Genomic DNA, 120,981 nt, shown 5'->3' with positions numbered 1-120,981 from the left:
GTGACCGAGATTTATAGTATTATAATATTACCTATGTATTTAAATTAGGGAACTATATTTTCTATCACCAAAATTTATATTTGTCATCAAGTTGTATCACCTAATAAATAGATCTATCACCACGAAAGTTCACAGATAAACAAAAATTGTTCCCAGGTATGAATTATCAAATTAATGTTAATATGTGTGTAAAATAAGAGATCAAAAAATGTGCTTATCGGCCAGAAAAGAAAAAGGGGGCGCCCATCGAAATCCAAACCAGCGCTGATTATTCAGTGATTATTGTTTTTTAACAATAAATATTGATTATTTTGACTTTAATTAAGTGTTTTATCTACAACTAGATTTCCGCCCGCGGCTTCGCCCGCGTTTGCAAAGGAAAACCCGCATAGTTCCCGTTCCCGTGGGATTTCCGGGATAAAAACTATCCTATGTGTTAATCCAAGTTACCCTCTATATGTGTGTTAAATTTCATTTTAATCGGTTCAGTAGTTTTTACGTGAAAAAGTAACAAACATCCATACAAACTTTCGCATTTATAATATTAGTAGGATTATGCTAGCCATAAGCCAGCTATTAAACCAGAGCTGATTATTCAGTGGTTATTATTTTTAAGAATAAATATTGATTATTTTAACTTTAATTGTTTTCTAGTAACATAATATGATTTATTGGTGATCTCGTGATTAGTTTGCTTAAATACTTATTAGGACACACCTATTATAATTCATACAAAAACATTTATTTGGTACTAGACCTTTTATCTCAGGATTTTAGGTGATTTATTGTGGAACTGATTTTGCATTGTTTGGTGACTACATTTTGGTGAAAGATCTACTATTTTGAGGACAAACCCTATTATTTAAGAAACACAAAACTAATTAAATTGGTGATAGCTTAAATGATACCCTTTAAATTATAGTATTATGAAAATAACCCATTCGAAAAGGAGGGGAATATGATAAAATACCTCTCTATAAGCATAAATGGTTATTATTAATTTACCTAGGTACATATATATAAATAAAATTTACTTTTAACGCATTAGAAGACCCTGTAAGTGTAAGAAAACTTCAATTACTTAAAAGTCGAAGAAGGTTCAATATATTTTGGATCATATAACACGCAGAGATTCTTTATCAAAAAACAATTGGAAGATTGGCGTAGATTAGACATAAATCAGTTATCAGACGACAACTCGTACGAGCACGAGTAGTCATATTTTTATTAAGGCGAAGCGATTTGCAAAAACAAATAGTACCTAAAAATATTTTTTGGTTAGGTAACTTAAATTAAAATATTAAGTTATTCAATTAGAATTCTTATCGAAGTACTATTGAATTGTCATAATATTACTGAAAACAGTTTCTATAGAGAACTTAATTAACGTTGAAAGTTACACAACCACTCAAATCACAATACAATTAAAATACTAATTTCAGCTACTTGTAAAATTATATTCTACACAAGCTGTATCTTCTGTATAATAAGTAATATGTCATCTGGTTGAATCTTCTATTTGATTAAATGACTAGCGCGTTCATTGAATGACGACATTAAATAAATTAAATACTAAAATGCTAAAGCTTTCATAAATGGGCTGTCTAACACTGAAACAATTTTTCAAATCAGAGCAGTAGCTTCGAAGATTAGCGCTTTCAAAGAGCAAACCAACAAACACAATCTTCAATTATATATCGTATGAGTCAAACCCCTCTTCCCCTTAAATATCTATAATTTTTACCGTGGCGTCGCTCAATGTATCACGATAATATGATGGCGGATTTATGGCGGCAAATCGAGCCTTAATGGAGACCTACGGCTTCAAATGTATTGATGATAGATGAATTATCACCATTTTCAAATCAATTTCTTAACAGATGATAAGTTATCTTAGGTGGTAGACTTGTTTAATATATTAGGCTTTTGCTTTTTATTGGGTAGATAAAAAAATTGCACCAATTCGTTCGATTGAGTAATGTAAACCTTTTACGTTTATTTAAACCGATAAATAAATCACTATTAAATTTAAAAGTAATATTTTCGAGCTCATTAATAAATGCAAGATGTTATTAAAATACAGTGAATACATATACTCCTTTATCTACACTAATATTATAAAGAGGAAAACTTTGTTTGTTTGTTTGATTGTAATGAATAGGCTCATAAACTACTGGACCGATTTTAAAAATTCTTTCACCATTCGTATCATTACATTATCCACAAGTAGATAATATAGGATAGGTTTTATCCCGGAAATTCCACGGGAACGGGAACTATGCGAGTTTTTCTTTGAAACCGCGGGCGGAGCCGCGCGCCGGCGGAAAGCTAGTATAATATATTCCTGAATACAAGAGACTGTTTACACTTTAATAAAAACTAATATCACTAATCTAACAACAATAATTAAAAAGCATGTTCAAACCACACAAACGGGTCATTAAATATAGCAACAATACATCGCGAAAGCTTTTTCCAAAGCTCACCGGATGCGATGTGCCTGCTTCCTCTCCTGTCCCGCTCTAACGTGGGCGTGTGAGTGGGATGGAAGCACTTTAAAACGTTGATCGACGCTATGGGGACAGGAAACAATACTCGATGGCTTGAATTAATGACCGCTACCGGTAGATAGGGGTTGCCAACTTTTGGAAGATTTGGAATTTTATTTTCCACTTTATAGAGAGTAAGAAAGTTAAGAGAGTGTGATTTTTTATATATAATATGTGTTAAAACAAATCACAAATGATAATTATATACGTCGTTATGAAGCTTGTTAGAATTTAAAAAATAAACATTGTCTATTTGCAGACATAATTGTTCGAAATATAAAATAAGGAATAACTGTAACCTAATAATTAATTCATCTGAATTTTTTAGGCTGGATTGAAACGTAAGTACTTAACAAATAATAATGATGATAAACATTCGTTCGCAACATACATAATAGTTTCAGACTTTCAGTCAATTTCATTGACACGTCATTGATAGTTCAATGATTTTTTATTTAACAACACTTTGAAATATGTAAACTACAAAATCTGTCTATAAATAAAGTTTATTGTAAATTGAATCAGATTTAATAAATTAAAGCGTTCCAAAGGTTGACGATATCTGCTTTACGCAATATTTCAGGAAAACAATGGAAGCCGTTGTCCGCGCGTTCGTTCAGATTTCACCTGCGGGTTTTAGAAGACCGCAGTGACACGGTGGTTACAATTGCTGATGGTACAAGATTCGATTCTATTACGAATTCAAATGGATGAAAATTAGGCATGTTTTACAGGTTATTAAGTAGGTACATATTTTATAATAAAGTATTTAGATGAGAAGATGTTGTTTTATTTCTTTGTAAATATTCTACAATAAATAATCTGGATGATGAATTAATATTTATTTTTACTTTGAAAAAAAATACATAGAATGAAATTTATCAATATAGGCTAAGGCCGGTTGCAGAGCTTGACCGACCATCAGTGCGTACGGTCAGTCGCGCTTGTCATATGTATGGAAATTCATAAAACCGTTTATAGCTAGACCGACCATACGCACGCGTATTTCCATATACTTACATATATGACAAGCGCGACTGACGTACTCACTGATGGTCGGTCAAGCTCTGCAACCGGCCTAAATATATCATTATTGACCAGTTTTACAGATCCTTGATGTATAGAGCTCATTTATCCGTCAAAACGACAAAATGTATGAAAATCATACGCTTTCTTCTTTCTAGGTTTGAAAAAAAAAGCTTAATTCAAAAGTGAAGCTACAATAAATTAAAATACAGTACAAATTCCTATTGAAATTAGACCGCCCATACACGTCGATTGGTGTTCCGGCACACCTTCAAGCTTTAACTAATAGCTTTTCACAACACACGATATTAAGCCATATCAGCTTGCAATAGAGAGCAATATTCAGTAACAGTATTTGTTAACTGGATTCTGTTAAAGCAAATGATATTGTGATGTATAGCGCTGGGAAAAAATGTTTCTGTTTCAAAGTGTGGAATATTGTCTCTTTTTGAGAGATAGCTAGCTAGCGCCTACTCTTGGTTTTGCCTGCTGAATAAAGCAGACTTTCTATCGAAAGCTCATAGTTTTAATGTTTTAGTTTTTTTTTTCATAATTACGTCAATTGATATTGAATGTTTAAACAGTATCTCTAAAGCGTCACTTTAAAATTAAATAAATGCGATGAAACATGTAAAAGCTGCATTTTTTTAATCTTCCCTTACCTTATATACTTAAGATGCTTAAAGTTAATTACATATATCTCATTACAGCATAATGAGTATATTTCATGTTCCCTTAAAATATTAAATCAAGTACAATATTTTAAGCCGAATCAGTCTGGCAGTCGGACTCTTACATCCGTAATTCAAAATAACCAGGAATGCAAATGCAAACGTTCTAATAATTGCTTGATAGCAAAACTTCCTGCTTTCAGTTTTATCTACCCACTGGACCGTGACGATTGAAGCGCCAACCTTTGCATTACAACTTTTGAACTTGTTTGAAATATTGGTTTGGTTTTGTCTGATAATTACGCTCTACGTGCGAAAATGACTGCGCCTTAATGATTAAATTTAAGGAAGATTTAGCTATAATAAGGTTGTAAAGAGCTTATCTAGAAATTCAGTATTTTTGTGAAAAGCGTATTACAATTCAGATAGCTAATAAATATAATTTCGTGTCTACCTAAAGAATTTAAGTTTTTTGGAAAAAATCTGTGAATTTTCCATTTTATTTGTAGGAACACTCATTGGTTAGTGTTTGAAATGTTGACAAGAAGCTGATTTAAAAAAAATCAGTCACCACCAGAAAAACAGGCAATCAAACAAATATCAAAAAGACAATACTTATTATTCCGACTGAAATAAAGAGTTGAACAAAAAGCGATAGAATTAAAAATAAAACGTAACGTTCCAACTACGTTTCGAATCGGAACATTAACTTATCGAAATGGTCGAATCACTGAGCAGGCATCGCTTACCGACTAAACTTTGTACGATTCAAAATTCCATTCGAAAAACCGTAACCGTCGTTAAGGCACTGCCGATTTATTGCACCGAATCGGCAATATTTTCAATGAGCCTGTAAGTTTTAATATTTTAACCGGTTTTGCAATTTGATTGGAAGATAGAGTGAAAATGTTTCCATTGATTTTGTACAATAGAAACTCGTGGTATATGTTTTATGTATGATACTGATTATTTTTGAAGTGAAACTTCTTTATCGGGGTTGGAAAAAATTTAGTGTAACATTTTTTCGTTACGCGTGACATTTTTCCGTTACGCGCCATCTTTTTCTTATCCCTACCACGCGTGATTCGACGTATTTCTGTAAAGTTGCATATAATAGTAAATTATTTTTGAAAAAATAAGGTCATAAAAAGGTCATAAAGATATAGCTAACAAAATTTGGTTAAGGCCAGTGCATACCTAATTTATTACGAACCTTGTTTGATATTCATTTCTATCGTACCTATTCATTTTAATTTAATATTGGTATGAATATCAATGATATATTTTATACAAAAAAAAAAACAAATTGCCATTCAACCTCCTCTTAACAGTATATCCGTTAATGGCCGATACAAATAACATTTGTAAAACGTTTCCAAGCGTGTGTCTGTCCATGCGTTATGGAGATATTACGTGTGACTTTTATTTTTTATTTTTATATATTTTCAGGTAATATTTCATTGATAAAGCACCCGAATATAAATACGATGAAGATAGAGTTAATTTTTGTATCTATTTGTATTTATATTTACATAAAAATACATAAAACTATTGTTAAAATACTGAATAATATAGAACGAATATTGATGCGGTTTTCAATAGAAAAGATCCAGGCATTTTTTTTGTAAATTAGTCGTTATAGAACCAAGAAGGGAGGAGTCTTTTTTGTAAAAAATATATTCATTTATTTTTAAATAAAATGCAATTCTTATTTAAAACAAGGTTGTTTATATGTATATGTATAGTGTCACAATGTAAGTCGTAAATAAGTTATCAAAGATTGTGTTTGAAGATGACGCCTTATAACTCAGTTTGCAAGATACGCTACCGTTTAACGGCGCTAGGGTTGTCACAACTTTATTTATTTATTTGTCATAAGTTATTTATCCGTCTTTTATACAAATTATTTGTTATCACGATCAACACAAGTCATATTCTATTAAAAAAAATGCTAATTATGATTTTATTATTTTATAAACATTTCATCTCGTTTTTTAAACGAAGGTCTCGTTTTTTGAGGCAGAAAAATCAATGAATATAATAGGTAATAGGAATGAAAGACATACAAAAATGAAATCCTTAATTTTTTCACTATCTGATCTCAACGCAAGAAGTGATTTCATTTTCAGCCCCTATTAGTTTAGGTATTGTCACTAAAACAAAATTTATAAAATTATTGATCTAAATAAAAATTAGATTACAAATTCTACTTTAAACAATTAATATTTTTTTACATAACTTCTCATAAAAAGAAATCACTTTTATTACCTATACCGCAATAAAATAAGTCAAAAGTGCCAACCCTAAAACCACCCCCATGTTGCCTAAAGGGTTTCGCTCCCCGACAAATTGTCGGTTAAAAACAATGTTATTAAGCAAACCGCACGTTGATGCGTTTTGCAATCTCATAAATATTAAGTATCGGATTTAAAAATACGAGATCCATTGTCGCTTTGTCCTCACTTTTATCTGATGGTTTTAAAATTAATCTTTAACACTTGGGGATGACCCTATAGTCTTCGCTTATAATAAATAATCAATAGTTTTTCTAGTATGGCATTAAAAAAAATTATATGCATTTTTTTATTGATTTAATGAGATTATAATTTTGAATAGTATAACTTTAGACATAAAATATTAATAAGCCATACACAGCACAGCAAATACAAACAAAAAGTTATAGTTTCAGCAGCCACTGAATATAAATATAAATAAATATAAATATTTTTCAGGACAATTTTCACACACGGCACGATCTGATCCCATACTAAGCTTTCGCTTGTGTTATGGTAATTGGTAACCAGATGGCTGATAAACATCCCTGGGTGGAAATCGAACCCACGACCTCTGACTCGGAAGGCAGGGCTACTGCCAACCAAGCCAACAGGTCAGTCAATAAATAAATCAATAGAGGGCGTTTTAAAGGTATTCTCGTATTTTCTCTACCTTTTTTCTATGATATTAAGATTTTGATAGCCAATTTTTATCCCAGAAAGTAAACCAACAGATATGAATCTGAAATACGCTTATGCCAAGTAACTTGCATAAGCAATAGTAATAGTAACTTGACAGTAAAAGCTCTGATAATCTTGATACTTTATTATGCATATTTTTTGTTATTACATTATAAATATTACCTCTAAAATAAAGGAAAACCGTTCACCATCCCTTCGTGACAACAATTAAGCAGAGAATAGCAGTTGTCGAAGTTAATATCAACATTTACATATTTCAATCTCGCCACGCCCCGGGCGTTCAAGTTTTATGAAGCTTTAAACCTTTACGAGGCAGATCGATGGGGGCAAGCGATGCTGGGCGTGGTTGGATTTTGGATGGGTTTGCATGGTAATGGTTCAATACGAAATACATGACAATATACAAACAAAACCTTTCTTTCCTGGTTAATCGGCGATAAAGACAAAAATATTTGAAAACGATATTATGTACTGCTTATTTGTCTATAAAAGGCCGGCAAAGCACCTGTAACACTCATAGTGTTACAAGTGTTTGAAGGCGGTGGTGACCACTTACACAGGTGGCCCACCTGCTCCTTTGCTTGCTCTGACATAAAAAAAAAAACATCTTTTACAGGACAGTTTCAGGTCTTTTGTGATATTTTTTAATCGTAGGTAATTATCATAATATAACGGAACCATTACAGAACATAATATTCGTTTTGTATCTGTCTAGTCAAAAAAATTGGTTTGATATCACGTTAATGTGGGGGAAAATGTTTGATACATTTCAAATGTGAATATTTCCTTTGAAAAGTGAAAGGCTGAAGATTTGAAAATCTGCATGTTACTTTTAAGCCCTTTACAACATAAAAATACACCCTTACACCTGAAACAAAAGCACAATGCGCTTTAAAATGTTCACCATTTCATTAATAACGTTTCTATGAATTAAACATATAATACAATGAAAAGTAAATCTGATACAAACGTCTTTTCCGTCTGGACGCGCTCTGAATCATATTTCATTTTGTAATGAAATGCTTTGCTTGGCTGACCCACTGCGCGAATTACCTACAGCGAATTTGACTGACCTTGATTTAATTTTTTTACAATCCGCCCTAGTAGTGTATTTTTTCAATACTTATCTGTGAGAAAATCAATTATTGATCTATCTGGGGGCACGGTAGTGCCCCCGCCAAGACGAGCCAAGCGAACAAGCGAAGCGCACGGGCACTACCTACCTTTTCTCGAAGCGCTTCGACGTTTTTTTGAACCCTCATAACTTGGGTTTGGATTATGCTAGATCAACAAAATTTTCGGGATATATTGTCAATAGCGGACTTATTGAACATATTAAGTTTTAATTACATTAGCTTTTATACTTCAGATTTTATTTATATCTAAAAAACGCTAATTTCGTCACTGACTCACTGATGATCATCAAAATTCTTAAGGTATTTCCTAATGTCCTAGAAAGCTGAAATTTTGTATGTAAGCTAGTATTAGCACACAAACAACAAAAAAATTATAAAACTTGTAACTTTCATCCCCCAACCCCTTAAACTAGGGGATGGGAGTTTGTATGAGACCTGTAATTTTAAATTAAATTTTGATGACGCTAGAGGTCTAATCTAATAATCTAAAAATTAGTTCCCCTAGAGATATACGTACATGTACTCCCGTATATGTACTCCTTGTTAAAAAAAAAATTTAATCGACATTTAAAATTTTGTTACAAACAACTTACAAAAAGAAATGAAATCCCACCAAAAACATTTTCATGTAAAATGTTGCCAAGACGAACCCATATGACTCGCACGGTCAAAAAGTTATCAGATCTCATGTAGAGCCAAGCTTCTAACACTACACGCCCTAACTCTACAAGGTCTAACTTCACAAACTCTACACCTTAGTCAAAATATGTGGCTTGGCCGTTCGTTACTACAAGAACTATTGTATAACACAAAAGTAATGAACAGTGAATTAATTAATTTTTCACCTTACGCCGATGTGAATGTAGCGAAATGGCCAAGCCACATATTTTGACTAAGGTGTAGAGTTTGTGAAGTTAGGCCTTGTAGAGTTAGGGCGTGTAGTGTTAGAAGCTTGGCTCTACATGAGATCTGATAACTTTTTGACAGTGCGAGTCATATGGGTTCGTCTTGGCAACATTTTACATGAAAATGTTTTTGGTGGGATCAGTTTTTTGCTAAGTATGTTATAATAATAATTGTTGCAATCGTAGTCCATTCAAAAATTTTAACTATAGCAATATGGATAATGGTGTATTGTTTTGAAATTGATAAAAAATACCCTGAGCTTAAAGTGATTTTGTAGTATGTACGATTTTGTAGTTAAAAATGTAAATTTGCATACAGTCACTACTGTGACTTTAAATAAAATAGGTACTTTATATGTGTATTCCGAGTAAAATCACCCTACGTCAGTGTGTTCAAAACTGTTCAAACTACATACATAAAAGGTATTTTTATACTCTACCAACATAGAATTTTTACAATTTTTCTCCTGCAAATTCACAAACAATTAAAAAAAAAATCACAATTTTTTATGTTCATTAAAACCAGCGATTAGCACAGTGCGTAAACTCCAGCCATTAGCGGATGATAGTCGAACCGCATCAATCATAGCCGAGCCAATTCATTACCACCACTCCACAGATTGCACCCTCTATTGCTTACGTCATATATTCGTAATAGCCGGAAACTGTGAAATAGCCTAATTTTCTATATTATAACCAAACTATCTGATAAAGACTAAGGTTTATCATAATTTAGTAAAGACCTTTTTTGTTAAAATAAATAAGTAAGTAAGGAAAATTCGCCAAAAACGTTTTGTAAAAGTTTCATAATGGTTCTAAAAACTAAAGATATTTTTTTAATGTAATTAGCCAGGTTAACTAACTAAACAATATTTTTGTGTAAAAATTTATAGACAGTTTAACAGTTCTGTAGTACAATAATTAATACTATGTTTCTTCAAGAAGTTTACGAATAAAAGTATAATACTTATGACCTTCAACTTTTTAAATGAATCCATTTATAAAATAAAATAAAATTATTAAATCGTCAGATAAACTTAGGTAAGTAGTCCATTCAAGTTTTCAGGCATTCTATTACACCTTGTTAAACTATTCTGATGGATCTTTCACCACGTTAGCTATAAGAATAACAAGAACACTAAAATACATTACAATTTACAATATTTTATTTTATTTTATTAAGGCTCATTAGCAGCTGTACATCGATTGTTTTACATAAAAAATACACAAAAAATATTGAACAATATAACACATATTCCTCTTCACAAAATAAAGTTCTGTATTTCTTTCAATTAAGTAGCACCAAATTTGGACACGCTCACAATATTTGTGCCCTGTTCATATTGTCCGCAGTGGCCAGGGCATGGCATATGTGACAGGACAGACATGCAATCTAGGAAATTGTTTCCAAGAGCTACGAAGAAGAAGTCGTAGAAAGTTCTGATTACTTAAATTGCGATGAAAAGACAATAATTTGTGAAGATAAATTCATGTAGTTAAGTTAAGAAAAATAGCAGCTCAGTTTTTCTATAACATCGAGGTCTTTCATTCAAAATTATCAGCATTATAAAAATGAGATACCTAAAAATTTCTAAGTATTTAAAGTCAATAGCTTATAAAAAAAACTCTATTAATGATAAGGTCAATTGTTCACTTCAATTGTTTTGTTAAAAAGTAACTCTATATATTACGTTCTACATACACAGATTTGTCCTATCTATTCAATACTAGCTTCCGCCCTTGACTCCGTCCGCGCGGATGTCGGTCTTCGCGTGGATGGTTTATTTCTCCATTTTGAGTAACTCTGACAATGACATCTTATAAATATTTATTGGACCCAAATACGGATAGGCCTATAATAATACGCAACGTGTGTTCGTGGTTCTACAGAACAACGTCTACGGAAAAAACTGAAAAATTAAGATTAATTTTTTTCTACCTATTTTTCCAGGATAAAAAGTATCCTATTTTACGCCCAGGATAATAAGGTATAATTATACCAAGTTTCATCGAAATTGAACCGTTAGTTTTCACGTGATGCCTGAACATACAGACAGACAGACAGACAAAAAAATTTTTAATCACATATTTGGGTTTGGTATCGATCCAGTAACACCCCCTGGTATTTATTTTTTCAATATTTTCAATGTATGTATATAGATTACTAGAATTAGCAAAAGAAAAAAGCAAAAACAGGTTTCTCTTTAAAATGACTCCTCTGAATTTTCCTACATCCCGACATCTCAGAGCTATGACAGGTCCGTTCAGCAATTTAATCATATTAACTTCTCAGCATTGTAAGGGAATTTTAAATTACACTATTGCAGCAGTCTTTGTTTTCCAAATAACCATTAATCTCAGTCCGAAATAATCGTAATATTGAGCACAAATATAAAATACATTACAGCAAGAAAATAATTATATTAACTAATAGTTTAACAACCTATAACAATGACGCAATACAATTAAATACTTCACAAACTATAATAATTAATAATGCTTAAACATTTCGGACTTCGAAATCCATCTGCAAATTTAAGGCATTTAAAAATTCCAACCTATACTTATTACTTGATTTAATTTTTCCGCATTTTACGTAGCTTTATTTTAAACAAGGTCACAATACAATAACGCTAAACAGATAAACATTTAATCACCAAAGTGATATTATAGCATAACTGCGCCCTCTGGTGCACAATACGATGTAAATCACAATCAAAATGCTCGTAACGACCGGACGGTGAGACGGGAATATTCTGGAAGTGTTTAATGGCATTAGTATGATATTTTTAAATTTGAAGAGTAGTATAAAATTAATTTCAATTTAATTTTCTTGGTTTTCTATATAACTATATAGTTTATTGCCTTTTGGTGTTTACACAACACCAAGAAATAAAAGTTTTCAGTCAATGGTTTCTAAAAAGTATTTGTCGGTTAGCTGTTGTCGGACAGGTTTTGTAGAGCTGTTGCTCTATAGTCAATACTCTACACTCTATACAGTATAGTTTCATGTTTCTAACTGTATTTTTTATAAAATAAAGTCAGAGAAGCCGCGAACGTTACATAAATATAATACAAGAATATAGGAGGTAATTTTTCCGAGTAAAAAATACAATCGGCAAAATATAGGTATATTTTAAGCAACAGAATGGTGCTACGTTTATATTGCCACATATTGCGAAGCATATCGAAGAAGTAATAGGTGACTGTCGACAGGTTTGCTTACTATACAAATGACACATCATATTATCACATATCAAAATCACACACACACACACCAAAATCACAATGTTCTTTCCTCATCAATACTATGTACCGATACGTTATATCAAACTTCTTTGTAATATTAAAATAAAATTAAATAACTAGTTCTCCCAGAATAACGCCGCTCGCAAGCGACGATGGGTCTATGAAATATGCGTTCTGCACTAAACAGAGTTAACATGACAGCTCACTTTAAAATATTAGCCGGCTATACATATTGCTCTGTTGGCTATTCGATGGTCACAGATTTCCGTGTTATTTATCTGTTTGAGTTTTCCTTAAACAAGATAAAAACAAATCGTTTGATGGGGGTGGGTAGCAGATTTATTGTTTTTTTGTAGTCATAGGATATTGAAATAGAAATAGAAATAAATAGAAATATAAAATTTTAACAAAGGAGTAGGTTCTCAGTTCAATTGTATTTTAGCAGTAGGTACTTAAGTGTTTACTTATAGATAGTTCGCACTATGATAATCAATAACGTTTTTATCTGAAAATGCATATTTATAGGGAAAAATAAATTTTGAATTTGCTATTATGTATGTTACTGATCCTCGTTATTTGTCTTTAATAATTTTTATTCTATAACTGTATTAATTAACTAATCAATAGTCTTTTCTTTTACATTTTTTCATAAATGTATCAATTCATCCAATTTCAAATTCATTATTTAATATATACCGTTATATCACACCATACATAGAACGTATACAAAATAGGTAACACTTCTTTAGCAATATTCGCATAAATTTAATTCAGTACTAAACACATATCCATACGCTTGTGATAAATATGCTAAACTTTATAAATAAATCGTCTAAGTGATTGCACATAATATTTGTAAGAGCATATTCTTGTAAAAGAATCGACCAGACATACTTATATGTAAGTGGGGTCTGCTTAGTATGGGATATGAATTGATTGTGTTGAATACTAGTAGTAAGATAATAAAAATAGCTATACTTACTAATATTTTAAAGAGAAAGATTTGATTTTTTTTTTTTTTTTTTTTTGTTTTGCTCTACAATAGATAGCTTAATCTTTAAAACATAGGCAACACTTTAAAAGCTCGTATCGTGATTCGTGTTACGTGTAATAATCCACATGAAGCCAGGACAAGGGGCTAGTACCTATATAGTAATAAATATGGTTCTCAAGTCTCAACCATCAAATCAAAAATTTTTATCCTTGTTATCTCTGTTAGCTACCACAATCGAGACTTTCGTACAGGAAATTATTGGGCGTCTCATCAAAATAAAGCTACAAACGGAAAATCAGCTTGATAGTAGTCACTTGCAAAAATGGGCGATGTATCCTGAACTATTAGAATTCGTTTTAAATTTTTATTTAATGACAGAGCTGCCCTTTAAAATAAAATCAATATTAGTAGGTAGTGAAATTAGAAATATTTAAAAAATTGCGTAGAACAAAAAATTGCAAAAATAGCAAAAAACTATCGCACTTCGCTCTTCGCAATATCTATTTTTATAGATATTAAGAAAATTGATCATTCTTCTCAAAATACTTTTAATAACTCAGCCCCCGGAATCACAGACACAATAGAAAATCTTTCGTGTCATGGACCGATCGTGCCGCTCGGGGCTCAATGGGTTAAAACTATATTTCTCAATACGATTTACCTATAGGTACATACAGAAAGGTAACAAATATGTTATTATCATATTCAAACGAAATGAGATGTCCGTGGTATAGTAACGATATACACGCCTACCTATTACCTAACCGCTCCCGGCGGAATAAAAACATCATTACCTTGATATAAAGTTTAATGGAAGGAACATTTTTAATAATTTTTCATGGAAAACATGTACCTATAAAATATGATAAAATGGCATGTCCTCGTCCTCCTCTTGGTCGTTGTGTGAATTCATAAATGTGTAAATAATTAATGTACCTACTCATGATTTTTTTTTCCCAACTTTTTCATTGATGCTACGATAAACGATAGGTCCGTAGCCTGATGATACAAAGAAGATCTATAATCTATCTATCATCTATCATAACGAGAGTTAGTCATTATGAATTCTTCGATTTCAGGTTAAAATGTTCAATAATATTATACAAAGAACATAATATTTGGTCGCTTTAATAAAATCGTACAATTATTTTTAACCAGTTGTAATGCAATTTAGACCTTACTTTAAAAGTATTGATATCAAAAAGATGATATATTTTTATCTGATACATAAATATTTTCATGAATTTTTAAATAAATTATTGTCACATCTAGTATGTCTGCATGTCTGTATATTTACACGTAAGCGATGTAAATGGGAGGCCGCGGATGAAATATGTAATATCCATATTGGCTCTAGGATGTTTTGCCATATTGAGGACCCGCGCTCCACTTTCCTGAGATTGGAAACTAAATGATACAAGAAAGTCTTCTAGATACAAAAGTAAAAAATATTTTGGTAAAGATAAAAAAAATGACTTGCTCTTTGTTATATTCTTTGTTATAGGTACAGAAACTTCTGTAATTCTCAACTAAAGAAAGCAAAGCGTAATTTTGAAAGGCAGGAGTTACAGAGATATAAAGGTAATAATAAAAAAATATGGGATTCAATTAAACAAATTAGTAACTGTAAAAAAGGTTCTGGAAATAACTTAAATTTTTCGTCCACAATTCACACGATCCAAAATGCCAACGATTTTAATAGTTTTTTCACTAACGTTGGTACAAAATTAGCTGAGGAGATTATCAGATCGAATCAAAATTCACAGCTAGAAGTTGATTCATTTTTCCAGTTCAGTCCATCCTCTCTTGACTCTTTCGTCATGCTTCCTACTGATAAAGATGAAATTCAAGCTCTTATAAATAGTTTGAACAATGATTCACTATCCGGCGTAGACTTAATTTCGGGTAAAATTATAAAGAAATATAGTAACTTGTTAATTCCACCAATATTACATATCTGCAATTTGAGTATGGAAACCGGTATATTTCCGAAAGCTTTTAAAATAGCTCTGATAACACCAATACATAAGGGAGGGGATAGAGACTGTGTGAATAATTATCGGCCCATATCTATATTGCCAACATTATCCAAAATCTTGGAACGGATAGTTAACAAAAGATTAATCAGATTTCTGGAGACCAACAATCAACTTTCTGTTAATCAATATGGGTTTAGACGTGGTAAATCTACGAGTGATGCTGTCCATGAACTTATCAACTTAATTATCACCAATTTGGATACTCATAAAAAATGCTTGACAATCTTTCTCGATTTAGCCAAAGCATTTGATACAGTCTCTATCCCTCACCTATTATATAAACTAGAGCGTAGTGGTGTGCGTGGTATCCCACTAAAACTAATGAGTGACTATTTGACTGATAGAAGACAACGTGTCAGGCTTAATAATGATGTAATCAGTGGCGAACTATCAGTAAAATATGGCATTCCTCAAGGAAGTATCCTCGGGCCAACGCTCTTCTTGACTTATATCAATGGGCTGTGCAACCTCAATCTATCCAAGGGCAAAGTCATCACCTTTGCCGATGACACTGCCCTTTTCTTTTTTGGTAATTCATGGGAGGAGGTATTCGAATATGCTCAACAGGGATTTAACAGTGTCTGTAAATGGCTTCAATACAATATTCTTACGTTAAACGTCACAAAAACCAAATATATGGCCTTTGCTCATAGATCTAAACTACTTCCATCGTCATCTTTTACTATTACAGCCCACTCATGTTCTTCAACTCTCTTAAATTGTCAATGTCCATCACTCGAGAGAGCTGAAACAGTTAAGTATCTTGGCATAACCGTTGATCAGATACTATCATTCAAACCACATATAAACATACTCGTGAGCCGATTGCGTAAGTTAATTTTCATTTTTAAGGGTATAAGGCACATTGGTGATCAACAAGTGATCAAAATGGTATACTTCGCTTTAGGTAGTTCTATAATAAATTATTGCATCACATCTTGGGGCGGTAGTGCAAAGACTTACCTTTTAGAAATTGAGCGAGCCCATCGCTCAATACTCAAAGTTGGGGCTGGTCTTCCATACCGATTCCCTACTACCGAGTTGTACAAAACGTGGGACGTATTGACTGTTAGGCAATCGTTTATCCTTCAAACTATAATAAAACAGCATACTCAACTAGATTTTGACGAAAACCTGCAATTTAGCCAACGCCGTAAAGATAAAGTATGCCCGACGTCACAATTTAAAAGTTTTCATTCGCACAAATTTTTCTGTTTCATGGGTCCATTTCTTTACAACCAATTAAATAAAACCTTAAATATATATTCCCAAAATAAATATAAATGTAAATCAGCTGTAACTAATTATTTAAAATCCCTAGACTACCAACAAACTGAAGATCTTTTAATTACCAAAACCTAATTTTTCTCTTCCAGACTCTATCCTTCTGTACATGACGAACAAAAACACACATGAAAATATCTACGCTCAGACACACACACACACACACACACGCAAACACTTAAACACACACGCTGACACACACAAGCACACACAAATACAAACTTACATATTATACACGCGCACAAGTACATGCAAACACACACACAGATTTCACTAACACATTGGTCACGCATATTAGTATTAAGTTTCTATTGTTTTGTTTTTCTGTTCTTATTTTTTTAGTTAGTTATCACTTATCAGTAGTGTTATCCGCGAGGGGGGCTAGTGATCTGTACTACATGTCTTTCACAGACCTATTTCAGACACTAGTCCTTCACAACGAACATGCTACATTTAAATACAGTTAGTTTGTAATAGTTTTTAAGCTGTTGTGAAGGCAATAAATGAACTTTTTATTTTTTTTTTATTTTTTTTTTATATTTATGTTAACGTTTTCCTAAAACTTAATTTTATGCCTTGACTTAACTAAAACTGATTTTTTGGTGTTGCGAAAAAAATTAATTAATTTTTCTTTATCTTTTTCAAGCAACATAGATACAGTGTGTAAACTAAACCATTCACAAATTAATCAATGCATACGTTTATTAAATAAATGTTTCTAGTATATATTATGTTGATAATTGACAATGCACATACGTGAAAATGCTGATACATACTAGATAAAGCTTTTTTCACAAATATGAAAATTATTAGAGGTTCTTTGCTTACTTCGTATCCAAGGCTAAATTAATTCAATTCGCAGGCAAACTCGTAAAACATAATAAGTTTGCATACAGAGACTAACAAACAGTTGGTTTAGTAGCGACACTCAGGAAGCGCGACCTCTCATACGTTCAAACGACTGGATATATGTTGGTAAAGATTATGTTATAGTGGATGTGGTATTATATAATAAACAAAATATTCAAAAATTTTATGAGTTTTTCAGCTTATATAATTACGAATTCCCAGTTTGGCTTCAAATCTCGTTTGTAATACATATCTATTCATAAAAATATTTTGCTAAAAATTAACTCGTCAATTAAAATTAGTTAACTAGGTATTTTATTCAATAAAACAGACCGATTCTTAGTTCGATCGCATTATACCGACAGCACACTCTGCGGAAAAGGATTTCTCATATCACATTGCACATTTCTTCGCCGTCCTGCTTTTAAAGTTAAAACAGCAACTACTTATAGAGTTTCTTGCTGACTCTTTTCTGTAAAAACTGCTAGCCGAAGTAGAGTAGAGGAGGTAAATGGTAAAAATTTATATGATTCAAAAGCGCTTTTAGAGGAAGTCTTATTGAATAAATAGTTGAGTTGGAGTTGTTACATTAAGCTGCAGCATAACAAAATTAGACACAATAAATAAATGCCTTCTCCAAAAGCACAACATCGATTTCCACAACGAAAAAGGTAACATCGCGGTTGGCGGGAGTTATGCAGATTTCACGTATTTATTGACAAACTTCAGCAGATAGGAGGCGACGGAGGATCTGATTCCGGTCGCGATTGCGTACGATTTACGGTTGTAATGTGACGTGTGTATATGGTAGGGTACTTGGGAAGTTATCATCTAAATATGTAGAAAAGTTGTGTAAGAAAAAAGTTCATTTGGCTCAGAAATACACAAACAGCGGGTTCCACAAAATTTCTAGGTATATAACATAGGTACGTAATGTTCTGTGTGTCTGTATGAATGTAACATGACTTTTCCATCCCATTACGTATGGCAAAATTATATTAACTGCGTAGTTCCTATTTCGTTTGGAAAGGAAAAGCGAGTTCAATTTTGCCTCTGTAACGGTTATAACTTATAAGTATCAAGCATGACTTCTTAAGGACGCTGTCACAAATCTGCGTTACTCAAATTTAGGTATCTAACGTCGCCACGTGGTTCGCGGGAACATCACGCTCACGTAAACATAGCGCATTCCATTTTATAGACCATCTTCATACTTGATATTATTTTTAATTTATAACGAATTTTAAAAATTCATTTTTGTACTTTTATTAGTAGGTACAATTATTCTGATAAGTATGTTAGTTAGTAACTAACTTTTAAAAAAGTGTGTGTAATTGTATGCAATATCTAAGCTTTTTAAGAAATGTTTAAAATACTTTTTTAAGAATTATCATACATAATATTATGTTACCGGCAATGTATTAAATCCGGCATTGTATACAATTCTTAGAAAATATGTATGTGTGTATGTTATTCCGAGATACGGTCCGAATTAAATAAATTAGATTCGTCACATTACCTAGGAAATCTGAACTTTCCCTAAGGAGCAAACACATTTGCAAATGTGGGTGGTATTTGGGGAAGTTATTACCCATATGAATTCAAAACTAAAATCCAAGATGGCGCCGACGAAAATTTTACATCTTTTCGTCATGGGTGTCAGTTTCATGGTTTTTAGGGTAGCTATTAACCAATATGACGTCAAAACTAAATTCCAAGATGGCGCCGACGAAAATTTTACATCTTTTCGTCATATCGTATGCAAAACTATAACTTATACAGAGTGTGAGTGGGACAGTCATAAAAATAATTTTTAAGAGATACATCATTGAGATGTTTAGGAACCATCGTTGGCGCAATCTTGGATTTTAGTTTTGACCTCATATTGGTTAATAGATACCCCTTAAACAACGAAAATGACACCCATGACGAAAAGATGTAAAATTTTCGTCGGCGCCATCTTGGATTTTAGTTTTGACCTCATATTGGTTAATAGCTACCCCAAAAACCATGAAAATGACACCCATGACGAAAAGATGTAAATTTTTTGTCGGCGCCATCTTGGATTTTAGTTTTGACCTCATATTCGTTAATAGCTACCCCAAAAATCATGAAAATGACACCCATCACGAAAAGATGTAAAATTTTCGTCGGCGCCATCTTGGATTTCAGTTTTGACCTCATATTCGTTAATAGCTACCCCAAAAACCATGAAAATGACACCCATGACGAAAAGATGTAAAATTTTTGTCGGCGCCATTTTGGATTTTAGTTTTGACCTCATATTGGTTAATAGCTACCCCAAAAACCATGAAAATGACACCCATGACGAAAAGATGTAAAATTTTCGTCGGCGCCATCTTGGATTTCAGTTTTGACCTCATATTCGTTAATAGCTACCCCAAAAACCATGAAAACGACACCCATGACGAAAAGATGTAAAATTTTCGTCGGCGCCATTTTGGATTTAAGTTTTAGACAAATTGCTTTACCCCACCAATCCGTTCAACAACCCATAAAAAAGAGGATCTCAGACCTCAGTCAACGTAATTTTTAAAACATAATTTTAAATTACAAAAAATTTGAATATGAAACTTATACAGTTTACTCTTATAAAGTATCAAATATTTCAAATCACGAAAACGACAGTGCACGCACAATAATCTTTTTCTTATTCGTTTTTATTTTTGGGACGAGGAGCGATACACCCGTCCTTCCAAGAGCGCTTCTGAGCGCGGTCTGACGACCCGCGAGAGCAAAATGTATGAAGAAATCGACAAGTATTTTTAATTTAGCTAATAATTGAAATAAAATTTTGATTTAGATACAAAAAAAATATCATAATCTATAAAGGACTATATATCCCTCAATAATGTATAGGTAAGAAGATAGATTAGGCTTTTAATTTTCTTAAAATGGTACCGTCTTAGACCCCATTTTTTTGCATTTTATGCGATTATTGTGCTGGGAAAATCGTATTTCAGCGACAATTTTGTATGACGTCGTACAATTTTTATAAGATGAATGTAGAGCTGAATATATTATCTTTAAATTAAGATATTACTATGTTCTCACGTGTGATTGCTTTAAGTTAAAATGGTACCGAAAAACAGCGTGTTTTTGTAAAAATACGTAATAGCACCCTTAATAATAGAGGATGATATAATCAGAGCATGATTATTACCTTTACAAACACACAACACTAAAATGCTTAAAATGTTTGCAAAATTTTTTTTGCTAGTATTAGGTACCTGCAGAATACTTTTGGATAGACTTTGGTATAAAGTTAATCTTGGATTACCTACTATTTAGTTTATTATTGTTTATCCTATCAGGTATTTGAAAATATCCCTGTAATAGGAGTACCTACCTACTTCTTTAAATAATTAACCATAAACTTCTCATAGCCCCTTAAAATTTAACCCTAAAATGCCAAACGGTTTTTATTTCCATAGAAATATGACGCCGGCTGCTCAAGCCTCTTGTTATCTCGCGAAATACATTATAGAGTTTATCTCCGCTCTTGTATTCAGAAGGTGTTCTCAGTCGTTCAGCCGCAACATAGATGTTTAAGTCTCTTTGGTTTATTTGACCGAGCTCCGCGGTGATAGGGTTGCTAACAATACAATATCTTTAAAAGTACCTAACTATATACGATTTCCTCCAACTCAAAATGATATCTCGTTTATATTACAAATAAAAAAAAAATATTATATTTTACTAATACATACATAACTAATATGGTTATAAAAGTGTACAAAATTAAAAAAAAAATTGTTAATACATATATGTATAGCTGTGAAATTAATTGTAATTTTCTCGCTCGTTTGTAAATTGCTTTTTGAAAAATGATTAAAAGTCGGGTTGTCATTAGCTTACTACATGGCAGTCTAGCATACTTCGCCATGAATCAAGCCAGCTAGCATCGAGAAAGGTAACACACACACACAAGATCGGCTTCAAATATTAACATGTGTATCGTAAATGATGCAAACATTATTAGTAACGTATATTATAGCGCTTACCTTCAGGCTACTCACCAGCTCCTCTAATAATAATATTATGAAAATAAAATAATTTCCTTATCTACTTTGTGACAACCCTACCCCTTATCTAGATCACGTAACGCGCCCGCGCCTTGCATATTCCGCGGGAACCTTATCGTTTTGTATTAATTAATTATCATTTAGCTTCCCCGCTTGATGCTCTTTATTGCCTTTGTTTTAGATTACGTCTAAGTATGCTTGGAAAACGCGAAACTATGCGAACATGCATATTAAGTACACTAATATGATAGAGACGGTTGCTAGAAAATTTTACCAATTTTGGGTCTGAAGAGAAGAGATTTGGCTCTTTTTAATGACTAAACACAAACTATTTTGAGAATTTGGCTATTCGGTATCATTCCGGTCAATCCGGAGACAACGGCAAGGGGATGTGGCGGAAGTTTCACTTACAGATCTTGGCCTTAGAAATTACAATAATAAATATATAAAATTAGATTAATAAATTGTTCAAAGCAGTTACAGTTAAAAACATACAGTTTAAACGACAACATAAAAAATTATTAAAAATACGCACAAAAATAAATCCACTGTGTACCAATGTTGTGTACTAAATAGATTAGTTGAGAAGTCGTTAATATAAATCTCACCGTACATATTAACTAAAGAAATGTTCGAAAAATCATAATAATAAGCAAAAGAACAAGGAAAGTTTTCATCTATTTTAGGTATCGACAGCTATCTCGTTTACAGTTAGCCAACAGTCCCCCTGGGCTCGTTGTAAGTGGCCAATGATTATTTTGCTATGAGGACACTATTCACAAAGTCGTGCGATAGTGGAAATTGATTCTTTTGTGGTGGTCACTTGTCATATTGAAGTTGTGTAGAGTGTAGCCGGGATAATTAGTATAATAATAAAGCGTCTTTGTGTTGAATATACTAAACATATTAGTATCTTTGGACCAAAGAACTATGAAAAACATACAATAGATATTCGAGAAAAAAAATCTAGAACAAAATATGAGTGGTTAACGTTTCACAACATGTCACAATTATTAATCTCAAAGACGAAGAAAGACAATTTTGTACCTTTATTTTCATTTTTATTGCACTCATGTCGCATGCGATACATACTTTATTTTTTGTTATCGAGTGATTCTACAATATCCCTCCACCCCGCCCTATCTTCGCCCCTCTTAAGATGCTCATAAACATGTTTTTCTTGCAATAAAAATGATAAATCACCGTTTTTTATATGGTCAATCAGGAGATATGGTGTTTTTCATTGACGGATAGAATCTAAGTTTATTTTACTATTGCGAATAGTAAGTATAATTTTATAATGATTGATGTTTGCCAGTTTGGCTTTTGAGATAATTTTTTTTATTGAAGCACGATTCTTTATTACCTTTTATTGGGATAATAGAGACATTGTAGTTTTTGTTTTTATATAAAATACCTTTGAATTAAATGAGGATAAAAATTATTTATAAGTTTTTTTTTTCAATTGTTCCTTTGACTCAACTTTTGACTGGTTGGCTGGCAGAAATTACAAACCGAATTGAAAGTGTTTCTATCTTGTGTTTTTTTTTACTATGTTTAATTGAAACTTTCCAGTATACTGGAAATAACTTAATAATAATAAATTTTTAAGTTTTACAAATAAATAATGATGAATAATGAATAATAAGATTCAAAGTATGTATCTATCATTACCTATAGCATGTTAAATAACGAATACATTTCACACAACCTAACCTATTACTAAATACCTATTTTTTTTTAAGTTAAGTTTAGTCACACAGCCCGAAAAAATATATGCATTACATATTTTTCTTTTTTTATTTACTAATTAAAACATAAAATTACCTACCTATACTATAATACGTAAATAATACTATCAAAAATATATACAGGGTGTAATCGTTAAGTGTGCACAGGCGATTATTCCGTAACTATTACAGATATCAAAAAACTTTAAACTGATATCGAAAGTATTTAACCTAATGAGTAAAATGGCCATAATAAATTTTTAAAAATAAAACGAGAAATATCTGAAAAATTAACTTGAAACCCTCCCATACATTTAGTATGGGATACGAATATCCCATGTACATGGGTTGATCCAAAGTAATGATAATCAATATTAAACATGGTCATTACAGTTATAATAATTATGTAGTTCTCTAGATAGTCTTCTAACTAGAAAATATACTTCAATATTTTTTTCCTAAACTTAAAAAAAAAACTGACTTCATCCACAAAAACCCCTCCACGCGGCCATCACTTCGCTGTCGTCTTAAAATAATTTATTGCTAAGAAAGTGTTTCTTGTGCCGAGGAAAGAGATAAAAGTAAATAGGAGCTAGATCTAAAAAAAATAGGGTAGGTGTTCAAGCATTTGGAATGCCGATTTTTGAATGGCAGCCATCGCAACTGACTCTTTGTGATCTGGTGCGTTGTCTTGGTGAAACAGCGTTCAGATCCGCAGTTTTCCATGTCTCTTTTCCTTACTAACCAACCGCAATCTTTAAATTTGATCTGTTTAGTAAGAGCCCAATAAAGTGGCTACCTTTTTAAAATATTCCACCATAATTATTCCTTCAGCGTCCCAAAAAACTACCGCTTTAATCTAACCTACTGATTTTCACTTTGAATTTCTTCATCGTCACTTTGGAAGCTCGCATCCAGGACATTGATTGCTTTTTGGTTTCAGCATAAACATGGTGAACTAGTAACGTCCATGATCACAAAACGTGACAAAAATTATCCTGATATCATTAAAAATTTAGAAATTTACCCTCTACATGTCGAATCGTTGTTTCTTCTTTTCGTCGGGAAACATTCTGGCACGCACGGTTCACATTCAAATTAATGTAAATAATTGGAAACGTGGCCTGTTGATATGATTTTTTTGTGATTACTTAGTGAATACATGAGCAAGCAAAAAACATTTATTTTATATTTTTATGTGCACAGGAAATACCCAATTATCATTACTTTTGGATCAACCTAGTACATTTAATATGAAAGATTTTAGCTTTTTCTTTATTTTTTTGGTTTTCTGCTTTAATTACTTGGCAAATTTGAACGGAAGTTCATTTAGAAACTGTAAATAGAGCTCCTCATTGTATTGCACAATGAGGACATCACTTCGAAAATCTGCTATGAATACAAAATGTATGGGAAATAAAATGTATGGGAGCGTTTAATGTAACATTTTTGGATATTTCTCGTTTTATTTTTAAAAATTTATTATGGCCATTTTACTCATTAGGTTAAGTACTTTCGATATCAGTTTAAAGTTTTTTGGTATCTGCAATAGTTACGGAATAATCGCTTGTGCACACTTAACGATTACACCCTGTATATATGTATTATATAGTCTGTTTTTCTCTCTACCCCAATTTTGAGAACAGGCTATCTATTGAAAGGTAAGCAGATAACCATGCAAAAAAACACAATTTATGACATATTCCTTACATTTTTCTCCATATTATCCATATTTTCGATCACAGAACCCATTACAAACAAACCTCCAAGCACACAAATGGCTGGAACAATAAATTAGGTGGAATACCTAACTCAGCGTTACGCCTAATTAAGTATACCACGAAAACAATATATGAGTTATAAGCATGGATATTACGAATATTTCAGTCTATGACAGCGGGACCTTGATAACATAAGCTTGAAGAATATTTGCGAAATATTACTTTGTCATCACATAGTATAAAACAGAGTCGCTGTCGCTGTCTGTCTGTCCGTATGTATGCTTAAATCTTTAAAACTACGCAACGGATTTTGATGAGGTTCTTTAATAGATAGTTCCTTAGGAAGGTTTTAGTAGGTATATAATTTGTGAAATTTTCTACAAAGCGGGCGAAGTGCGCGCGGAAATCTAGTAACGTAATTAAATAATAAATAAATAAATAAATATTATAGGACATTATTACACAAATCGACCTAGTCCCAGAGTAAGCTCAATTAAGGCTTGTGTTGTGGGTACTAGGCGACGATAAATATAATATTTAATAAATACATATATAGATAATAACACCCAGACCCAAGAACAAATAATTGAGTTCATCACACAAATATTTGCCCTGACCGGGGATCGAACCCGGGACCGTCGGCTCAGTAGGCAGTTACTTTACCACTGCGCCAACCGCGTCGTCAAAAAGTAATTACTAATTATATATAGGTACCTTATAGGGATCTTGTCGAAAACCAGCGCCAGGCATATGCCTGGCACATGCTGAACTCGATCCTTTTTGGCGATACGGGGGCACTTTTATCTAACATTGTTTTATTTTTTGTTTTTGTATTGTTTATTCATTTCTTTTTTGTAATTCTTTTTTATGCTTTTACTGTATTGTGTCTCACTATTTTGCCAAATAAACATTTTTTCTTTCTTTCTTCTTTCTTTCTGTACCTACCTACTTTAGTGTGGGAATGCAATCAATGAGCTTTCAGTGCCGAGCTTTTAGTATGGAGCATTCAGTTCCGAGCTTTCATTCACGAGCTTTCAGTTCCAAGCTTTCATTCACGAGCTTTCAGTTCCGAGCTTTCAGTATGGAGCTTTCAGTTCCGAGCTTTCAGTATGGAGCTTTCAGTTCCGAGCTTTCATTCACGAGCTTTGAGTTCCGAGCTTTCAGTATGGATCTTTCAGTACCGAGCTTTCATTCACGAGCTTTCAGTTCCGAGCTTTCAGTATGGAGCTTTCAGTTCCAAGCTTTCATTCACGAGCTTTCAGTTCCGAGCTTTCAGTCACGAGCTTTTAGTTCCAAGCTTTTTGTTCTGAAGGCCGTTCTGAGGGGCCGTATTATGAACTCTTATTTCAGGAAAGTTTACGCCGTGACTTGAATTGACTGGCAGATTCATAATATAATAAACAGCCCCAGTTATACTTATAGTGAATGCAATACAAGAAACACGCATGTAAACGATGGAGAAGACAATACAAAACGCCAAAAACCGAAGTGTTTTGTGTAGGTATGTATTCTGACTCCTGTAGACTCTTTTTTGACCCACTTTAAACGGACATAATATCTCAGTTATTGAAAATTACATTTTACTTGTTAATAATTTGAATGAATATGCATTATGGTTATAGTATAATTAGGTTATATTAAGGTGTGAATTATGTTTTTTCTTAGTAGGATTAACTATAACGAAAATAAATTATAATACTACTCTATGAGAATGTTCACAAGCAATAATTAATTTTATTTATGACATATACCTAAGAGCTAAGATATAATAATTGTTTATTTGTTTCAGTGGTTTCATTCCTACGTATCCTTGGTAACAATAAACAGTTTTGCCACGAAAAATATCTCAGCCAATTATACCTGGTGCATTCAATAAGTACCTAGCCTCATCACCAGGGGGCGCTATTGTTTCAAAATAGGTTTACCACAGTGTAGCTCATTCTTTTTTAAGTATTTTTTTTAATTTTCATTCCAATCCCTTCATTTGTTTTAATTTGACAACCTATGGAAGCGAACGTATCGATCGGTTTTACAAAAATGGAAAAAGAGCAATATTGTTCGGTGATTCGATTCCTATTTTTGGACGGGAAAGAGCGTATCGAAATCAAAGGCCGCTTGGATGCTGTGTACGGTGACTCTTCTCCATCGATAGCCACCCTCAAGAATTGCTTCAACGAGTTTGCACGTGGCCGTACGTCGGTTTTTGATGAACCACGTCCAGGTGCACCAAAAACAGCTGCTACGGATGAAAACATTAAAAAAATCCATGATCTCGTATTGACAGATCGCCGATTGAAGGTTCGGGAGCTAGCTGAGACTGTAGGCATTTCAGAAGGAACAGTCAATCATATTCTTCACGAGGAACTCGGCATGAGAAAGCTGTCGGCGCGATGGGTTCCGCATTTACTCACACCGGAAAACAAGCGCAACAGTGAGCCCACGTCGGAGACGTGTTTGGCGTTGTTTAAGCGGAATCCAGGGGAGTTTTTGCGTCGTTTTGTGACAGTCGATGAAACCTGGATTCACTGGTACACACCAGAGACCAAGGAGCAATCAAAACAATGGATCCAGACCGGGGAACGTACTCCAAAGAAGGCGAAAACTGTAAAATCGGCCACAAAAGTTATGGCCACCATTTTCTGGGATTCACAAGGAGTTGTCTACATCGATTACCTCGAGAAGGGTAAACCAATTACAGGGCTTTACTATGCCAATTTATTGGACCGATTCGACGCCGAATTAAAGAAAAAATGACCCCATCTGGCTAAGAAAAAGGTGCTGTTACACCACGACAACGCACTGGTTCACACGTCTGCCGTTGCCATAGCCAAATTGGTCGAATTATGCTACGAATTGCTGCTTTATCCACCGTATTCTCCAGATTTAGCCCCTGGTGACTTCTTTCTGTTTCCTAATCTGAAAAAATCCCTCGCCGGGAATAGATATGGATCAAATGAGGAGGTTATCGCTGCCACGGAGGCCTATTTTACAGAGTTTGAGAAAACATATTTTTCGGACGGGTTAAAAAAGTTGGAGCATCGCTGGACTAAGTATATCGAACTAAAAGGAGACTATGTTGAAAAATAAATTGCTACTTTTCCAAAATTTTCGTATAATTTTTCTAGGCTAAGTATTTATTGAATCGCCCTCGATACTTCGTAATAAAACACCAAACATAACGAGACAAAACTCACAACAAACTAATAAGAAAAGATTGACGCAAATCCACTAACAATAAGTCACAAATAAACGATACACAATAAACCAGTTATTAACACAACGAAACAAAGTGTAATTCAACCGTTTACAATTATTACCCCATTCCAACAATCGACACTGTGTCCCTGGTATATGCAAAATTGAGTCAAAAATTTCCTGTGTCGTGACACAGTGCTATAGTGAGTTGACACTATAATGTCGACGCCAAGTTTTGATGATTATTGCTTTATTAACCAATATTGAACGAGATTGTGGCTGGTGGCACGAATGCTGGTTAGTTACATTTTAACTACTGGTTAAGCTACAGTTTAATTTTTTGATATTCAGTAAGTTAAGTTTATATTATATTATTCTATTTAAAAATAAACGCTAATGATCAGTATTTTCATGAAACTGAAAGCTCTATGAAAATGTTCTCTATTATCTCTTAACTTTGTTCATCTATAGGTACTCTATACTCGATCGAAAAACGCATCCTCAGTACTCATTTCTAAACTATTCACCAGTCATTCTTATTTTAATAATTATATACTTGGGTAATACTTTTGCAAGAGTTTTTGTTCCAGTAATTGATAACACATTATACAAATTGGCAATGTTACTAGTGTTCCAATATAAAAGTAGGTATATCTGATTACTTCTATTTTAGACACTGGACTACGTAAGTGATCATATTGTTATATCCTATCACCTATGGCACTATTTCTTCCAGCATTTCCGTATTTATCAACATTTTATTGTCTTGAGCATAATTTTTTACTGCATTTTTACAACACGTTATTGTGATGATTACGCCTTCTTAATGCTTACTATTTACTTGCTCAAGGCTATTTCATAATAACTAGTTCCTCTTATATGGATCATTCTGTTACACACACGCAGTTAAGTTAATTGTGTTAGTCTTTCACAAAATAAACAAAAAAAAACTTCATCTACTATCTAAACTGAGCCCTCCACTTAAACTATACTTAAACCGCGCTTTCCTTAAACTTCGTTTAAGCCGTGTAACCGCACACAGTTCCCGCGGGAGCCGCAGTTAGCCGCCGCGTCGCCGCTTGATTGGGACGCTCGTAAACCAATCCGCGCCGACTGCTGACTAGTGATGTACCGATAGTGTATATTTTTATCGATAATTTTTTTTGACTAAACTTAAGAGTGGAATGAATGGTCGTATAAGGAATAATATTACCTGTAATTATCTTAATAACGCAGTTATCTATTATGGATATGAAATGTTTTCTTCACAAATTGTTTAAAATTATGCATGCTTTTGTGTATTTTTTGCAACAATTTTTTTAAATCCTTACAAAATTGCAAAAAAATTTTCATAGATTCATTGGGAAAATTGGGCTTATGATTTCAATGATTTCATTTTATATTTACATGTGCATTAAATATAAATATTTTATAAGAATGGAGATTACATCTTTAAATTAGCACATGCTAAATAACAAATAATACAAAACGCCACCAACAAATTAACAATTCTGATAAATATTCATCAAATATTTATCAGAATTGTTAATTTGTTCAAGTCATATCGAGTCTCACGTTCACATCACTATTCATAATTTTAAGCAATTTGAACTTAACGATAATCGCACGACAAAATAAGAAAATTTTAGTACACCCTGTTTTTATACTGAAAATTGTATTAGTATTTTTCTTTGGAGATTCTTAACCCCTTATTGCATGAATTATTAAGGAGATGAAATAAAAATTATTTTTTTGCAAAAAAGTGTTTATTAGACCTTACATTATGAGATCAAATTGAGAAAAAAAAATATTTACTTATATTATAGAAAATATGAAACGGCGCCATATATGGACTCGTATGCAGTGTTTGTTGTATTTTTTCTGTCATATATGGCTTCATATGCAATTAGAAAAAAGTAACTAATTAATAAAATTAAAATATATTCCGGACTAATTTCACACACTCGGTTGCTAAGCCCCAAAACAAAAGGCTTGTATCCTGAATGCTAAGTCAACTGATATACTACATATACTTTACATAAATCCTATCCTACTAATATTAAAAATGCGAAAGTTTGTGAGGGTGGATGTATACATGTATGTGTTTGTTTGTTACTCTTTCACGCAAATATTACTGAACCGAACAATGAAATTTAGCACACATAATATAGAGGGTAACTTGGCCTAACACATAGGATAGGTTTTATCCCGGGAATCCCACAGGAACGGGAACCATGCGGGGTTTTCTTTGAAAACGCGGGCGAGGCCACGGGCGAAATGTTAGTACTTTATATGGATATCTAAATAAAACCCAGAATCATAGCCAACTTATACTTCGTGAAATAGCTTAAAACAATAACATTTGTCATTATAACATAAAAACACGTTATATTTTTCACATAACGTGAAGGAACGAAATTGGAACAATATAGGCATAGCTGACGGACGTTCTTCTTCCAAATTGGGTAATGACTAATCCCATCAGATCGTGCAGAATCAAAGTGAAAATCTAGATGTCTTGCAGGAGATTTTCGTAGCTTTTTTGCGGCAATTGGCGAGTCAGGAATACAAATGAGACTCCAGAGATGTTTCTAAGTTCTTGAGAGACGACCACGTCTTTTGGTAATAAGAGCTTTCCCTGACTTTCGCATTTGCTCTGAAACGGCTAATTAAAAATCATACAGTGGCATATAGCATGAGTCTGTATTTATTGATGATGATATAATATTTACATGTTTAGCATTGAGATAAAAGTGTCCAGAATCGATACTGGAACAATCAGTGAAAGTATCCTTGAATGCATACCAAGCCACATATGACATAATATAGTTTGGACGGAATGCATACGAAGCCAAATATGACAGATTTGGAAAAGTACAAAAAATCATGATTAAAGTAAAAAAAACAACCAAACCAAATGTTTTGCCTTATTTTAGAAAGACTAAAGAAAGAAGTAATATTTTTTTTCATAGCTTTACTCACCGTTTTGATATTGAAATCTTAATTTGAAAATCACAGTTTTTTCCGCGCACCCAAACCGTCGCACGCGCTAGACTAAATCTATCATATATCTGATGGATAATAATTACACTGTATAAATTAATTACATTCCAATTCTCGATGATATGCTGTTTAAGATGTAAGGTAGTTTTTTTAGATATTGTTTATAGTTAGCCTATAAAAAATTCATGAACTTCGTCGTCCATACATGGCTTTGTATGCGGTAAGGGGTTAAATATTTTTGAAAATATGTAACTAAGACCTTACAACCTTACTCTTGATATTTTTAGTTTTAATAATGTTTCTACAGGGTGTAATCGTTAAGTGTGCACTTACTTTCATTAGGTTAAGTACTTTCGATATCAGTTTAAAGTTTTTTGAAATCTGCAATAGCTACGGAATAATCGCTTGTGCACACTTAACGATTACACCCTGTATAGTCACATAAATATTCCTATAGTGATGTTCTAACAATGTTTTGTTTAAGATATAACGCCAATAAGACTAATGAGAAAAGAGAGGAGAAACTGAGAGGAAATTAAATAATAAATTATAATTAAAAATTCTTTTTTTTATCTATCTTAAAGTACTATTAGTTTAAGGGCCCTTAGTAGGTAAAAACGGCAAATTGGACTGTTTTCTATGAGCTATAATTGAAAATATTGAAGTTTTTTCGCACTGAAACTTCTAATATGTATTACAGAACGTATGTGTGATGGGATGACTGTTTCCAAAACACGATTGGAAAAATTTTGCTCGATAAAAAAAATCCTGAAGTTACCTCTAAAATATCATATAAATGCTCATTACAACCGTATTTTACGATAATAATTCGTATAAAATTACAAATACATAGGTTCTCGATTTCGTGACTGTTTTAGATTTAGAAAATACTAAATATTTTCATTCTTTTTTTGATAAAAATGTGAATGGCGCTTACAATTTTTAGTTTCGGGCACGTTGATTCCATACTAAACGCGGACCCCCTCACCCCTTACCTCAGGCCCGAATAGCTGAATTTTCGCTGACCGCCTAAGGGTCCGCCTAAGACCCCCCTAGGGAAAGAAGTAAAATATAACATTGATTTATAACGTTAAAATTAGATATAATATAAGCAAATTAAAAAAAATGTTGTGTGGTTTTATGAAACCACGGTAAAAGTGAAACTGTTCGAACGGTTCCGAACACTGCTTTGTGTAGCGCATGTCGCGTGCCGAGTAGGTATACCTACTCGGCAGCCGCGATACACGCGACATGCGCTACACAGACCAAAAAAGTTTGAGACGATGTAATAAAAGTTTCACTTTAATAAACTAAATGTTTTATTTACATAGATTTGATCATTTTTAAGACGGTCAATGCATTTACCTCAATCATGCTTGCTTTAAATAAAACTAATAAGTAGTTACAATATAATTAAAAGTATAATGGCTTTCAACTACTGGAAAATCAAAAAGTGAAGAGCTGAGAACCTTTTTTTGCATGGGCAACGACGATTAATTTAAACTTAATTTATTTTTTGCAGGTTTATGTCGTATCGGCGTCGTATGGTTTAAATAATACTACAGTTTTACAAGTACGAATTCAAGAAGACTATCGTAAAATGTGTTTTGTTTGACAACTAGCTGGCTTTCTGTGTTCCACTATTTAATTTTATGTCTGTTTTTATTTTTATTGTTGTGGCCACCGAATATCTTAAGGTTTACTTCGAGTTGTTTCGGTTTTACAGGGGAAAGATCAAATCATATTAAATTTTTTTGAATAAAAAGTACGAATACAATGTGAAATAACATTTTTAAAACCCGAAAATAAAAATAAAATCTATTCGTAGGAACCTGTATTTACCTGAATCTATCATCTTTTATTAAACAATAAGTTTGATAGATACCTAAATAATGTTATTGATACACCTAACATAGGTAATTATTACTTCATTATTAATTATTATTCACTATGCACGGGATAGACAAAAGCAAAAACAGCGAGCTATAATGTCTATTCATATTATAATATTTTGTAAAACAAGGGTTTGATGCGGAAATTAAATAAGAAAGTATACCATATTATTTATATAACTTTTCGGTTGATTTGCATTTTCAATTTGATTAATAGGAATAGGAATCTGTAGTGCTAAAGTACAGTATAATACGTGCATTATTTTTAAATATTTATCAATAAAATAGTTTCAGTCTTATTTTATAACACTGATCGTTTGCGGAAAGTTCCGCCTACAAATTCTTAGAACTTCATAAAACACGCCATCTAGTTTTACTTTCGAAAAGCATTACTATAGTAAAAGCGCCATCTATAATAAATATAAGGAAAAATTACTAGTATGGTGGTGTTTGGATTAAACGTAGTTTTACAGCATTATAATAGATGGCGTTGTTTTTGATCACGTGAATTTGTTTCTATAATGCACCACTAGATGGCAGTACTACAATCATCAATAAATTATTTTTATTAATTTTCTTTCCGTTGAAGCATGTTAATTACTAAAAATTTGAATAGTTTATGAATTTCAGAATTACTTTATGTGACTACAACAGCACGTTCGAAAAAAGTTGTTTATTCATTAAGTAACTACCTACTTATAATTACGTAGGTACTTATTACATGAAACTGAAGAGATTGTTTGAACGTGCTAATTTTAGGAAAAAATATTTTTTTATTTATTACCATCTTACTTATCAATTATCATGCTTACCATGTCGAAATAGCCTACGGAAATTTAATTCAAAAGTCGGAGAAGTGCGAGTTCGGAATGGTTACTATAAAAACATATTTTTAATATTGTATCATTAACCCCGGAAATTATTTGATATTTTAAGAATTTCTAACAAGTTTTAAGTAACATTCTAAAAGTTCCAATTGCTATCGTATTGCGTTTCAAAAGCTCGCAGACAAATTATAATTTGACAAACCGACGTTTGATAATAATTGATGTGTACTTACTACCTACTATAGTAAAAGAACTAACATGCGATACCCATCTATGAAGTATGAAATCGTACTCGTATACCTATCTTCTGTAAAATATTTAAAATAACAACTTTCTCAAGTTGCCCATGGAAAAACTACTGACTCCTTACCTACTTACATGTTCCGGGCTACCTTTGCGTGCATTCGGTAGTTGGTATTTTTACAAAATTTTACCCTATAATTTTTTCTTATTGATAAAAATATAGTTTATGATGGTCCAAATGAGTACGAATATCCAACCAAAACTATGTAACCACACCCTTACCGTGTCGATAAAATACACTTCCGTGTTCAAATATCGTCTTTTGATCGCGCTATATTTAGCGAGTGTCCTACATTGGATATCTGGATAGAAGGGGATACAACTAGGTGCTTAGGTACTATATCTGATTTAAACAGAAATACAGGTAAAAGAAGAATGAAGTAAATAGCACGGAAAATTAGATGTAAGAACTCTACGCGTTTGACAGTTCGCGCGAAGTTCGCAGAAACGCGAAGATAACACGTGTGAGGTCGGATAGCTCCAGATATTTCTCATAAACACTAAATTTTAAATTAAATTGAATATTATAAATATTATTATAGGTAGAGAAGACTAGAAGAAAATAAGAAAAATCCATACAAACTAAAAAATTTAAGATATTAATACCTATGTTCCGTTACTAAGGTATTAGCTAATTTTTTGTAAATGAACATGAAATTTCATTAAACAATGCAGTAAGTATTATAATTTAACAATTCATTAGACCTATAATATGATTAACTAAGGTACATTTCACACAACTTCAAATTCATCCCAATAAACCCATCATGTAACAGAATCCAATACACTATAATATCAACAAGAAAAGAGTCGATGACACATAATTTCCCGACTTTATATCGCGCCGACCTATTTTCCCCAGTCTGGAGTGGGCGAAAGTTTAAATAGACGAAACGTGTGAATGAATATTTATTTACTCATAGCTTACACACACACACACAAACACATGACAACTCTTAATTAGTCACACATTGACAATGGTGATTGGTGGCGTATCTCACCCTGTGACTTGCTAGGTATGCAAATTATGACGTATGCATAGGTATGATATTTTCTTAGAGGGGGTAGTAATAAACACTACTGGCGCGGTGGCGCGTTGAGAGTAAATATTCAAGGTCGCGTCATGGCAATACCGTCTTGTGATGGAGTAAGTCGACGAATCTTGCAAATACAAAAAAATAAACCTTAATTTTTCAGTTTTATCCATAGACATTGTATTTTTCCAGGATAAAAAGTATCCTATTTTATGTCCAGGATAATAAGGTATATACCAAGTTTCATCGAAATCGAACCGTTAGTTTTCTAGTTTTCATGTGATGTCATCATATACAGACAGACAGACAAACAAAAATTTATTTAATCACATATTTGGGTTTGGTATCGATCCAGTAAAACCCGTGCTATTTATTTTTTCAATATTTTTAATGTACAGAATTGACCCTTCTACAGATTTGTTAATTTGTTATATTATTAATTATAATGCATCTATATTCTATACCATCGTCTCCTTAAATTCGCAAATGAATCGTCCCAACTCCGCGCCCGGAGCGCGGGGTGCGAGGTGCTGTGCGCGGGGGGACGGGGACCACCGGCGCACGCGGTGCCCTGTGATACGGCGCGCGACACGGCCGCGGGCCTTTGTTAGTGAGGGGGAGAAAGTTGCAATTTTTTTATGATTAAAAATTATAACTGTAATCTAGACTCGAGGAATATTAAATATTATTAAGATATCTTTGTATTGTAATTGTATTGTATTGTAATGTCTGCATTTTTATTTTTAAACACCAATAATGAAAAAAGCGTCTATTGAATTCAATATCAAGAAAAAGTTATTAAGCTTACGTTGATTTTGACAAAATACACAATTTTCTACGTTCATAGTAAGTATAAAGAGGATTGGAAAGCTGTTATGTTTATCTGAAATAATGTAAATTCTAAAAAAAACAACGAAACAGATTTTGTGACCTTTCAGCAATGGATTCTACATTATTTATGAAGCCCTTACCCTTGCAGAGCGATGAATTGAAAAATGTATAACTCATTTCTTACAATCGGTTAAAAAAATACGAGGCACAGTAATAAATGCGCTTGCACTTTTTTCGCTCTTATTTTCTCGCGTTGTGCCAAAATTGAGTTGTACAGATTTGACTTTTTGCCTCGCCGGCGGTCCGATAACCCGTGTTTGTTTATTTATTTACTGACTTGGAAAGTGGAGGGTGCATTCGTTTCGATAATTGAAAAAATTGATTGATTTCGATTATCGAGATTCTTATAAAATATAATAAATCGCTAATTATGACACAATGTGTTTAAGGACCAGGAAACTTCTTTCTTCTTTCTTTCATCTTTTTTATCACTTTTAAAAATTTCTTGAATTGAATAAAAATTGGTTTATCTATTGATTTATTTCGCAAATTTAAATTTGGGCAGCTAGATGCCGAATAAATTCATAATCATACGATATAATTTACACTTTTATACCTAACATATTAAATTACAAAACACAAAATTTTGACCTTGTTTTGAAATAGACGAAATTGTCGAATAAAAGGTTTATGGGACTTGGAAACTGCTTGTGGCTTTTCATAGATGCTGATGAATATAAACTATTTAACCACGTCCTGTTAAATTAGTTTATTCCTTTTTTTAAGTATTCGATATAAAGCAAAATTTTATGTATTTTGGTTACATATATGGCCACAATATGGTTCTCTAGCTGACACACGCGTTTACGTGCGTACCTACAACGAAACAAACAGATATTCAAAAATAAATGCATAATCACGTCTTCTGTTTGTTACAGCCTTTTACACCTGATCTCTACAATGGAATATGGATATCTAACTAGAAAATTAATTCTACAGTTACAAGTACTGTAACAAACTTCAATCAATAACAAATTATTTATATACCTTGAATGAAACTGGACCGCAAGCCAAAAGCTATGAAATTAAAAAAAAAATGCCACCAAAAGAATACATACACACATAATATTATAAGTTACACAAATAAACGTATCCAATAAAAGATTACTTACGTATGTAGTTTATTAATTTTTAAAAGCACAATAGGGTACTTATCTCACCGGTGGTCGCGAATATGAGGTCTAAACCAAGTCAGTGTCTCCAACATCGCTGGTGGCATTTACTTTTTTCCCGTCACTCCCGTAGAGGTAATAAATCAAGTGCATACTTAATTATTTTGATTAAAACCGAGGCACAGATACCAATTTCTGGGCCACTCTTTATAATTTAAGGGCAGGCGAAGTAATTTTGTATTTATGCAAATTATTTGTACGGGACATTTTTTTGTAAAAATCGATAGACTAATTGTTTTATGGAGTAATTAGGAGTTTTCTTATAAAATATACTTATGAATTGTTTGAAATCAGATGGATGCACTTGCTAAATTACCTTTACTTACGTCGTTTATATTTTATGCAAAATTATGTTGATTATTTTTCCGACCCAAATATCGACCAATAGAATTGCACCATTCGACGTCACGTGGTACAACCTACATGGTATTATAGGTACTGATAATTTTTTGAAAATTTTCTCTGGTCGTTGACGTCAAACTGACAGGTTGAATTCAATTGTGAAATTATTGGCCGACATTTGGGACGGAAAAATAATCCCCCGAATACCACACGAGCTTTAAAATTATCTGTCATTTCCCTCAAGGTTCCCTGCAAACAAATAAAGTCGTCAAGTTTTTCAGGAAAAATCACTCGCGCTTCGCGCTCGTGATTTTTTAACCTTGACTAAAAACTTGACTCCTTCATTTGTTTGCAACGAACCTATCGGAAAATACCCGATAATTTTGAAGCTCTTGTGGTATTATAAGTGATAAACACAACAGTTATCCATTACACAAAAGTGACAGACACACAGTTTACACAGAGATTTTCGAACTAAACAATATCTCAAGATGCTTTAATTGTTAAACATTTCTTTAAGATAGATACCTTTCATTCCAAAAACGGCTCGTTTACAACAAAAACATTAGCTGATTGGTTTCTCACAGTCCGTGCCTCCCGACAGACGGACAATCAAATAATTTGGAACACCTATACGTGTCTTTTAGGGCATTATGTACCTTTATGTTGTTGGTTAAGCTTCTATTAGGGGTTCGAAACACGTACGTATAAATAACAACATTGTTATATTTCTCTCTGATGCGCCGCGCCGCTCGGCTCGTAGAAATACTGTGAAATAAAATTATTTATACTTAATATGTTTAGGGAAAGCTTTATTATAAGGTGATGCCGCGGTTTCGTCCGCTTTTTTGGTAACGAAAAATTAAACTTGAAAGAGCGTATAAAATGTGGCGCCAAAATTAAATAATTTTTGAAATAACCACAATATTATCATTCTTAAAATAAAGACAAATTGAAATTATGATTAGTCAAACATGGGGCATGCCATCTCTTTAATAACATATCCCTTCTTCCGTCACAGTCGGATAAAACATAATTTCTAAACTCCACAATAAACTTGAGGAGCTTAGAAACAATATTTTTTATTAAACGGCAAGTCAATAAACGGAGCACAAAGACGTTAGTGGATGCAATATACCGCGTGTCTCAGTGGTAGAGCCCCGTCTCTGCTCCATTCGATGCAAATTCTCACATCGACCGCCTGCACGTGTGGTACAAGTAGCTAAGCGGAAGCGGGAGCGGATAAGGCTTTTATTGAGGATTAAATTTTATGGGAAACGTTTGATTCATGTGAAAAGTGAGTATAATTTGACAATTATGTTTGGGATTTTTTAGTTAATTTAGTTAATGTTTTATAGACTGCCCGTCATATAGAGTTATTATATTTTTGGTGTCACATTGGTTAAGTAGTCCTAACTGATATATTTTTTATTTGTTTATTGAGAAATTATTACTTATGGGTTCAAGGTTAATTATTGTGTTCTGCCTTTAAATTATGTATAATATTGTGAACATTCGTCATTTCATTGAAAATTAAAAAGGTAGAAATAAATATTTAGAACATTTTATAGAGTTGGAAAATAAAAATACAAAATCGCTGTTTATTGGACCAAGCCCTTTGGTATGTTGGGAATGTAATATTCACCTCCGCACTTAAATAGAATTATTAAAACGAAATAGGGAACATTTTATGCAAATTTTCTTTCGGGATAAGTTAGGTATATGAGAATTTATTAGCGTTTAGAATGTGGAAGGATAGATAAATAGTTTCTATAGAATTGAGAGTTTGTGGAATCGTTTACAAATGGGTATTTATAATAGCTAGATTAAGTATTTAATATTGTAATAAGTAATTGTTTTAAATATTAAAATACATTAATAGTTAATATAAAACCGCTAACGGTTTGCCATCTTACGTTTTTTTAACAAAGTACCTTTTCAGCAAATGAAATATTTTTAGAATTAACTAAGTATTCACTTTTGCTAACAAGAAATGAATTAGTTTCTTTATTGAACGACAAAAATGCATTACATCATCCTCATTATTTTTTTAATCAAATAATATTTAAATACAATTCGGGTCAAATTTCGATAGAAATTGAAAGTGATTTATTATTGAGATATACATAGGGGAGATAAAACAGTCATGCGGGTGAAGGTTCAATTGAAAAAGACTAATTAATTTTTCATTAGTTAATAAATTTAAAATATCGAATCAGTTAGGTTCTTACAAGAAGTATTGACAACGCAAATTTATATTTCTAGAATTCTGTAGTAGATTTCAGATATATTTGATCGGAAGATCTATCTGCGATTCAATTGATATTTCTGCTTCATGCTACAATAATTTTGCTTCAAGAATTTTGTATATGAATATGGTATGTATAATCTCGTAATGAATAAAATGTAGAGGCATAAGTACAAATCTATCTTTTTTTTTTCATCACAAAATAGCAATGGTTTGTCCACACCGAGTTCTACTAAACTATAAACGTCTTACAAACAGTATCCAGAGCTCCACAGGCTCTACGTGGACGCACCATTACAACTTACAAGTATCGCAACAAAGCGGGTTGGCGACATAAATAAAGTATGCAAAAGCGGGGAAGCGTCCACCGATGGATTAACGCGCGGAATCTCAGTTCCCACGGCGGACTGGACGCTGGGGTAAGGGACAGGAGGTCGCGGTTTGGCGAATTGACTAATATAAATTAAATTCTATTTAACTGATTTATAACGAGGTTTATTTGTTTCGAACACTTTACAACAAGCGAGATTTAATTAACTATTACTACAGCAGGAGCTTTTGATTCACAATTCTGCATTTTAGGATGGTGGCTCATAGTTATAGAAAATATAATATTCAGTTCTGATTTTTGAAAGGTAAATCGACCCCCATATAGAAATAGGTATCAATTGAGAATAATAGATTTTCCGGTGCTTATATTTTTGCCTTATGTTATAACGTATCGATTCATAATATGTATGATATCGTTGATTCTATCGCACTGTTTTATATTGCAAAGAAGAAAGTGTAAAATAATGGAATTTTATTTTGTTTTCATGAATTCGCTACTGCTCATAACATGCAATAAATAGTTGTCGCTATAGTATGCAAACTAGTGTAAATTATTCAAGGACATCACAGATTCTAGGTGGTCGACTCATCCACTTTGCCTATATTTTATGTATTTATTTATTTGCAGTACCTACTACTTACTAGTATTACTTCCTAAGAATATCCATAATTTTCTAATATTCATCTATACATTATAAATTTGATTTATGTAAAAATAAAACACTACTAGGAACTACAAGACATACAATTTTCTCTTCAATTCAGCATGCCAATCTTTTAACGCGCACCTGCAAATACAAATCCTTCATGGCGGAATATCATAATATTGTATCAAGGCACTATCCGCTCCCGCCCATAACTCGCTCCACACCGCTGTCACCTACACCACACGCACACACAAGTGTGCGACACCACACCGCTGGTGGTCGGCCCGTTCCAGGTTCGCCCAATTTGAAGACTTTACGAGCGCTCGCTCGTGGGAAACGCACTAAGTATTGCAGTTTTATACAAGTACTTATACTTACTAGTACTATAGTGCGTAACTTAGATTACAAAATAAAATAGTGCGTAAGTTAGCAACGTTCCAGATTAATTCTAGCTGTAAGCAGAAAAGTCACATGTTCCATAGCGCAATAAGCGTATTTTTTAACGTAGTTAGCTTGGTTCCAGAGATTTTATTCTAGTGGTAAGCAGAAAAGCTGCATGTTACTTTACCGGTTGAGACATAGTGCCATAGATAGCTTTATGTAAATTAATGACTAATTTAGTACGCCAAAATCAATGACATGGTAGTGCCACCATAGCTTCTTAGCATAGCTTTATATAAATTTAACTAATTTAGTACGCCAAAATCAATAATATCTCCCGCCACTATTGTATTTCGTATTAACGATTCATAATACCAGTAGTAATGATCGAATCAGCATGTGTATCTATAAAATGTTGGATACAAACGTATTTTGTTGCTAAATCTTTGATATAGAGATTATGGAAGCGGCACTGAATATCTACCCCTTACTGTGCCCTTAAACGCTATCTTAGAGTAGGCTTCGAATTGAAGATATCAATTAGAAAGTTCAGTACATTATGAAATGTCAATGTTCAATACAATCACTATATAGTATAAAACAAAGTCGCTTTCTCTGTCCCTATGTCCCTTTGTATGCTTAAATCTTTAAAACTACGCAACGGATTTTGATGCGATTTTTTAATAGATAGAGTGATTCAAGAGGAATGTTTTAGTATATAATTTATTAGGTTTTAGACAAAGCGGGCGAAGCCGCGGGCGGTAAGCTAGTCACAAATAAAAATGTTGTAAGGTTCAACTTAGTTGTGTTGTCTGTTTCTGTAAAACTTAAGTTGTACAAATTTTTTTACAGAGAAGTAAAATTAATGTAAGATGTAAAACAGAGTTTTAATAAATTTGAGTACAACCTTATTTTTATGTATATTTTTTAATTTATAACCTGTATAAGCCTGTATCACATCTATATTCCTATATCATTGTCTGTGTCGGCTAGACGGCGCCAGCCCCGGCCGCGGCGTCGCTCCGGCTGCCACTTACCTACAGACGCCTTCGTCACATTTTGCAAGTACAATATAAAACCGAAACATTAAAGTATTCGTAAACATAGACCATAGTAAAATTTATTACGCGTAGGTATCTTTTAAACGTTTTGGTACAATAAAATTTCTTATGTCAATTCTCCTTACTATTTTTATAAAATGATCCAAAAAAAAAGCGTGTGTGCCGAGCACACGTGTCAGAAGTGAAATATCTTGGGCTAGATTCAAAGATACCAAAATCGCCTTATTCCATGACATGACGGTATTGCTATGACGCGACCTTGAAATTTTACTCTCAACGCACGTAAAGAAGTTTTACTTCATAAGTTTACAAATCTTATAAACTAACATGGAAAGTTTCACTTCTACGATGTTTTCAAGGGGCTGTCCATTAATCACGTGAGGCTCGAAAGGGAGGGGTCCATCAAAACATCACGAAATATCACAAGGGGGAGGGGGGGTAAAGTAATATATCACGTGTATTTATTTTTCGACAAGCGCGCGTAACTCAACCGAAAAGCGGCGTTACATGTTAAGTACCTATTTATTTTTAGTCAAACGCGTACAACTTTTTCGCATATCTTTCATTATTTTTATGTCATCCAAAAACAAACTGCAATCTTTCTGTCTACCTCTGAACGTTTATTATAGTAGTCTTTAATTTACTAGGTATAATAAAATTAGATGATACTTATACCAGTATTTTTTTATAAATAAAAAAATTATTCTTTGCTGGTACGAAAAAATACACGTGATATAGGGGGGAGGGGGGAGGGGTAGTCTTAAACCTCACCACGTATCACCAAGGGGGAGGGGGGGGTCAAAAAATACCAAAAAAAAACATCACGTGATTAATGGAGGGCCCCCAACCTGATGATAATAAAGTTCATACTTTTTGCGAACTATAAATACACGTTCGTATTTTAAATTATACTAGCTTCCGCCCACGACTTTGTACGTGCATCCCCGTTCCCGCAAGAATTTTGGGAAATCCTTAGCGGATGCCTACGTCCTAACATCTACCTGCATGCCAAATTTCAGCCCGATATGTCCAGTGGTTTGGGCTGTGCGCCGATAGATCACTGATATATTTTATGTATGAGTTCATATTACATATTGTATACTTAAAATATTTAAGTCTGCTACAATACCTAGTTTCATTTGTGCGATAGACTAAAAACTAGCATGGTAATATCTGAAAAATTATCTACAGACCATCGGTGAAAACCACAGTGAAAACCTATAGGTATATCTCCATTTATAAAGGCACTGATAGCATTATATGCAAAGTACATATATAATATACTCAGGAGGCAGAAAAACCTCATTCATTTTCCACCTTTCATTCCAATCTCATGCATTTTTTGTAGCCGGAATGCTTGCTGGCCCTTCGCTAATCAGTAATAATTATCAAAAATTGCAAGACAATTATGGCATAAGTGCTGAGTTGTAATATTTGTCATAACTCCCCTCATAATTGACGGAAATATATGAATAAATTGACGAATACCATTTATTTTATAGGCTGTTAATTGTTATCGCGAGCAGACATCTAGTTTTTAATACAAGTGTATGAATAATGTATCGTTGTTTATTTGCATTTCATTGTGCGAAAATTATGATAATATTTCGCACAATATTTCGTCATAATTGCATGTTTGTGTCACTCCAATCCTTTTTGCTGTTACAAATATGCAACATACTGTTAACTTTTTTATTAATTTCGAGTTATCCACCCTTTTATTGAAATCTGATTGTGATGTTAAATAATTTTGAATTATGACATAAAAGTTGTATGGTAAGTGTTGGTGTTAACAACACGAATTTACGAATTTATCGTGAAAAGAAATAAAACGAATAAAATTTTTCATTAATTTACCTCAGAAGTATGCATAATTGAATGCAAGGTTATATAATTGATGTCAAAATCATGTAACATTTTCCAAAAAGATAATAATTAGAATAACTGTTATTACAGCCTTCGGGTATTCGGATTCAAAAAATCATGCAGTCATGATGATTTGCATGCTTACATGGCAGTCCCCCCATCTATTTATGTTCAAACCCCAAACTGCCTCTACCTTTCAACATAGCGCAATCCATCGAATTCTCACACACAAAATATGCAGAAGACATAATAATCAAGCTTTAAAAGTACCACATAGAGTGAAAGTCCCACCCCCTATTGTTTGTTATCATTGCAATCTTCCTGCACTCGCCCGTGACATCCTCTCATGCAAGACCTTTGCTTTAGCCTTTAATTGCAGCGAACGTTCGAGAAGCAATGTCAATTTTCGATGAGATACCATCGTAATTAATGAGCGAATTGCTTTGCAAGTTAATTATAAAATATGTTATTGTATTTATAATAATGTGACTTTAATGTCTTTTAAACGTGTACTACACTTTGTGATGAATTTTCCTATTAAGATGTAAATTTTATGTGAAAATTACACGAATGAACTTTTTTGTGTGTCGATGTATTTACCTTCAATTTGACAGGGTTGCCAGCATTCTCTTTTAAGGACAAAGTCGTAGGCGTAGCTTGTAATTCAAATATTATATATTCCAAGGTTTTTTAATTACCACTGGCTTTTCCCACATCAGCATCTATGAAAAAACTGTCATTTTGCAACAAGGGAGAGTACTTCCGTTACTGAACTTAATATAATTACTCAAAAACAACATTACCCAATAGTTAAAAGCGCATAAATGAATATTAATTAAAGGTAATTAATTATATTCCCAAAAAGGAAAACGCTTGCAATCTATAAGGTATAATCTCTTGCCGAATTATACCGCCTTTGATGTTGTGACAAAAAATTATGATTGACTGATATTAGATAGGGAGGCGAAGAGGGGAATTTTCTGCAATACTCGAGCGTGGCAGTTTAAGATATGAGAGATACCTTAGACCTAATAGAACAACCTTGTTAACTATTTAGCTCTTTAAGTAGTGACGCGCGCCCAGGATAGACGATCAGATTAGTAAAAAAAAATCGATAGTCTGAAATACTCGAGCGCGTCAGATTAAGATATTGGGGGTTGATTTTAGTGTTTTAAGACTAAATTTAACTAATCTGACGATAAGTCCTTGACGCCGCCAAGTTATAGGGTCGCGAACTTGTAAAAAAAAAACGTTAATCCGGCATTCTCGAGCGCGATTGTTTTTATTTTTATTTTGAAGAATATAATCTAAAACTTACTAAAAATACAAAATCTGCCGGTTTCCGCGTGACCGGAAGTCTGGAGGAGCCATTTCGTCTTCCGAAAAACGCGTTGCAGTATATAAGTCGCGAACGATACATTTTACAAAAAAAAAAGTTTGAATAAACAAAAAAGGTAATTTTATTTTACACAAAAAAGGTCTCTTTACATTTTTGTCCAAAGTTAAAACTTTTTGACTTGAAGCATCATAAAAACTCAAACTCCCGGTTTTTTGAGTATATCACGAAAACTGAGGGTGTTAAGAAAAATTGATATGAAATAACGATGATTAAAAAAAAGAAACTCTGAAACCTTTTTCGGTCAGATTAAGAGAACCCACCAACATTTTTGTCAGATTAAGAAAATATGCTTTCAGGAGACCGAGATAAACCTCCCCTATGAAAATCTGACGCGCTCGAGTATTTCAAAAGGACTTTTTTTTTCTGCATTTTCAAAAATTCATTGTAACTTATCGTCACGCCGAAATCGTCAGTTTTTTTAAGGGGAGCTTCCTTGGGGCCTACTTAACACCCCTTCCGAAAATCTGACGCGCTCGAGTAAATTTTTTTTTTGTGCATTTTTGACGAATTAATATGCCTAGCCCCACCACGCAAACCGGCAGATTAGTATACCGTTGTTATCAGAGGCACTTGGGGCATACGTAGTATGAATATCTGACGCGCTCGAGAATGCCCAAGTAACTATTTTTTTTACATTTTTGAAAATCCGTACACGCTAAACCCACCGCTAAAATGGTTTTTACCATAGAAGCTTTTCTTTTCGAAATTATTTTATCTATCGATTTTGATAAGTCTCGACGGCGCCGTTTAATTACGCCATTTAGCTACCTCGCCTCCCTATCTATATATCAAGTCAAGAACGAAACCAATTCTTCTGAAATTTGCATGTAGCTTTCATATTGTATGTGATGTAAGTTTTGGAAATATAGGTAATACTTCTGCAATTATATATTTCTATTTATCTAATAAGCAAATAATATTTTAATTGTAAGTAGACAACCCTCAATTTTTTTCAATAAAAACACACCAACAACGAAGTATTTAAATTTCATTGTTGTTGTATTGTTTAGAATTAAACTTTCAAACAGTGTACATAGGTAACATTCCCAGTAAGTATTTGACTGATTTGTATTATGCTGGTATTGCGGTATATAGTATATACTCTACTCAAGACTCTACCTAATGTAGAAGCCCCCAAGTCTCAAATATTTCTCTCGATCTTAGAGTTTTGTGAAAAGTATCATGATAAATAAGTACGGCACGCACGACAACTCTTTTCTAGTTTTTTTTTCTTATCAAATATCTAACTAAAATTTTGAAGCACAGTGTAAAACTATCCACGGAACCTCTCACAGTTGAAAAGAACCCCAAATCACAAATACAAAATGTACATCGGCTTTACTTTCTCGGTATCGCGATGCCCGTTACGGCCGGTGCATTCGGGCCGCCGTGAATTTTATCGTGCTATTAGTCCGTCTGCGGGCGTGCTCTCCGGTGCGTAACGCGAGGTCACCAGTGACCAGACTAGCCTCTAGCCTCTATCCGAGCGTCATGGTGTAGGTATACCTATGTTTATGGTGAATCCTATTTGGATTTAATAAGTATTTGAATTATTAATATTTATGCTTAGAAATGATTATTTTAAAATATTTTGATGAGATAACTCCAAAATCTTTAACGAAGTGCCTCATAAGTTTTCATTCTGATTTTCTTTTTCGTGAATTTTTGCTTCGTTTCTAAAATTATTGTAATTTTCAGATCATATATATTTTGACGATTAATAAACCATCCTGAGTTCTGAAGATTTTTAGTCTAGTTGAATAAATAAATGTTTAAGTACTTTAGTGAGCTTATTGATTAAGTAACTACATAATAATATGTTAAAAATTTGACAAAGCGATTTTAAAATTAAACCAGGAATTAGATACAAAACTACAAAATATAACTAAACTAATAAAAATTAAAGTAACACATACATTACAGCTTATCTAATATTATATACGATTTGCATATAAACTATGAAAACTTCTCATTACGTAGATATTTATATGTTTTTCCGTACGTCTGGGAATGTCGGTTACACTCCGACGGAGGTCGTATTGTCTGCTATTGAGTGTACTATCAATATAATTAACTAGTTTTTTATAAAGGAACATAATTAAAAGGAAAATTTTGTATTTTTGTTGCTTTGTTTTACGTCGTTCCACGAGTATAAATATTATATCAACGGAAGAAGGTTGATTGTAATAGGCTTTATTTTATTTCAAATTTTCCATAGGTAGGTAAGTATACAGTATATTAGTGACCCAAAATGATTAGTGTTTGTAATATTATAATAAACACTTTGTAAATAAAACAACCAGTATACAAAGAAAATAACCGCCAGAAATACAGTAGAACTCCAATTATCCGAATTAATGGGGACCGGGACCCATTCGGATAATCGGATTTAAAAAAAATTGCCATTGGAGAGAATAAAAGCTACGTTTTGATATTGCACTATTTTTTTATTGAATTAAATGAAAGAAACAAAAATTTTCACATGTTTTAAATATAAATAAAATGTTACATACAAGTTTAGAAATAAAAATCATTGTTTTTTAAACATGTCCGTCAATGTAAGCTATTTTGCGGTCTTCAACCGTTTTCGACAATTTTTTTGTGATTCGGATAATCGGCGATTCGGATAGTCGGAGTTCGGATAATTGGAGTTCTACTGTATAACATTTCTTACCACTAATTATTTTTAAAGAATCTTTATTTACAATTGCATAGGTATACATAACATAATTTTGCAACCTATAACAATTACTTATTTATCATTAAGAATTGACCTTAAAAGTTGAAACACATCGTAAAACATCCATCACATAATCAATGAAGCGAATATTGTGTGAATGATAATATCAACTAACCGTTTTCATTTATTTGTTACTAATCAATAACAATAAATAACGAGAGAATCTCTTAATTAAAATATTTCTTTGGCCTTTAAATTAAAAGTAATTTATAGCTGTCGGGAGTTACTTTTTTTGGTTTTTACTTCGCTGGTGGCGAAATCTAATTCTTTGTCCTAAATGCCTGGCGTTTTAATTAATGTCAAGGGCAGAGAGAGTTGAATGATCTACAGAATTAGGTACATCGAAAATATAAGACATTAAATTATACAAAATTTGAACTCAATCTAAACCATCATAGTTGATGAACTATTAAGATAGTTTAGGTTTAGGTTAGGTTAGGTTTCTTATTTGTACAACTAATTGAGTGTTAAATAGTTGTTCAGTGTGCTAATTCAAAACGAGATATGGAGATTAATAAAATTAGTTCTCTTTATAAGAACTATGATAATTCGAGACTGGAAGGGTTTTTTTTATGCTATAGGATAGCAACCGAGCAGACGCGTCGCCTGGTGTTAAGACTTAAGCGATACACGCCGCCCATAAGCATCCACTCCACTGCATGGGAAGTGGATGTGTTGCTATCCTCAAAGGGATTTGGAAGGATTTAGGGAGAAGGGGCGAGGATGGGACGGAATGAGGATAGGGAAGGAGAGGATGGGTAGGGGATGGGAAGGGATGTTGGCCTCCGGACCCCTCACTCACCGTACGGAACGCGACAGTAAACTGTCACTATGGCGCCGATATTCTGTGAGGGTGTGGTACCTTCCCCGGTGCGAGCGTGGCCCAATTTGTGCCGAAGCATGCTCGAATCCCACTCCCAAAAGGGTAATTTCATTAAACCCTACAAAAAAAGTCGCACACAATTTGCCAATATAAACATTATGAAAGTTTATCCAAACATCAGACGTATTAAAAACTCTACAATATCATAATTTCACTATTTTATTTGCAAAAAGTTATGGGATCGAGGAAATATTTACTGTGTCGAAATTTATCGATGTGCAGCGTGTTTGCATGTGCAAATAGTCTGGAATAGCTGGCTTAATTATGATTTGTTTTATTTAACACACTTTACAATATCCATTTGATTCACTTTAAACAGACAGATTTAATTCAAACTTTCTGCACTTTTCAAGGATCGGTGAAAATATATTAATTTCTTGAGGTATTTGTTTTTGTGATTTTTACTGGAAGAAAAAGAGATAGGTACCAATTCTCAAATTTATTTAAAGAAATAGTTTGAAAATTAATATATTAGATGATTTTTTAATCCATAGATACTAATATTATAAATGCGAAAGTAATTCCGTCTGTCTGTCTGTTACTCAATCACGCCTAAACTATCGAACCAATTTTCATGACATTTGGTATGGAGATATTTTGATACTAGAGAAAGGACATAGGCTACTTTTTATACCGGGAAAATGAGGCAATCCCGGAAATCCCACGGGAACGGGAACTATGCGGGTTTTTCTTTGACTGCGCGGGCGAAGCCGCGGGCGGAAACCTAGTATTTAATATCACTAAAACTATTAACACATCAGATTATACTACAGTCCTTACAACTCATACATTCTTTACTATAAAGTAGCTTTTATTGTAACAATATTGTAACGTATATTTTAACAAAAGTATTTCTGACTCTATCTAATTATCATCCATAAAAACTCATCAACAAATAATGATCGCAATGAATTACTTTCAATACCTATTAGATTGGTTGGTATTCATATTTTTGCTGACTCTATCTCATCTGAAAAAACAGTTTAAATCATCATCTGAAAAAATGAGTCAAAATCTAAAATCAAAATTATGTTTCATTTGCCGTAAATATTATTATTAGTCTGGGTACAGTATATGGAAGATTTTCATTCATTAAATATATAAACAAGTGATAACTGCGTTAAAAACAACCGACTTCAAACTTGCACTTGCAAAATTTACAAATACCTACAGACAAAAATGCTCATAAAATAAAAACTACTGGGCCTATCCGAATAAAATTTTTATGGGACCAATTCGACACCATCCCGCTAAATCGGTTCAGAAACCTCGGAGTAATCGGTGTACATACATAAAAAAAAAAAAAAAAAAATATACCGGCCGAATTGATAACCTCCTCCTTTTTTTTGAAGTCGGTTAAAAAGTAATGCATCGCTATAATCAGTGTCACGGGATAGTAAGGTGAGGGCACTCGTAACAGATCAAGGATATGTCACTATTTGTTCTCGATCGATGTGTTTTAAAAGGTATACAATTTTATAGAGTTATATTGTGGAAGTGTAGTATTATGAGATAAATATTGACTCATGATAATGCGGAAATCCAAAATCAAGTTTTTAATATGTTATATAATTATTATAATAAATCTTTAATAAACAGTTATTAACTCAAGTACATCCCATTTTACCAATTTATCAAAACTATCAAACGATACTTTTATCTACGATAATTTAATGTTTACCAAATAACACAAACAACTAAAAAGTTTATTTCTTGCAAAACTTATTACATTATTTCCATTTTATACATTACAGCATTGCACGACACACTGGGATCGCCTGTGTTGTAGTCTGTAGATGACGCGTCAAGTCTCGTTTCAAACGAATATTATCAAACACCAATCGAGAATCATTCGAGTTCCACTAGTAGCACGTCTGTGAGTTATATTTAGGTGTGTTTCGCAGGTGTGAGAGAAATAAGCCACGCGACTCCGAATTGCGTCTAGCCAACGTGCTCATGCTTATAATGTTCTCCATCCTTAATAAATATAACTTATACCACAATTATACCAATTTATTAGCGTTTTGTAGGGCCAATATTATGACTGCAAAGATTGTTTTATTATAAGTAACATTTTGAAATTTAGGGAGTTAGGGACGGACTGAATTAGGTCAAATTTTTTAATGGGTGGAACATCCGCATGGATGGTATAAAGTTTCAGTAAAAGTAACATAATTTTTTTATTCTTTGTAAAAAATAACTAGGTAAGTATGTATTATGACTAGAATTACGAAAAAAATGAGATATGGATGAAAAAATTTATCTCTATCTCTAATAAGTAAAAATAAATAAACATAAACAATCAGGTTTACCTTTCGTACGAAAATATAATTTATACATGGAATAATACAAAAACAGTTCGTCAGAACTTCTAAAAACTCAAAATAGAATAAAATTACAAAACAAGTAACTAATAATTCTTAAAACCTTAACTAACGTTGCACAGCAGATGGCATTTATTAAAAGATTAAACCCATAAACATCATACCACTAATCTTTACCACCTGTACGAAAAACATTTAAAATAATCGAAAGTGAGCATCTGTTACACCGATAAGAGCTTTACCGAATCACAATTCGCTCGAACTCTAGTAATAAACTTTCTCCCACCTTCGACTAATTGCTTCCACGTGTTTGCCAACAAAGATTACCTTTACAAATGTTACTAATACCATTGTTACCAAATAATTTGCAGGGGAATTATAAAGCGGCGGAAGTGCAGGTAGAAATAGCTGTAAATTACATTGTAACGTCTTCATTCTAAACGTAACATGCAATTTTTTGGTGTTGTGTTTTTTCATTTTTAATTAATGAATTTATTTTTGCAACTGGTAAAACTAATATACAATATGTATATAAGATGTAGAACACATTTAATGTAACAACAATTTTTTCTAAAATTTAAATATTCTCAAAATAAGTATTTATTTAAAAACAATTCAGATTGCTTATTTAAATAAATTAATAAACGTACAATCGCATATTATGCTGATTAATCATCCACACATACCATTCACAAAACATTTTATTTGAACACTTTTTACACCGAATGAGTCACCCACGATGAGAAAAAAATAATTTCATTCATCCCTATACAAATCGTATTACTCTGCGGTGTGAGTGTGTGACAATAGCCCACCGTGACGCACGTGCGTGTACAATGGACCTCTAAGGTTGTATTTCTATGAAATCTGTCAAGCTATTATCGACTCTATTTTAATCAAATTATGGCACAAAGCTGCATGTGCGTTTTAATCAAATACATATTCGAAGTGTTGTGATAAAGATACGTCCCAAAACTGAGATTTACATTAAACATCTCATAGTACGAATAAATAACTCATAAAATGTACAGACAAGTTTCTACTATTGTACCCGAACATATCGACGTTGAAAACTGAACTCTATCTATTGGCATTAAAGTTTAAATTTCTTTGAGCTGGTCGTATCATAGGAGGCCTAATCGGCAATTTTACAAAGAAATCATTCATTGATGTTTTACTATGAATGGAGCCTACCTGAGATAAGTAACGTATTTAGAGGAAAGGCTCTGTTTCCGTACGTTTTTTTGGTCCGGATGCAAAGCGAGCTGAGACCCGTTAGGTACTGAGCTTTTGGAATGATTTCTCATGACTTTTTTTAAGTAACTTGTTTATATTTTGTAGACGATATCTTGAATTGTGTTTGTAATTGATATTTGTATATTTTAAAGCATTGATAAGGTAACTTATTCTAGTAATTTTGATGTTATTTTAACCTAATACTAATCGCAACTAACAGAAAAGGTTTCACGCGATTGACTAATAATGATTTGTCAGTTATTTAGGAATTGTAAAACCATCGTGTGTAATGTGTTGAGGAAAGTATGATACTTTCCTTTTGAAAAATTGCATTTACAATATTTTCAAGATTTTCTACATTTATGCAAGAAACTATTTTATGAATACTTCATCTATCACAATTCACAGTTAGGAGTCCCAAACCCGTGGGAACCATTTGCTGTCATAAACATGCGTAAAATTGTTTAATTTTAACCATTGAGTTACAACAAAAGATCACCTTCCTGTTTATTACAGGTATATAGAGCCTTTCACTTGGCTTTCGACAAATACATCCTGCTGTTTTTCTCATGGTTTTTTTACGTAATTATGTCATCGTCGTCGTTTCAGCCGTGGGACGTCCACTGCTGGACAAAGGCCTCCCTCAAGGATTTCCAGTACGACCGGTCACCGGCGGCCTGCATCCAGCGGCTCCCTGCCACTCGGACCAGGTCGTCCGTCCATCTTGTGGGAGGTCGTCCCACGCTTCGTCGTCCAGTTCGTGGCCTCCATTCCAGAACCTTTCTGCCCTATTATGTCATAGATAGGAAATAATAAAAAAAAATATTGGAAAATAAATTTGGTTAGTGTTTATTTCATGTTACATATATTGTATCCACTGTACTGCTTATATGAATGGTGCTGACTGTTACCGATAAATAATGAAGTTTTCTGTATTTTCATTGCATAATTCAAAATTGAAATCCAAATTTTGATTAGTTTAAATTCTATTCCCTTATTTACGTCCAAGATCTTTCAAGCTTATTTATATTTGTATATACACTTTACGACTACATTTTTATATCGTTTAAGAAATATTCATATAAACTTTTTCAAGTTATGAATAGTTATTTTTTTAAACTAATACCGAATTGGCAATTCAACTTAGAAGATACTACAAAAAGTTCGATAGTATGACACTTACCAACCCCCTGAAAACTAAACATGCCTTTACTAGACAAAATATCTAGTAGAGAAACTACGGCGAAAGCAATCGTAGCCAAGTCTACGTTCGTAGCAGGCTACGGCACTCTAAATGAAAACCTGCGCTACGAACATCGATGTACTTAGGTAAGCATATTAACATTATGAAAGGTTATATTGTTAAAGCGAAATATGAGAAATTAATATTCAATGGAGTTTTTCAAAGTTTATTTTCCAACTCTATCTTTAGCATTTTCAGGAAAAGAAGCCTTATGTATAGGTACTAAAACTTGTAAATAGTCTCTGTCAATAACTTCATAACAGCATAAATCAATCTAATTCTGAATATCTTATTTTCAGGTTGAAAGTATGACCCAAATATTCATGAATATAAAAGAGTCAAAGAAGAATAAAAGTTTAAATTTTAATACTATATAAAGAAGTTTCATTCTGTATTTCTTTAGCATTACGTGAAATAAAATATTTTTACTTTTAAAAAATTTTCCTTATACATATCTATTAAATTCCAACAAGTTGCATCTATGTTTCAAAACATCCTCAAGCGATTTTACAAAAAATAACCACTTTTATTTTTTCTCATTTATATGTTATACATAAATAACTTTATGTATTAACATAGCCAATACTGGGCAGTTGTAAATTTTGTAAATAAAAAAACTACTTAATGTACTCAAATATTAGTTTGAAACAGATGTAATAAATATGTTTTAAAACGGTAATAATTTTGAAAATTCTTGTACAGTTATAAAACTCGTCTTGAATAATACAACACATGAAATGTAAAATACAACCAGTATCGTACATATAATTTTCACCTAAATCCATACTAATATTATAAATGCGAAAGTAACTCTGTCTGTCTGTCTGTTACTCAATCACGCCTAAACTACTGAACCAATTTTCATGAAATTTGGTATGGAAATATTTTGATACCCGAGAAAGGACATAGGCTGCTTTTTATCCCGGGAAAATGACGCAATCCCGGAAATCCCACGGGAACGGGAACTATGCGGGTTTTTCTTTGACTGGGTTTTTCTTTGACTGTGCGGGCGAAGCCGCGGGCGGAAACCTAGTAAAAAATATAACATATTTAGTTGTTGTAAATAATTTATATTATAAAATCACTAACGTGCAATAGTAGAGCATACCTACAGGTGATAACTTTTGATAGAGCGCGGCTCTACTTTAGGTTAATAATTTTAAATTTATTTAATGTTATGATATTAAATATAAAAATAGCTGTAGGTATAGTAGCCTCAACACATTTAAAGAAATGCTTCATTTTAGTGCCCTATTTCCATTTAACGTGTGTAAACAAAAAAGCTGTAATCGTGGCAGGTTAATTAATTTACACCCACACGGTTGTTTTGCGAAAACTAGTTTAATAAATTAAAGAGATAATTAAATTAATATTAATTCACCTGTAGTAACGTAACTCATGAGAATTAGTTTTTTACAAGAAAAATTAGCATCAGACTTAAAACGTACATAGAGAATAAAAAACGGCGGCTTTATCAGTCAAATTATACGAACCGAAAGGCAACTATTCACCTAAAAAGTTAATAAGGGGCCCTCGAACGCACCCCGATCAGGCGCTAACCCGCTAATTACGATCGAGCACTCGCAAATTTATCATCGGGCGAGATATATCGGCGCGTGCCCGCACAGTAGACTATTTCGGTGTAAGCGGGGCGTGAATCCGCGGAGGGAGTAGTCGCGCGCCGGCCGCCGACGAGCTAGGGTCGCACCGACGTGAGCGACGCGAGTGCGCTGCGATGGCGCGATGAGGACGTGCGCGCGCGCGGCGTTTTGCTGGGCCCTGTTCTGCCTCGTCGGCAGCCTGGCGGCGCCGCGCCGCCTCTACTGCGAGCGGGCGGACGTCGCGTGGCGAGCCTACCGGGCCCCGGCCGCCTTCGAGGCGCGCGTGCAATCGCTCGCCAAAGACGCCGCCACGGTGCAAGTCCGCCGCGTTCTGCGCCGCCAGGGCCGCTGGCCCCGGGAAGATGCCATTATCCGGCTCAAACTGCCCCAGGATTCACTCGAGTGCTCCGGACGTTTCGAAGTGCCGTTACAGAATCGAAAGAACTATATCGTGTTCGCGGAAAGGAGGGGCCATGCCGCCGTGGCCCTCGGGCCTCCGTTGAGAAGGACCGGCAAGTTGATTAGGAGGATACGCGCGGTCTACAAGCCTGGTTACAGTGAGTGTCTTGTGTTCTGTAAGTGCATGGAAGTTGACGTCGTCGAAGCGAGCGTTTCGAGGTATAGCCCCTTTTAGTTTTCAGTCGTTACACAGTTTCGATCATCAACTTCTATGCTGTTGCATGTCTCGCTTCCAACTCGCGGTGTGTTTATCAAATTATGATAATTACATTACGAGTTGATTGACACTAACAATAGGATTACCGATTTGAATTTTTAATCACACATTAAAACATTATTGTCCTCGCATCTGTATTAAAAATAGCCACCAATAATCATGTTTATTTATGAGTTTTTATAAATGACACTAAAATAAGTCTAAAAATTATAAAACAGTGCTCTACATAGAGTCAATGAAAATTCATATTTTTTGTCTCTATGTTTATCTAATAATATTGAAATACATAATTTCTTTTTCTAAAGCTTCAGCTAGACAAATTCATCGCAAAGACATATCACATGTCTTTGTCTAAGAACATAACACAAGCATTACTCGTAATCGTAATATTAAAGACACTCATAAATTTTATTGCTAACAAATACGCCGAGGCAGGTGTATCGTACAAACAAGTAGCCATTATGAATCCATTTTAGGTGCAGTGTAAATAGTCAAACGTGGCCAGTGTAGCAAAACGTAGACTGTACTAAATGTACTTAACTTGTTCTTATTATGCACCCTTCACAAACGGTTATAAGGAAAAGAAGTCTAACTCTCCGGCTTAATTGCACTCGAGTGTTTTAAAGATATTATCATTGTTATACGCTGCATAGATTAAAACGTGGATCGCTTTTTATTCAAATAATCTTCCGTTGCCACTTTATGTACTTCTTGTTAAACACGGTTAATTCTTCATTTTATTTTAATTTCAAAGTAAATTTGCATAAAACTCAGAATCTAAAACGCAGAATACAACATCAGAAATGTACAAAAGTAAAACAAATTTAAAGCCATGTTTAGAAACATTCAACACTCCCAGTAACCGGGATATTGTATCTAAACTTAACATTTCACTAAATCTCGAAAGCCGGGGCGTTTAACAAAATATAGACGTCAGACGTCAGCGCTACCATTCCTTTGAACTGGAGAAAATTATCAGAACTATTCTCAATACAGCACGTACATCAACACTATTCAATGATTAACTATAAATACGATATCATTAAATCCCGCAATGTACATCTCACGGTGGGAACTGATTTTGAACGTAATTTAAAATGAATTGAGACAATTCAAATTGTTAAGTAAGCAAAAAATTAAACTGTATTTTATTAACAGTTCTGTAAAATTTGCTCGGTTCCCACGCTCCGCTGGAACCGGTGAGATAAAAGCTAGTAACGCTTTTTTACTAGTACTCCTTAATTAAAGCATCCTTATCGAACATCTGGTCATTATTTTTATAATATTTGACTTCACAACTGAGAATTGTTGCAATTCAACCACCGTACGTGAACCGTGTACGCTAGTTATTGTTTTCAGACAATTGTTGAGCTAGAGCTCGAGCTTTTTTGTGCATTATTTACGATAATTTTTGATCGAAAGATGGTCCAATCGCAGATAATCCAATAGTAGAAAGTTCAAGCGCTCCGGAAATATCGGAGCAAGTGCCAAAAAAACAGCGCAGAGTTCACGTAAGAGGCCGTAACGCTACATTTGTCAGACAGGCACGGACAGGTCGGAACTGGAGCGTGGAGTGACGTCACAACTACCTTCGATTAATCCGATAGCAAATCTGCAATAGACTCATCTGTTGAATCATCAATGGATTTGAATTCAATAAGTATCAGATACTTTACGGTGGACGGATCGCCTCGTAGGTGTTCGTGACATTTGGTTAGTTTAGACAACAATATACTGTGAAATGATAAACTTAAGATTCAATATTAACTGCCACTATTATTGAGTAGTTAGAAATATAATGTGAATAAAATCTCGGTTCATTTGCAGTCGCACTTTCATATTCCTACGTAAAAGCTATAAAATCTAGCCTCACATTGACACTAATTATGAAAACGCCTCATTATCCAAGCAAAAGTGATATAGTAACCGCCAAATGCATTAGAATTGACTCATCCGTTTCGATACAGAAACACAAAGTAAAAAACGTACCGCCAAGGCTTAAATTAAACGTAGGGACACTTGCCAATATGGTATTTCATTCAGTAGTATAGTTTGACATTAATCTGCATAGAGAACAAGTGACTGTCCTAAAACGTTTTATGAGATACCCGTTGCCAAGTAATAAATTACGATAATTTGGAATTTCCTAGAAATATTATATTGTAGGTTCACCGTCGTTCCGATAAGGAACAATGCTATAAATTCAATTAATTGTTATCGATAATAATTAATAAATATTCAATTATGATGTTGCTCTATTGGCAGGTCAATTTTTCGAATAACCATTTGTTGTAGTTAACAACAGTTTATTTTTATGTACTTACATATTTGTAGGCCTTTTGAGAATTATTTTCACTTGTGCATACATCCATCATCGATCCATTAAGTTTATGTCGAAAGGAATTTAAGAATCTAAATAGCAATATGAAAACAGGACTTATAGTTAATTGATGGTTTATTTAAAGACAGACGAGCATGTTTGAAATTTTAGATAAGCAGTTCCAAATATTACAAACAGAAGTTTACATTTCCTCCTCTGATTTATGCCTTCAAGAATTTCATTTAAAATGATCGTTAGGTGACTCATAAAATTATACAATTTCCAATCTTTTTTAAGTCTAATTGCTCATAAGCTTCGGTGAGTGGCGCTTGCTGTGTTTACGTTTGCCGCGTGCTTCTGAAATGTTTATCTATCTGGTTGCTATCTGTCGTTTTTCCTTTGTTAATGTTCGTTTCTCTCATTATTGATTGTAAATCTGTCTCGGCTTGATTTAAAAACGTTCAGTCATTGTGACTGTCAAAACTGCGAGTTCTCTGATCATTTTTTTTCAAAACTTATCCAATAAATATTAGCATTTGTGAAATTCTTGGCATTGATTTTAGATCAAGATGGAATTTTTGCTTGATTTTTCGTGTTTATTGTTCGTTGGTGGGTGATATGTAGTACTACAAATATTTAACGTAAAAATGGCATTGGAATAAATAAAATATGATGCTATGAACATTCTAGGAACTCACACGTTTGCTGTCTCGGGTAAAATGTTTTTCCATAAATATTTTTGTGTAAAATATTTTCAACGTCACTCATATTATGGTCTACACCTTTTCATAATTTGCTTTGTACGTCAGCCTATCCTATAAATTGTTTTATTAACAGATAATTCAATTTCCCAAGGATATCCATAATTTCCATCGTTAATAAGCCAATGCAAATAAAAACAATCTTTCCAGATTATATTGTTGCACTTCAATAGACAACATTATTTCAAAAGTACGACATAATTCAAAGACAATACAAACTTAATAATTTCAACCTCACTTCGAACCAAACTTCTGTATTCACTACCTCCATAATAAAGTTATTACCAACCGTCCGATGCACCTACAGGAAATTCTACAAACTAGAGCTTTTGACCTTCATTGTAGTCTATAGTCCTAAGTCACATGGCGTCTTATTAAAAACCTTTTATTTCATAATAGACGTTACGGGTTGCCGGTTCACCATTATGTACGATGCGCTCTGTCGGTCATTCTGTCCTATAGTGCTACGTCCACACTGGGCCTACGACGCTATTAATACCAAGGAATTTAATTTCAAATTCCAATTGTATTTATTGGATAATTGCAAATGCAGGAGATTATTAATTATAATATGGAGTATACTATATTCAACCAATTAATATTTTTCATGGAAATACCAACTTCATAAAAATGTAGAGCCAACGAGTTTCCATTATTTTTTAATTTTAATTTTTATAATGTTTTAAATTGGTCGTATAAGTACACTATTCAATATATACTTTATAAGATAAGTGATTTTAAGAAGATCATATTTTAGCAACGACTTGAATTTGACTGCAGCGATTAAGGGCCGATTTTTCAATCCTTGGTTAAAATTTATCCGACCAATAAAGTATTACACGAACATTTTAAAATGTCACCTGTAAACTGTCAAATACGGACAATTAGAATATATTTTTGAAATGGTAGTCTAATACGTTATTCGATGAATAAGTTTTAACCAAGGATTGAAAAATCAGCCCTAAGACGAATAAAGTATTCGCGTTCGTTGCCCTTTGTTGGTTCTGTGTGGACACAGCATAACACGAGCATTCTATTATAATGTTTCATGTTTAACTTCATTTGAATAGTATATTTTATTTTTAATTAATTATCTCTTATCCGAGCACATTGCCCACCTGTTTGGTGTTGACTAATGAAATAATAACGAATGAACGAAGTTTGTACGAAAGAAATAGTTAGTATGAGTGGCATAATATTCAGATCATTGATTTATTTCAATGACAAGTTAAAGGACATTTACACATTATTACTGCACAAGGGCAAATTATATGAAAATTCAAATGTTATAATTAAATTTGATGGTAAATTAATTAATTTATATGGTGGTTTCTGATGTCACCAGTTCAATGTCTGTCATAACTATATCGTGCCTGTTTAATGTTTATAATATCTAGGGATTCCACACCTACTGTTTCATATATATTCTATTTATTTTTGAACATCAATAAGTATTTAACACACCCATACTTTATTAACATTAGTCTGCAACATAAATCCCTTGAGGAAGTATGTCTTGACATACACAAAAATCTAAATCATTAAAATTGTCATCGTTTACTTTACTCTACCTAGATTTATTTTGTTTTCACTCAAATCTAATCAAAAATTCTCCAGGTCATTGAACTTATTCGTTTCCTAGTTACCTTGTGAAATTAGCATTGAAACAGAACTACGTTACAGATCTAATTGTCTGTCTTTCTTTATAGTCAATTAAATAAATAAAAGCATCCTTGAAGGACCAAATATCACATTTGTCTTTAGAAATTGACATCGAAACAGAACTATGTCAAAGATAAATTGGTTCTGTTATTCTTCCATACCTTAGTTTGATAATGCAAAGGTTAAGCCAGAATACATCAGATCCTTGAACTTCCTAGTATCCTAGTGGATGGGAAGCCATCGACACTGATGGCTGACTCTGGACAATAGTTACAGTATATTGGTGCCGTGTCCTTGCGATTAACGCGTGTATCCGATGTACAGTCTCGACTCAATGCTCTCAATGGGTATGATATATTGACTCGATAAATGTATTGAGCTAGGAAATTAGAGGTTTTATTGATGGTCAGTGCATTTTTAGTGACATTCACACAGGTATGGAGGTGTAGGAACATTTAAATATTGTCTGTTTGGTTAGAAATAGAATAAATGTATGGTATCAATTCTTCTACGACAGCATTCCTAAAAATGCGTCATTTCAATATATAAATTAGAACCAATATATTAAGACCAATTCTTAGATTCACGTTCATAATACAAAAAGCTTTTTAATTTTCCCCATACCAACGTCTAAAAATACAAGTGAATTTTCTCGATGAAATTCGTAAACTGAATAATGTAAGGTCAAAGCCATCAAATGTTATGTGATGTACGATAGTCGTCGAGAAGAGATCTTTACTCGATTTCACTCGAGCCCGATTTATTTCTTAAAATGTGTAGTAATAACTGATAGCAGATTTAGAAGACCAATAAGAAAAATTGTGATAAAACCAATTGGCAATGTTTTTGTGTAATCTAACTGTGGACAAATTTAACCAAATCCATCCATGCATATTATTGCATCATATTAATATAATATTATGTTGATATTGTAGAAACTGTTTTAAGCCATCTTTATTTCTTTAATGTCAACATTTTATCAATCTATGATAACTGAGGATAAATTCTTAGTAGAATTTCCAATCGACTATTAAACGACTATTATAAAATACTACGTAACGAACTGATGAAAAATATTTCGTGAAAACTGTATCGTTCAGTATCATTATAATTCTCGAAGACTAGGCTAGTGATAGATAATATTAACTTTTGATATACGGAAAATTATATATAGACTGGGACCAGACGGTGTAAAATTATTGCGAGGCAGGAGACAGAATAACCGAGCGTCATTATACTATGTTTTCAGTTTTCAGACGCTGTTAAAATAAAATTAAAGTATAAACAGTTTGGGATTTTAAAATGTTTGTGTTGGTCTTAGATGTTGGTAAGGAGTTGATATTGTTAGTAGGTAGACATATAGGAGAGTTATAATTGTGGTTTTTAATTTAAGTACATACTACTAATAGTTAATTATATTAATTGTTTATAAAAAGTCAAGTAGAAATTGTTTAAAAAAATGGCGAATCGACTTTATAGCTCAATGCTCATTGCAAGCTTTTAGAAATTAAGATTACATTAATACATATAGAGCTACAAGAGTAAATATGTGATAATAAATAATAATAAGAGAATTTCGCTACTATTCTTGAAAAACCATCCTCACTTCCAATGTTTAGTTCACCGGCCCTTAATTACCACACTCGCAAGCCGTGACGTCACATACATGTACACACACACATACACACACACGTATACTATAAGAATATGAAATTAGATACACGGTTGTATTTTTGTGGCTGTCGCAGACTTACCCGCGCCGGTACCAAAATATCTAGACATTTTATTGATGAGACGCTGCTCCTTATCCCTACCTACGAAGTTGAATATTTTTGTTTTACGAGTACTTTGATGGGAATAGTATGCAGTGTCGATCCTGTACCTAAATACGAGATATATAGCAGGAATATGATCTTATACGTATTATTTAATTCATTGATTAGATGTTTTTCATGTTTCAATAATTGATCGCTGTATTTAAAAAATCCTTAATTATCCTAGTCCTAGTGAAGTAGAAAGGTTTTTTTGACTTTTTTGAACGATTAAACAGAGGAAAATTTTTAGTTCACCCAAATTCTTCTTGATTTTGCTAAATCTTAGTCATAAGTGCCATAAGCTGCAACTGAAGCATTCCTCACGTCTAATACTATATGACCAAATGAAACCAAAAGATCGACTGAATATTCCTTGTAAACAAGAAAGATTTTAAACGCATCTTTTAATTATTTTTTGCAAAGCACAAAACTCAAGAAGCCCTTAAATTAACTCCGTAAAATAACCATAATTTAAAACATACATATCGTAATCGATAATATATTTCATACGCAAAGGTCATCGAAATTAAGTCATCAGTTAAGATTTTCAAATAATTATTTAATAATATGTGAACCGGGCTAATTGCTATAATATATGCTTGAAAATTTGCGACGAGTTTGTTGAGTATTAAGATGTTATCAAAAATGTACGGCGAAGTACCAGGGTTACATAATTGAAAGGGGACCGTTCCACACCGGGCGGTTTTTATAATTGACATTTCCAAAGGTAAAGGTTAGCCATTGACAGATTATAATGTCACTCGGTAAATCATTTTTAAGTGATTGTTAAAGGTAAAAGTCTTAAGCTCTTGCAGCAAATTGGGTCAGCACTTTTTTAATTATATATTAATTTGATATGTTGTCGGTGGCGATACGTCAAGTTGGAATGAATAGAGCGGTTTATACAGAAGAAATCCGTATAAATTGTTAAAAAGTCGATTTGTTTACGAATAGTTTAAAATAATTACGTAGGTAGGTACTTTTTTCAGCTGAGCTAAAATTATTGCATTTCAATAAAAACCTTAATGTTCTATTCAGGCTATTTAGTTTTTAAAGATTTAACTTTACATTATACATCAAACTTTAAAAAAGTTTTGGTTTTTTTTAAATACATATTTGCCAAAATAACTCTATAAAATCACTCCATACGTTATCCGCAAATATAACAGTGATATTTGCACATGAAAAATCACAGTGCCTGTGACTCGGCTACTAATGGGCGGGGATTTAAATCCATAATATTTTCCTCCAGTGTGAGAGCTAACGGACCCCTCATTACGTACGCGGGTGGCCCCTAATGTCCGACTACCGCGCCCTGACGAGTGACCATTTGTCTGCTAAATGAGGGACAATTTCAATTTTTATTGCATAAATACCGATGTGTAGGTAAACAGCTAGTGGATTATTATAATTAAAATTTATGTTTGTTGATTATTATAACTATGTTTGTTGAAATTTTTTACGATTGATGATGATTTGAATATAATATGTCAATTGCTGTATGTATAGTAATTTCAAACTTTTTATTATGTTTTATTGCCTTTACTTACCTTACCTTCTTATTACATTTTGTCACAATTAAGATATTTATTTATAGAAAGTTACTTGTACAAAATTAAAAAAAAAGCTTTGTAATCGACCAAGATAGCTGAAAAGCTACAAATAAATATTTCAACAATCGTTGCTTTTCATTAGTGCTTATGAAAAACTTTAAACAACAATACAATTAATGTTTGCGTTTTTTTTTTGTTGAAATAAGAACAAAATATTCTGTGTAAATGAACTATTTTTTTTATTAAGTACAGTCCCATTAAATCGCAAACGTGTGGTTACGCCAGGCCTACCGCGCGTCACTACACTGATTGTAGCTCATCATTGCTAAGGCTAATTTATTGATATTTAGCACATTATGCAATTTTTATATCGATTTTATTCAGTTCTTGATACATTTATTCCAACTCCTAGGGTTATGTAAATTTGAAAACTTTTAAGGTATTTTACGCAGGTGGTAAATACCAATGTATATTTTGATATTCAACGTATTCAAAAATCAATCATGTTTAGGCACTACGTATAATCATTTTAAACATATATTTTACGACTAACGTGTGAATTAATAAAATGAATACGAATATAAAATATAACTAATTTACAAAAAGAAAAACCTAAAATTTACAATTAAGTACAAATCTATATACTAATATTATAAAGCTGAAGAGTTTGTTTGTTTGTTTGTTTGTTTAAACGCGCTAATCTCGGGAACTACTGGACCGATTTGAAAAATTCTTTCGGTGTTAGATATAGCTCATTTATCGAGGAAGGCCATGGGGTATAATATCATCACGCTACGACCAACAGGAGTGGAGCCACGGGGGTGAAACCGCGCGGAGCAGCTAGTCTAAAATATAACAGGAATTTTAACAACAGATTCATCTGTTTCACGTACAAGTAATTACCTGCATTACATTACTATATCCCCTTAATTAAATACGCAAGTTAAACTTCTCTATATGTGTTAACATGAGTATTAACGATCGCAATACATTTTCCGTAATAAATTTAATGAACAAAAATGATAACCTGCGAATTGTGTAACCGTTGCTTCTGGCAAAATTGGTCAAAAATTTACCTTTGAAATGTCGAGGATAAGGGTCTAAGGTACGAGAGAAACGCGGAGGTTTAACAGTATGACTATCGTACTTTTAATGTTATGTTTGGAGATATATTATTAGTAGTATAGATGGTTTAGTGGCTCAGACCTTTGCATTCATTTAATGGCAGAGATTTGAAGTTGGATTTGAGACTAGATGAGCGTGTGTAGATTTTTAAATTAATAAAATATGAATAGCAAAGTCAGGAATGCATAGCATTGAATAATTTTAAAGGTATGGCAGATGTTGAATGTAAATAAGGTAACGAGCTACAACAGAATTTACTATACTTACAGATCCAAGACCGAATTCGTTAGTTTTAAACACCTACTATCATACATCATAAGTAGCAGAAATCAATTTGTAAAGAAAGCTCTTGCAAAAAAAAAAACATAAAACCAAACTTTGCACAAAAAAATCGCTTTTCTCGACGCTTATCGCTCCGCTCGTCGTTCCCGCTCTTAACTTATCGCACAACAAAAAACCCCGATTCATATGACATTTAGAATTAATTGATGGGCGCGGTCGCGTAAGTGAAAACTACGGGATATAATATTAAAGAAAGTACCGCTTGCTTGGGATGAATGATTTTTTCTTTCAATTCCAAGTTCATAAAAATTATCATTACAGTTAGTACGGCCTTCCTTATTTATTTGCGAAAAGAATGTATTTATTGCAATTTATTATATTCCATATTCAAATTAAAAAATTAAATGAACGGCTTCATCTGTTCTTCTGCCGTATATTATCACAAGGCTCTACAAGGCTTACCTGCAATGTGTAAAAGATTGAGGGAAGATTCAGTGATGATGATGACACAAAGCAGCTAAAAATAAGATCAAGAATGCCTTGGCGATTTTAAGAGCGAATAAAATGTCACGAGAAATCTTCCTTTCCCATTTCCTAAACCTTTCTTACTTTACTAAGGAATATTTTAGATCTCGGACAAAGACGAAAGCTATTACTCATATACAATATATACGCACGTACAAACAGACAGATCTCACGGCCACCTGGCGCCAGACCCTAATAGGAGTTGGTTATATTGATTCCAAATTAATACCACATCCATACATAGTTAAATATTACTCTTTGTGTCCTTGTTAAGTTCGCTATTGAATTTTACGATTGTTTTTTTTTTGTTTGGTTCTGTGGTCTGCGATTTAGGACTACCTAGGTCCTAGATCCTGGATGTATAATACATAAACAATAAAATATTTTAAAAACTTCAATCCAACTCGATTTCCTATAGGAATCTAACATATCACACACACATATGAAAAACGTCCAAACCCTCTCCCTTTCACCAGTATCAAATATAGATTTTGTAGATTTTGAGTAGGTACTTTATTTACTACTTAGGAAAAAGTTCTCATCGGAAGGATTATAGAATATTAAAATATAAGGTGTTGCTGTAGTTTAATTTTTATGTACCTATGTATATTATGTTATAAATGTATTGTTTTACGGAAATAAAGATCAATGTTATTTTTGATACGTTCAATAAGGAAGGTCATATTCATATCAATTTATACAAAATCTAATTAAATATACATCAGGATGCCCTTTAGTTAAAACTAAATTATTATATGTTATGGGGTCTTTCAATTTAAAGTCACTATATCTATAGATGCACTTACGTTGTAACTATGTAACTTGTATAGAAATAAGAATAATTTCATCATGCTCTCTATATTTCTGGCGGTACAAAGCTTGCTTTAGTTGTTTATAATAATTTGCTAAGCTAGGAATTTCTGTACATGTTGTATTCTAAATCTATATCTATCTAAATCTGTAAACAAGAGAAGTCGCCTCCTTGTGCGTCTTCTACCGCATTTATCATGGGGAGTGCTCTGAAGAACTGTTTGGAACACTGCCTGCGGCTGAATTCCACCACCGTACAGCACGTCACAAGCTCAAATTCCATCCATACCATCTGGACAGCTGGCCATCAACAACAGTTCGCTTTAAAAGAAGCTTTTTGCCTCGTGCTACGGAAATTTGGAATCTGCTCCCGCCGGCAGTGTTTGCAATGAGTTACGATTTGGGGACCTTTAAGAAAAGAGCGTACACCCACCTTAAAGGCCGGCAACACACTCGCCATACCCCTGGTATTGTGGGTGCAACGATGTTCACTTAACATCAGGTGACCCGTCTGCTCGTTTGCCTGCTATTAACATAAAAAAAAAAAACAAATAATGAAACATACAGTTATTCAACTAGTGACTAAACTTCTATCATGAGCTTTTTACGCAAAAATGTAGCTTGAAAAAATACTTATCCCGTTTCTACAAATAATGTGTTGATTCAATAAATAAATAAACAATTAGACAGTGTGTACACACGAACATACACATCAAAATCTATTTTATTCCCAAACACTAAACTTATTTGAACTAAATAGCGTGTGCACGTTAAACCTTTATAATTATAACATCGGTTGCGCAACCGGCCCGAAACTGTAATATTATTTTCAGTCCACCCACCCACCAATGGACTATAGATCTTAGTGTCCAAAAGCTAAAGTTTGTTTTGCAATGTGTCTTGGTGCGGCGCTTTTGACGTTATATGCGCAAGCGCCATGTGTCACATATCACTCAACGAATAGTGGTCTCCGACGGTATGGATGTGTAATACTCAAATGGTTCTTAATTCTTAGTATTATTCACCTTAACAAGTATATCAAATCGAATTAACCCAGTTTAAAACGTACAATTAAGGCAATGTAACATACATTTGTATATTTGAGGAAAAAGCTCTGAATTAGTTTGAATTTCAAAATTCAAATGCATGTAGAGAAAAATTGTTCATGAAAAATAAAATATTTTTTATAATTATACTAGATTGTCTTCGAAATATCACGATTAATTTGTTATTTTTCTTTGAGTAGAACTATTTTTGTAATGAGCTGAAAATCATACTCCTGAACTATAGAAGCTCGGTTCTTCTCTCAGAAACACGTTTTACTACATACTTATTTTAGGATTAAAATTCGGATTAAGCAATTATATAAAACACTTATAATTACATAGATATATCCATAAAATCTTATCCAAAAATGTCTTTACAATATACGCTAACTGGTTGTCATGTGCTTCTAAAAACGATGACGTAGATACTACGTCACTGATAAAAATGTAGGTGGAATTTCATTGAGCACATGGTTTGCACATTCTTTACTAATAATATATAAATAGAGTTTAATTTAAGTGTTGATGGTTATACATCTTTGATCGGTGTATTGGGAGAATTTGGGATTATCACGTGGTTCTTTATCTTTTCATGTTTAACAGCTTCTTTATAAGTTAAACGTGAAAGCGTCACATTTGTGCTTTTAATTTATTATTGTAAAATAGACTTTAAATTGCAATAGAGACCATTACTTTCTTTTCTATCTTTCGTTAGGTACTATTATAATATATTTTTTGTATATGATATATGTGTTTAAATCCCTTATTTAAACTTTAAGCACAATATTTTCTTTCTACGTAGTAAAATGACTTGCAATATAATACATCTAACTTAAACAAGGAATTTCTAATTATGAATTACAATACCTATTAACAAATTAACAGTTCATAAGTCGCCTATTAAAGAACTTACAATTAAAATTCCCTACTTACCACTAAACAGAACCCAATCATCTATTTGTTTTTAATAAATTAACTTAGTCGTAAGCAACTGTTCCACACATTATCCTCTATTACCTTGCAATAGAGTTGAAAGTCCCATATCAAACACACAGCTACAGCTGTATAACGGAGCATACAGCTTCGCAAAAAGATGCTGCTACCATATCCGATGAATATTATGAAGCTTGAGGTCAGGTGGAGGTTTATTAAGAAATAAGAACTAGGAATCAGGTCCCATATTTATTCGAAGTGTATTTTTTCACACGACACTTGATAGTGTCATTTGTTTTCAAAATTTGTATTTATTAACAGTAAAAGTAGCCGGTGTTAAAGTACGTTAAAACTAAAAAATGATAAATTTACCTCTCTGGAATGATAGAGCTTTACTGATTAGTGAAGATAATTTTCAAATCGGATCAGTAGTTTTTGAGTTTCAGATATCCATAACTAACATACGAAAAAATATTCTCTCTCTCAAAGTCTTTAGAACTTTAATAAAAAATACTTTGATGAAATTGCTCTACAAAAAATTACATGAAATTGCATCTTTATGTAATTTTGTAATTCAAGTAGTTTAAGATAATATTTAACAAACCAAATCAAGTTCTGTCTGTATTCTAATATACCTTGATTAAATTTAGTAGACTATGGTTTAATTTCATTACCAAACATACATACGATTGTAAATAATGCTATTAGCTCTGTCAATTGATGGTAATGGATAAATTGGCTTAAATGCATCTCGACAATTATTGGAATGTTTCGTGTTAATTCAATACTTCAGTTCATATCAATTACATTACAAATCCTACGCAAGTACTGAAGGTTCGAAATAAACTTTAATATATTCACGTTTAAAAAAGCTGGAATAAGACTTTTCATATAACTAACTGCGCTCCGCAGATTCACCCGCGTGATGATAATATAGGTATAGCCTGTAGCCTTGATGAATGGGCTATCTAACACCGAAAGATTTTTTCAAATTGGACCAGTAGTTCCTGAGATTCGCGCGTTCAAACAAACAAACTCTTCAGCTTTATAAAATTAGTATAGATAACTAATGATAGCTCAACAGAGGTATTTGCTCGTATTATGACATAGTAGATAATATAATTTTTATTTTTACTGTCACTATGGTCTTTTTTTAAACAATATAGTATTCTTCAAATTATTTACAGACAGTTTAGATACTACTAAATTATATAACCTGCCATTCATACAATAACTTCACTATAGTTTAAACAATCGAAGTCCTCTAGTACTAAATATATCCGCCCTTTGTTGATAGAAATAGACACGTGACATAATCCGCTGGTAATCTCGCATCTTAGTCATTATAGTGTTTTGTCCACACGTGACGCGCTGCATCTCTCGATCAATTGGGGTAAGCGACGTTACCAGCTGACAAAACGTGGATGGGTGGAAGTGTAACTTAGAACGAATTTCGAACGAAACGAATTTAACGAAAGTATTGTTCTGTTGCAATAATTTTTGAATTATTATCTTTCTAGCTCTCCATCAGATTGGACTGTGGTCAAACGTCTATCTAACTAATTAAAAACGCCGCTAAAGAAGTTTTCACTTCAAAAAAATATTATAATATCGACTCCATATTATAATACTGAATCGAATTCAATACAGTTCGATAAAAGCTCTAATTACCGAAAAAGCCATCTTAACTTATAATTTAATCTCATAATCATCTTTTTCCATTTCCCACCTTTCTCTATACAAATTATGAATCTATATTATATTTAATACAAAGTGATACCCTAAGTTGATACCAATAACCTTTAATCAAAACTGTCATACACTAATGTCAGGTGACGTCACAAATCTCTTCACACCAGATCTCCGGGCGCCGGATACGCGATTTCTTAGTAAGGATAATTTCATATCACACATTACATATTGTTTAGTCTAGTTCTAGACAGGATGCTGCCAAATATTTGATGGATACCTAAACATGGAGTTTAACCTTGGGTTACACTTTTGGGTGGAATATGCTTCTATATAATCCTGCATCTTACTAATTCAGTGTTATTTATCTGTAAAAAGAGTAAAAAAATATGTGTGCAATGTGCATAGTAGTAAGTAGGTACGTTAATGGTGTAAATTCCGTCCCGAAACAAACCAAATTTTTAGGGTATTTAATATTACTTAAGAAAATAAATTAATTCAATTTTCATTATACAAATATAAAACAAAGCAATTATTTAGCAATATTTAAAAATAAGTACAGTTTTGCAAAAAATATATCAAACCAAGACATTCCAAAATACCCACTTACTCACGATAAACTATTCACTGGCGCATTATATTATTTTCCCATAGAAAAAGCATTTAAATTACCCTTATATAACTCGTTGACACATAATTCATGCAAACAACAAGGCAAGAGCAAGAGATATGGCAGTTTCAAGATTTTTTCTGCGCTAACGGTACAAAATAATGTGTTAATGTCAATGTGTTCACATATAATGTACATATACTATGTAACTGGCATTTATATACTTGAATTGGTGTGATATATGTTTATACGAGACATTGGCGTAAGCTCATTTGTGACGTAGGCATTAATTTATTGATTCTGCTGAATACATATTTAAAATGCGTTTTTTTGTACATAAGTAATAAAAAGGATAGCAAATCTATTGTCTTCAACTTCAGAATGGATTGAGTTGGTAAATAAATAGATAAAATAATTGTAACGTAAAAATAGGAACTGTCAAATTAGCTTACCAATCTAACTTTAAGTACCATTTCCGTCAATACAATCACACACACAGACTTAACATGTATAAAATGAGTAGGATTTTCCCTAGCACACATATTTGTCCACACAGCAAATAAATAGCCGTCAGCAATCCGTATAAAAGATGAACCCATTTATTAAGTGTATCGGTTTTTATCGATTCGCACCGAGGTCGGGGAGGACTTATTTGGTTGTGAATGTGATGCGTGTGCGCAGTGCAAGGCGAATCTAGTATTTATAGTTCTTGGCTTTGTTTGTTAATGTTCAGATAATTTTATCGAGATATTAGTGGTGTATGAATAGCTGTAGGTGTAAGAAAAAAAATTAAAATTAACTACTCAAAATTTTAAATTTTCACGTCAAATCTCTAAGCCTATTTCATCAAGATTTAAATACCAAAATATTACACACTAAAGAACATACAGAACATTCATACAATTGATCTTTTTATTGTTTGCTATAAAAAGCTCGACACATAATGATCGACATAATGATAGGAAAACTGAAAACATTACATTCCTAATATTTCCTCAAATTAACAAAACGCTAATTCGCTGCGCAATTAAACATAGAACTAAAAAAAATCGATTACAGAATACGGCACACGACTCCCATTTTCATACGAAACTATAAAAGTCGAATAACGTTTCCGTCTAGTCTACAGACATAGATAGCACGGTGGAAACTCAGCGAAATTGTTACAAAGCCTACGTAATTTGCGTTACCTTGGGAAATATATAGTTTACGTGCTTCTTGGAATCCACTGTACAATACATTGACCCGTCTGTTTATGTTTTACATACGAAATTCTCACCTACGTACATGCTTCTATTGTGTGTGTAGAGAAATTAATAGATGTATGAAATTATACTGTCTACAGATAATGCAATAGGTAACGTTGTATCAAAAGTTAAAATGAAATGAGGACTCTTTTTTAAATATAGGGGAATTTCGGATGTGGAGTTATTTCAAAAAATTCACTTCAGATCATTGTTTTGTAAGTATCGTGCAGGTATTGTATGAAAATATGCAGAGAATAATAGCATTAATATTTAATAACAAAACAGGATTTTACAGCATGAACAAGAAATACTGAAACTCTAAAGGCATACTGAAATGTTCATCCATATGTCCGCGAGTTATGGATGAAGATCTAATGCAGAGTTCAGTTAAAACACGGTTTTTGCACGTTTATTGTTCTTCGTTAATATTGGAAAACCCCATGTTTATTAATTCGAAGCACAAACAGACTTTATTTTCAGAAAGTAAAATTAAAAAAACAATTAACCTTTATTGAGCTCGAGCTTATCGAGCAATTTAAAATGCAAAATCCTGCAAAAGAAATACAAAAAATAATATCTTCACTCTCTTTAAAAATGAAAAGTAAAGAAAAGCTCTACTAGACTGAGTGAATACCACATACATAAACCCGTCAATACGTACTGCACTTGATTTCTCAGAAATCAATTGAATAGAGTGCACTAACGCCGTTAGTACACCGACGCATTCGCGTGCGGTAACGAAACAACGAAAAATCTGTCAGTAGTATAGCAGGTTTTCGCATATGATATGTCTCACTCTAGCACATAGATAGATGAAATAGTTGCGTCCTTGTCAGTATTGTTTGTCAAGGAACTGCGAAATGGCCATTACACAGACGCATTGCGAAAAAATTGCGAAAACATTGCTGTTTATTAACGTTCCGCAGATATTTCGCTACGCAGTAGTTTCGCAGAGATTCGCTGCCGCACGCGAATGCGTCGGTGTACTAAAGCCGTAAGCACTTGTAATTTGTGCGTTATCTTTTACACACTCTAAGCTGAAATTCGCAGACAGTCTGAATTATAGTAGTTTATATAAATAGTTTAGGAGGTATTTGGAAATGAGGTGTGATCTAGTGCTACTGTTCGTTAACACAATCCTGTTTGTATTTTTTTAGTCATTGTTCGACTAAATCATAAATGTCTTAATCCCTCAGCCAACGGAATCACAGACAATAGAAAATCTATTGTATCGTGGTCTCATTGGGCCGCTCGGTGGTCAATGGGTTAAGCCACTTATTTAAGTAGATTAACAGTAATCACAGAGTTGACCAGTGACCTACACTTTAGCGCCACATAAACTTATATACCTCTATATTTGAAATATTAATATAGGTTTTGATATGCTAATTTTAAAGCTACTCCAAAATTTCCAATCCATTCTCATCCTAATCAGAATTTACAATCCCAAATCTATACTAATATTATAAAGCTGAAGAGTTTGTTTGTTTGTTTGAACGCGCTAATCTCGGGAACTACTGGTCCGATTTGAAAAATTATTTCGGTGTTAGATAGCTCATTTATCGAGGAAGGCTATAGGCTATAATATATAATAACGCTACGACCAACAGGAGTGGAGCCACGGGGGTGAAACCACGCGGAGCAGCTAGTATATTATATACAAGAATAGAAAGCATCTTCCCAGAAATTGGTCGGCGCCAACAATCCGCGTAGTGAAGTAAACATTGAAGTGGCTACGTTTCATAAATTATTTCAGAAACAGACAATACATAGACACGCTAAACAGACAAACAACTTAACATAACGAATAGTGAAACCTATTTCAAAAGCTATCACGTGAGAGTAAGAAAATGTACTTTTTGTGTAGTGATGAAAAATTCCACTTCGAAATGATTCATACTATATTGTTCATATTTCAGAATAGCGAAGATTTCAGCTTCTTACAGCTTCTTCAGCTTATAATAGTCTATTTTTATTCTATTGTCTTGAAGGCACTAAGCGTTTATCTTCGATGGTTGTAGAGAAAGCTTTATATTTTCAGAAAAATAAAATTGTAGATATGAGCATAATAAGTGTATTATCAGATATATTCAATACTAAGTTTTCGCCCGCGGCTTCGATCGCGCAGTCAATGAAAAACCCGCATAGATCCCGTTCCCGTGGGGTTTCCGAGATCACGTCATTTTCCCGGGATAAAAAGTAGCCTATGTCCTTTCTCGGGTATCAAAATATCTCCATACCAACTTTCATGAAAATTGGTTCAGTAGTTTATGCGTGATTGAGTAACAGACAGACAGACAGAGTTACTTTCGCATTTATAATACATATTAAATTAGTAGATATATTAGTATTAGTATGGATATGATCTTAGTAAACTTCAAAGATCCAGATGTTTTCCCACTTTAGTTAGATTTATATTTGAACCTGCATAAATTGCTTTGTACATTATCACCTTTATAAAGGTCAGTCTAACAAGATAATGGGGTAATTTGTTTGCTGTAATATTTATTGATATCGGTTAAGGTTGCTAGTGCCGAAATACATTATAAATATTCAGAAGAACAAAAGCTTGACCAATTTGCATGCATAGAATTGTTTATCTTAATATATATAAATCTCGTGTCACAATGTTTGTCCTCAATGGACTCCTAAACCACTTAACCGATTATAATAAAATTCGCACACCATGTGCAGTTCGATCCAACTTGAGAGATAGGATAGGTTTTATCCCGGAAATCCCTCGGGAACGGGAACTATGCGGGTTTTTCTTTGAAAACGCGGGCGAAGTCGCGGGCGGAAAGCTAGTATTATTATAATCTTTGGATTACAATTTATAGTAATTAGTCGTGAGATAATTATTAAGAGTAAGTAATAAGTATGTTTACACTTTTAACTTGACCTTACCCAATATACATTTCGATGTATATCTACTTTAGATGTAATAAAATATCAAACTTTTTTTAAATATCTATTAAAAAGTACTTATAAAAGAAATATTTATAACTAATTTATAATTCGTAGTAAGCATGGTCTTTTGAATAACGTTTACCCCAGTAAAGGAAGGAAAAGAGTTTTCAATATTACTTAGGGTTTAAAGGGTAGGCCCTTTTAACAGTTAAACGGCTCATTTTGCTTTAGGGCGGATTCTGATTTGGCTTCATACATTTTACAGTACCACTTTTATATAACAACCTTCATATTTGAATAGTACATTAAAGAAATGTCAATAATATACTCTAAGAGCTAACAATGTATCGAGTGCGACTTCCCACTCGATGACCAAGGCGATCCTTAACAAGTGATGAGTTATGATCTATAAATATGATCTACTTGACTATTATTGTGCGACAAACAAAGCTCCGCCGATATTGTATTTTAAGAAAACTTATTTCTTTTGAATGAGTTACTCGTGGCATTTGGAATTTCTCACGATCATTATTCGTTCTATAAGCAGTAAATGTTGGAGAAATTTATTTACATGATTTTAGGAAAATATTACTATCTGCGGTTTTATTGGCATCTCTTAAATCTAATAATTGTAAATGTTTAGTTCTATTTTCGCTTATATCAGACAGGGAAAGGGCTTACGAAGTCACTGTGATGTAATTAAACTAAAAACTATAAATAAAAACTCATAAAAACGCTATTTTCAGACACTTCATGACAACTTCTTCAACTTGATATAACAGAAATGCTTGATCAATATTAGTCGTAACATCCTAAATAGGTAGGTATTGAAAATAAATTTGTTCCCAGACTAACTTACAATTTTTATATATCTAAGTACAACATGTTGTGTCCTCTTTACATTAAAATAAATATTCGTATCTCACGTTATATCTTCAGAAGTATATTATTTTACCTTATTGGAAATATTTAAACCATTAGTAATAACTTATTCAACGGAGCTAGTTTTCATATATGGTAAACACGTACTCTTAGAACCTAGGTTATACTTAAGGCCTAATCAATCAGCTGATTCGAGATAATGAGGTAATTGCGAAGTATGTTTTTCATTTTCTTAACGAATCTTTATATGTAAAAATATGACGGTAGGTTAATTATTATTATATATAGGTATGTCTATAAATATTTTTTCAAGCTTTAGTGTTGTTAACTATAGGGAATAGGGATGTATGTTTTAAATAAAAATAAGATACTGAAGACTGTTTAAAAGGTCATATAATAGACTAGCTTCCGCCCACGACTTTGTACGTGCATCCCCGTTTTTCCCCGTTCCCGCAAGAATTTCGGGAAATCCTTTCTTAGGGGACGCCTACGTTATGACATCTACCTGCATGCCAAATTTCAGACCGATACGTCCAGCGGTTTGGGCTGTGCGTTGATAGATCACTATATCAGTCACCTTTGAGTTTTATATATATAAAATAGATAATTAGAAAGAAGTCAAGAATTTGCAAACTTAAAATTTATTTGAATTTCTAAACAGAAATAATAACATAAAAACAACTCTTCTAAATGTATTTGTGTAATGTGATGTAAAATAATATCTTGCAGCCTTTCGCTTCCTCTCACTAGGAAGTCAGCAGTACAGTCTGCAAAAAAATAAAAAGTCAGATTTATTAAAAACACATGATAGTTATTAAAACAATAGCATGATTGAATCACAGTTTAAAAATTAAAATAAATATATGTTGAATGTGAACACTGTTGTAAAAGTAATGTTTCTGCACTTTATACATAATTTCTTTAAAATGGTCAGTATGTTAGGTTCTTATTTTACAATAGTTTTTTTGCAATCTGTAGATACAATTGGAACAAAAGATGCGGTGCACGGTCCACCGCATCGACTATCGATTTCGTTTTCATCGACACCAATAATTCGATATTTAAATACCTTCTAATTTTGAAATTGAGGCTTTTTGAAAAAATACATTTAAATTATATAAATCGGTTCTGGCATACTTTAGTAGTTATTTCTATACTTATAATCCCGAACACAACCAGGGCAAAACAGCTAGTTATAATTAATAATAAACGTAAAGACCTGAATAGGGATGTCAAGATCCTTATCGATACTTTTAAATGTTAACGCGACGTCAATATCGATAATTAAAAACTGCAACTTAATTAATTATGTAGGCTCTAGGCATTGGGAACAAGTTATAGTGATAACTTAAACTTGGTATGCTTGGCGACAGGTGCGACATTTGATACTATCACTTGTAAGTCATACTTTGTACTTACATAGCATTTTGTATTTGTCACACTATTAGAATGATTATTTACGAAAATGTGTATAGTTTTAAGACAGATTTAAATAAAAAGAATAGTTGTATTCTTATTTATTTCATGAAGAATGTTAAAAATGGTATGTTAGTAGTGTTACGTGTAGCTCTTAAAGGGTTGAACTGATTTCAGTGCGTTTTTTTAATCGGAAGTGTTGTTTGTCGAGATGACTGTGATTGGTGTAAAAAGAAAAAATCTTCTATGTACTATATTTTTTAACTATTACTTATTTACGTTACTAATAAGATGCCATTCACACCTCTTAATACAGAGATAATAAGGTTCTTCGAGTTTTACCTGTCCAGATTTTACCTATGATAGCAAAGTATTAACCCTCAGGTTATATTATAAAAGATTATCAGTCGCAAACACTTCAGCCCCCCTAGCCAAGTGGCTTTCTGTTAGCGTAGCGTTCAATAGAATAGACTACGTATGTATGAGATTGACGTAAGCTGTAGATAAAACGCTACGCTAACAGAAAGCCACTTGGCTAGGGGGGCAGACTCGTCATTAGCAACGGCTATAATATACTTCCGGTATAAAAAAACTAACTTTGCGCCCTGGCTTCAACCGTATCATATTATTGTTGGTTTTTTTAAATTTTGTCGTTTAATCTATTACCAGTAGAGACGAATATAACTAACCAAAAATCATTGAAATCCGTTCAGTCGATCTTGAGTTATAAATGTTGTAATTAACGCGATTTTATTTGATATAATATCATATAAATATAAAAATACTTACATCCTATGGTGTATAAGAGACGGTCCTCTTTCGATTTTAGACGTTTACGCAACTTTCGCTAACGCTAGAAAGAAAACAACATTATCGTGCGATTTATTTCACTTTATAGTGTTTGAATTTGTTGTTATAATAATGTGAGGTAACGCCTGAAAGTATGAGATTGAGGATTTTGTAATGTCTGTCTGTCTCTATATTTTTTGGCTTTATTCGACTAAATATTTCAGTTCAACTCTACAATCATTTTAGCTTTCTATTTTCATTTATACTCATTGTTCCTTTAGAGTTTTACTTCACATCCTCAAATTAAATTTAAAAATAATTTTCGTAGTGTAAATCACAAAACAAGTTTGTGGTCTTTTTGGTCACAAGACATAAATTAACTTAATACTATACTAAACTCAATACTCAATAACGAACTTAACTCATAAATTGAGCGGTACGATAGAAACTAATCTCGATGTCATACAGTTAAATATTAACCAAAAACAATATAAACTGTATCAGGCCCTACACCTGTTAGTGTCGTGCCCTTTGTCGATCAATTTTGACCTTTCATTTACACATTGCAGTGCAACGAAGTTCGTTAAACGATCGCATAGATAAAACGTCGATAAAATTACTTTATAATATGTTTTTATTTTCCTACATAATGTAAACTTTTATTTTAAAATATTTGTGTGGTACTAAATAAGAAGATAATTTTCAAAACAGTTTCTGCCTTATCCAATTAAAGTTATATATTTTTATTCTTCCACATGCCGTAAAATAAAAAAGCCCGAAGAATTACAAAATAAGAATTCTTAAAACATTTTTAAACCCGTAATTGAGGTAATAACAAATGAAAATTTAGAATTCAGTGTTGAAATTCGGAATAAATTAGATTCCGATGTCGTAATATTTCAGTAATTACCCAAAAATTTGTAAAGGACATAATTAAAATATCCAATTAACAATGGATACGAGGTTTGAGCGGTATTTGGAAGGATTCCAAGAGAATTCTTCAGTTGCGAGAAACCACGCGAAAGCGTTATGAAATTAGATTGACCGGCGTGAATCATGTAAAACATTTATCATTGTGATATAATATTCGAAATAAAGGTTAATAACTTGTAATGGAATTCAACAATATGGAGTGAGCTGTTTATTTGTGTTATTTATACGCTTTACAACTTATGCAATCGAACTAAGAGAAAACTTTGTACCTACACATTTTATTAAAAGCTCAAATTATGAAAATGATGAAAAAACTTTCTGTTTTTACAGTGGCATCACATATTTAAAAAAATCACATTTTTCCATGCCAATACAACTTACTGAAAATAGGATATTGAGAACTTTAATCTTATTTAATACCTACAATCTATCTCAAAAGAAACCGAAAGTGGTCCCAAAAATGTTGCTATCCGTAGATATTAATACACCCATAAATGTGTTACCACGTTTATTTCGGTGCATATCTAATAGCCAGATTTGTTTGCTAAATATAGGTTAATTATTGGTTCTTGTTTAAGGTTTTTACTCCACTTTTTATAGGATCACGCTACCGAAACCCATTTGTGTAGGAGATTAAAATTAATAGCTTTCTACATGTTTATTTATAAACGAATGCTGTTATAAAATCTTTGGGTTCAATTAATGCTACTTATAACGTTTAAAATAACGTTTTTAAAGTGCATATAGTTAAAAAATATGTATCAAAATGAAATTAACACGTTTTGATGACTATCATATCAATTCTGACGTAGATAATATTGCTAAATTCAATCTACGTTATACCCCAAACATAAAATATTTGAGTACAGGTAGCAATAGCTTCACGCATTTAACATGCAGTGTGAAATATTTCAAGTGCAGCAATAACTTTATATTTATCGACATCTGTCATCGGTTGCCACTTGAAATTATCGAGTGTCGATGATTCCCATCACATCACTTGAGATCGAATCTAACAGATGCGCTATCGGCTTAGCACCTGCCTTCCGGCGTATTGTATGTCATTAATTGTTGATTAAATAGTTAAAATGTGACACTAACTGGTTTTATTTGCGTTTCATAGCGAAGTTTAACTCTTAGGCCAAATTGAACTTAAAGCTAAACTTCGCTTTTAAATTGCCGAGAAATTGTTATTATATAACTACTTATACTTTATATGTAGTTTAAGCGATCTGAGTAGATTTCTCTTGAGATCTGTGTACTATTTTTTATCAAAAACTTAAATCGGCTAAGGTTTGTCGTAAAACGTTGAAATTATCATTCTACACAAGTTCTACATTCAGAATAATTTCACACTTACGTCTAAATCTATCTGATAGAATCCGTCTGACAAATCTATAATTGATGGGTTGTTATTTTTGAAGGTCAATACATTATCAACTATCTCACCTACTTCATGAAAATAATAACATTGGGTATCTCCTAACACTCAAATGATCTTTTCCAATTCGCAATGTTCCAATGATGTGTCACGGCGTCTCTTCTACAAAGCGTGATTCATTCAGCTATATATCCACTGTTTGAGAAGTATTTACACTAAAGCTGTTAAAATCTTCAGATGTGTGTATTTGTGAGCAAATGCCAATACTGTGTAGGTAGGTCAAGGGTGGACCACGTTATTGTTGCCAAGACTAGTTTTTAAAACGTAAATATGATTTAGTAACGCTTTTCCAGTCGTAGATAAGTAAATTGTACATATTTTATAGGCTCTTTTATGAGAGACTAAATATTACTCATCTCAAAGGGTATATTATTTTAAATTGATCTTTGCTTTTTTAAGATGTGATCTTTAAAGTGTTTTTAATTTTGATGCCTGAAATTTATGCTGAAAACCTTTCAACATAGATCTTCTGGTTGTGCATTCGCAAACGCCGTTTTCAACACCTAGGTTTCCACCAAGTTTTCTATCTGTAGCTATCTCCGAGAATACAACTTCCACAGTGTTGTCTTTTAAACCTTTGAAATCAATCCCTCATTATAACATATCATTGATTACCCAAAGCTTGCATTTAACTGTAGTTCGTCGAGTACGTATAATAATGAAAATAAGTGTCACAACCCACAGATTATAAATAGCTCCACATCTAGTGGCTGAAACTCCTCGTGTTTATTGCTTGACGGTTAATCTCTTCAATATTTTATGATCTCTACGTTAGTCAATAGAAAACTGTTAACGGTCGAGCATATTTTTATTATTGGTGATTAGTTTCATATACTTTTAAAAACTATTAGCTTGTATCAAAACGCGTGCTGGTAATATTCTGGCAGGTTTTAAGTTCTTATGGATTATAGAAGCATTTTCTACATTATCCTTTCAATAACGGAATGGATTTACTTTGACAGCTTATTGGACATTCTTGTCGTTACATAATTGCTAGATTTTATGAAAATGAAGCAAAGTAACTAGACATAATAAAATGTGTGATAAACATTGCACTAAACCAGACTGGCGAAGTACCGCCCAACACTTCAGGAAAATGTTGTCGTGATAGCTAGACTACATGAAGCTTTCATAAATCAAGAACACCATAGAGTGCGCACTTTTTGTAAGAATCCACACGGATATGTTTAGCGAGTACAAGATTAATAGGCGATCCATTATTTCGGTCCAATCAAAGTTCAGCGACCCACCACGTACGACTTTAATGCCTATCATAAAACTGCCTCTGCGAGACTGATTAAACGGAATACGCTTTTAACGGCCCCGGGGAGACGGCCGATATATTTCTGTTTGTTTTGCCTCACTTGCGTAAATTTCAACACAATTCCTGTTATAGCAATGGTTACTGTTCTTTGATGATGTTGTTAATTTGTTTTCCGCGGTTGGAACAAAGTAATTGAGCGGAGGGATCGTGTAAAACATTGGAATTGTGTTAGTTGTATATAATGTACTTGTCGTAGATTGAATTTTCCGACCTCTAAGTACACAAATTTTGAAACGTAGATAATTACTAATTACCTTAATTTTGGTATGATAACGTGCGTTTAAATTCCATGTATAAGTAGCCTTCTGTACTCAAAATTTGTATCTACTATCTACTAATATCCTTTGAGTTAGAACTGCTGTTAAACTAAAATTGGTCATAATTTGTATGATATCACTCATTTAATCACAAGTACAACAATTATCTACATCAAAATACAAAACATGCACTAACATTATGTAGTAATTATAAACATTATTTACCTTAACAAATTCACATTAATTATTCATATCAATAATATAATTGCGAAATTTATTGTTTATTTTAATATCATCTTTTTATACAGAGCGATCACGTGGAGAGCATTGTTATTGTTTTTAAACACGTTGACATAGATAATCAAATTAATTGACGCTATCGTCACTTTGTTGTGAAATGCTAATATCCAATACATAAGAAATAAACAATTATTATCAAGTTATATTAGTTCTATTTATATTCAAATCTAGTATTAAATGTCCATTAACACGCATCTCACATCAAAACACAATTTCGCATGCGTTCAACACAAAATTACACGTCATATCGATATGATAAACTTTCATTTTATTATAGCATTGGCGATTTTATTGCATTAATAATATGTCCGAAGCTGATGCTTGGAATAATTTGATTGATCATAACGTTTTTACTGCGCAATCAATCAATATTAAATAAGTCATTTTAATAACTTTATAGTATGAAGGGATGTTGATTTATTGAGATGTTGAATGGCGGTTCTGCGATGCGCTTTATCTTTGATGCTTTGCGTCATAATTTGGTATTTTATGTTGGGATATTAGATAAATATTTACGATTTTATTTCGTATTAGGTAAGAATCACATTCTTAATTCTTTCGATATGTTTTCTTTCATTTGACATGGGATTCACAATCTCTATTTTTAACCACGTAAGTATTTAGTATTTAACTTGCCAATGATTCCACAAGTTCTTTACTGATTTTTAGAATCAATAAATCTATTTAAAGACACAAAAAACCTCGAGCTTTTCAGTTTCGATTCAATTAAAGCTAAACTAATAAAACACACATCTGTATCGGCCACTGCAATATATAAAAATAAGGAGATTATCATAAAAAATATTTTATGCGTTACACTTACGTAGGACGTGGGAACACGCACACAATGGACAAGAAACGCTTGCACCGCTTGTTAGCTCTCATTAACTTTGTTAGCGTTTGTTTATGTTACTGAGCGACGATCCTTAACTAAAGTACACACGTAGTACAGTACACATACCTATACCTACAAACTTGGTTAACACATAAACATAGTACATAGTTGCACATTACCAATCAAGGTTGCCTGGAAGAAAAGCTTCTAAGCGATAAGGCCAACAATTTGTACAATCGAATTATTTGTGAAATGTAATTTGGCTCTCTGTCAATAATTGTGCAATGAAGTGATTTATGTCATGTTATAGTTTCTATTATCAAAAGAAAATTCGATAAAATTCGTGTCACGAAATATCGAAAATTGGATTTATTATAATAGTTAAGGCTATGAAAGACAAATTCTTTCTTCCGCTGGAAGAAAATTATGCCCATGATTTAGCCAACTTTACATGCACATGCATGCATATTGGTCATACATATTCTGTGTGTAATAAAAAAAAAAAGTAATATAAAACATTGTAACATATACAATGAAAAAATCGCTCTCTTGTATAATGTAACACTGTCGAGAATGCTAATTATGTATTAACTGCACATTTGTTTTTAATTATATCTTATTAATATTCATTTAATGAATATATATAAAAACTATTCCATCACCTTTTACTGATAGAGTCTAATATAATTTTCTAATGAATCAATATCAATTTAGAACACGATAATTATGCATCTTTTACGACTGTAGGTGTCTTCAAATAGAGTCTCATTTCCAGTCCAAAATTATTATAAAACAATTTTTTTTTAGAATACAATTTTTTTTCAAATCAGTATCAAATAAATAACTAAAAGCTCAGTTTTCAAACATAATTAAACTCAATCTGTGAATTATAAGTAATTTCATATATCGCATGCCCCACTAAGACATTTAAATAGATAAATAATATAAAGTCCAGGTGATATTCGACTTGTTGATTAAGCATCTTCATTAAACGCTGCCATTTAACTATAGAGCTATAATTAAAAGTCAATAATAGTAATCTAAAGATTAAACTATACAAGATACACCTGCTCCACGTTACCTACTGCAAACGCGCGAACGATACCTATTTGTGACGTATTAATTATTTAGTTATAATTCGATTTTGTAGGTTTGATATTTGAATTATTCAATTAAGTTGAGCTTAAAGTGTCAATTTAAGATTTTTTTAGGTTTCGTCACAGAATACATAATAGTAGCTAAACGCTACAGAACGGACACTCTCCGCCTCCCGCCAAAATTAAACACTTACCTCACCCCGCACGATCAGACATGTTATGGTACCCATTTCCCCGCAAGGACGATACCAACGACGTCTTTAGACGAAACGCAACGAAGATTGACAACATAAAACATTAATCAAATTGACTTAAAGCAATTTTATTATTTTGGATTTGTGATTATCGTTTTTCGTAGAAAATGGTTAGATATTGTGCTGTTTACGGATGTAGGTATTTCATCAGAAAAACGCGAATTTTTTTTTACGCTAGTCACAAATGTGCCAACCATAAAGAGTTTACACACACATTTGCAGTCTCTACAGTGTGACTGTCAAAACTATAATTTTGTATGGAGTGTCCGGGGTGTGGTTTCGTATGAAAAGAGTCGGTTTTTCTCATATGTTTTCGAAACGAAATAAATCAAAATTAATTGAATTTTATTTAGAAGATCCTATGAAAAATTGTTAAAAATTGTCAGTGTTATAGAACATAAATATAATAGAATTAACGGAACAACATGCAAGAATCGTCGAGGGAATAACTAGTGACCACTCTATTTACACTAATTTCACATAATGATGTGCGTAAAATCATAAAATAATTTAAATGTTAACTGAGTCGGTGACCTCGTTAACATTAACACCTTGCGTTTAAATAATTCATTAATTATATGCGTCTCCACCAATTAATGATTTAATGGCGTATAAAAAAATAATCTCTCTTTGTCCACTTATTTTTAGCAGTGAGAATTCTCTCAAGACTTTACAGTTCCTACTTTTTAATTGTAAAAGAAAGCTGTCAATTTTTTACCGTAAAAAAAAACAAAAAAAAATACATCTATACGCATAAATATAAAGAAGAAAAATTTGATTGTTTGTTTGGAACGATTTAAAAATGAAACGACTTTAGTAATTTGATAAATACTTTCACCAGCAGAAAGCTAGATTATTCCTGAGTGATGGGTTATATTGTTTTTATCCCTGATCAACAATATCGTATCTGAATAATCGTGTTTTAAGTCTACAAAGTCGCGGCACGTCGTACGGTCAACATGCGCGTAAAAAAATTATACTATAAATATGTTTAAAAAAATACTATCATACGGTAGTATAAGTAACTGTTGCTTTTGCTCAAGGGCGACTAATGAAAGAAGGTGAAAAAACTGTCTCGTGCCGGCGACAGATGGCGCGTGCATCTGCTTCAGGCTTAATATTAGCCCCAATTATGTATTAAGCGAATTCTACACTGTGTTGTTTCAAGTACTGGCTTTTGGAAAGTTGTTTGAGTGTTGATTTTTTTCTATCGGCGTTTTGGTACCCACGTGTGCCATGTTAGTCAATTTGATAATATTATTAATGATTGTAATTAACGTGTTTGCGTCTAGATAATATTTGTTATAAGGAGGTTCCAAATTTAGTCTAATTATAATAAAATAAATTAGCAAATAATATATCAATCTAAATTACAAATAGTGTCGCTACAATAAAAGGGTTTCCTGTATTTTTCAAATGAACTTTCACCGTTTTACCTTCAGCAATCCGTCTGAAAAACGCAGCCACTCGCAGTAAGTATTAGAAATTGTAAAGTGTTAGAATCCGGGTATACTGTGAGTCAATAAACTTGGCTGGGCGGGCGCCCGAAATAGACGAGACGCGACGTACCGTTTGCAACGACATTTATTTTGAAAGTGAGTCTGTGACGAATTGCTTGCGTGCGGATTTAACGTCTTATTGACATTTCATTGATATTTAGAATTGTTGAAGTCATATAATCAAAGTAATATGTATCTCAATATTGGCTCTAAAGTTGTTAGTAGTGTATCTAGAATATTAACATGTTATCACTTATCATTAATTCACAATTATAGGGACTTACTTCTAACTTCATACTAGGTATATTGCTAAACCATAGCGATGTAGAGCTTATTCAATTAATGAAATTAGTATTTTGGGTAACATTCTCTATAAATATGTTATATTATATCAACTGAATTATTCCAATCGTGGATGATGAACAAATACTCTTCCTTTTAAACAGTATAATCAATCAATTCAAGGCACTTATCGTATTTTTTTCATTCTCTACCACGTAGACGCAAAAACGGTACTTCCATGCCAAATTATATGACACAGTATAATAAATAGTAACAACGGATGTTAGTTTTGCAATTCAATAAATCCGTTCGCGCTCAATTTTCGCCCAAATATTGTAATCATTGCGCAATGTAAAGTGTTCTTACCCAGAACATTATTCTGTGAGTGAGTCACATATTATCTAATTATTCAATTGATATGGAAAGCTCCTAAAGATTCATGCAAGCTCTGATTACTTTATCGGTATTTTGCTCTCACTTAATTTGGATAACATATTACGTTTCATAATATTATTTAGTGCATATAAAATCATCTAAACATCTAAATATTCATAATATCATTAAAATATTACAGCTAGCGCGCAAGAGTAACTTTTGTCTCCGCAACTATTTTGTCTCTCCCATCAACTATGGGCTAGTAAGAAAGTGCGCGCACATAGCGATGCAACTCCCCATAGAGTTGATGACAAAATAGTTGCGGAGAAAAAGTTGCTCTTGCGCCCTAGCTCTTATGAGTATAATTTTGGCAAGTTCTCTATGTATAATTTACTCTACTTTTTCAAATATGAAAAGTGCAATAAATAAAAACTAATCCGTTTAATTTATAACTTAACTTAGTACTTTTTAAGTTTCATACACATAAATTCAGATTCAGAAACCTATCAGAAAAAAAATATTAAAATAAAAAGGTTTCTCTGCTGACCGTACGTAACTTATTCTTTTTTTCCGACGCATTTGAATTGAGACATTACATGCGCGTACCAACTGAAAAGTGGGTGTCCTCTTTCAATTTTTTACATCACTTATCCCACTAATATACTTAATAATATTTGTATGTTTGTGTGTCAATAACTCGTGGATCGTACCGAAACATCTGTTCCTAAATACATTAGTGATTAATCTATTTGATATGGGGAAATAAAAAGGGATTATATTAGTTATTCAAATAGAAAATTAAGATAAGATTTTATAAGAACTTCTTATTATTTCCAGTAAGTTATAGTTTATTAGGTATACCCACTACCTACTAGATAGTAGATCTAGTAGAAAGCAAGTATTTCAACATATCGCCGTGACAAAGTAAATAGGAATTCATTTTCTCCTATTTCATATTGTATACTTGTATATTAATAGATTGTGCTACTAACATAAATTCGTATTATTTACCTGCATCGAAAGCTTACTCAGAATTTCCTCGAAATTTTTACATTTCGGGGTTAGTAGGTATTACGTCCCAGTTATGTCATATATGTTATATAAAATTTATGTACACTTAAATTTTCATCTCTACATGAATTTTCTTCAATAAAAGTACTTACCATTAAGAAAGTGTCGGGAAAAACGGAATTCACGACTCGACTCGTTCCTTTTGATATAAAGAATTAGGTCGATTTATTTTTAATACTCAAATCATAACTTTTTTTATAGTTTGATGCATTTGAATATACCTATAGTTAATATAATTTATTTCCATTATATTTGCTTGACATTTGACCATTTTGTGCTGATATTTCTCTAAAAAATGCTTAAAATGGGGGAAATAAGGGAAGAAACATAATAAATGTATTGTCTTTATTTATTATGCTCAAAGCTATCCATAATTAATAAATATTACGTTTGTTTCAACAGCATTTTCTGTGCTAATTAAAAATTTGTAAACATAACCAAACTAACATTACTATCAAATAAACAGCAATTTATTTTCACAAACAATCTTCAGGATTCGTATCATCATAAACTTTTGCAAATATGACGTTATATATTATTTACAAACCGAATTTGAAGCCAACAATGTTCTCGTTGAAACATAATTGAGCTGACAAATTGCGCCACATAAATATGGATTACCGTTTAATTTTTATAAATGTACTTTTTACCTCCCACAGAATAATTATCAAGTATTATCTGTTTTGCGAAAACATTTGGCACTGCAACTTGATAACTCATGTAATAATTATTTTTTATTATATTACTTTATAGTAAAATAATCATAATTTCTTCGTTAAATGTTCTTGTTTTGAAATTTTCAATTTTAAATAACTGCGTTCCGTACTATTTGTCCATGTAAAACGATTTAGGAAAGCTTATAAAAATCTGTTGACTTTATCAATAAACACAGTCTGTCTAATAAATATTTAAGGGTATTTAGCCGCTAAAATAAATGTTTAGTTATAACATTGTCCAATTTCTACCACCGTTCGATACTAGTTTAATTAGATACGTAAAATATATAATCTACTTACACTTCCTTTCAAACAATATATACGATACACCAATAACCTTATTCTAACCACCAATAGATATATTTAAAGCTTTACACTCGACCTATTTGCTCTCAATTTTCTTTAACATCTCTTGGCCTATTTAAAACTCGTAAATTCAATAAAAAATTAGCTCAATGCATTGAAAAATCAGTGTTGGCAACTGCAACGCATTATTTTTGTTACAACTTACGATACGCGATTCAAGAGTGACTCAGAAATGTATTTTATCTTCGGTCACAGAAACTATCGTCATAGAGACGGACCTATTAATTTTGTTGTTAAAGAAAATGTACTAAAGCTACCATTAAAAAAACTGAAATGTTAAAATTCGTAGAATTCTAAGCTTTCTGATATAAGCTGTTAAAATTGCACTCTCTATTTTACTCTACTTAGGGACATGCCAATTATTATGCTAAAGCTCATTAAAGTCATATGTTTTAATGATCAAACATATTTGGAAACATGTACTATTATACACACTTGCGCATTTAGAATAAAGATATCTACAAGTTGTGATTAACTTCCAATTCGCGTAACAATCCCCTACATAAAGATAAACATGCGATTGAAGCTTAACAAAAACAACATATTTCAAACCATGCAAATCCAACGACCTCTAAATCTAGACCATCACCACGGCGCATAAATAAAAACAAAAATTTCACCTCCGCCGATCGGTTAACTTCAAAATGTCTAATCTTATTATATTTTTTCTGCCTTTACGACGCGTGTGCGTTGGCGCCGCGTTTTTGACAATCGGCTCCTTTGCCTGTCAGAATCTAATTACAAACATACATACACTATCTACCACCTGAACAACCTTACACACAAGATATAGAGCTGATTTTGGCGTAACAAACGCGTTTCAAAGGTTTTTCCTTGGCTTAGTGGCGTATTGTGAATTTTATTTTTGTATACTAGGTTGCGACTCCTTGCCACGGTTCTGTTTTAAATTCTTGCTCTCGAAATTTGATAATGCCCTCCAATTTATGTTAACATATTTGATTACAAGAGATAATATTAATCCAATGAACTTTAACATTAAAAAGTTATAGGATCAAACTGAACTGCATAATCTTGAGCTTTCTCTATAATATGTAAAAAAAATTTTAGCTATATTTCTTCTACATGGAAGGCTCTCATCACACTACATAAATATTGCCTATATTTATTTTACCCGTATCAATTGGTTGAGGGTAGTTAGATAACAAGGTTAGAAGATTTTTTGATAAGAACTTTGTCACGGATTCTTATGTATTGAAATCTTTCTTACTTTATTTTTGGTCTTACTAACTGATGACGAAATTTTAAAGTCAAGATTAATCTGTAAAATTTCTCCTGATCCTTACAAAATTGACTCACTACTCACAGACCTCTATCTTATTATATCATCAGGAGTGAAGAGAGTGTTCTGCGTATTACTGTACTGAAACCAAGTTTTCTCCGTTACACCACACCAAACTTGTGCAACAGACGGACAGTGCAAATTCGTAACATGGACAATAGGGTGTGAGGGCCAGTAACCCATCGGCAGGAAGATTAATGATCCGCGGCCCGTTTGAGATGTTATCGGTTTGGGAGCCACGGCCAATTAGGTGTTGTATGAATTGTGGATGATTTCCAGTCGCTTGGGGATGATTTGATACGAGTATACTTCGTCAGACAGTACTGGAGTAACATGACTATCGTAATTTAGCTACCAGAAAGTAACTGCAATCATAGTTCAGCAGTTCAGCTTTACAGATGCAACGAACACGCGTCAGGAAGCCAGTCGTTGAATTCACGTACCTATACCATAACCATACTTAATATATATTATAGGCAATGAAAATATGCTTAGGCTTTATTGGAAATAGGTTTGATTCGTTAAAGATACTGGGCAAATGTAAGTGTAGTCGATGCAATATGTTTCATTTTCATGATGTGAATGCCATTTTTATTGGGACAATAAAGTATTTACAATTAAATTAACTGGATAAAATAATGATCAGCACTGAGCACATGATCTGAGTTTAATAACTACCCACTTAAATTTACTCCCATTACAATTCTATTTACTTTTCAATTTCATCTAAAGAACACATCTATCAAGAGCATATCTAATAACATTCCGTCGCTAAAACAAATCCATAATTGCACAAAGGCGAGCCATAAACGAGTGGTCCGTCTCCATAAATCGATTCAAAAATCGATGCAGAAATGTGAGAACGGACTCGGCCGGCTAGTCGGCGTTTCAGATCCCGTGCATTTATGTAAATAGAATACCGAAAATAAACTTAAAAACAATTCGAAAAAAGACGCACGCCTTTAATTTTTACGTTGTGACACTTTCCAGTGGCGACTCTTTCGAACGGCCTTATTTTTTAAGCTCCCATATGGCTTGGGCATCTGAATAATTTGCGTAAGTGAAAATTTTAAATGCAGTGATTCGCGGATGCGTACCATGTTTCCATGCGGGCTTCTTGTAATGTGGGTTGGTATGTAATTACGTTTATAATATAAACATTCGTATTTGATTATATAGTATTTAATATGATGAAGTATTTATACAAGAGAAGTTATTATATATACAAGTGGTATTCGCAGATACCTTCATAATCGAACAGATTATGCAAAAATTCAAAAAAAAATCACATAAAAAATACATGAAATAAACTCTAAATAACAAGGTACTTGCACCAAACATTGTTTATAAATTGCTAATTTCATTTTTTTTTTCAAATAAAAGCACACGTCGGTATATGTTAAGACAGTAAAGTTATTCTTAAACACGTCTTTATCGGAAGGCACCTAAATCAAAGATTAGGATCTTTTGGGAGCAGACGCAAAACAACCAAAAAGTATGAAGCGATGGACAATAAAATTGAGATACTGTTAGCAAAAAGCGCCCACGCCGTTAGCTGGGCGCCCTCTATACATTCCCGATGCAAACCTATGCAGATTTTGGGTGTTTACTGTTTAATTGTCTTGGACATAATTAACTCTTTATTAATGAATCGTCGGAACTTTTAATTTATAAATTTTTAATTGACAATGTTAAAAAAATGTTTATACAATTTTCTCAGTAAGTACAATACACATAGCTGAAAACTAAAATCCAATAGTAAATGTAATAGCGAAATACAATCGCAAATAATGCAAAAAATCCTTCTAAACAATACCACATGAATAACAAACTAGACCACCACAAACATAAACAAACAAGTGAAATCGCGAGCACATCTTAAATTATGCAAAGCATTTATTTGCCTCCTAACATCGGGCATTAAAATATTCCCGCTCATATATGGAAAGAAATTGTCTAATTACACAGTTTTGTTGAAGACGGAGGAGTCCGTTTTTGCCGAGAGGGCCATAATCGCTTTTAATCGAAGTCATTAGGGAGAGTTATCGAATTGGCTCAACGATAGATGCCGACGACTTGTGCGGTCATCCCGAGGTGCATTTTAATGTCCCAGTATGAGCAGACGGCAGACCTCGTGTTACGGACGGAAGGAATTCGATTCCAATTACTTGGATTACCCTTTTTGTAAGGGTAACGGTTATTCTCTTTGTTGATGATGTTGATAATAGTTATAGACACTATGATAGAGCGTCAATTCGATGAAAAATGGTTTGAATGACAAAATACTCAACCAAATGACGCATTATAATTACTTTTTATAAATACTGAATATATAACATATATTCCAGGTAGAATGCATACCTATATACTTATATATCATAAAAGCTAACAAGACCCACAAAGAAATTAATAATAGTGATTAACTCTCAAAACCGCTGAAATACATCAATGGCTATTAAGGAGGAATTCGAACGAAGTATTTATATTTACTTATTAAGATTCTCACACATAAACAAACAAAAAATTAGAACATTACACTTGAAATAATGTTAAAACCAAACAGATAGTAGGCGGTGTTGGAATTAAAGACACCGAAGCATTTCAAATACAAACATTGGATTGTTACCGACTTTGTCCGTATATTGTTTGATCACAAAGCGAATAGACGCGGGTGTTTGTTTTCCAATGCTGGCGTGGATTGGGCATATTACGGTAAACCGTATGAGCATACAGACTCAGTGTTCGATGAAAAGGGACAGAATTTAGAAACACTTGAGCGAATAGCGGCTTTTGATGAAAGCGTGGACGGAATACGAATGAAGTGGTTGTGACAATGGAATGGAATCCAGATACAAGTGGGTTAAAAGGTGAGTCTGACAGGTATTACTGCAATTAGATGTGTGCATTGCGATGCTAATGCGATGGCGATTCTTCGAGGAATTTCTAGAGGCTATGATGGCGGTGGCGAACTCTGCTTCACTTTGTATTTCCTTTCACTTTCCTGGATACTTTACAATTAAACATAGGTATTATTATAACTAATTAATTAGGTAAACGTCAAATTAAACTTTTTTAAATGAGGCAGTAAATTGAATTTTTAGAATATTTAGTATTTTATGATAATTATAATATTAATTAGCATAAAATACGCATATAAAATTGTACTTTTTTATGGGTTTGTCTATATAAATATTCTACAAGGGATAAAAAAATTTCAATTTACTGCCACGTTTAAGAAAGTTGAATTTGACTAAATTATTTTTACAATAAAATACGAATATGAAGAACCCAAACAGGATTCAAAGTAGAAAATAAAATTGAAAGAGAAAACTTCCAGATATAATAATGCATGTTTCAGTAATGCATTACGTATTTAGAGAGGTAAAAAAACCTTGATTGTTCTAAGATGAGACGAACTGTCTCATATAATTCAACTGTAACGGCGGACTTTATTACTCTACAGTCTACGGGAATAGGACTTCCTTATTTTCTTACATACATTTTTTCATCTGTTACTACCTCCGAGTATTATTTGAAGCTTACGTTTTTAAATATAACGAAATCGGATTTTTATTCTTGTTACTAAGAGCACAAATATAATTTACGAGAAAAATACTTTTCAATATTTGCCTGAAAGTTGAGATTAAAAATGAAAGCTGTTCGTAAGTCGTAACCATGTAAATGATTTTAGACATAAAATTTCTTACAAGATTTAAATAATACTAACAAAGTACTAACATTTAAAAATTAAACACAAAACTATTTGACAGATAAAGCAATGGCCAACGAATCTCACAAATCCATTTAAAAAACTTCAAGGCGATATCTCACGCAGATATTTTTAGGTGCAAAAATTACAAATCCATTGTTTACTCTATCCGAAAATACCTCTCGTTACAACAGTGCGTTTATTTTAGTCTATATATATGCAAGTAAAATAATAATTGTTTACTGAATCACTTACAAAAACAGGCATTACGCCAAAATGAATCAATATATATGGAGCCGTAATTAATCAGAGTATTAACGGATTACTAGGCTTCGTGGAAGTTTAAGTATAGACTGTATATGACTATGCAATTATTCATTTTCAGAAAAACATTCTGACTAACGCGGAGTATCAGATTATGACTCTCATAGTCGACGAGTTCTGGTCACAGGGATCATTTTAACGGAGTAGCGAGAACAAGATGATGCTTTTGATTTGCTCAGTTCAGTGATGATTTTATATCTTCTTGAAAAAAAAATGACATCGTTTTCAGTTGTGTTTAGCGAGCGTAGTTCGTGTGTAATATTAGTAGTTTCTAGTTTTAAAGATAGAATACTTTTTTGTAAGAACGAAATTTATAGGGACCCATTTTGGTGATTAGTAGATATGATGGACTACAAAAAGATTCTGACATCGAAATAATTCTGCATTATGAAATACTTTAAAGTGGGTTCAATATTAAATCGCCAAAAAGGAAACACATAAGTAAATGAGATGTCATATTTAAGATTTAATTCACATCTTCGTTTGATTATAATCCTCATTACCTTATTAATGATCTAAGTTACCTTATGGCAAAAATATAGGCCAGAATTGAAACTATCCTTACTGCATTTTAACCAGGCAACACTGCCAAAGGACTCTCATCCTGTGTCTGCTACGACCTCTACAAGTCATCGAACCTTCGAATATTTCCTAAATCGGTTAACGTCCTGGCACGCGATGTTAGTCATTATACCATCCTTGATAATCGTTAGCATGCGCATGCGCATAGCTGCAATTTTTAGGGAATTTCGAAGAATTTGTTGCCTGAAATCATGTATGGAATGCTCGTGATTTAATATTTTTATAAAGTTATTTGAGTTGTTATTAATCCTCGAATTGAACCCCTAATAGGAGATTAAGATTTTCAGACCCAGAAACATTTTTCTTAAATAAATTTAAATTACGTCTTATAATTTTAAGTAGAGTATTCAATATTGTTGAGAATTGAAAAAAAGTTGTACCTTTTATTTGTTCACACCTTGTAAATATATAGTTCATTTATCATAATTTAATCATTATCAGTAATTTATTCATTAGGTACATATTATGAAAACTAAACATCTCAATCGAAGAAATATTTAAACAATAAAACCAGTAAAAAATATTTAAGCAGCCACAAAAATAATACAAATTTGCTACCAGGCATCGCTTATTAATATTAAATACTGCCTCGAGGTTGGAGGCACAAATTAGCGGCATCATGGATAATTGAAGTGCTCCCATGCAAGGTATGTGCATTACCATACATGCAAACTGAGATATTTAAATTAAAATATCACATTCAAACAATTCGTTTTATTAACGCAATTATTATTAAAGAGACGCTATTTACAAAATTGGGTAATTTGTTGAAAGCTTATGCAATACTTACTGCACTTACAAGTACCTAGGTAATTATGTTTTTTTGTATGTATATGTGTTTGATTCTATACTAAATAAATTGAAAATTATACTATTGTATAAGTTTTCTTCTTTATAGATATAGTAATATTTATCATAGACACGACAACAGCTAAAGATAAACACGCATATAGTATTGTTGTTAAATGCTAATACAAAGCGCAGCGAAAATTTTCCCAGAAAACCGTAAACGAAAACATCCAAAAGCGTGTTAAAACAAACAGAAGTTCGCGCGGAATAAGGAAAATCTGAATTTAGACATAACATAAAGGAGAAAAAATATAAATGTACATTTTACTGTCTTTAGACGGAGTGGATATTGCTATGCGCTTATCGTAAGGCCGCTCCATGTGGGGACCAACAAAAGACCGTATTGATTTTGCCGACTACACTACGATCGAACGGTTTTGGTGCGATCGTGTGCTTTATATCGAAAATATATTTATTTTTTGTTATATAACCATTTAAAGTTTAAACTAAATTTTGTATGGGATGAGGATATAAATTCTGCGAAGACAACCGGCTAAAAATGTTGAGCATTTTCATATCATGTCATAGAGATAATATGTACTAATGTATCATGTTTTTTATGTTAATGTGGACGAGCAGATATTCAGCAACTGCATCGCACCAAAAAATTAAATAATCGATATTATTCTCTAACATTACCATACAACTTCTCGGCATATCATAAAGGCTTTTAGCAAAAATAAATTGCAGCGAGTTCTTGCGATCTGAATTCGCGGTATGCAAATCGCCTAAGATGAATTTCTAAGCGTCTAACCGAAAATATGCACGTCGATTTGAATTCAAACGATTTATCTCATTACCATTATTTTTGTCAAACTTTTAAGGATTTGAAAACAAAGCTAAACGCGCACTAAAATTTGAAGCATGCACTATAGGAGACCGCGCGCGCACAACGGCGCGCCATCATTTAAAAACAATTCAGTGGGGTTGCCTCGAGAGTGTAACTGTTTATGGAGTTGCCATCACCAAACTGGGCGCTAACGAAAAAAGTAAGCGAATCAAAAGGAAACCCGAATGCGATAAAAAACGGACTCATCAGACGTAGTAGTAGAATTCCACGCGCCCCGCGTCCCGCGCACCTTACTACGGCGTAAACAAACTTGCTACATCGTCGTTCGCCGTACGGTTTTTAATAATCGATTTTTTTCTACTTTTGAATCTGTAATTTCGAGTTCTGATAATTATGTTGATTAGATTTTTTTTTAATCTGGATTAGGGCTGTGTTTTGTAATGCAATTATTCGATTGAACGTGGAATCTTTTTTAATCTGTTGAAGGTGGATGTACGTGATTGAAAATCGTAATTATTTCATGGGGTCTTAGCTTCATGAGTAATTAATTAGGTACCTATGGTACCTACATCATCTAATGAATTTACAAAGATATACGGAATATAAATTGAGACTTTCTTTGTTATTTTTCTCGAAAGCTGATGCTTTTGTATATTTCGTTTTTAATTTATTTTAGCGATTCTAAAATTATTCGACCCTTACAATTATCGATGCCAACAAGAATACAATTAATTTGGCTGGCACATTTATCTCAATGAAAGTATACCGCACACATAATTTTTACAGTAGGTGAATCACTCTGTTTTATATTTCTGTGCTAATTAAATCTACATATTGAGTTATACAAATTTCTTAGAAATTTAAATGCTTACATGTAAATCGTTGCCAGAATAAACTTTGTACCTACTACTTTCCATTTATTTTGTCAATTCTTTAATGTCTATGGAATTCAAATAACGTAGATTCAAAATGTTGATTCTAAAATATCTATTTCCCTTTAATTAAGACATTATATTCAGATTAAACATTAAACGAACCAATCGATATAAATCACAAAGAGAAATGAAGTCTGAATAAAGTATTAAACATGAATGTATAAAAAGTTATTACCTTTTAACAGCACTGATGTTACACGTTCTATGAACATAATATTTACAATTATATGACTTAATTCCATATGTGTATTGTACCAAGTAATAAATTGTGGCTTATGAAGATTGTAAAGTTTTGTTTTATAAGGCAAGGGAACACACACGATGGATTTTTAAGAGTTGTTAAGTCTGTATTGTTTGTAAGCCATACTTATAGTATGAAGCAAGCACAGCAAGCATATTTTACTACTTTCACTATAGACAGAGAAATTTTCTTAAATTGATCTAAATTTGATTAAAATTTTGCGTGAATTGCTTTGCTTCTATTCTGAATCAGAAATTTTCGTATTTAACACTGCAGTTAATATACACTGCTTCTCTTAAAAAAGCAACATACCTAAAGGTTGGAAATGTATGGAAACAGAAACTGTAGTCTAATATTAAAGTTAAAGTGCATGCAAGTGAACTTGCAGATGAAAAATTAGCACAGAATATAAACCCAAACTGCATCACAGCTCACAGAGGAGAATTTCTTACTACTTCATCTAAATTCAACAATCTATTACGACAATATTAAACCAATTTAATCATTAATACATACTAAAATAATGCCTCACTGTTTACTTTCGGCAATCCTCAGGCGCAGGCTTGCCTATTTCGAGCGCTGTTTACGTACTGTTTTACTATTGTGATGCACTTCGTTTATTTTCAAACACTTTACTGACCGCCTGTCTTTAATTGCCTCGGTTATTTGTAAGAAGTATGTTCCAGTTTTCCTACGAGGAAGAGCGGCGACGTCGCCTAACGATCAACTATAAATGTCCCAGAATCATATTCGATTAATCATTACGGACTTCCTTTAACTATGGTATTCGGCGGAATTCTCTTAAAATTAAAGATGAACATAAAACCTTATGTTGTTTTGAAAATGTCATAGATATGTGCGTGATTTTGTTGGTGTAGTGTGTGTAGAGCAAGTTACCACAGAATAGATAAAAGTACCTATATTACGGGTTGCAATGCCTTCTTTGCGGGCTACCTTAGGCCTTACCTACGTGATAATTTCATACCACTCTCCACTAGGGTTCCCAAGCGTTCTCGTTTTACCTAATGTACAGTAAGTAAATTGTACTTCATCCTTTTTGAGTATTCGCCGATCAATTTCATAATATAAAAATAGTGGATAGTAGAATCTGGGCAGGCCAATTATCCCGTCTCGTCAGTTGGTAAGCTTCATAAATAGTTCGTCACATCCTCAGGAAGAGCTCAGGTGTGTTGGATCCTCGCCAAACGTTGACAAAGTTAACGGTAGTATAAAAATGTCACTCAGATAGTTGAAGCCGTTAATACTATTCGATAATGTGGAAAAGTATATGAAAAATTGTCTACTGTAAGCGTATTTTACAGATATTCTATGTGTTGTTTTATAGGGACACATTTTGTTTTCTCGGATGAATACGTACGTGAAATACGTTGGTTTAAATTTTAAGAGCTTTGATAAATGGTTCGATAAAATGTTTTAGTAAGGTTTTAGTGTTAACGCTGATAGAGTTATGTGTAAAGGTAAAATTTCAGCGTCTATCGGATATCTCAAGATATCTTCGGTTACTCAATAATGTGTATATTGATCTTTCAGATTATCAGACTATCAGATTTGTGAAATCTGAATCAAAAAATTATATTCGATAGCACTAAAATGTACGATTTTTTTTTTGGCTCATACCAATTACCATCACCAATCCAAATACCAGAATCCTTATCAGTTTTGACTTGGTTTTGACACAACTTTTCCTTTGTCGATTTCAGCAACGCCAATTCATATCGTCAACTTCTCTACCCCTAACCAGACTTATTTCGAAGTGGACTTCACCCACAAATATGACGTTAAAAGTCTATTATATACGTAGTATTGTCATATTTTTAGGCGAGGGCATTGACAGTCTCTAGAAATTCCAAGTTGGATTTGTGAATGAAAGTAGTAGGTACGTAGGAGGTTCAATGGGCTGACGTCATATATTGGCAGAACTGACACTAGGTTTAATGGGCCTTTGTTATTTACACATACTTCGCTGTATTTTTAGAAACATCTTCAATGGGAATAGTTAGCACGTTCACGTAAAACCCTTGTTCTTGGAGTCGTATGGTTACTTTTATTCAATAATTTCAATTTCAATTCAATATATTATTAGGATATTAAGAAGGTACCTAAGTTTTTTTGTTGAAAATAAACATATTAAACGAAAAGATGAATAAAATGAAAACAGAATCTTTCAGCGCTATCATTAACTGCTCAATTTCCAGAAAAAATATTAGAGAAAAATATGAAACGATGACACATCATCATAATCTCTTTCATTTTATTTACATGCAACAATTTTCACCCCTATCCTTGTTATCACTTGTTATTCATCGCAAAAAAAACTGCAATGATTCTTTGACAATTCACAAATGAAAAATAAAAGCGGGAAAACAATAAATTGATGACACCATACATCACTTTGTCCGACCGTTTAGTATCCAAGAATATCAATGAATTACACTAAAACTGAAATGGAGCCAATTTTTTGTCACCCTCATAGAGAATAACGTACCTATAGATAATATGCTATTTCGATCCTTCATATGTAACTCGTCACAGAGTATAATAAGGCCGTTGGCCTAATGACAGGACTTTATTTTTAGTTGGGAACTTTTAAAGGCGTCTTTACTCTTTGAAAATATATCTACGTAATGTTTGTTTTCAAATACATAAGTGACTTGGCAATTGATTGTAATGAGGTGAATTAATAGGTGTAATATTTCCTCGTCTTAAGGTGACAAAGTATAGTAAATAAGAGGTAATTATATGCTTCCTTTGCTTTGGTATTTGATTTTAAATGTACGTGAAGAAGTCTCTTTATTTAGGCACACTGTTATTATATCATACTTTTTACAGAATATACATAGTTTGTAAATTGTAACAGAATGAGAAGTTAACATCGTTATTTGAAATTCATTAGGTACTGTATCCGCATATTCGCTATTCTGTGGCGCAGAAAATAGGTCGCTTCATTTTTTTATTTACATTACAAAATTAATCATGATATAATTTCTTATTAAAATAAAACCACTGCAAGATATTACTTTCTTTTCATTTCATTTTCTTAGATTAATATCATATCTATAGATACGATTATTGGATCACTTACAATGCAATACATATTCAAACATACCTAGATATCGGGATAAATCTTATCGCAAACATCTACGCACTAATGCCTCAAAAGCTCAAATCACAAATTATTATAATATTATGCACACGTGTTTATAAATAATGTAATTAGTTACTTTAATGAAAACTAAAACAGCAGTTGTATTTTTACATACTTGCCTACTGATTTACGACCTATAAGTTTTGTGCAATCTCTATATTACTTTAATTTTTCAGGTAGTCCCGCGCGGGTCGAGCCGATGCAGTCGGTACGCACGACGCGCGGCAGCCGCGTGAAGCTCGAATGTCGGGCGAGCGCGCGGCCCCCGCCACGGATATCGTGGTACAGGGACGGCCGGCCGGTGGCTGATATTGCTTTAAGGAGATTCCGGGTGCAGAGTTTCAGGTAATACTTGGTTTAGTATTTGATATTACATGATCTTTTAGGTGTTAATAATATGATGAAGAACATACTGTATGGTCGAAGTAAATTCAAAATAGAGTGAATAGTAACTTACTAGAGGTAGAGAGTGCTAATAAATATATGTACGTGAAGAAGAAAGACGAACAAATAAACAAACTTTCGCATTTAATATTTTAATATTATGTAGTAAGGTATAGGTTCCTTCTTTATGAAATAAAGAAAAGTGCTTATGTCCATATTTCACAATCTATGTAGATATATCCTTATGATAGATCTGAAGGAAAACTACACACGTAGGTATTTCGCGGAAAAACCATACTTACATTCGATACATAAAATACGGCTTTATTATAAAGAGGAATAAGGGATCTTTAATTATTAGTTGGATTCGATGAATTTTGTTGCAACAGAAAAAATTAAGAAATTCAACAAAACGCTGTATAAATAACAACAATAAAATAGCAATTATTCCATAACAATTCACAAAGGAACCAACACAACGCGTAGCACACTAGTCTTTATTTGTTGTGCCTGAAATAATTAATGATAGCCATTAGTCGGTGTCTTTGCTAATTCAAACCGCCATTAATTGCACATGTGATGTTCTAATTAACGGATCAATAAGACGTCGATCTTGATCCAAATACATTACAATACATATGGGGCTTACAGTCGAATAGTCGATACCTATGTTTTGCTATAAACCGTTGATATTGTGTTTTGATTATAGTGCCATCTAGTGGAATTTTTCTGAACTAGTTTTGTGGAAAACTTTTAGAAAATGTAATTAATGGTTTTAATGTAAACAAAATAATTATTTCGAATGTTTTCTAGATCAATTTCTAGTAAGATTATTTTAAATATAAATACTCTAAATAGGCTGCAGCTGTGCAGCATGTATCATATTCTAAAATAAGTGCGATTTAGGTATATATTTACGATTTGTGAAAAATAAAACGGCATATTTATGTAAATACACTCATAATAGCGTTGATTAACCGAGAGGGTATTAGAAGGACCAATTATGAGAGGCAATTATGATCAAGTGATGCGAACTGCAATTTCACGGGTCGTTAATTCCCGTTAGTTTATTTGCTTTAGATAAGACTTCATTCATGTCTTGTGACGTAATTGTACTCGGTTAAACGAGCCGTATGTCATGACAAAGGCATTTTTTGCAAACATTTGAGTCTATTTGTTCGTATTTCAAATGATGTACCTACTTTCTTTTTTTTCTTAGTGGCGGGCAAGTTTGTAGCTGTCAATGTCAATCAATTCAAAAATCAACGAGTATAAATATTAAATACTGATTATTTGTTTTGCAAATAACACAGTTACAAAAAATCTACTTAATCGGATGGAATAACAGAAACTTCTTCACCTATAATATAAAACAAAACAAAAATAATTATTAAAAATTCTATTACTTCTGCTTCAAGATCAAAATTTACACATTTTATTTATTAACAGATTAATTAACTATAGTTTCCCTGAATTTCAGAAGGCGCTCGGTGTTAGTGATAAGGCACGCGCGGCGCGAGGACGCCGCGACGTACGAGTGCAGGGCGCAGGGCGCCGTGGGGCCCCCAGCCATCGCCTCGGCCAACGTCAGCGTGTTGCCGCCTGCCACTTCGGCGCCTGATACTTGTAAGTAAAAAAAAACTTAAGTACTACTATCTTAGACCGTACTTACCTAGGTTAATATTCTATTAGTCTTTCACTGGCTAAACATTTACGGGTTTTTTTTTGATGTAGGTACTTACTTATGTCAAAGACTTTAGTGAATAATAATGAATTTTCACTTCATAAGATGCATGAACAAGCATAGTGATGTCACAGTTGACAGATATATACTACGTAGTGATGTTTAAAGTTATAGTACTGAAAGTAATAGTGATAAATCTCTACTTTCGTAGACGGACGAATACTTTTCGGACTCTAATACTTTCAATAATACAACTAATAATTTAAGAGTAAGTCTGCTTAATCAGCCATTATGGCAATACCACAGATCACAGAAACTAAAGGGGCAATACCAATTAAATAATATCTAGGTATTCATAACCTGTAAAAAAAGTATAATAGAACATTCACTATTTTGCGAATATGTTTTAACATCAACTAATATACACATCAATTCCCAGCATCATATTATGTTTGTACCATCGCGATCGCGTGTTACGTTCCATCACAATTATGTCATTAAAGTGTATCATCTAACAGCGTAGGTGTCGTGTGCCACCGGTATACATTGCCATGTGTACACTGTACAGTATGTGAGAACTAAATCTGTTCCGTGAACGCGACAATGCCTCGCGATCCAACATTGTGCTGATCAACGGGACTCGCATTTGCATGTTAACGGATATAGATTATATTATAGATTGATTATCTATATATATAAAACTCAAAGGTGACTGATATAGTGATCTATCAACGCAGAGCCCAAACCGCTGGACGTATCGGGCTGAAATTTGGCATGCAGGTAGATGTCATAACGTAGGCGTCCCCTAAGAAAGGATTTCCCGAAATTCTTGCGGGAACGGGGAAAACGGGGATGCACGTACAAAGTCGTGGGCGGAAGCTAGTAGTCTAATATTGATTTTGAAATAAACTACATATTTACTAATCTGTGCTATAAATAGCAAATTTTATCCATAGTAATTAATAAGACCTTTAACTGCGTCACTGAAGAATGGAAATTTACAGTTCATATTTTTATGCTAGTTTAGATTCATATTTTCCATGATTGTTTAACCTTTAAAGAAAGTCTAGAATACTATAACAAACGAGCACACGCCCAAATTTTTATACAGCTACACAGTGTGATAGTTTTCATGTCTGGAAAATCTGATACTTAATTACTCTAATATTAATAAGAAAATTTTAATGTTTCAGCAATGATCGGTGCGCCGTGTCCTATGCCAGACCCCTCCTCCTATTGTCTCAACGGAGGCACCTGTTTATTCTTCGAGCTTGTTCAAGAACAGGCTTGCAAGTAAGATATTTTTGTTAGTAATTTGTTTACAGGTTAACTACTTTATTTTGATTGTATTACTAACATAGGTACGTATCCTTAGTCCTTACCAATGTTAGATAGATAATTATTTTTAAATAATTTTCAGATGCCCAGAAGGCTTCAATGGACAACGCTGCGAGAACAAGGACGTGTCGAACAGGAGCAGTATGTATCATTCCTACACATGCAAACTGGGCCTCTCCACGTCCTACTACTGTTAGCGAGCGTTTCGACCACATCCCACCCACCTCTATGTATTCTAGAAAAATCAATATCCGAACATTCAACACAGATGAATATTTAGGTACAAGCATCCGAACGATGCTGACGTTACCGCCAAAACAATTGTCATTGATTTGACACGTTCGATTAAAAAAATATTTAGTATTGCCATTTTAAAATTGTGACATGAAAATTAAAAAGCATTTTATTATCATGCCAAGATTCAAGACTGCAATAGTCTAGTATTACAATTATTTGCCAGATGATATTTTAGAAATATTCGTTTATGCTCGTTGAACAGTTGTCTGCTGACAACTTGTAATCGTTTTAGGGCCAGCTGTTTGCATGGCCGTTATTCTCTCATAGAACCTCTGCTTCTCGCAACCAAACCGAGAATACAAGTAGATTCTATATTATTCTGACTTTTGTTTTCTATAGTTTTATCTTTTAGCAAAGCTTTAAATTATTTTTAGTTGTATAAATAGCTGGCCCAGTGAGATTATAATTTTAAGCGTTTTTAATAGACGAATCTTCTTACTATTTGGATAAATTTACCGACAGTAATAGATAAAATTGTCCATTGAAATCCTGTCTTACAGGTTATAAATTCGATAAAAATTAACGCGATAATTATTATTGAATTTATTGTTCGGTTATCGAAGTTGTAAATATTTTACTGTATTTTGCGAATTATTATATTGTTATAAATCATAAGGTTTGATAACTTTAGTATGTAATAATCAGATGAAGAGACTTGCAAGTTATGTACATATCTACTAGGGTAAGGTTTTATTAGGATCGTTTTCTATTAATAAAAATTCTAGACTCTTTCTCGCCTTGCACACGTGAATTTTACAGTCCCTTGTGTTTTGTGAAATGATAAATGATACGGTCTACTATTTAATTTTATCAAAGTTTTTGAAATTTCGTTCAATTCAATATTATTTTTTACCTAGTCAAAGTGCAGTTAACAATTATTAATTTATACATGGATTTCATGAGTGCGTCTAATGAGTGAGTGAATGATTATTAAAACGTCAGATTCCTACCCTTTTATAGTTTCTAGCTTTCATGTAACTTTCTGAATGAGACCGAACTGTACGATGAATGGTTTTGTTATCAATATTTTCATTTTGTATAAAGTTCTTTAAGTCCATTATTTATATTTAATTAAACTAGAATTGACTATTTATTATATTAATGTGAAGATTATAGGGCATTAAGGTGAAGTGATGTCATACGCTTTCATATTTTTTGTTAACCAAATAACCATATATTTTCAGCCCTGTTGCATTGACGTCACATTACTTTTTCTAAGTCTCACAACAAATACTAAGAAACACACAGAATATGTTAGTTATGTAACAAAGATACCAAAATTACAATAAAAGAATGAGTGATGGAATTAACTGAGAGGCGATAACTTTTGTTTTTATTTTTCTCTCAAACTATCCCAAAATCCTTCAAAATCTATGGAATTAAAGTGGAACATGGTACGTATTTCTGGACATTTTTAACATGCACTTACCTTTCCTATCCGCACTCATTATGTTTAATAGATGAAACAATGTAACGCGACTGTGCCACTATATTTTTTTCAATACAGTGTTACATTTTTTCATACTTTTTATAAATGTAAAGTGATTAATGCTTTCTACTAATGTCTGTGGGAGCATGCTTCATGCATGTCTATGGGATAAATGTAAATAATATCTAATTGTACTTAATATTTGTTGTGAGAATATATTTAACAAGTAACGGTGCATGTTAAACTAAACATGTTCTTCCACAATCGTAAATATATTTTTGGGAATATCTCGGTAAATTATATGGAATCTAGCATCTAAGAACCATAGTTCTATCTATAGTTATGTAAGGAGTAATTCCTCAAAATATATTTGCTATTTTTAACAATTTAAATGTTTTTTTGTTTATTTAATTCTTGTTGTTAATCGATTTTTCTGTGTACAGGTCTGGGTGAACGACTATGGTGAAGGACGGAAAACGCTGAACGAATGTCAAAAATCATTCCCGAATGAAACTCATTATGCCTTAGATCGTATATCACTGCCTGAAAGTATTTAACTTGCAATTTAGGAGTATATTTAAAATATTTAAAAAAAAACTTACATAATGTTGCAATCAAACACAATTATTATAATAATGTTTTCGGACTCTTTGAGTAACACGTCATATAGTCATTAGAAAAAATAATCTTTTTTTTTTTATTCGAAATCGATCAGGCAAATCCCACCTCAGTCATGTTTAATTATTTTTTAGCTTCATGAGTGTGAAAAGCCTTAATATTAATTTATGATTGTTTATTATTAATGCGTTGTATTATATTTTGTTAAAGACAATTTGTACAGTACTCATAGTGGCTATATTTTAATATTTTTAATACAATTCATATAAGTACTTAACTTAGATGAAAATGAGGCAGATACTGAACATTTTTATAGGAAATATTTTTCTATATTCCGGTTTAATAGTAGATAAAAGTTTCATAATTATGTGATAACTAAGGAACATAAATTATTGTCTTTCATTGATTGCATAAATATAAATTTCCTCTTAGATTAAGGATTGGTCTCCGCGCGCGCTACGACGCGAATCCTTAATCTAAGAAATTTCCTATTGGCGGAAAAGACTTACTTACAAGACAATAAGTACTTATATTACTAATGATATTTTTTACAATGGTGCTGTCTTTTTACGGTTATATTTTATTACTCAATTTACATTCTACTTGTTTTAATGTGAACACTAATTTCTAGTTTAATATCGCGTGCCTAATAATTATAGATGTATACCTATTGTATCGATAATATTGAAAAGAACCTTCATTTTTATTAATAGTCGCTTTTATAATAACAGGCCAGTAACTTATTTAATAATCCCACCTTTCTCCCACCTCTTTGAAGTATTGAATAAATTATAAAATAATATTAATTTTAGTAATGTCAACCCTGAATGTATCATTTTTATTAATTGATAACGTCAAAATTTATCAATTAATATTCCTGCCCCAAGTACCTACCGTTTTAAAATTGGTACAGAAGTAGTGATTTCTATAAAAGTAGATAACATTTATATATTATATAAAAAATGCGCTTTATATTATAAAAAATAAAAATAACCAATAATACATGTTACATGCTCAACTATTATAATATTATGATAATATTCAAAACATAAGACGACATCTAGTGAACAATTTTGCAACTAATTTTTACTTTTTAGACAATTTTTTTTATATGATATAGTCTACATGGCTATGTTTAAACGATATAAACCACAGATAAACTAATTTCTTATGTAGCCACATAGGTACGAGAAATTAGTTTATAATATCTTCAATAAATTAATACTCGTTCTAATAGATCTGATGATACCTAAACATTATTATTTTACAAGATTTGTAAATTCCAAAACTTGAGAATATTAACGTTCATTTTTCAATCGATTGTTACTGCCGAATTAAAGATACAATTTTTAAACCCTTACAAATAATAATATGTTAGTAATTGGACTAATAATTAAAGAAATACAATTCTTGCCAAGAACCACCTCATGTAATCCCGTAAAATTAAGTTGTAATTATTATTGTACAGTATTATTTGCTGGATAACATTATTTATTCTAGCCGTATTGCTATTTTTAAGTGCTTGTTAAATAAAATAATGAAAAATCCACATTTTGTTTTAATTCTGAACTCCTAAACCAAGAGCCAAATGAAAAATTTGTTAGAAGAAATTAGAAATTTATAGAAATTAGAGTTTTGCTCAATAGTGTTATGAAATAAAAATATATAACACATTTTAAATGATTATCTTGTGACATTTTATCATCATCATGTTATGGTATCATAACCAAGCGGCCAAGTTACAAATAAAAGAATTAATGTATAAAAAGAAAACATTTATTAACACACGATTGTAATTTAGCCTAACTTTAAAGCTAAGTATTATAAAATTACATGTATGTTTTTCTTCCAAAGCATAAAAACTATTAAAAAATATTTCATTATAAAGCCAATTTTATATTGAACTACGTTAAGAGAACACGAGTTTATCGTAATACTACTATAAGGTTAAAATTTTATATTTTTACAGTTTTCTTAATACATATTACATATTTACATTTGAACATTTTAGTTCAAAATGTATGTAGGTATTTTATTAATAATTTCATTTTTACAATCTAATTTGTACACAGGTTACACAAATGTTTTTAAAAGTTCACTGAATATTAATATTAGAGATTAAAAATCAATGAAACAATTTTAAAATAATCAGTTGCCAACACATGATCAATACAAATATATAGGTACTAGCTGTGCCGCGCGGTTTCACCCGCGTGGCTCCGCTCCTGTTGGTCTTAGCGTGATAATATATAGCCTATATTACTCGTGGATAATGTAGCTTTCGAATGGTGAAAGAATTTTTAAAATCGGTCCAGTAGTTTATGAGCCAATCATTACAAACAAACAAAGTTTGAATCTTAATTCTAAGTGGAATTTTTTACATACATAGGTAGTTAACTCAATATTTCATATTATATTTTCATGCAGTTAAAAAAAAACATAGATACATCCATGTATATTTTACGAAACAAATATATACATAAAAATTTATGTATATGTTTGTTTCTATTATTTCTTAATATTAGTTCTACATACCAAGATAAAAAAATACTGTTTGAACTGAAACTAAATTGAATTAACTGCCTTAATTTTTCTTTTTTTTTTATGAGAGGAGGCAACAGAGCAGAGCGCCTGATGGTAAGCGGTCAGCGTCGCCCATGATCACCACAACGCCGGGGACATTAATTCAATTAATTTTCAATATTTTACACCCAACATACAAATCAGATTTTGCCTTGTTGTATATTGATTATTGAAAGCTACTTTAAAAACTTATAAAATACAGGAATATTTCTACAAAAAAGGAAAAAAATACGTGTGGCTCTCGAGGACTGCCGCGGTAAAGCTATTGCATAGCATCGCAACGCTGTGCCGGTTGGAGTAGGGGTTGTTAGGTTTTTTCGTTACGTTAATTTTAACATTCAGTCGCCGCGCTCAAAGTCTGAGATAAAACCTATGCAATAGCTTAAAAATTCATGGTAAAAATTTGTTGAGCAACATTATCACGGAAGGGAAAGTTGCTATAGCATTATATTTGTAATTAGTTTTTAAATGTGTGGTTTTGGATTGGATTTGCTTTAGAAAGTTAGTTTACATTTGTTGTTTTTGGATCAGACTTGCAACTAAAGAAAGAATTTAAAAAAGCAGCTGGATTAGGTACACTATGAAGCCTCTATGAGTTGCGAGAAGGAAAGACAAAGGAATAGTTTTACATGCTGTTAAAGTAAACTTATAATCTTGTTTTAAATAATAATAGTTTAAAAAAACTAAAAAAACACGCTTTTTATAGAAAACCGAACTAAAAAATAGAAAATTTTATCAAATTAGTGTATTGTCATCGGTCCTCAATAAATCTACAAAGTTTGAACGAAATCTGGCCGTTTAAAGTGGGTCAAAATCGCGCCCAAAGAAGTCGGTTACAAACATACAAACATACAGGTGAAGCTAATATAAAGTGTGTAAAAATGCCCTTTGGCTGTGCGGTGTGCGCTTTGTGCTGTGGGTAGCATAAATGATTTTAGAATTTTTGATGATTTAATTTTATAGATTATGTCATTAATACTGTCAATGAGAGCTATATAAACTATACACATTGCAGCAGCTTTCACTTAAAAAGAGTTGTAATTATAACACTATTTTTTTGGTGTATCTTATGTCAGTAATTTAAACATGATAAATCTACTCGCAAAGCTAATGTATTTTTAGAGTTCCTTATGTTTTTCTTTTTGACAGACCTATTTTTAAAAAATTATACTTAACAGTAAAAATTACTCTTTGTTTAACTAATTGACAGTTAGATGTGGGAACTAGTTGCGATTAATAATTTTTTTATTTAATATATACCTAGTTTACATTAAAAAACAATTGTATTATGCAAATGTTGATTCAACAATAGTAGCTAAAAAAGGATTTTCCCTTGGTTACGTTGTTTGAGAAATGTCACTTAAATTATTTATGAATTTATATAATTTCTTTGCCACACATTTACATGTATAAATCCAGTAGAGCTTGTTACAATATCAAAGAATTCCATACAATATTTGATATTTAAGCCTTTATCATCAAAATTGAGTTTCAATAAATAGGACTTACACTTAAACTTACACTACATTAATCAGCGAGTTTATAGCTAACCACTGTCTCCATTTTATGCAAACTCGTCGAGAAAGACTTAAGCTGGACATTTTGTGCATTTGCTATGGCTATAGGCTCAGCTTCCGACCACTTTTCTGGTATATCACAGTCCGTCTTCGCATGCACTAGCACATCAAAAGAGCACCTATAGTCTAAGAACGGTAGGTATGATATTGTAGCAGCTACTTGAAGCATTACAGCCCGTATTTCTTGCTGTATCTTCTTGAGATCTTTGCTACCGACTTGTTCGTTTTTCTCTTTTGATAATGCAACATCACCATCTTCATACTGTATGTTGAAATCCCAGCATTCTAAGATTTCTTTGTTCGCTACGTTCAAAATTACTAGTGATAGCTTGTTCACTTTCTTGTTGATTATCCATTCTGAAATGTGTGAAAAAACATATTAGTGAACATTAGCAGTCTTACTTATAAAATGTTACCCATTCGCTATGCAATGGATTAGTTATTGCAATAACCTGTCTTATTTTTATGATTGACATTTGATGTGGGCAAGAGCAGGACACAAATGGTTGAAATTTATCCATTGTTTAATTTTTTATTAGTAAGGCCGTAGAAATATAACATAGATTTTTGTCTCATAGGATTTGAGTATTGGGATTATAATGTTAAAGATTTTGACAAACTTACTTGAAATCTACCTGTTGTTGATAATAATAAAGTTTTTTTAAATGTGTTGGTAGGTACCTACAATGTTTAGCGTAACTAATGTATAAAAGTTTTATAAAACAAGTATTATTAGTAATGTATTATCTATTATTTAAGTATATTAGGTTGCTTACATGAAAAGATTAAATATAAGAATGAATAAAAATTTGAATTACCTTCACTTTGTGACAAAAGATTATTTAGAAAATTCTTGATTTGTGGATCTTCTGATATGAGTAAAGTTATTCCATATTGTTGTTCTGCTTTGAATGTTTCATGTGGGTATAATCCTCTTTGAAATAGAACAGAATTGATTGCAAACTCTGAAAAATGATACATGTTGTAACTTGTAATCAAATTTTGTGTTTCAATATCTCCTTCATTGTATTTTGTATATTTCTGCTATTCAAAACTATATGTAAAAGTAGAAGATAATAGAAAATTGTAACTTACTCAAATATTCGCAAATTATTTGCGCAGATCCTCGTAACGTAATGCAGTTTTTCGTTTGTTGTTGCGACATGGTGTTATTGATAATCTTACGTCTAAAAAGCTTGATTTTTAAGGAGTTTGAATACGTATTATTTAGATATAAATATAAATTATTTTTTGGCAAAAGTAAGTAATCATTACAAAATACAAACTAAAAACTTTTAAAGGAACTTTTAAAAATTCAAAACCGTTTCTTTCGAGTTGACTGTTGACAAATTGACAACGACAATAGTCAATACAAACTTTTAGTCTATGGTCATATTTATTGCCAGATTCTTAATCAAATTACTTTTGTCTATTTAATATTTTTATTTATCAAAAAATAATTAATAATTCACACATTTTCAAATAAATTAACGTATAAAAAATGTTTTTTATAAAAAATAAAAATTAAGGTTGCGGTGCAGCGCCACCTAGAAATGAATATAAGAACTAATGATTATTAATAAGATGTACAGATGGCGCTAAAACCAATTTAAATTAGTTTCAATATAATACCACTAGATGGCAAAAGTTTGCACATTTAACTCTTAATTTACCGGCATGAGATGAGACTACACTGCCCTCCTTTAACTAGAAAGCCGTTAAGCCAACGAAGTGAGTTTCGAGTAAATGACAAAAAACACGGAAATCGTTATTTCGTAAAAATTATGACACTTAGAATAATTACTGAGAGATACATGGATCGACATTTAATTATATTATATATAAATAATAGTTTTTAACCAGACACTGTTATAATTTATTTTTTAATTCACTTTTTCTCGTTTAGCTCAGCATATTATCTGAAAAATTTAACTTTTTACTGGACAAGACGGCCGTTAACATACCATAGCGACTTTTTAGCTAAGTAATATAGTATTTTTATTTTAATTTTGCGATTTTTTTTTAATTTATTAATAAAATGCTTACCTAAAACGTCGTTAAGCTACTATACCTGCTTTTAAGCTATGAATTTCGCTTTAATTTATATTTCAATAACTTTATAATCAGCGGTTAAGGGCTTTTGAATGCTTTTGTACTACGATTCGAATAGTTGTACTAAATTTGAACCTTACTTATGTTAAAAAATTTGCAGCTGTCTGAGGCTTTGCTCTCGGGAATTACATCCCCTAGGTCAACCAATGGATAGGAAAAGGATCAAAAGCTTTTAGGTTTAAGTATTAAAGATTTAAACACTATCTAAATTAATGGTTTTCGAGTAACAAGTATTTAAACTTTTACTAAATGACTCTTTTAAGTTTTCACCTTTTTTTCACGTCATGTTCACGTTTATTTCATTACAGAGGCTCATTAAGGGGTTAAGATTGAGATAAATCGTCTCGCTTTTCTTTTTGGAACCGTATTTTCATTTAGAATTGCAATTATAACGATATTTTAATATTATAAGCCATCACACAAGTCACGGATATGTGAGTACAAATAGGAAAACAAACAATGTGCTTAAACAAATCGTTTTCTGAAAAAATATTAAGACTTGTGCACGAGGCTTTTGAAAAAAAATCCTGGTTTCAATAGGGCTTCAAGCTCTTACATGTGGGATTCTCTTAATAATTAATGTTAAACCGCTTATCAAATGATTAGAACTTTAGAAGACTCTTTCATCCACATTCAGAAAATACATATACGTGGGCCACACTGAAAGTTTTGCGTAACTAATAAACAAAACAATTTATTTGTCCAATATTATATTTACTACTTTTTAAAGTATTCTCCGTTACATTTAAAACACTTTTTCATCCGTTCAAAACATTTCTGGAAACATGAGGACCATTGGTCTGAGGGTATGTTTTCTGCGTGCTGTTTGAAAGCAACCACGGCCTCTTCTGGCCTCGTAAATGTCGAACCACTCATTGAATCATAGATTTTTGGGAAAAGGAAGAAATCGCAAGGTTCTAGGTTAGGACTGCGTGCGGCATGAGTCATGTGCTCTATGTTTTCAGTAGCCAAAAATGACTTTGTTTTGTTCGCGGTGTGCGCCGAAGCACTGTCATGGTGCAACAAGATGCGACTTCTAGGTCGCTTTTCTCTTATTTTTTCTAAGACATTGGGCAAAAAATAGTGGTGTACCACTCGGCATTAACAGTCTTTTGTTACTCAAGTGGGATAGTGCAGACAGGATTCGTCTAAGAGAAAAATAATGCAATCATTTGTTTGCCAACCCTTCTCGCCTGCCTCAATTTGGTTGGTTTGCTGTCACTTTCAAACACCCACAAAGAATATTGGTGTTTTCTTTCTGGAATATAACCATATATACATATTTCATGTCCTGTCACGATATTATACACGGCATTAGAATGTCCGTAATTGTACTTTAATTGCATTTCTTAACACCAATCTACTCGATGTCGTTTTTGTTCTGGAGTGAGTTTGGGAGCAATTCACCGGCAACCAAGCTTCCTAACTTTGAAATGTTCATGTAAAATTTTCTGAATTTGTCTCATACCAATCCCCAGATGTCCTCGAATCTCCTAATAAGTGATATGGCAATTTTCTTAAATTAGTCGTCTGATGGTAGCCATATTTTCCTCCGTGATCGCAGTTGAGGGTCGACCTTCACGACTTTCATCATGAAGAGAAACACGGCCGCGATGAAATTCAGCATATCAATGCCTTACAGTGCTCAAATAAGGTGCTTCCCTCCCAAAAGTATTTTGAAGGCGTGCAGTGCAAGCTTTCGGAGAAAACGAACTTTTAAAATCATCAAAAATCATCGCCCTAAAATTGTTTCGTGTTAGTTCCGTTTTTGCTACGGACAACGGACTTCAACTTGAGATAAAAAAAAATTGACACGAGCTTCCAGCCAAATTTTTTTTTCCTCAACTTATGAGACTTCATAGGTTAAAAAAATATAACATTCAAAATTCAAACATTTATGGGTGGCTAGAAACGCAAAACTTTTAGTGTGCACTAGGTATTATACCAGAATATGTGGAAAATAGCAGGAGGTAGAAAAAGAAAACTTTTTATTTGCTACCATGTAAAAAAATACAAATCTTTATAATCTAATATAAAGAAAAGAAAAAATATAAATAGTGGCAAAATGGACCCGCCAGCGGGTCAAAGGTAGTAGGTATACTCATAACAATTTTTGTATCACCATCTCTAGTACATTGCTTGACAGTCGATTACTAATTCCACCCAAGGGGTAAATTATATCATTAATAAATAGTACAGACTGTCTATATCCTCTTTCTCGGTTACAGAGACTAATCAGAGTCTAAACAGAGAACTATAATGATTGAAAGTTCGCACTGTCGTAACCATTACCTACCAAATTTTCGTAACTTTGACTTGTTATATTTTCCGTAATTTAGCTGCTAGATTGTATAAAACTTAGTAAACCTGATCAGAAACAATAGGTCTTGTAAAAGAAAATCAAAAGCAATCGGTACTCTGCTTAGGAGCGGTAACATTACAGCATCACACTCATCCCCAAAACGGATGCATCACTAGAATCTGATAACTGCCTTTTAGCTACAAAATGAGGCTTAGCTGCTTTTTAGCTAAGCAAAAAAGTGTAATTAGAATTTTTCCTAAATAAATTTACTTAACTAAAAAAGCGTTAAGGGCGAGTAACTGCAAATAAGGTAAGGATTTCCATTGGAATCGTTATATGAAAGCATATCACAAAGCAGTTATAGTCAGTTTGCGTCCCTATAGTCAAGTATAATCGGATGACGTGCCTTTAGTCAAGTAAAAAGCTAAAAAAATATTATTAAATTTGGCGGTTAAGGTACTTTAAAGGAAATTTAGCGAAGTAGTGTTGGTTAGACGCTTTTAAGTTATGGAATCGCCGAAAATTGTGTTACTTAACGGCTCACAATATTTTCGTATCTCTTTATCTATTAATGCTAGAGACATGATTCTTAGACAGAAAGATAGAGAATTTTGAACTTAGTCACCCTACATTTAAAACTGAAAATTGACCATTTGAGGGTTAACGGCTTTTTAGTTAAAGGACGGCAGTACAGATCACAGAAACAGCTATCTATGAATGAGACCGTGATTAACTGCTGTAATATCGTTTAACGTTTATTTGTGAGTGATTTTATTAATTGCGAAATCTAATCTAAAAATTTAAACCAACAAATGACCAATTAACGTATTCTCAAAAACTAGTGCCTAGTGGTAGTACCTAAGTAAGAATGTTTTCATATTTTTATGATATCATTAGGACAATAGCTCAAAGCCTCAAACAATTAAATAAAATAAAAAAAAAACAATAGATGGCGTTAATAAATAAAACATCATTATAAACATTGAAAACTATTTTATTAATATTATTTCCTTCAATAGCTGCGAAAAGTTTGAATGCACGCACGCATAATACCTACCTACCTAGATATTAGGTAAGTACTAAGTACCTACCTAGGTAGTAGGTATGAGAATTTTTAAATAAAATTTTCTTTCAAAAATAAAAGATTTGAAAAGGTAAGTACCTAACTACGTACAATTTGTACAAATAATTTATATTTCAATATCAATAAATCAATTTCCATATTATACCTACCTGCTTAAAAATAGATGTAGGTACCTACAAAATCAATTCACGTCGTAAATCGATTATGTCGTCGATATGCAGTTCTAATTCGATGCATGGATGAACAAAGTTCAATGAATTTGGAATGCATTCAAGTATTTGATTAATTCGGTCCGTCGATTCCTCTCTGCTGTGTTAATCACCGTTACATGTTACTTTTAAGTTTTTACAAATAAATCTTTTGAACTCCTAAACTATTTGACCTGTTTCGATAAAATTTATACCTAATTATACATATATATAAATTTATATTATACATAAATAAAAACCTAGGTAGGTTCTATTAGTTTTTAGCTTTTAATTTATACCTATCTACCTACTAATCAGCCGCTCAAGCCTCGTTTCCGTCGGGATAAAAATTAAAATAACATAGGTAAGTAGGTAGGTACCTAGCACAGGTACCTAGTACTTGCACATCGCCGTCCCCGGAGAATAAAATGATAACTACAAAAACACAACTGTTCAGGAGAAATAAAAAACCGATAATTGACTATAACTTGCCAAACAATAGACGTAGAGAGGCTCAGTGGTAGCTAATTTTTTAACCTTTTATTATGTATCTATCAAAATATATTTAATAACTTAAAGAGAACTGAAGATAATTAAAATTTAAAAAGTTAGTAGCATATGAAGGATATGTACCTAAATTTACTAATACACACTTATCAATTTTTTCTCGTTCATATTGGACATAATATTATGCAATAATGGATAATATCCAATGAACTATTATTCTGGGGTTTTTTAATAAGACAATATTAGAGTAATCAACTATTATTATATTAAAAATGAACACAATAAAATATAATATAAATCAGTCTTCCTGATCATCATCGTGATCATAATGTACCTAGGTACCTAAATGATAATAGTGTTCATCATTATTTCGCCGATTCGTTTTTTCGAGAATAATATTATTGTAATAGCTTATCACATAAAGAGTAAAGAAATTTTTTCACTATCATAATAAGTACTCTCTTTATTTTCTAGTACGAATATGTTCTGGGAAAAAGCAATGAATATTATTGTAATATCTCATAACTTTGTGGATTACAGGAGAAAAATTACAAAAAAAAAAAATTGTATAGACGTATTAGGCTAGGTACGTAGGCTTCAAATATCGCATAACAATAAAACTATGAAACTGGCGATTATCATTTTATTCTCCGGGGACAGCGACATGAGAACGGCTGAACCGATTTCGTTAATTCTTTTTTTAATATATTCCTTGAAGTACGAGGATGGATCTTATGTAGAGAAAACGTAAACATGTACCACGGGCGAAGCCGGGGCGGACCGCTAGTACATAATATATGTCAACCACAAAATAAAATAGCTTGGTGTTGAAGTAGAGCCATTTTAATAGGCAACATTTGACAGTTCAACAAAATTCAACAACGTAACCTAGTAACGACGACATAGAATAACATGATATTTCGTTTTGTTAGAACTGCACATTTGCTTAACTTTTTTCAATTACGATTACATATTTATAATAATAATGACCGATAGAAGTTATTTTAAGATTTCATTTTACTGATAAACCATCCTAAACATAATAAACAATTTCTGAATTGAAGAACTGACGTCGCTACAATTTTGTGTCAATAAACCTTTTTTCTTTTTAAATACTAGAGACGTTACTCTAAAAATCGAAATCTGACATCTAGAATCGAATGCATTGATTACTTGTGAATAAAAATCATCATAAATTAATAAATTCGATTGACAAATGTTTCAAATCCGTATCGATTAATACACTTTAATCGATGTTTTTAAGCAGGTTACCTCTCTTCGAAGATAAAATTGATAGACGTCAAATGTTGCCTATTAAATTGGCTCGACTTTAGTTTGTGATTCTTTCTTACTAGATACCTATTCGAACTTTCTAGTGTTTGATTTTAGGCGAGTAGGTAGGTAGGTAATTATTCATTGAGAAATTAAAAATGTTAACCATTCTCGCTGCAATTTGCTGCAGTGTGCGAAACGTCGGGAAAATAATTAATGAATAAATCGCGTTTAAAATCCGTTAAAATCTTTAATTTCGTTTCGAATAAATATATGTACCTACCTAGATACCTAATAATAAAAATGACCCCATCCTATGTAATATCTATGAAATAATACTACGAAATACGCACTGCCTTAAAAATAATCTCTTCGCAATCGGTTAAAAATAAACAAAATAAAAATGAAAGAACGGAGTTCGTTGATACAACTAAGAGACTATCAAAAAACAATAACACCGTTACCAAGTATTTGAGATTGTGGTATCGAATCAAACCCGATTGAATTTCACTTAACGAATTTTAAAAGTGACAAATAACCACATATTTTGATAAAACAGTAGCTTTCCTCAAATATAAAATTACCACCTATCTTTTGAACGTATGTTGTTAATAGGGCTGCCAACTTACTGAATTAAAGATACCTACCTACGGTTTTTTGAATTGTTGAATTGATTTAAGGTTTCGAAAATTTCACTTCATTACAACAAAATAGTCTTATAGAGGTAAATTCAGTGTATGTATATTATATGAATGTACCTACTGTCTAACTACTTAAAACCATAAACAAAAATAAAAATATTTAAATAAATTAATTCATGAATTTTAACAAAAACTTTCAACTTTCTTTTGATCTTTTCTCCATTTATTAACTAGCAACCCATGAGCAACCCTATACAAAAGCCTGGTCTACCGTCATAAAGTCCTCATGTTTATCACCAGCCGGCACCTCTTATCTGGGGAACTAGGCGAGTGCCGCTAGAACATTCCGCCGCTTTCATTATTGAACTTATACGAACTTATCTGATGGTGAGGTGGCCACACGGTGGAGTTGTTGGTATAGTGGGACATACAATATTTTTAAAAAGACATTTTTAAGCTATTGTATACCTTCTATCGCGGGCTTTGAGCGCGGGGACCGAATCGAGAAATTCCGTAACGAAAAAACCTCACGCTCCCCACTCCGACGGGCGGAGGTGTGGCTTGAAGGCATAGCATGCAATAGCTTCACCGCGGGTCCGCGGCAGACCCCGAGTGCCACACGTCTTTTTTTAAACTTATCTAGGTATTAGGTAATTATTTCTACTGAACAAATTGATTTGACGGTTTTATATCATCAATAATTTACATACCTACAGTAATTATTGATATAATACCAATGTAAATATATTATTAAATATTGATATTGTATAGAATTTAATGACTTATGTCTTATTGGTTAAGGTTTTGGAATACTAATAAATATGTACTAGTACATAGTAAGTAGTTAGTACTTAGTTAAGGCTTGTGAAGATATACAAATAAGTAAATAAAACTACCATTGAAAATTAAAAGCAGAATGAAAATTTTATGTAAAAATAACACGAACTCTAATCAAAATTTATTTCGACCCAAAATCCCCTAATCCCCAAACCCACGGTCACCAATCTTCGTCCCATCGAAGCCCAGTAGCGGGAGCTCTTAAACCCGACATTTTAATACCTCTCATAAAGGGACCACTGACCGACCGATAATTTTTCTTATTGTCTCGATAAATTAGCTTAATTAGGGTATTAAAGGTGAGGATCTAGCTCCTGGGTGGGCCAGCTGATCTTTAATTAGTCAGGGGTCCGCGAACTTCCTTGTTAAGTGTTAGTTTATCAATGATATATTGGGCTGTGGGCACCTCCGTACCTGGTCTTGCGTTTAAATGTTGATCAATTGAAACGATTTGTTGGGATTTTGTAATGTCTTTTTGTTTGAATAAGGATATTTATTGCAAATGTAACCGGATAAATTAGAAATGCGTTGTTTGATAAAATAAATCACTGAAAAGTAGATAGGTAGATAATGATTTGTTTAAAAGTAAAGCAAAATGAGGATATAAATAATTGTAAGAGCATATTTTTAATGTTATTTTCTG

The 120,981-nt window shown here is 32.5% G+C and overlaps 3 protein-coding genes across 4 annotated transcripts; 2 read left to right on the top strand and 1 right to left on the bottom strand.

Moving 5' to 3' along the window:
- The first annotated feature begins 27,211 nt into the window (after positions 1–27,211).
- On the top strand, positions 27,212–27,928 carry LOC123692599. Its single transcript, XM_045637362.1, has one exon. The coding sequence runs from the start codon at positions 27,212–27,214 to the stop codon at positions 27,926–27,928; it is 717 nt and encodes a 238-aa protein (XP_045493318.1).
- Positions 27,929–55,882: 27,954 nt separating this feature from the next.
- Positions 55,883–107,498, top strand: LOC123692746 (protein vein). Of its 2 annotated transcripts, XM_045637537.1 has the most exons (6): positions 55,883–56,349; positions 101,662–101,830; positions 103,350–103,495; positions 104,747–104,846; positions 104,974–105,032; positions 107,061–107,498. In XM_045637537.1, the coding sequence occupies exons 1-6, from the start codon at positions 55,935–55,937 to the stop codon at positions 107,081–107,083; spliced, it is 912 nt and encodes a 303-aa protein (XP_045493493.1). In that variant the 5' UTR covers positions 55,883–55,934; the 3' UTR covers positions 107,084–107,498. The 2 variants fall into 2 exon arrangements, with proteins under 2 accessions (XP_045493493.1, XP_045493492.1); XM_045637536.1 differs by lacking the exon at positions 107,061–107,498 and having other exon boundaries at positions 104,974–106,512.
- Positions 107,499–110,670: 3,172 nt separating this feature from the next.
- Positions 110,671–112,729, bottom strand: LOC123692832 (mitotic spindle assembly checkpoint protein MAD2A). Its single transcript, XM_045637629.1, has 3 exons — positions 112,491–112,729; positions 112,214–112,360; positions 110,671–111,752 (listed from the first exon to the last, which is right to left on the bottom strand). Exons 1-3 carry the CDS (start codon positions 112,558–112,560, stop codon positions 111,346–111,348), a joined length of 624 nt encoding a protein of 207 aa, XP_045493585.1. The 5' UTR covers positions 112,561–112,729; the 3' UTR covers positions 110,671–111,345.
- Positions 112,730–120,981: the final 8,252 nt, after the last annotated feature.

This window comes from Colias croceus, chromosome 6 (assembly GCF_905220415.1).
Source record: "Colias croceus chromosome 6, ilColCroc2.1".
Lineage (NCBI taxonomy): Eukaryota > Metazoa > Arthropoda > Insecta > Lepidoptera > Pieridae > Colias > Colias croceus.
This window is presented reverse-complemented; position numbering and strand designations above follow the sequence as displayed.

Excerpts from the sequence above, each read along its gene's own strand:
- LOC123692599 (XM_045637362.1), top strand. The coding sequence starts at position 27,212 with ATGGAAAAAGAGCAATATTGTTCGGTGATTCGATTCCTATTTTTGGAC.
- LOC123692746 (XM_045637536.1), top strand. The coding sequence starts at position 55,935 with ATGAGGACGTGCGCGCGCGCGGCGTTTTGCTGGGCCCTGTTCTGCCTC. Across the intron at positions 101,831-103,349 it reads TTCCGGGTGCAGAGTTTCAG|AAGGCGCTCGGTGTTAGTGA; the intron begins GTAATACTTGGT and ends CCTGAATTTCAG. Across the intron at positions 103,496-104,746 it reads CACTTCGGCGCCTGATACTT|CAATGATCGGTGCGCCGTGT; the intron begins GTAAGTAAAAAA and ends TTAATGTTTCAG.
- LOC123692832 (XM_045637629.1), bottom strand. The coding sequence starts at position 112,560 with ATGTCGCAACAACAAACGAAAAACTGCATTACGTTACGAGGATCTGCG. Across the intron at positions 112,361-112,490 it reads AATAATTTGCGAATATTTGA|AGTTTGCAATCAATTCTGTT; the intron begins GTAAGTTACAAT and ends ATCATTTTTCAG. Across the intron at positions 111,753-112,213 it reads TCTTTTGTCACAAAGTGAAG|AATGGATAATCAACAAGAAA; the intron begins GTAATTCAAATT and ends CACACATTTCAG.